The sequence below is a fragment of the Eucalyptus grandis genome, chromosome 2 (genome assembly GCF_016545825.1).
Source record: "Eucalyptus grandis isolate ANBG69807.140 chromosome 2, ASM1654582v1, whole genome shotgun sequence".
NCBI lineage: Eukaryota > Viridiplantae > Streptophyta > Magnoliopsida > Myrtales > Myrtaceae > Eucalyptus > Eucalyptus grandis.
In genome coordinates, this window is record NC_052613.1 from 30,985,371 (window position 1) to 31,128,534 (window position 143,164).

The 143,164-nt window shown below is 39.5% G+C and overlaps 10 protein-coding genes and 1 pseudogene across 14 annotated transcripts in view; 7 read left to right on the top strand and 4 right to left on the bottom strand.

Annotated features, from left to right (window-relative positions):
* The window catches only part of LOC104432322, a 3,573-nt gene extending 2,536 nt beyond the window's left edge, over nt 1-1,037 (bottom strand). Inside the window, exons 1-3 of the mRNA XM_018868536.2 lie at nt 803-1,037; nt 151-190; nt 4-74 (exon numbers count right to left, since the gene is read on the bottom strand). Coding sequence (XP_018724081.2) covers nt 4-74; nt 151-190; nt 803-1,037 — 346 coding nt within the window. The remainder of the gene's footprint in view (nt 1-3; nt 75-150; nt 191-802) is intronic.
* An 11,673-nt stretch (nt 1,038-12,710) lies between these two features.
* LOC104432323 (chaperone protein dnaJ A6, chloroplastic) lies at nt 12,711-20,737 on the top strand. Of its 3 annotated transcripts, XM_010044781.3 has the most exons (7): nt 12,713-13,021; nt 13,110-13,187; nt 13,924-13,961; nt 14,286-14,365; nt 14,773-14,856; nt 20,022-20,130; nt 20,376-20,737. In XM_010044781.3, exons 1-7 carry the CDS (start codon nt 12,773-12,775, stop codon nt 20,515-20,517), a joined length of 780 nt encoding a protein of 259 aa, XP_010043083.3. In that variant the 5' UTR covers nt 12,713-12,772; the 3' UTR covers nt 20,518-20,737. The 3 variants fall into 3 exon arrangements, with proteins under 3 accessions (XP_039163652.1, XP_039163651.1, XP_010043083.3); XM_039307718.1 differs by lacking the exon at nt 20,376-20,737 and having other exon boundaries at nt 12,711-13,021; nt 19,942-20,045; XM_039307717.1 differs by lacking the exons at nt 20,022-20,130; nt 20,376-20,737 and adding an exon at nt 19,805-19,935 and having other exon boundaries at nt 12,711-13,021; nt 14,773-14,861.
* Nucleotides 20,738-21,004: 267 nt separating this feature from the next.
* On the bottom strand, nt 21,005-25,607 carry LOC104432324. Its single transcript, XM_010044782.3, has 9 exons — nt 25,233-25,607; nt 24,529-24,616; nt 23,983-24,096; nt 23,492-23,574; nt 23,203-23,317; nt 22,682-22,773; nt 22,214-22,279; nt 21,563-21,656; nt 21,005-21,363 (listed from the first exon to the last, which is right to left on the bottom strand). Exons 1-9 carry the CDS (start codon nt 25,511-25,513, stop codon nt 21,253-21,255), a joined length of 1,044 nt encoding a protein of 347 aa, XP_010043084.2. The 5' UTR covers nt 25,514-25,607; the 3' UTR covers nt 21,005-21,252.
* A 601-nt stretch (nt 25,608-26,208) lies between these two features.
* On the top strand, nt 26,209-28,942 carry LOC104435071. Its single transcript, XM_039306978.1, has 7 exons — nt 26,209-26,229; nt 26,427-26,509; nt 26,689-26,803; nt 27,234-27,325; nt 27,741-27,806; nt 28,351-28,444; nt 28,647-28,942. The coding sequence occupies exons 1-7, from the start codon at nt 26,209-26,211 to the stop codon at nt 28,770-28,772; spliced, it is 597 nt and encodes a 198-aa protein (XP_039162912.1). The 3' UTR covers nt 28,773-28,942.
* A 2,468-nt stretch (nt 28,943-31,410) lies between these two features.
* Nucleotides 31,411-33,212, bottom strand: LOC104432326 (annotated as a pseudogene).
* Nucleotides 33,213-38,093: 4,881 nt separating this feature from the next.
* Nucleotides 38,094-42,701, top strand: LOC104435073 (kinesin-like protein KIN-14S). Its single transcript, XM_039305686.1, has 12 exons — nt 38,094-38,169; nt 38,300-38,386; nt 38,674-38,810; nt 38,997-39,096; nt 39,185-39,448; nt 39,539-39,818; nt 40,378-40,539; nt 40,719-40,934; nt 41,035-41,072; nt 41,159-41,322; nt 41,406-41,519; nt 41,743-42,701. The coding sequence occupies exons 1-12, from the start codon at nt 38,163-38,165 to the stop codon at nt 42,496-42,498; spliced, it is 2,325 nt and encodes a 774-aa protein (XP_039161620.1). The 5' UTR covers nt 38,094-38,162; the 3' UTR covers nt 42,499-42,701.
* A 945-nt stretch (nt 42,702-43,646) lies between these two features.
* Nucleotides 43,647-45,843, top strand: LOC104429698 (probable microtubule-binding protein TANGLED). The gene is made up of 4 exons (XM_010042535.3): nt 43,647-43,916; nt 44,145-44,287; nt 44,453-44,511; nt 44,816-45,843. The coding sequence occupies exons 1-4, from the start codon at nt 43,836-43,838 to the stop codon at nt 45,619-45,621; spliced, it is 1,089 nt and encodes a 362-aa protein (XP_010040837.2). The 5' UTR covers nt 43,647-43,835; the 3' UTR covers nt 45,622-45,843.
* A 1,449-nt stretch (nt 45,844-47,292) lies between these two features.
* LOC104429697 (putative UDP-glucuronate:xylan alpha-glucuronosyltransferase 4) lies at nt 47,293-49,680 on the bottom strand. Its single transcript, XM_010042533.3, is given in 3 exon segments — nt 47,293-48,349; nt 48,888-49,094; nt 49,097-49,680. Coding segments are annotated over 3 exon segments (1,755 nt in total). The 5' UTR covers nt 49,677-49,680; the 3' UTR covers nt 47,293-47,381.
* Nucleotides 49,681-56,602: 6,922 nt separating this feature from the next.
* Nucleotides 56,603-71,427, top strand: LOC104435136 (cytochrome P450 CYP749A22). 3 transcript variants are annotated; one of them, XM_039305983.1, is made up of 6 exons: nt 56,603-57,009; nt 64,123-64,353; nt 69,493-69,716; nt 69,987-70,219; nt 70,353-70,731; nt 70,825-71,427. In XM_039305983.1, exons 2-6 carry the CDS (start codon nt 64,179-64,181, stop codon nt 71,281-71,283), a joined length of 1,470 nt encoding a protein of 489 aa, XP_039161917.1. In that variant the 5' UTR covers nt 56,603-57,009; nt 64,123-64,178; the 3' UTR covers nt 71,284-71,427. The 3 variants fall into 3 exon arrangements, with proteins under 3 accessions (XP_039161917.1, XP_039161915.1, XP_039161916.1); XM_039305982.1 differs by lacking the exon at nt 56,603-57,009 and adding an exon at nt 58,258-63,421; XM_039305981.1 differs by lacking the exon at nt 56,603-57,009 and having other exon boundaries at nt 58,254-64,353.
* A 9,903-nt stretch (nt 71,428-81,330) lies between these two features.
* LOC108956873 (cytochrome P450 CYP749A22-like) lies at nt 81,331-83,613 on the top strand. Its single transcript, XM_039306979.1, has 5 exons — nt 81,331-81,505; nt 81,719-81,942; nt 82,215-82,447; nt 82,585-82,963; nt 83,037-83,613. The coding sequence occupies exons 1-5, from the start codon at nt 81,331-81,333 to the stop codon at nt 83,463-83,465; spliced, it is 1,440 nt and encodes a 479-aa protein (XP_039162913.1). The 3' UTR covers nt 83,466-83,613.
* Nucleotides 83,614-102,418: 18,805 nt separating this feature from the next.
* LOC104435139 (cytochrome P450 CYP749A22-like) lies at nt 102,419-104,019 on the top strand. Its single transcript, XM_039306980.1, has 2 exons — nt 102,419-102,573; nt 103,680-104,019. The coding sequence occupies exons 1-2, from the start codon at nt 102,419-102,421 to the stop codon at nt 104,017-104,019; spliced, it is 495 nt and encodes a 164-aa protein (XP_039162914.1).
* The last annotated feature ends 39,145 nt before the right edge of the window (nt 104,020-143,164 follow it).

The following is a 143,164-nucleotide window of genomic DNA, read 5'->3' on the forward strand; positions in this document are numbered from 1 at the left end:
TACCTAAATCCTTAATCTGCAGCTGACTTAATATCACAGCAGGCACATATGCCTCTAGCGGGTCAAGCCTTTTTCTAATCATTATACGTTAAGAAGGATCAGTATCAAACTCTAGCACCTGACGATAACTCGAAAAACATACCAACTTACTTCTTTACATATTTATCCATAAAGCTGCCTGCAATAGCATCTGCATTCAACAAAAGGAAAACGAAAATGGAATTAACTGTCAATAAAGCAACTTGTAACCACATCCATAGATCTTCAATTTTTTAAATTGAAGATGACTTCACCACATAATCACCATCGACGCAAATTCCCTTATAACTTGCAGCACATTATAACGAAAGGCAAAATGATAACATGAACAAGAAACCAATTGTTAAAACCAAGCCCTGAAGAAATGTCTCAACCCCAACTAGTACTACTTCATGGGTTTCTCGCCCGAAATAAACCACTCTTCAGTAATCTTCTCTGAGAACACTTGAAAAAGCTCTCATCACAAGGATAATGCAATTCATATATGTCATATCTAGAGTCAAACTCAGCGTAAAGACTATTAGAATCGGCCACGGAACACCTAAATCGCTTAAGCTATGCCGAAATGATACGCCAAGACGCCATAAAACCATGAAAATCCTGAGTTCGTTCGTCGAATCAGGCACCAGAATCGACGAAATGCCGGGTTCTGCTCAGCCGAACTTTCCTAAATTACGAACCATCCGAGACCGAGCTCAACAGACGACGATCGATGAACTTCCGAGCGAAATCGCATGGAGTCGGGAGACGAAGAGGGGCGTACGGTCGGGTGCAGCGACCAGGTGAGCGAGCAGGAGAGAGAAGGAGAGCGACCGCCTGCTCTCCCGCCACTCCGGCGGCGTGGGGGACGACAACGGCGAGCGGGAGGGCTCCTTCCGCGCCGGCCCCGGCGCCGCCTCCGCCGCCGCCAACGCCGCCGCGCGCCGCCGGAGGGAGCGGGGCGGCGGAGGCGCCGCGCTAACGTGCGCGAGGGGGTTGAGGTTGATCGGCGTCGCCATTGGCGCACTGCATTGGGGAGTGGAAGGCGCGCGAGCGACGATGTCTTATCCGTTGGGTTTCTATGCAAAATCGTATAATTTTCTTCGTAAATTTTTCATATAATTTCTTCATTTTTCGAAATTTTTTAATTAGCTAAGAAATTCTGAATAATTTATTTTTGTTAAAATTTTTGGTTAAGAAAAAGAGAGAGAGGTTATAATGTGCTTTTTCTAGGCATAATTCATTTTCTCATGAACAATTCAAAAGATCAAAATGACCAAATAAATTAAGGTGACCGAATTTTCCCCTTTCGATAAATTCAAAAGCCGAAGAATTCCTTTGACCCCCTATTTTATTTTCCCAATTTTAGTTTCATAAATTTACTTCTTTTTGGTGCCGCCACGAATCCCGGCTTTTCCAGCATTGCAGTGACTTCATCTGGAGCCAACTTCACCGCAAAACTAGTCATCACATTCCGGTATGAGTAAAGCACCCACTACTGGTTCTCAGGGGCAGTAGAGTTCGTGGGCAAAAACAGATGGTACCAGGAATCAAGATCTTCCAACTCAGGAAGGCCGTAAGGTATGCAAGTCACTACTCTCTGATTGAGTCGGAGATGACGGGCCATTGGCGAGAGAGAACTTGTGATGGACACTGGAAAACAAAACAATTAAGCAAAGGAGACGAACGAAAGCCATAGTTGGTACTGGTCTAGAATGCGGATCAAAGTGTTTGCATTCAGCGGCTTCCTCTATATATACAGATATAGGTGCTGGGATGGAGATATCGCCATCATGTGCATGTCAAGTCAACTATGAGTACTACAATGGGTGTGTTTGGTTCAGCATTTTCAAGGGGCCTTTAGCTCAACACTCTACCAACTAATTGGCTGCTTTCTCCTCCTTTTCCTCTCCGGAATATTTTATGTACCGATCTTTCTCCATCGGTATTATGTAAGACTCCGAGTTAATCTAGTAAATGTCAGTTTCTTTTCGACCAAAAAAAAAAAAAAGGGGGCTTTTAAAAGCCCATTGAAAATTTGAACAAGTTTAACTAATTTAAAATAGCATTCAAATAAAAGCTAACATTGAGATGGTTGAAAGTTTAATGTTAATATCTTGGTCGGGCCACATAAAAATTTGTTTCAAGTGACTTCTATATTTAAATCCTACGAGTTACTTCAAGAGCATTATCAAAACGTAGGTGTTGCAGCAACGCAAGAAAAATCTATGATTAGAATAATTTTGTTTCAACGGAGATGCGGTGCTAGCATGCGCAAGGGGGTTGATGTTGATCGGCGTCGCCATTGACGCACTGCATTTGAGAGTTCTCTTTTGAGCTTTCCGGTGTGGAAGTGGGAGGCGCACGAGTGACGTCTTATCCATTGGTCTTCATGCAGATCGTAGATCTACGTATAATATATTTGTAATTTTTCATATAATTTCTTCACTTTCGAAAATTTATATAGCTAGAAATTATAAAAAAAAATTACATTTGGTAAAAGCTTTGGTAACAGAAGAGTTATAATGTGCTTTTTCTAGGCAATTTATTTTCTCGTGAACAATCGAAAAGACGGAAATGGCCAAACAAATTGAAGCCACCAGGTTTCACCCCACCACACAATTCCAAAAGCCGAAAATTTCTTTGACCCCCATTTTTAGTTTTCCAATTTTATTTTCATAAATTCAATTTTTTTTTTTTGGTACCAAGTGCTTATTTTATTATTACACGAGTAATTCAGGTTATATCTCCATGTGGCCCTTTTTATTGGTTGATAAGTAATCTTTTCAATATTTTAGCTCAACTTCACGTTAATTAATCATAGTTTGTTACGTTGGATGCTGGAAAGTAACCCTCCTATTGTGATTATGTACTTTTCAAATATCCAAGGCTATAACTTTGGTTCTTTGGAATATTGGGTTGTCCCTCAATGAATGTTAAGGGATCTAATTATATGGTTCAGTCACTAATGTTCTCTGGAAGCAATCTCATTGAATTTAAGGATATTGGACACACATGGACTACCATGTACAGGAGATTAGCTGGGTGTTTGTAGAATCTTGATTAATGCCTAATCATAAATTATTTAACCTTATTTTGCTTTTTTGAAAAGAGAAACATCGCAATCCTCCCATCTTATGGAGAGCAATAACAGCTGGATTACTTGCACTACTTAGATGTATAAGGGATTTGATTTCCCTACGTAGATGGTTACGAGGGATTTCCTTTTATAGCTCATGATAGTAGCCAAAGCATTTATTGCATACAATATGTGATCCAATTTGAATAGGGTTTGGCTTGAAAGACCTAGGGTCTCGAGTTGAATTGGCTTGTATGCTTACCCCTAATTCTTGATCAACTTACAATAAAAATGAATATGCCCAAAAAAAAAACACATTGCACATTCTTTTCCATATAAAATTTCCAAAAAACAAAGAGATTACAAAAAAAATCATATAGAAATCTAGATTTCTATTTTGAAAGGTTTATAATGAAATAGAAACCAACGGACAAGGCATCCGTCGCAACTCTCACTCCCATAATGGATAAGCCCCGTGATCCCATTGATCGAGGCTTGTAAGGGTTGGGCCAGCATTTTTCGGTGGACTTCGCCACCTGTATGGGGTTATCATGGAAGGCACTTCCCAATATATTTTGAATTACACTTTACAAAACTATTTATATTTCTCTTTTACATTTTCTTAAGAACTTTTTCTCAAATCGAATCAAATGCACCCTTCACATAAAACATTTGGATTTGCGGTGAATCAATGTACAAACTGATCCGAGTTCAATAAACTATAGGTAGGTAAGGGGATCATTTTTATTTTATTTTTTCTTTGGGCTTTTGTGATGGTATTTTTTCCTTTTCTTTTCAATTTCAAAGTAAATCAATCGAGTTCCGACTTCCGAGTAATGCTGTGGTGATGAGAATCTTTACTAATTTCTATCTTGCGAGACAAGACGTGAGGTTTTCTCTTTGCAGCGCGGCTGGAGCAAGTTGACGGTGACAAGAAGAAGAACGCAAGAAAAGTCAACGATTTGTATGCCGAGGTGAGGCAATTAAGAGGTTACACCTTCAATTAAGTTGAGCTGAGTCGTGTCATTCGAGGAAAAGGAAGCTTCCCGCCTTTGGCGCCTGTCTGCCGGGAATCAATCAGAACGAAACCCAGGCCGTGTTGTTGCCGTGCTGTCCACGCTTGGGCGTCGTAGAGCGGCATTTCGTCATGCTGTCCTCTATATAATTTAGAAACATTTGGGCAAATGGTATGATTTTTGATCAATTTCTCTTATGATTGATGTTTTTTCACTCTTTTCTTTTCTTTTCTTTTTGTTGAGAAAGCAAACTAAATGATAAATGAGTACTTAAGTGAAGAGATGATTGGGAATTGAGTGGCCCTCTAAGAGTTCAATTCTTATTGGCTGAAAAGCTAAAAAAATGGGCGGGTCTTGATCAACCAACTCCTTATTGGGTTTGATCCGCGTAGCTCTATTTGCTCAAGATCATTATGCTTGATCAAATTTATTGAGACTTTGTAAGGAAAGAAAGAGAGACAATTTATGCGAAGAACATTGAAATTGGAAGAGATTTGAATTTTTGTAGATGGGTTTGGAGTAGAAATTTATAATTTGGGCCATTTTCCTTGTCCCCAATTTTCAAAACATAGCATTAGAGAATTTAATATATTTTATAAAGGGGCGGGGTCTAAACAAGAATTTCTAAGCTTGATAGTCGGCTCATTGATCGTGTCTATGCATACGGTGCATGTAGGGCACATCACAGTAGAACTTTTTCTCATTTCAACAGCCTAAATTCTCATTGTGTTGTGCTATTAAGGGCCAAGTTATTTCTCTAGAACATTATTGGAATGCTCCCCTTCAGTAAATGCACTTTCCCATTTAGCAAAGAGTTGCGTGTTCACATGCATTGTGTTAAAATACATCACCTAGATAAAATTGCAATTTTCGAGCGAGCAAATCATTATCCGGATCTTTCCACAGGCAATCAAATAAGTGAGTTTCAACCATTGATTATATGAGTCTCACATGAAGCCCATATCATTTGACTGATTGCGTGTAAATGCACTTTCCCCTTTAGCAAAAAGTTGCGTGTTGACATGCATTGCATTAAAACACATCACCTAGATACAATTGCAATTTTCGAGCGAGCAAATCATTATCCAGATCTTTCCATAATCAATAAAATAAGTGAGTTTCAACCATCGATTATATGAGTCTCACATAGAGCCCATATCATTTGACTCGTGTGTAAATGCACTTTCCCCTTTAGCAAAAAGTTGCGTGTTCACGTGCATCGCGTTAAAACACATCACCTAGATACAATTGCATGTAACTATTTTCCCACCATGCGTGCATGCTGTGCATCAAAACCTGTCCACCACTAATTCAGCCTGTCGGTCCTTCTCAATCAAATTCCTCAATGCTGACTGCCCACCAACTCTCTTCGTCTGCATCATATGTGCTTGCTTCCCCTTCTTTCCACGTTGATTATACTATTTAAAAATGAAATATTCCCACCTGATCTTGCTAAAGTGATAAGGAATTTGGAGAAAAATCCTCCATCGCACTCCACTTATGTCAAATGTTTGTACTAAGCCACGCAATGTTGGTGGTCATAGCCAACACACAGTCATCTTGCAATAAATGTGCAAGAAAATAGAACTTCTGACCTGACTCGTTATCAATATTCAACCACCACTCCCTAGACTCCAACTTTTTGATAATGCTTCGTAGGATTAGATACAGGTTGCATTCAATGACTATCTGTATAAATAGAGATAGTCACTGAACTTGAATCACAAGTTCTCTTTTGCCAAAGGCCAACTATGGCTTTCCGTCATCTTCTCTGCCTGCTTGTTTTGTTTTCCAACGTCCATCGCAAGGTCTCTCTTGCCAATGGCCTGTCATCCCCAACTCAATCCCCCAACTTGCAAACCTACATTGTCCAAGTCACCTCCCCCAACAGCCACGACCTTCTTGAGTTGGAAGATCTCACTTCCTAATACCACTCGTTTTTGCCCACGAACTATACTGCCTCAGAGAAATAGCAGCGCGTGCTTTATTCATACCGGAATATGATGACTGGTTTCGCAGTGAGGCTGGCTCCAGATGAAGTCATTGCGATGCAGAACAAACCAGGATTCGTGATGGCTCACCAGGAGCAAGTGTATCGCCTCCAAACAACACACAGCGCGTGCTTTATTCATAAGGGTAAAATAGTCTTTAGGAGATTTAGGGTTTATTTTACGTGTGTGTGGTGTGTATATAAATAGAATATTACTGAATAAAAAAATAACATTTTTCTCTCATATGATATTAGAGCCTAGGGCTTAACCCTAGACACCGGAATAGTTGCTGTCGCCATCGTCGGCCACTCATAGAAATAGTCGCCATCACGGCTAGTCTCCATTGTGTGTCCCTTTTCTCACACGCAACTCTTCCTTACGGGAGTTCTCTCTCGTGACCTCACGCCTCGTGCAATTCGTGGGGCTTGTCTAGCTCGCAAGACACCCATGCGTGGCTCGCACGCAGCTGGCACGTGGCTCACACGCAACTCACATGTGGCTCGCACGTGGTTTGCCCGACTCGCGAAGCACCCTCGTGCTGCTCGCTCAACCCCATGCTCGCATAGCTCCCTAGTCGTGGCTCACTGCTTGCTGATTTTGGTCATTGGGATTGTAACACCCTCAATTCCAAGCCTGTGAGGATTGGCCATAAGGTCTTAAAAGGATTGATCATGGGCCATTGTCCATGGGATCGATCGGTAAGGAACCAAGGATCGGTCATGGTCCGATCGATCGACCAACCGACTAGTCACGAACTTGTCGAGTTGTCGGCTGTGAATTATCCACCGACCATACCAATGGGATAGCATCACTAGCTCATAAGATGACATTTTGATCACGAGGATTGATCACAGGATGATTTTGGATTGGCGAATGATCATGGGTCGATCTGATCGGTTATAATGCCTGGCCGCGGGTGATTCTACCCGGCTATGTACTGTTGACACCTAAATTTTGGTAATTTGTTTAAGTGTTTATTAATTGTATTGGAAAATTAGGGATTGATTTCTAACCCCTTAACAAAAAAATTTCATTAAAATTGCATCACATATAGACATTAGGAGCATTTGCATCACTTGGTTTTAAAATTTATCAAAAAAATTAATTATTTAATTACAAAAAATTTAAAATAAAAAATTTGAAAAAAAAAAGGAAAGGAAAAGAAAAAAAAAGAAAGAGGGGGCAATTAGGCCAAGTTCGGACAAGCCTTGAGCAGGCTCATTCCTCTCTTTCCTTTCCTCTTTACTTCACGCTAGGCTTGGTCCGGCCTTTGTTTTCTTTTTCCCTTCACCCGGCCCGCACACACGCCGGGTTGTCTCCCTCCTGCACCGCAATCGGTCTTCTCTGCAAGACCAGTAAAAAGAATAGAAACAGAGCATCAATAGAGGGAACAAGGGGATCGGTGGCGGGTGAGTGGCGTGATCCCAGTCGGGGGCAGTCCGGTCGGCAAGGCGGCGGTGCAGAGGCCACACGCACCGGGCCGAGCATAAACCGGAGGAGAGGATAAAGAGCAAAGGGGGGAACGGAATCGACACACCACGAGAGAAGCACGAAGCATAGAGAGAAACAGAGAGAGACCAACGCAGGAAGAGGGATCCCTCTGAATGGTCGACCACGCCATTGATCGTTGCGGAGTCGCCCTTCGCCTCCAACCCCACCGAAGCCCGTGAGACCGCAACACACGGAGGCGAGTGGGAGTTCACGGGGAGAGACCGAACCAGAGCTCGAGGGAGTAGCTTGTTGTCGCCCAGGTCCGTCCGCCCGCCATTGTCCACCGTAGCCCACCACCAAACAAGGTAGGTCTCCTGAACCCCTCGATTATGGAAAACGCCGAACCGGAGCTCGCTGCCGACTGATTCGCGTGAGCTCCAGTCCATGTCACTTTTGCATTTTGCTCCCGTCTTCCTCGTACGTCATGTTCGAAGACCCCTAAAGCGCGTCGAGGCTCGGTTGAGCCGGAAACCTTTGAGTTTGGTAGTGCCCAGTAGCTGTTCGACGAAATGCCTCTTTGAAACGGCCAAACCCAACCCTTGATCGAAGCTCGGCTCTTGGTTTCTTTGCGTTACTTGGGATTATACTGTTGTCACGCACCATTCCCAATGTTTTCCTAGCTTTTCGGTGGGTTCCTTCGCGTTGTTCGGGTGAGATGTAGCGCGCGCCTTGTCGGGGTCTACCTGGCGCCTCTCGGAACGCCGGCTTACTAGCAGCTAGTGATGCTCGGCGTCGGTTGGACAGAACCACCAACGCCAAGCGGTGGCCTGGCGACTTTCTTTAGGGCTGTCAATACTCATGGCATAGGCGGCGTCGGTCCGGCAGAGGAGCTGTAGTAGCTTCAGCGAGCTGTGGCTATAGGAGGAGGGCTCGAAGAAGATGCCTAAAAGAAGGTCCTAAGCAAGATCTTAAAAGGCTTTGACATCCCAGGCGGGGGATAGAGGGAGGGGTTCCCCCTCGATAAAAATGGAACCCCCACGGGGGCTCGGCCACATGGGAAACCCAGGGTTTCCCAGGGTAACTCCACCTGAAGCCCCGCGACGCCTTCCCCCTTAAAACACAAGGGCGTGGTACAGGGAAATGAAGGGTCTTCTCCCAAGCGGGAGGAGGTGACCGGCTAGCAAAAGAAAATAAAAGAAAAAGAAAAGAAAATACAAAAAGGGCTGAAAATAGGAAATATAAAATGGGCTTCGCCGGGCTGTGCGAATGGGCTAATTCATCGCGGGTTCGGGCCCCTCTCTTTTTAGGGAATAAGGTCAAATTTCGATTTAGGTTGGGCTTTTTTTTTTAAAAAAAAAAAAAGAGAGGGGAAATAGGAAAAGAGGATCCGGGCCAAGTACGAATCTGGGCCTACGCGAGGCTTGGCCGGATCAAACCAGGTCCGGTCTACAACCGAACCCGACCCAGGTTCGCCCTTTTTAAAAAAAATTTAAAAAAATTATTGTTTAAAAAAATTAATTAAAAAGATTAATTAAATTAATTTAAAAAATTTAAAAAAAATTAAAAATTTCGAAAATTAAAAATGTAGGATTTGGTTAGGAATTGCTATGTATTGCCTTTTTAGTGTAATTAGGCCTTTATTTGTTTGTATGTTAATTATATATCATGTTTAATTTGCATATTTAATTATGTTTGTGGATGTTCAATTGTACGTATTCAATTTTATTGCAATTAGAATCTTGGTAGCTATGATTGCTACTTTAATAATTGCACACCCACATGATCACCTTGCATGTTAGTGGATAGGTATAAAATTAATTCAAACTGCCTGACAAAAATTTTTACTCTTAAAATGAACAAGATTAGGTACCGAAATGGCACTAATTAGTCAATTAGTGTAATCGAGTCCCCTACATTCTCTGGTTGCATAGGAAGTGAGGTGCACTCTCATGCCTCACTTGGTTTCTAGCTTACCCCAATAGGTTAGTTGCGACTCCTTTTGTGCAAATTTTTTAAGAATATCCCAACGTCACGCGGGGTATGGGCTTAGGATAGTCCATGCCTAATCATGGCGCCTTAGGTCCATCTTTTAGGCAATACCCTAAATATGTTCCCTCCCCGAGGGTAGGTCGCGACATGCACCAAGGTACAAACGATCCGACTTGATCAAATGTGATTGTCTTCTGACCAAAAATGAATCATTCCCTCTTTAATTCTTAGTGATCGGAAGGAATCTTGAATTGGTGATGTCGATCATGGATCGGTAATGCACCAACCATGAACCATATGGGTGGATTAGGTACAAATCGGAATGAGCTTCAGGATAGACTCGTCTATTCTATCATTAATTCTAAGGTCCATGAGTGCATTGGCTTAATGCTAGGCCATGGATAACCTTAGGATTGGCCTTGATTGACCGAAGGACTAAGGACCGCCATTTAGGTCAACTGAATTTCCAAAAAAAAAAAAACGGTTCGAGCTAGCATGGGGCGTGATGGTCGAACCTCGGGTGTACATGATTCGATTTTTCGAGATGTACTTAATGATCCCTTTCTCGGCCTCAGAACCAACATAGATAACAGAATTCTCTAAACTACCTTCTTGATGAAGAAATTGACAAAATAGAACCTTTTAGAATATCATAGGTTTTTATTGAAGAATGATGACTCATCACTTTGGATAGATATTTTTAGATTTGATAATGATTACCAAAAATTCGCTTTGGGAATTAAATAAGGTAATTTTGGACAAATGGACCAATCAAGCCTTGATTCCTTCAATTGGATTAGTGAAGGTATAATTTAGGACTGTGTTGGATATCGAGTTGTTGGGTCAATTCTAGAGGTCGGTGAACCTTAAATCATATTGTAAAGAAATTTTAGGGTGCCGTGAAACTATGGAACTATATAGAAGTCGATTTGATTATTTTGTTTGATCCAAGATAGCTTGTGATGGACACTGGAAAAGAAAACAATTAGGCAGAGGAGATGAATGAAAGCCATAGTTGGTCTTAGTTTAGAATGCAGATTCAAGGTGTTGGAAATGGCCTGGTTTGCATTCAGTGACTATCTCTATTTATACAGACGCCGGGATGGAGATATGGCCAGCTTGTGCGTATCAAGGTCAGCAGTGAGTACAGCAGCATCTTGGTCGGGCCCATAGAATAATTTGTTTCAAGTGGCTTCTATATCTAATCCTACGAGTTACTTCAAGAGTATTATCAAAAAGTGGGAGTTGCAGCAACCACAGAAGATCTACTTTTAATAGGATGATTAGAATAATTTGTTTCAATTGGCTTCTGTTTCTAATTATGTGAGTTACTTTAGGAGCATTATCAAAAAAAGTTGGAGTTGCGGCAAAGCATGAAAGATCTACTTTTAATAGGATGATTTAATTCCCGGTTTTTTCCGATTCTCGGTAGTTTGCATATGGTGGAGGTTGTCGTGTTGCTGAGTATATGGGTGAGTAGGAACATCATATGACCTGTAACTTTTAAACCTGTTCTTATAGGCATTTCACCATCAGGTATGACTTCTGAATCGGGATCTTTAAGCAGAATGTCCTGAAAGACCAGTGAAGATAAATTAAAATGAAGGTTATCACTACTTGCCCATTGTTGAACCTTAAATCATCGATCAACGGATCACGGGCCTTATCCATTGTGGGAGTGGGAGGTGCAGCGGATGCATTGTCCCTTGCTTTCTATTTCATCATAAACCTTTCAAAATGGAAATCTAGATTTCTATATGTTTTTTTCTGTAATCTCTTTGTTTTTTTTTTTTTTGAAATTTTATATGGAAAAGAATGTGCAATGTGTTTTTTCTTTGTGCATATCCATTTTTATCGTAAGTTGATCAAGAACTAGAGGTAAGCATATGGGCCAATTCAACTCAAGACCCTAGGTCTTTCAAGCCAAACCCGTTGTACCAAACCCTATTCAAATTGGAACTGTTCCCGTTTCCATTTTTGGAATAGGGAACTGAGTTTGGTCGGTTCGGTTCCAAATCCAACTAGTTTTGACTCCAATTCACCCCAACTCTAATTAAGTTCTTTCCTTCATTAGTTCGGTATTGCATGTATTTCACATATTACCGTTAAGTAGAAAAAAAATCCATTCATGATTAACACAATCCATATTTTGTATATATAATAAAATGAACCAAAAAAGAAGAAGACCCAACCGGTTCCTGGATTAACCTTAAAAGTGGGCTTGCAACCAACCAGCTTAGTTCCCAAATTTTTAGGTCCCTCAATTTATGTTCATAGTTTATTGAGCCTAGAACCGATCACCCTTATTTATTTATTTTTTTGGTCAATGAACCGATCACCCTTATTAAAAAAAAACCAAAAAAAAAAAAAAACCAAACTATATTGCAGAAATAATTTAAGATGAAAATGTCCAAGAAATTAAAGTTACCAAGAAGACGCGTTTGGTAACGTTTTAACGTTCAAAAAATTGTTCTAGAGAACGAAATAGAAAAACTATTTATGCTCCGGGAACAATTTTGAACAGAAAAAGACGTTTGGTAAACTTGTTCCAGGAATAAAAAATAAACGAAACACGTTTGGTAAATTTGTATTTTTTTAATTTTTTTATTTTTTAATATTTTTTTATTTTTATTTTCTTTTTTCTTTTTTTCTTCTTTTGGCCGGCGGCTCGCCCCAGCCACGACGAGGCTCGGCCTCGCCGAGCCACCGCCAGCGGTGAGCCTCACCGATGGGCGGGCAAGCTTGGGCTTCTTGGATGCAGGTGAGCCCGAGCTCGCCCAACCAAGGCGAGGCCGAGCCTTGCCCAACCATGGCGAGGCTTGGCCTCGCTGGGGCCCATGGCCGGCGGCGACCAGCCAAAGAATAAAGAAAAAAAAAAAAGAAGAAAAAGAGAGAGAGAAAAATTTGTTCTTAAAAATTATTTCAAAAATAAGAAATATGTTTTTCTTATTTCTCGTTTATGTTAAATGTGTTCCTGAAAATAAAAAAAATAAATTTGGAATACAAACGCAAATAAACGCATTTATATTATTTTTTTCCTGAAAAAAAAAATAGAAAATTTGTTCATAAAAAAAGAAAAAAAGAATGTTAACAAACAGCACCCAAGTGTCTCTCGTCCACACATGCGGGACGTTTCTGACGTCATGCTAACCGAAACAGGTATCTTGCGTCGTCCCCCCTCCTGATCATCCACGTCATCTTCTTCTTCACTTGAGCAGTGACGATGTTCGGAGAAAAAAAGGAAGAAGATGGAGCATCATCTTCTGTGTCTCTCCAGTTCATCGCTTGCTTCAGTTCTACGACTCCCCAGAACGGCTTCGCATTCAACCGGCTCGCTGATCCCTTCACCTTCCATGTCGAGGCCTAATCTCTCCGTGAGCTGCAGAGGGAGATTCGGAGGCGGCGACGGCCCTCTCGACAGCTCGTCCGCTCGCGATGTCCTCGGCGTCGAGCCGAGCTGCTCCCCCGCCGAGCTCAAAGCGTCTTTCCGAGCCAAGGTAGTGATTGCTTTGACTCTGTTCTTGGTCTTTCTTGGTTTTGTACCGAAGCGGTTGATGTGTCGTGTGTTGTCTTTCTGATGGAAAGGTGAAGCAGTACCATCCTGACGTGAACAGAGAGGGGGATTCTGATGCGATGATTCGGCTCGTGATTCAGGCTTATGAGGTTTGATCATTGAACCTAGTGCTTCACTCCTTTGAGCTATCTCCTGTCACTTGGTTGATGCGTTGTTGGAGGATACCTACTTTTCTTTTCGCGCGTAAGTTGGCAGAGAGAGTCCATTTCCGCGAGCAGGTTCTTTGGGCAAATGGGTTGATGCAGAGATTGCTAAACGCGAAGCTAAATGAATGTTGCTTGAGGATTATCACTTGTAAGAACGATTTTCTTCGAAAAGAACTTCCGTCACAGCAGAAGCATGGCGTCCTTCTGGGTTCTGATTTCCATAGCTCTTGAATCAGTTAAACCACTTTAGGGTGTCTGCTGTTACAGATAGTACTATAGCTGTTTTATCATGAAACGTGGATTGCTTGTTGAACTGTGAGAATTCCCCAAACCAAGGATAGCACCAAGGAATTTTCACCTTGAAAATATTCTACATCTGGAATTTGTGTTTAGAAAAATGGCAAGGAATGCTGTCCCAGAAGTTAATTCCAATTACTGCTCGAGGGACTTAGCATTTTTTTTTTTTCAATTTTTTTTTTTTTTTTTTTGGGAACTCTGCAAATACTCAGCCTCTTAGATAAGTATGTGTTGTGAGTGTGACCACATGAATTTCACTGTCGGAAGCTTTTCTATTGACAAAGCGTATCTAGTTTCTAGAGCTCTTGCCATGTCTATGAACTAATGACTCCAATTATGGTGAGCAAAAATTGGTGATTATGGTGAGGAATGATGTGTGCAGATGCTATCCAACTACAGCCGGTCTGATATCATTGAGAGGTGAGGCAGATCTTCATGCCTTCAGTTCACAGTATTGGCTGGCAGAGCATTTTTCAGTTGACCTTAAAATTCAGACCTTTATATGTTCTCAAGTCTGTAATTTGGGGGAAAATAAACAGTCTGTCATTTGGAAGTTCGTGATGTTACTGAGTCTTCTACTCTTCTAGGGTACTCATAAGCTGTTTATCTTTGTGAAGTAGATCCAACTGTTTTGGGGGAGTTGCTGTTCATATTCAATGCTTAGTCAAAAGTTTTGGAGTCGCCGAGTCGGTTATGGTATATTTTTTCTGTTAATCTGATAGTAATGTTCTGTTTTTTGTGCAGTGAATGCCTAGATCCTTTTGATGAGCCAGAATGTGAGGCACTTGATCTGTTTGTGAATGAGCTTCTCTGTGTCGGCAAAGGTACTCACGACTGGCGTTATCCTTTTATTCTTGAATCTTTGCAAATCCAGTCATTACTTCAGCGATGCCTAAACCTGTTAAAAGGGTGCTTTTTCATGGGATTCTGCTTTTGTAAAACTGGCTTTCCTCTAGAGCTTGTACTCTCTTGTTTAGTTCGTAATCAAGGAAACATCTGAAAATGTTAAACGGCTTGCAAAGCCTGAACCTTCTGTGACTACTCACCAGCGGCTGAGAGTGGTTTGCCTACTCATAAGTGCAACGCAGACCTTGTTTCTAGTTGGTTGTATGGGGAAAATCAGGAACACCCTCATCCTCTCTTGCAAAACCACAAAACCAAATCTGACTTGAGGCACGGAGTTTGTGGGACCTGTTTATCTTCATCGCAGAATGTTCCATGTCTTCTGCAGGGTGTCCATACTCATGCGTCAAAGCAGCCCCACATGCTTTCACGTTTGCTACATCTGGAGGAACTGCTCGTGCAACTTCCCGAGGTGAGTTTGTGTTGGAATGTATTAGGAAATCTTCTAGAATTTCTCCCTGATTATATTACGTGATTATATTACGTGATATTATGTGATTTGTTTTTTATTCTGATTGCTGTAAATTAGATATTGATAGATATTAGAGGCAACTTAGGATCTTTATCTATATAGGTTTCTTACCTAATTTAGATTCTCTGTTCATGTATTTATACTCATTGTAATCACTCTATGAGAGATAAGAAAACAGATTCTTTTCTTCATGGTATCGAGCCCAAAGGTCCTTCATCTATTCACCTCGAGTAATTTTTTTTCTTTCGTTCGATCACTATGTTGGACGAATCATCAACCACCCAATCTAACCCTCCATCACTTCTTACAAAATCCACCGAAGCTCATCCCATTCAGATCACTTCCATAAAGCTGAATGGTGATAATTTTTTTCGGTGGTCTCAATCCGTTCGAATGTATATACGGGGTAGAGGAAAAAGTGGCTATCGACTGGAGATAATGCAGAACCAGCGACAGATGACCCCACTTGGGCTGTGCAGGATGCAGAGAATTCAGCGATTATGACGTGGCTGACCAACTCCATGGAAGAAGATATTGGTGCAAATTATCTGGGCTATTATACCGCAAAGGAACTCTGGGATGCGGTGTGTGAGATGTATTCAGATTTGGGTAATCAATCTCAAATCTACGAGTTAACCTTGAAGCTAGGGAAGATGCGACAAGGAGAGAAACTGTCACAAAATACTTTCACTCCTTGAAACGTTTGTGGCAGGAATGGATGTATTCAATGATCATGAGTGGATGTGTATTGAAGATGGTAATCGATACAGGAAAATTGTAGAAGCGAACGTATTTATGCTTTCCTAGCGGGGCTTAGAGATGAGTTTGATGAAGTACGGGGCAGAATACTTGGGAAGCAGCCTCTTCCACCTATTGGAGAGTCTTCTCGGAGTTTGGAGAGAAGAAAGTAGACGGGGAATAATGCTGGGCAAGTCGGCTGCGGCGGAAAGGATGGATCATTGGAAGGTTCAGCATTAACTATATTTGAAGACAAGAAGGGCCATGTTCCTACAACAATAGTTTCCGAGGCAAATATAAGCAAGATCCCCATTAACTTGCGAAGATCGGATGGGAAACCTCGTATTTGGTGTGATTTTTGCAACAAACCCCGTCATACACGGGAGACCTGTTGGAGGATTCATGGCCGTCCAGGCTTCTACAACTAGTGAAGCAAGGAGACCAACTTCATTTAGCCGTGATAATAAGTCTTCTCGGCGTATGCCTCCTACAGCTAATGAGGCCACTTTGCATTCTCTTTCAGCAAAGAACAACTAAACCATCTTCTCGCAACTACTTCAGCCGGGTCCGTATCGGGTAATCCTACTGCTTCGATTGCCCACCAAGGTAGAAATCTAAATGCCCTCTCTTGTTGTTCACAATCGTACCTTGGATCATTGATTCGGGGGCATCCGATCATATGACTAATCTTCCATATTTGTTCAAATCCTATATTCCTTGTCACGCAACCAAAAAATTCGGATTGCCGATGGGAGTTTTCATCTATTGCGGGCAAAGGATTAGTTCCACTTTCTGAGTCTATTAAACTTCATAATGTACTGCATGTTCCTAAGTTAGCCTGCAGCCTCTTGTCTGTTAGTAAACTTTCTAAAGAGTCTAATTGCCGTGTTGTCTTTTTGCTTCCCATTGTGAGTTTCGGGATCGGATCTCGGGAAGACGATTGGCAATGCTAGGATGAGGGATGGTCTTTACTATTTTGAAGAGTTTGTCTCTAATAAAAAAGCTCGGGCGTATGGAACTTTCAGTTCTTCCCCTGTTCAAGAACAAATAATGGTTTGGCATCATAGATTAGGCCATCCTAGCTTTAGATATTTGAAACATTTGTTTTCTCATTTGTTCAAAGATGTGGATGTTTCTTCACTACATTGTGACAATTGTCTTTTTTTCTAAAAGTCATCGTACTCATTATAATCCAAAACAGTATCGTGCATCATCTCCTTTTTACTTAATCCATAGTGATGTTTGGGGTCCTTCACCCATGTCAACAAAAACCGGAAAACGATGGTTTGTTACTTTTATAGATGATCATACCCGTTTATGTTGGACATACTTGATGAGCGCCAAATCTGAAGTTGAGTCATTGTTCAAAAAATTTTATCAAATGGTTATGACTCAATTCCGTACTACTATTAGTATTCTTCGTACGATAATGGTACTGAATATTATAACCAATTTTTGGGGAGTTTTTGACAGAAAAAGCATCATTCACCAGTCAACTTGCCGAACTACACCCCAACGAGAATGGCATTGCTGAACGCAAAAAATCGCCATCTCCTTGAAGTATCGCGTGCCCTCTGTTTTCAATGCATGTACCTAAATACTTATGGGGAAGCTGTGCTAACAGCATCTTATCTAATTAATAGGTTGCCTACTCGGGTATTAAATTACACTACTCCCTTAAATTGTTTCAAAAAAGTGTACCCCACAGCTCGTATTTTTCGATATTCCTCTAAGGGTGTTTGGTTGCACTACATTTGTCCATCTCCCAATTCGGTGTCGATCTAAATTAGATCCTCGGGCTGAAAAGTGTGTGTTTATAGGGTATGCACCTAATCAAAGAGGTTACAAGTGTTACAATCCACATCTTGGTAAAACTCATATCACTATGGATGTAACATTTATCGAGTCACAACCGTTTTTCTAACAAATCTCTTCAGGGGGAGAATGGCGAAGTTAGTGAAGAGATTAACTCTCCTGTCCTTCCTAATCCTTTGTTTGAATCTTGAAAACACCTCTGCAAATCTTGATGTGTCAAAGATAGGGAGAAAAGTTCAAGATCACAATGTGATCAATAAGCCCGAGCTTCAGGTTTATACTAGAAGGAAAACTCTTCAAAATATTGCAGATCAGAACTTTGTCCTGGAGCCTCATCCGTCTACAACCCCGAGAGATGATCTCTTGCCTTCGTCATCGAGTGATCCTAGTAGTACTCTTTTTCCCTCCATTCCTATCTTAAATTCTGATACTAATGCTTCTAATCTTGATATGCCTATAGCTCTTAGAAAAGGAGTTAGATCATGTACTAAGCATCCTATATCAAAACATGTGTCATTCCAAAAGTTATCTCATCATCATAGAGCATTTGTGTCAAATCTGTCTCACATATCTATTCCTAGAAATATCCATGAAGCTTTGAAGGATCCAAAGTGGAAGATGGCTGTTGAGGATGAAATGCTTGCACTTAAGAAGAATGGCACATGGGAGTTGGTTGATACACCGAAGAAAAAAGATCGTTGGCTGTAAATGGGTATTTACTTGTAAAATGTAAACCCGATGGGAGTGTTGAGCGGTATAAAGCAAGGTTAGTGGCAAAGGGTTCACTCGGACTTATGGAGTAGACTATCGGGAGACTTTTGCCCCGATTGCCAAGATAAATTCTGTTCGAATTTTACTATCTTTGGCTGCTACATTTGATTGGCCCTTACATCGGTTAGACGTGAAGAATGCATTCTTGAATGGTGACTTGGAGGAAGAAGTGTTTATGAGTTTACCACCAGGTTTTGCAGAAACTGAAGGCAAAGTTTGCAGATTAAAAAGTCGTTGTATGGACTTAAACAATCTCCAAGAGCGTGGTTTGAACGATTCGGGAAGGTGGTTAAAAGATTTGGCTATCACCAAAGTCAAGGAGACCACACTCTATTCTATAAACACTCAAAGGAAGGTAAGCGTGCAATTCTAATCGTCTATGTTGATGATATAATATTAGTGATGACAAAGTTGAGTTGAAAAGCTTGCAAGGGAAGTTGGTTTGAGGAGTTTGAAGTTAAGGATTTGGGTGCCTTGAAATATTTTCTTGGAATAGAATTTGCGAGATCCAAAAAGGGCATTTTTATAAACCAACGCAAATATGTTCTTGATCTGCAAAGAGACGGGTCTATTAGGATGTAAAGCAGCGAGACCCCGTGGAACCAAATATGAAGCTTGAACTTGCCAAGGCTGAAGAAGTAATAGACCGAGAAAGGTATCAAAGGCTTGTTGGTCGACTTATTTACTTATCTCATACTCGACCTGATATCGTTTGCTGTAAGTATGGTGAGTCGGTTCATGCACTCACCAGGGGCCAAGGCATTTTGAAGCGGTATATAGAATTTTACGCTACTTGAAGGGAAGTCCTGGTAAGGGTCTAATGTTTGAAAAACATGGACATCTGGAAATTGAGGTGTTCACGATGCAGATTGGGCTGGAAGTACTATGGATAGGAGATCTACTTCAGGCTACTGCACGTTTGTTGGTGGTAATTTAGTCACTTGGAAGAGTAAAAGCGAGTGTGGTGGCAGAAGTAGTGCTGAAGTTGAATTTCGATCAGTAGCACATGGTGTATGCGAAGTTATGTGGATTAAAGGTATCTTAGATGAACTACAAATTCCAAGTTCCATACCAATGAAAGTATATTGCGACAATAAGGCAGCAATCGCAATTGCTCATAATCCCGTGTTACATGAACGGACAAAGCATGTGGAAGTTGATAAACACTTCATCAAAGAAAAACTTGATAGCGGACTAATTTGTATGCCGTATATTTCAAGTGATGATCAGACTGCTAACATTCTGACCAAGGGATTACATAGAAGGCAATTCATTCGTCTAGTGAACAAGCTGTCTATGGAAGACATCTTCAAGCTTGAGGGGAGTGTTGGAATGTATTAGGAAATCTTCTAGAATTTCTCCTGATTATATTACGTGATTATATTACGTGATATTATGTGATTTGTTTTTATTCTGATTGCTGTAAATTAGATATTGATAGATATTAGAGGCAACTTAGGATCTTTATCTATATAGGTTTCTTACCTAATTTAGATTCTCTGTTCATGTATTTATACTCATTGTAATCACTCTGAGAGATAAGAAAACAGATTCTTTTCTTCAGTTTGCCAGGCAAAGTCCTCACCATTTCTTATACGCACAAGCATCAGTGCATGCAATCAGTTCAGAGAAGGGGGGAAAAAGAAAAGGAGACTGATCTGATGACGTTACATTGTAATTAAGATCCCATCTATTCTGCAGTATCTGGCTGTAGTCCTGTCACTCCCTATCTTCCAAGTAAGGTGCCCTAACCAACGAACTGAAATTGCTGTTTTTCCCAGGAAATGGTGATGACTATCAGGTGCAAATTGCCGTTGGTCAGTGCCCGAGAAATTGCATTCACTATGTAACTCCTTCTCAGAGAATAATCCTAGAAGAATTACTTGACAGGTAGTCACTCTTTATAATCTCCTAGATACATGCTTGCTCCCTGGTCAATTAAATAAAGCTCTCTCTGGCCAAAAAAGAAAAAAAAAATACAGATAAATTCACTCATATTGTACTCTGGCTATGGTTGTGTTATTGCTTTTGCCTAGTTCTTGGTTGGCATCTAATCATATACCTTTCAATGCAGTGTTTGTTACTCATGCAAATTAACCCAACGTGGTTTTCTTTCTGTTAATTTTCCTTCTTAGTGTAATGGGCGTGCCGTATGATACTTCAGCTGAGGCAGATCTGCTATACTCTTTGATTGTGAAAGCCAAGTTTGAGAATAATCGGTTCCGGAAGCCAAAGAAGCAGCCCAAGAGTTCGACCAATCATGTAGATTGGTACTGAAATGTGAAGTGCAGCTGCTTGTTCTGCGGTAACAGCACTGATGCGTTACTCTGTTTCCAGTCAAGGACAGCAAGCTGATACTACCATGAATATGGTTGTCATTAATCGATACAGATGGTACTAGATGATACAACCTCATCACCTGAGCTGTTTTAACGCGAGGAGAGCCAGGGCAAATTAGTTCTGCAATCATTATTTCAAGGATAATCTGGTTTTTGCATGCATTTTGTAGGATTTCATTGCATAGCGTCTTGATCTTTGTACCAGTATACATCGACGGTTCAGAAAATTCTATATCCAGACACATAAAGATTGGAAATTGAGGCGATTGTGAATCAGTCACAGCTGTTCACCTTTTCAGTTGACTTACTCAGGCACTGTTGCGTCTCCATGATTTGAACGTAAGTTTTATCTTGTCATGAATGGATTACTAAAATGATGTCTCTGCATTATTTGCATCAGAAAGGTATTTCTTGCGGATCCAATGTTTGAACGATTTCCTTCGTCGACACTCAGTTCGTGAAATCATTTCAGTTACAGTCTCCAAATCAAAATGACCTTTTCGTTTTTCATTTTATGGCTATTAGAACCAGCTTAAAGGCAGTGCCTGTTAAAAGAGCATAGGCTCTGCTTCTAGAGGTGTAGAGTAATGCCTGGACATGATTCCTTTTCTAGAAAGTCAAGATACCCAGTAATTACAATATTGAGTATAGTATACACCTAGTTATAAGAGCATTACTTTGAAATGACTTTCACAAATCGACTTAATGACGAGAAAATTCCGGCTGCTGCATTGAAGAACGATGGACCCTTCTCAGACTTGTCTTCCACGTCTCCATAAATTATCTGCAAAAATAGAATGTTCCACTGTCAACTGATGCATGCGTCTTCACTTTTTGAATGCCAATGCCAGTAACTTAGGATAAAGCTTCTCTAAAAGCCAGTCATCCAATAAGATTTGCTAGGCACTTCAATACAAAAAATCTGCGCGTCGTGTCAATGTGATGTTCATGTCGCCGTCACTCGAGATAATAGGTTGACTAACCTCAAGGTCTTCTGCATCCGGACGATTAATCATTTCCTTGGCTAGCAAATATCGGCTTGGCCTATCCTTATCATCATAAAAAACCTTCCACGATCTGGTGCCAAGTGAAAAGGGAGAACAAAATATTAGGGTTGAAACACATGGGACACCAATTGCATTGGGCATTAAAGAAGAGCGCCATGATTATTGCTCAGAATGGCCAAATGGTTGCAGATAACGCAGCAACTTTGGTGTCAATATTATGATTCGCAAAATTGATATAAGATAACCTTATAAGATTCCATGGGTCACTCATAACAACTCAACTAGACAGAACCAATCGACAATTTTGGTAGGAAACAGGCTAGACACCCTTATTCAATAGTATCATAAAGTATAACTGGAATACAATAAGTTAACAACGATCAAATATCTCTCTCATCAAGTATGATATTGTTTTTACCAAATTTGGAATCAAACTCATAGATTTCAGTTTATCTTCTATTGCAGTTTGGAACATCAAAGAGGTCACACAGCTAAAAAATCACATAACTGAGGCATGAAACAAGCCAAGAATCATATAACTTTGGCCCTAAAAGGATAAAAACCAAAGAAGAATCGTAGAGGCACCTACAAATGTTAGGGAAAAGAGGCACACAATTTGAATCTTACCCAGGGTAACATCGGAATACAGCGCCAGATGGGAGGGGTCTCATTGAATATACTGTTGTAAAAGTCCTGCACAGCAGTGGGAGGGTTATCGACTTACTAAAACAATGTGCAAAATAGAGGAGTAAACGCCATCAATTTATGTTTATAAACAAGAAAAGAGGTCTCACAAATAACATTTATTAGCGTGAGCTTCGCATGTCATGGGATTGTGACTGAAGAGGAAGATCAAATTTTGGCCTTGCATTTTGAGGTCCTTGATGGCCAAAAAGGAATAAGTACAGGCCATGCCAAAATTAACATTTAATGCTGGATGTATAGGTTCTTTACGAAGCTAACAGCAAAAAGCAGTTCATCTTTGAAACTTAAATGAGTGCTTGCTTGATTTAGTTTCACATAAAACAAGTCCTCATGAAAGTTGTTACAGAAAAAAAGGGAGATTGGTGGGCATTATATGTGGGGAAGGTTTACCTCAAGAAGTATCGCCGCAACTTTCGGACATTGAACCCTACTCCAACATCTTCACTGATAAGGCGTGGATTCCACATGATGAGAGGCCTTGGCTGCAATTATGCAAGAGAATGTTAGAGAATATCGGCACTAAAAGGAAGAGAAAATATTCAGTCGGCATAATATAATAGACTATACTATTCTATAATAATGTGGTTGTGAAATGCCTTTCCTTCTTTCCTGGCAACCCCCCTCTTTAATTTAATGATTCATGATGCTTATGATCAGATTCATGACAATACTGTGACAGGTAATGCAGCTTTTAGAATTTATGCCTTCTTAAGGATGGCTGAGCAAATGTTTACGTAAACTCCAGTAATAGGTATAACAGGACAGTTCCATCCAATTCGCTTGCATCAACAAAGATGCATGCATCTGTAAATTTAGACACATTCATTAAGACTAGAGATTTGCTCTCCTTCCAGAAGTTACTTCGCCTTCCCTATAACTGATCATGAATGCAAATTGTTTAAGATAGGTACCGGATCATCTGAGAGATCAGAAGCAATCCGTTCCACATACTCCAACATTTGATAGTCAGGAACAACCATAACTATGATCTCATCTTCTTTTTCCACTGGTTTTCGATCACTTAAGCTGTACAAAGAAAATGCAGAAAAGAACTCCATGTGACACAAACGGCAAAGTCATGATAATTGAACTGAATGATAAGAATCCAGCCTTAATCAACTTAATTCAAAAGGAGTTCAAGATATAGCATAACGTCAAAGGAGGAAAGTACAATAACTTCACTAACAAGGTAAACATTACCTGGAGAATCCAAAAGCTGCATCTTGCCATTTATATTTCAGAAGAGCAGCAGCACCAGCATCTGGAAATACAGCTTTGATTCTCTAGCAATTAATTTGCAGAAGCAAAACATATATGAACTATTATTCTGAAGGAATCAATATACTTGTGACCATGGTTCAATGCATCAAATTTTTCATCTTGTAAGCTCTTTAAGCGGTAACTTTTCCTGATAAGCAGTCTTTAATAGGCCTTGCTGAGCTACAACGTTGAAGAGATAGAGTTCAATACATGATAAAGTTACATGCACAAGCATGCATTCCATAGGTCTTGACGAACTTGAATTTCAGGAAGCTAGAGTTTTAGACTGCTTGTGATGCAAGGGTCAGATAGGTTGCATATTTATAGAAGACCCTCATTTCTATATAACTTGGAGTCTTTCCACAACAAGATTTTAAATCCAAAAAACCACCACAAATTTTCAGTCACTAGAAAAAATTGTTGCAACTTACCTGACATCCTGTTTCTGCAATTAGTGTGTCCACGAAGATCCTGGACAGTCCCCAAAGTTCAGCTTGTGCACCTTCATCATCCAGGAATTGCAGTTGCGGGATTAAGAGTTCCACCTGTAAAACATCAAAGGCGGAGATGCTACTGATAAGTACTCAAGTTAAGATGCACTAATGTCACTTAATGAAAGATAACACTCCAGCAATCTTCCATTGACCCTCTCAAATAAGTTAGTGGTTTGTTCCTCCACCAATATGAGCACAAAATTTCTTGAAGTCGATACCTTAATATCTAGGAAAGGTTCGTTATGCTACATGCACATGATAAGATTTAGAGATGGGATCATTTGGTTGCCTAAACAAATTACACATTCCAAAAATTATCTTTTGTTACTGCAGATTGCTAAGAATAATGCACAACATCAGAGGTTACCCAGGTTACCCCACTCCCAGCCTTTTATACACCCATTTCAAATCAAAAGAGAAGAAACGCAAGACAATAAACAATTCCTACATATGCTAAAAGTTCTTTGAGCACGTTGTACATACTATGGCTCTCATCCCTCCAGAAGACAAGAATGAGGCACTTGCTTGACTTGATTGCCGAACAGCACCCTCCAAATCAGAAGGCAAGCAGCTGAAAAATCAAGCACGTTCTGTCAGTTCTTCTCACTCAATGAAATAATGCATTTCAAAGCATCAAGGTCATTAAACACTCCAAATGGGAAACTATAATTGGAAATGGACACTCATCACCATCTAAACACCAAATGCTAATTTTGAGGCCTGTGACCACTTAATGTCCAGCAGTCTGGATTCATCATTTACAAGACAACAATCACAATCAAAATCTACCTCATTCGAAGTGTAAATCTGCTTATGAACCCCCAACCATGTATCCAATTCCGGCAGGTATCTTGAAGAAGCTCATTCTACCATCAGCAAACTAAAACTACTAGCCTCTCAAACGTCCATTTTTCCACATATAAATAAAAAAAAATGAGCATGCAACTGAACCAAAACCTCCAAAAACTCAAGCTTGAATGGCACAAAAAGTAGATTCGAATAAACTTCCCAGTTTCACAAATTTTCAACCAAGGAGCATATCATCATTACACAAGAATTGACAACCAAATTCCATCCTCAAAGCAACATTATTTTCATATACCCTCAAAGCCCAACTCAAACATTCTCCCAAGTAATCCCAAGCACGGAAATTCGCAACGTTTCTTTTCACTACTACAGAACTGAACCTGTCGTCCTCATCATCTTCTTCCTGAACTATCCCTTCTTCTCGGGACTCCGAAGAATTCAACCCGCCCTCTTCGACGACGTCGCCGTCGACCTCTCCCTCGAACTTCTCGAACTTGGCGCGCGCTTCGCAGGCGCGCCGACCTCCGGGGACCGAAACCCGGCTGCCGACGCCGAGCGCGGAGGCCGGAGAAGGTAAGGAAGAGCGATTGAGGAAGCCGTGGGAGGTGGGTTTGGAAGCAGAGCGGCAGTAGAAGGAGCAACTGGGTAGCGAAGAGGCCATGGAGGACTGCTCTCGGCCTCAAGAAGCCATGAACGAGTTTCACCGGAAGCTGATATATCTCCCCTGTTTATTGTGTTCTCGTTTCTTTTTTCCTTCTAGTTCTGATGTTTATTTAACGAAACCCTCTTTTAAAATTGGGCCGATATAATGAAAAATTCTAAACATATATATCCGTGAGAAATTTATTCTAAATTAATTTTTTAACCAACAAAAATTATAAACTAGTACACTTGTGGCAAAATTCACCATTTGTTAGTTTCGTTAAATTGTATTAATATTACGAAAAATCATAAATTAACATATTTGTGACAAACAAATGATAAAATCTTAAACTGATACACCCATTAGAGAATCCAAATGGGCAATTATCATCTTGAAATTGAGAACCATCCACTTAAAACCAGTTCAGAGAAATTGGAATCGGAAGCCGTCCGTTGATTTCATAAAACTGCCCGTGGTTTCCAAATAAATTTCATGGAATCAGATTTTAAATCCGAAAAATCATCACAAATTTTCACTCACAAGTTTTAGACTGCTATAAATTTGTGATGGTTTTTTGGATTTAAAATCTTGTTGTAGAAAGGCTCCAAGTTATATGGAAATGAGGGTCTTCTATAAATATGCAACCTATCTGACCCTTGCACCGCAAGCAGTCTAAAACTCTAGCTTCCTGAAATTCAAGTCCGTCAAGACCTATGATATGCATGCTTGTGCATGTAACTTTATCATGTATTGAACTCTCTTCAACGTCGTAGCTCAGCAAGGCCTATTGAAGGCGTGCTTACCAGGAAAAGTTACTGCTTAAAGAGCTTACAAGATGAAAATTTTGATGCATTGAACCATGGTCACAAGTATATTGATTCTTTCAGAATGATAGTTCATATATGTTTTGCTTCTGCAAATTAATTGCTAGAGAGTCAAAGCTGTATTTCCAGATGCTGGTGCTGGTGCTCTTCTGAAATATCGATGGCAAGATGCAGCTCTTGGATTCTCCAGGTACTGTTTACCTTGTTAGTGAAGTTATTGTACTTTCCTCTTTTGACGTTATGCTATACCCTGAACTCCTTTTAAATTAAGTTGATTAAGGCTGGATTTTTATCATTCAGTTCAATTATCATGAGTTTGCTGTGATGGATGTGTCATATGGAGTTCTTTTTTGCATTTTCTTTGTACAGCTTGAGTGATCGAAAACCAGTGGAAAAAGAAGATGAGATCATTGTTATGGTTGTTCCTGACTATCAAATGTTGGAGTATGTGGCACGGATTGCTTCTGATCTCTCAGATGACCCGGTACCTATCTTAAACAATTTGCATTCATGATCGGTTATAGGGAAGGAGAAGTAACTTCTGGAAGGAGAGCAAATCTCTAGTCTTAATGAATGTGTCTAAATTCACAGATGCATGCATCTTTGTGGATGCAAGCGAATTGGATGGACTGTCCTGTTATACCTGTTAATGGAGTTTATGCAAATCATTTGCTCAGCCATCCTTAAGAAGGCGTAACTTCTAAAAGCTGCATTACATGTCGCAGCATTGTCACAAATCTGATCATAAGCATCATGAATCATTAAATTAAAGAGAGGGGATTGAAAGGAAAGAAGTAAAAACATTTCGCGACCATATTATTATAGAATAGTTTAGTCTATTATATTATGCCGATTGAATATTTTCTCTTCCTTTTAGTGCCGATAATCTCTAACATTCTCTTGCATAATTGCAGCCAAGGCCTCTCATCATGTGGAATCCACGCCTTATCAGTGAAGATGTTGGAGTAGGGTTCAATGTCCGAAAGTTGCGGCGATACTTCTTGAGGTAAACCTTCCCCACATTAATGCCCACTATTCTCCTTTTTTTTTTTTTTTTTTTTTTTCCTGTAACAACTTTCATGAGGACTTGTTTTGTGTGAAACTAAATCAAGCAAGCACTCATTTAAGTTTCAAAGACGAAGTGCTTTTTGCTGTTAGCCTCGGAAAGAACTTATACGTCAAGCATTAAATGTTAATTTTGGCATGGCCCGTACTTATTCTTTTTTGCCATCAAGGACCTCAAAATGCAAGCCAAAATTTGATCTTCCCCTTCAGTCACATTCCCATGACATGCGAAGCTGACACTAATTATTGTTATTTGTGAGACCTCTTTTCTTGTTTATAAACATGGAATGATGGCGTCTACTCCTCTATTTTGCACATTGTTTTAGTAAGTCAATAACCCTCCCACTGCTGTGCAGCACTTTTACAACAGTATATTCAATGAGACCCCTCCCATCTGGTGCTGTATTCCGATGTTACCCTGGGTAAGATTCAAATTGTGTGCCTCTACGATTCTTCTTTGGTTTTTATTCTTTTAGGGCCAAAGTTATATGATTCTTGGCTTATTTCATGCCTCAGTTATGTGATTTTTTAGCTGTGTGACCTCTTTGATGTTCCAAACTGTAATAGAAGATTGGCTACTTCCTTTTGATTTGATCTATGAGTTTGATTCCAAATTTGGTAAAAACAATATCATACTTGATGAGAGAGATATTTGATCATTGTTAACTTATTGTATTCCAGTTATACTTTATGATACTATTGAATAAGGGTATCTAGCCTGTTTCCTACCAAAATTGTCGATTGGTTCTGGCTAGTTGAGTTGTTATGAGTGACCCATGGAATCTTATAAGGTTATCTTATATCAATTTTGCGAATCCTAATATTGACACCAAAGTTGCTGCGTTATCTGCAACCATTTGGCCATTTTGAGCAATAATCATGGCGCTCTTCTTTAGCGCCCCATGCAATTGGTGTCCCATGTGTTTCAACCCTAATATTTCGTTCTCCCTTTTCACTTGGCACCAGATCGTGGAAGGTCTTTTATGATGATAAGGATAGGCCAAACCGATATTTGCTAGCCAAGGAAATGATTAATCGTCCGGATGCAGAAGACCTTGAGGTTAGTCAACCTATTATTATCTTGAGTGATGGCGACATGAATATCACATTGACACAACGCACAGGTTTTTTGTATTGAAGTGCCTAGCAAATCTTATTGGATGACTGGCTTTTAGAGAAGCTTTATCCTAAGTTACTGGCATTGGGATTCATGAAGTGAAGACGCGTGCATCAGTTAACAGTGGAACATTCTATTTTTGCAGATAATTTATGGAGACGTGGAAGAGAAGTCTGAGAAGGGTCCATCGTTCTTCAATGCAACAGCCGGAATTTTCTCGTCATTAAGTCGATTTGTGAAAGTCATTTCAAAGCAATGCTCTTATAACTAAGTGTATACTATACTCAATATTGTAATTACTAGGTATCTTGACTTTCTAGAAAAGGAATCATGTCCAGGCATTACTCTACACCTCTAGAAGCAGAGTCTATGCTCTTTTAACGGGCTCTGCCTTTAAGCTGGTTCTAATAGCCATAAAATGAAAACCAAAAAGGTCATTTTAATTTGGAGACTGCAACTCAAATGATTTCACGAACTGAGTGTTGACGAAGGAAATTATTCAAACATTGGATCCGCAAGAAATACCTTTCTGATGCAAATAATGCAGAGAAATCATTTTAGCAATCCATTCACGACAAGATGAGACTTACGTTCAAATCATGGAGACGCAACAGTGCCTGAGCAAGTCAATTGAAAAGGTGAACAGCTGTGAATGATTTACAGCCGCCTCAATTTCCAATCTTTATGTGTCTGGATATATATACTAACACTTGAGATAGATAAAATTTTCTGAACTCTTCTGTGTTGATGTAGATAGGTATATTGCTACCGGTACAAAAATCAAGACACTATGCAATGAAACCCTACAAAATGCATGCAAAAAACAGATTATCCTTGAAATAATGATTGCAGAACTAATTTGCCCTGACTCACCTCCCGTTAAAACAGCTCAGGTGATGAGGTTGTATTGATTAATGACAACCATATTCATAGTAGTATCAGCTTGCTGTCCTTGAATGGAATCGGAGTAACACATCAGTGCTGTTACTGCAGAACAAGCAGCTGCACTTCACATTTCAGTACCAATCTACATGATTGGTCGAACTCTTGGGCTGCTTCTTTGGCTTCCAGAATCGATTATTCTCAAACTTGGCTTTCACAATCAAAGAGTATAGCAGATCTGCCTAAGCTGACGTATCGTACAGCACGTCCATTATATTAACAAGGAAAATTAACAGAAAGAAAACCACGTTGGGTTAATTTGCATGAGAAACAAACACTGCATTGAAAGGTATATGATTAGATGCCACCCAAGAACTAGGCAAAAGCGAGAACACAACCACAGCCAGAGCACAATATGAGTGAATCTTTATTTAATTGACTAGGAAGGCAAGCATGTATTTAGGAGATTATACAGAGTGACTACCTGTCAGGTAATTCTTCTAGGATTATTCTCTGAGAAGGAGTTACATAGTGAATGCAATTTCTGGGGCACTGACAAACAGCAACTTGCACCACATAGTCATCACCATTTCCTGGAAAAAATGGCAACTTCAGTTCAATGGTTAGGGCACCTTACTTTTACTTGGAAGATAGGGAGTGACAGGACTACAGCCAGATACGGCAGAATAGATGGAATCTTAATTACAAGGTAACGTCATCAGATCAGTCTCCTTTTCTTTTTCCCCCCTTCTCTAACCTGATTGCATGCACTGATGCTTGTGCGTATAAGAAATGGTGAGGACTTTGCCTGGCAAACTCACCTCGGGAAGATGCACGAGCAGTTCCTCCAGATGTAGCAAACGTGAAAGCATGTGGGGCTGCTTTGACTCATGAGTATGGACACCCTGCAGAAGACATGGAACAGAAAAGGCTCCCTTTCACATAATTACTTCTTGTGTTTAAGTATTATATGGTTATGAATGACAGACAATTCAAAGGCCGAGAATCCAATTCAGTGAATTATAAGACACTCTGAGGACAAAACTTAGAGCACAATCATATGCAGAAACCCATTATTTCTGATGCAATTAATACAAAAATTCAAGTGGATCAGTCCAGAAATGGGATGTGAAACAACATTCTCAGCACTTTGGTAACACTACATCCACAGATAGTGGCACACAAGTTACCAGGTTTTAAGTAGTAGAATCTGCAAAGCAATAATGATGAACTTACAATGGAAAATAACAAAAGGGGCATTACGTTGTCATCTCCAGAAAACAGAAGACCGTTCCCCATTAGATGTTCAATCAGAGTAAGCACTGCCTGTTAGGCAATTGTACCGTGCTCTCATCACTCTAATTAGGCTGCACTTGTTGATCAGTTTGAAGTGTTCAAGGTCTGTAAATTACAAACGTCATGGATGATTGAATCAAAGCCAATTTTGCTGTAAATGCACTACACTCTACCTTTCTATTTTCTTTGTTCTTTTTTTGGCAACTGCTGCAGTACACTTCAATATAGAGGCACATGTTTTCTGATTACAGTTGCACTGAAATTTTCATGGGGTGACATAGAATCTTTACTACTCATTTATTACCTCCCCAGTTTTTCAATGGAATTGCTGCAAATTGCCTTCAATTCTGCTTGTAACGGGGGGGTCCTCTCCTGTCAAATCTAGTTTCACCTGAAAAGAAAAAGTGGCTATGGTTTTTTGTTAAAAATTTTCCATTATTTCCTAAAGTACGAAAATGACACATAGAAAGTTTCATGTGCATAAGCTTTCAACCTTTTGTTGAAGATGACATCGATTGTGCTTGCTACGTTGGTGCAGTGGAAAGATTCATTCATTGAACTGAAGTTGCTCATCCGAAGAATCTCTCTCTCTCTCTCTCATGTAGTATGTAGGTCATCAACTCCAAACTAGCCTAGTACGTTCATCCGTATTTGGTCCAGAATGAAAACAAGTTTATAGTTGTCATATCGTATGCTAATAAGCAGTTGTAATCTTGCCAAAAAGAGCTACATTAATTTTCTGGCAGAGGTAGGGAAATTAGAGCATATGGATTATGCTTTCATTAATCATAGCATCATGGTAATACGAAATTACAATCCAATGTAATTTCTTTATTCTGCTATCATATATTCTTGGTTGAACATCACCGAAATTGGACTCCTAACAGAGTACTTCTCGGAATCCCACCTCAAATATCCTTGGGAGTAATTACCCGTCTTGCCAATGGAATATGCGCGGCCGAACGTGACGGAATACGTCGCTTTCTGGTTCAACTTCAAGAAGCTGAGTATAGTGGGCTTCACGCTGATATACACCTTGTGGGGAACAACCATGACAGCATAAGACGAATTTCCCGTGCCAACATTAGTCACGGTCCTGGTAAATGTCTGTGGAGGTCCAAGGGTAACTGAAAAAGAAGGGTAGTTCAGCTCTCCCTCGGGAATGCTAGATGAGCATTTGACTGGTTGGTGAGTAATTGTAGCCACAAGCATGTGTCCCAGACCACAGAGATAAGGAATGTAATGGTCTGGTTGAATGTCGTAAATGAATCCAGGGTCAATGGCCTTCATAGGATCAATATGGCCTGCTCCGATGGCGAAGACATCCGCAGGTTGAAGTCTCTCATCCAGGATCGGGCTGTGCTTGATGTTCAGCTGCTTGGCCGAAGTCATGATAGTGGACTTAATCGCCGCTGGAGACCAGTCTGGATGAACGCCCTTTATCAAAGCTGCAATGTCACTTAGTGAGGGCAAGATATGGAAGTGCCAGAGAGGAAGTCGAAGTAATACTTCACTTTTGCATCATTTTGGACAGGAAATGGCCATGCTGCTAACGTGTTCAAACCAGGACCAATAATGTCTGGCTTTAGAATTCCAGGGCCTCTTGAAGAGAAGGCAACAACCACAGGAGCAGTCGGGTTTCCATACACGGTCCCTTGAACAAGATGGTGGCAGTAGGAGTTTTGGTCAAGTTAATGTAGGCTTTGATCTCCTTACCTGTGAAGTAGCTGACTTGAGACGTGGGGAGGTCATAAACTTTGGCCAAAGCAACGAATCAGCCACTTCTGGGTTCATCAAAATCATAGCGGCTCCGCCAGCTTTTTTACCTCGATCGCTTGGTTCCATCCCCCAGATTCACACAGGACAACCTTCCCTTTCACATCTTTGCTTCTCAGGGCGCCCTTTTCGCAATATTTCGATCCTTCTGTACCGTCAATCCCAGGATACACCAGTGGCAATGAAGTTGAAGGGAAGGAGGGTTGATATATTGCCTCACCTTCATATTCCGCTTCGTTCCCGAGTCTTTCCTGTCAATGCTGCTTGCCCCGACGGTGAGCATCCACGGAGCCACATTGGATACTGTGCCTGAGTGAGGACCGGAGTTCCCAGCGGAGGAGCTGATGAAGATGCCCCTCTGAATGGCTGCAAAAGTGGCTATAGCCATACTGTCCATATGGAATGGAAGGGAGAGACCACCGAGAGAGAGTGAGAGTACGTCCACACCATCTGCAAGGGCAGCATCAAATCCGGCGAGCAAGTCACCCTCAAAACAACCTAATGGAGGACACACATCGTAGATTGCCAGGTGAGCGTACGAAGCCATGCCAACAGCTGTGCCCTCAGCCATCCCAAGCAGATTGGCATGCGGTGCAGAAGCACCGGCCGCCGTACTGGCAGTGTGAGTGCCGTGTTCTGGGTGTGCTGCCACGAATGCCGGTTTGTCCGGCAATGACTTCATCTGGTCATCACATTCTGGCCATTTCCTGTCCAAAATGATGCAAAAGTACTTCGACTGCCTCTCTGGCACTTCCATGTCTTGCCCTCACCTAAGTGGCATTGCAGCTTTCATAAAGAGCGTTCATCCAGACTGGTCTCCAGCGGCGATTAAGTCCGCTATCATGACTTCAGCCAAGCAGCTGAACATCAAGCAAAGCCCGATCCTGGACGAGAGACTTCACCCTGCGGATGTCTTCGCCATCGGAGCAGGCCATATTGATCCTATAAAGGCCATTGACCCTGGATTCATTTTACGACATTCAACTAGACGATTACATTCCTTATCTCTGAGGTTTGGGAGACACGGAGAGACCTTGCGATGGACGCTGGAAAACAAAGCAAGAAGTTTTGTAGGGTCAGTGGGGGATCTGTAGTGGAGAGCCAATGAGGGACGATCCAGATTATATAGGAGGGGGAGGGGCCCTGAGATCGCGACACTTGTAAGTGGGGCCCGGGGGGTCGTGATAGATTGGAGATTAGTTGGAGGTCGGGTATGTATAATTGAATGCTGGTTTTGCCATCCTCGCGAAGCCCTTCCTTTCTTTCTTTTCCAAGAAGTTTTCGCTATTTCTTCGATGCAAATAGATGGAAAAAATTGCGTCCAATAGGATGATAATGGTAACCCCCATTAACTACTTCATTTATGAGAGGGCCTTCATAAATACTTTCGAACCTCTCCGATCTGGACGTGGTTGTTTCTTTCTGTGTATATGCAACTTTTCTTGGGTAGAACTTCTTGTAGATATGCTACTTGGAGCTAAGTTTGATTTTCATTTGCAGATCTATTGATAAGAAAAAGCATCGACATCGAAAAAGAAAAGAAAGGAAGGAAGAAGGGCCTTAACGTTCAGTTGACTCCCCCACCCAAAAAGCAACACAATTTACTCCCTCCTTCTCCGCCCTTCCCCCCACTTTAATACCACCCCCACACCACCAAACCCCACTCTCTCTCTCTACCCACCTAGCCCTAACCCCGGCGATCCCCCACACTTTCCCCCTCCGGCCACCCCCGCCGCGCTCCTCCGCCTCCGCCTCCGCCTCCGCCTCCGCTTCCCCTTCCCGCCCTTAGCTACTAGCATGCAGCGTGCAGCCGTATAGGATCTTTACGAGGCTAACAGCAAAAAGCACTTCGTCTTTGAAACTTAAATGAGTGCTTGCTTGATTTAGTTTCACACAAAACAAGTCCTCATGAAAGTTGTTACAGAAAAAAAAAAGGGAGAATAGTGGGCATTATATGTGGGGAAGGTTTACCTCAAGAAGTATCGCCGCAACTTTCGGACATTGAACCCTACTCCAACATCTTCACTGATAAGGCGTGGATTCCACATGATGAGAGGCCTTGGCTGCAATTATGCAAGAGAATGTTAAGAGAGTACCGGCAGTAAAAGGAAGAGAAAATATTCAATCGGCATAATATAATAGACTAAACTATTCTATAATAATATGGTCGCGAAATGTTTTTACTTCTTTCCTGCCAATCCCCCTCTTTAATTTAATGATTCATGATGCTTATGATCAGATTCGTGACAATGTTGTGACAGGTAATGCAGCTTTTAGAAGTTACGCCTTCTTAAGGATGGCTGAGCAAATGATTTGCATAAACTCCATTAACAGGTATAACAGGATAGTCCATCCAATTCCCTTGCATCCACAAAGATGCATGCATCTATGAATTTAGACACATTCATTAAGACTAGAGATTTGCTCTCCTTCCAGAAGTTACTTCTCCTTCCCTATAACCGATCATGAATGCAAATTGTTTAAGATAGGTACCGGGTCATCTGAGATTAAGGCTGGATTCTTATCATTCAGTTCAATTATCATGACTTTGCCGTTTGTGTCATATGGAGTTCTTTTTTGCATTTGCTTTGTACAACTTAAGTGATCGGAAACCAGTGGAAAAAGAAGATGAGATCATAGTTATGGTTGTTCCTGACTATCAAATGTTGGAGTATGTGTAACGGATTGCATCTGATCTCTCAGATGACCCAGTAACTATCTTAAACAATTTGCATTCTTGATCGGCCAATGGCCTGTCATCCCCAACTCAATCAGTGAGTAGGGATTTGCAAACCTACATTGTCCAGGTCACTCCCCCCAACGGCCACAACCTTCTTGAGTTGGAAGATCTCACTTCCTGGTACCACTCGTTTTTGCCCACGAACTATACTGTCTCAGAGATCCAGCAGCGCGTGCTTTATTCTTGCCGAAATGTGATGACTGGTTTCGCAATGAGGCTGACTCCAATTGAAGTCATTGCGATGCAAGACAAACTGGGATTCGTGGTGGCTCACCAGGAGCAAGTGTATTGCCTCCAAACAACACACAGCCCCCGGTTCTTGGGCTTACCACTTCATCAGCGATCTTTCAATTGCTCGACTATGGGAAAGGGAATTATCATTGGCATGATGGATACCGGAGGGAATATTTCATTCTTAAATAGTACAATCAACGTGGAAAGAAGGGGAAGCAAGCACATATGATGCGGACGAAGAGAGTTGGTGGGCAGTCAGCATGAGGAATTTGATCGAGAAGGACCAACGGCTGAATTACGCATCACCCTCTTGAATGGTTTTGATACACAGCATGCGCACATGGTGGGAAAATAGTCACATGCATCGGACACACAAGAATCAAGCGAATTATAACAAGTCAAATGATATGGGCTACATGTGAGACTCATATAATCGATGGTTGAAACTCACTTGTTTTATTGATTATGGAAAGATTCGGATAATGATTTGCTCGCTCGAAAGTTGCAATTGTATCTCGGTGATGTGTTTTAACGCAATGCACGTGAACACACAACTTTTTGCTAAAAGGGAAAGTGCATTAATGAAGGGGAGCATTCCAATAATGTTCACACGATCAATGAGCTGACTATCAAGCTTATAAATTCTTGTTTGGATCCCCCCCTTTATAAAAAATATTAAATTCTCTAATGCTATGTTTTGAAAATTGGGGACAAGGAAAATGGCCCAAATTATTAATTTCTACTCCAAACCCATCTACAAAAATTCAAATCTCTTCCAATTTTCAATGTTCTTTGCATAAATTTTCTCTCTTTCTTTCCTTACAAAGTCTCAATAAATTTGATCAAGCATAATGATCTTGAGCAAATAGAGGTACACGGATCAGACCCAATAAGGAGTTGGTCGATCAAGACCCGCCCATTTTTTTAGCTTTTGAGCCAATCAGAATTGAACTCTTAGAGGGCCACTCAATTCCCAATCACCTCTACACTTAAGTACTCATTTATTATTTAGTTCGCTTTCTCAACAAAAAAAGAAAAGAAAAGAAAAAAGTGAAAAAAACATCAATCATAAGAGAAAGTCTGGTTTTATATTCGGAAATAGAGAGATGACTCAAACAAGGTGAGAGTAAGATAAGATGAGCACTCGATTAATAGGTATTGAGCTTCCAATTAGAGATTTTAGGGTTTTCTTTTTTCCTTAATTTTTTTATATTCAAGAAAATTTTCTTAAAAATTAAATATATATTTATATATTACTAATCCAGTATGTGTGAGTAAGTTTGGTTTTCGGTTTTCAATTGTTCGGATATGATTCTTTTACACACCTCTAATACGTTGTTATGGTCAAAGTAGTTTGTGATTTTAGGTTGTCAAAAGATTAGTTTGAGATAAAATTATCATAAATGCACCGATTTTGAAATTTTTTATGATATTAATCATTTATATATAATATTCGGATAAGAGCACAACCTAAGTTCTATTTTGACTCATTCTACTTGATTTGAGTGCAAAAGTGTGTTGATTCGATTACTATTTAGAACAACTTCGATTACGCTAAAAATAATATTCTCATCTTACGTAATTTGTCCATCGGTATGAAATAAGGTCAAATTGTGATGTTATGTGAGATGATTCCACCGCTAGAGTGCGTTAATTTACAAAGTTCTTCTATTCCTAGAAAATGAGGACCTCCTTAATCTCAAATAATATTAACCATACATGATCGATTATTTAGTCGATAAGCACACCGTATAAGAGTATCTCCAGGGTGTCTAAAAATTCTCTGAATTTGCAAATTATTTATGAAGTAGGTGATTATAAGAGATCCATTATTTTATTTAAGTATGTAATGGAAGGGTGGTTTAGAAAACTACATAATAAGGGAAACAGACATATATGGGGCACTTTACCTAATTAAGAATAACTTTGTAATTTTCAAAGCACAGCATGTCTCGTGTTATTAATCAGTACATTGGAAAATAGGAACATTTCTTTTACATACACTAGCCTTAAGCAATTTGTTCGAAGAGTTACGCACTTCCTCCTTAGGTTTAACTATTAAATAGTAACATTTTGCAAGCAATGTACCCGCTTTCTCTCTGCTTCATTATTTACAATAGCATAATAAATTTAACACAAGCTCTATTGATAAATTGGAATTGTGAAAAATTCCAACTCCATGATTACTTCTACCTTTTAACTTTGCCCCATTTTTTCAACCAAAAAAAAAAAAAAAAACAATTGCCCTATTTTTAAATTTCACGGGATTTATATTTCGACAATTTATTTGACATGAAAAGCCCAAAATACTGTGAACATTTGAATATAATAACATGTAGAGTCACATATATATTTCAATATTTTCCCATAATTTTTAAATAACATTTCTCTATATTTTAAAAAACTTTAGGAAGAATAAATCATCAATACAACACCATCGAGTAAACAAAAAGGCCCACGTGAATTAGGCCCGCCGAATAAACCAAAAAGGCCCACGTCAACGAGGCCCGCATTGGAGCCCATCTTCCAAACCTTGTAGCCGTTAGGAGCTGCTCCGCGATCCAACGGCTCGGGATCCTCCAAATTCAAAAATTGAATCCGATCAAAAAACCCTGCAACGCGCATAACGCTCCAAAGCACCATCTCTCCCCTTCTCTCTCTCTCTCTCTCTCTCTCTCGATCTCTCTGCACCAGCAACTCCAATTCCATCTGGCGATTCTCGGATTCTCAGCCATGGACGGTAATCTCTCTCTCTCTCTCTGCGCACCGATTCGGTTCACTTGCTCGGCCGTGTCGTGCCATATGCGTTCGATCCGTGCCGCGTCTTCACTCGAAAATCTTTTCTCCTGATCCAGTTCTTCGTGCGTCAGATCACGCGGTGGACGCGCTTTCCGAAAAGTTCGATCGCATCGTCCTCAGTTCCGCCGCAAAGCCTCCCACCGCGGCGTGCAGATACGGTTCGATCTCTCTCTTTCGTTTCCCCTTGTCGATACGAATCTTGCGTTCTCAAGCTTTGCCACCCGAATCTTGCGTCCGTCTCGCGGAACTTGAGCCGAGGACGGACGCGTCTCCTACTGTTATCGCATGAAAAGGATGGACGCGAGGTCGATTTGTTCTGTAGATGAAGCGATAGATTTAGCAGCGGTGGAGTTGTATTCGTCTTTTGAGTTCGCAATCTGTTTATTGTGTTCTTTGTGTTTCGATTAGACTTGTATGAAACCCTAATTTAAGAATTTGACTCCAGGTTTGGAGCGAGTGGAAGGAAATGAAAATTCGATTGATGATTCCGCTGAGTACAGCGGCAATCGGGAATCTTCGCCTGACGAGGGACAGACCCTCCCCATACTACAGAAGATCATTAGCTTGAGTTCCAAGATACAAGTAAGTTCTTGGCAACAAGTCTATACGAAATGCAAGATTTCACAGCATCTCTCTATTCTAGCATTCCATACGGTGATTCTGGTGTCGAATTGAAAACCTGGTTCCATTCAATTTAACCCGGCTTAGTTTAAGAAGACCGTTTGGAATTTTCTTGTTCTTTCGGTTGTTAATTTGACAATGCTTTAGGATTTGAGGAAGGAGCACTCTGTTCTGTCTGATGAAGTGAAGGGTATAACTCCAAGTGCCTTTGCTGGGCCCGAACTGATCGATACGCTTGATCGACTCGGTAAGTGCTCTCCACATTTTAAGTCTTGTCCACATTTTTAAAACGCTGTTTACATTGTGTTCATTGGTTTCCTGCACATGATTGGTAGGCAAAGAGAATGAAAGATTAAAGAAGAAGTACCTTGACGAGTCATCTGAAAGAAAGAGACTGTACAATGAAGTGATTGAGCTTAAAGGCAACATAAGGGTCTTCTGTAGATGTAGACCGTTAAACTCAGAAGAAGTTGCGAGTGGCTCTCATTGTGTGGTGGAATTTGACCCTTCTCAGGACAGTGAGCTTCAGGTCCTTTCCTCTGATTCATTGAAGAAGCCGTTTAAATTTGATCATGTGTTTAAGCCCGAGGATGATCAAGGTAGCGTGACTCACTTTCTTGCAGACGTTAACTGCATTTTCACATGTTTTGGAAACTATTCTTCATCCTCTCATCTTCTGCATCATGCAGAGGCTGTTTTTGCTCAGACGAAGCCTATTATCGCTTCGGTAATGGATGGATATAATGTATGCATTTTCGCATATGGCCAAACTGGTACTGGAAAGACATTTACAATGGAAGGAACTCAAGAGAACCGGGGAGTCAACTACAGGACCTTGGAAGAGTTGTTTCAAATATCTGAAGAAAGGAATGGCATTATGAGATATGAATTGTTTGTCAGCATGCTGGAAGTGTACAATGAGAAGATAAGAGATCTCTTGGTAGAAAGCTCAGAACAACCAGCTAAGAAGTGAGTCTTGTTTTTTCCCCTGGATCTGGGATCAGTTCTCCTGTTCTATATGATCATTTCAACAGTACTGTTAAAACTACTGCTAATATATTGTTATTGCATATGGCATGTCAAAAATATGCTAACCGCCTGTTCTTTAGAATAGAATGGAGGTATGGAACAGACTGATACACCTACTTTTGCTACCAAGTACTCTTAGCTTCTCTAGTTTAGGTCAAACTGCTTTGACGACTGTCATGGGACAAGTAGCCTATAGTCAACTCGGACTCTCTTATCTAATAATACCCAACATATTCAGCATCAGGCATTAAGAAAACCATAAACTAATTCAAATGGCTTTGTTGTTATGTATAAGTCTAGTTTGGATCGTCAACTGTGACTATATGCAAAATTGGTAATACTCACATTTTTTGTACAATTCCCAAATATCAAGTTGTGGCACAAGTTGTTTATTTCTTATCAAGTGCTTCATTTTCATTGTGGTTCTTCTTACATCATAATTTGTATCTACTAGTCATATTTGGTTCCGAGCATTAAAACAGTCTACTTGTGATTGAAGGTTGGAGATAAAGCAAGCTGCAGAGGGGACTCAAGAGGTTCCAGGGCTGGTTGAATCTCGTGTTTTTCGTACAGAGGAAGTGTGGGAGCTACTGAAGTCTGGATCTCGAGCTAGATCAGTCGGATCCACAAGTGCGAATGAGCTCAGTAGCCGCTCTCACTGGTGATCTTTCTAGTTTCTGCCAATCCTAGATTTTATCTCACTTAATTCAATTGCTGGATGTGTGCTTTTTTGAGCCAATTTTGAAGAATCTGATCCCATATATAATAATATACACTGGCACTAGCTCATTCACTGAGTTCATTGATCATTGACCACAGTTGCCAAATATTCCTTTGCAGCCTGTTGCGAGTGACCGTGAAGGGTGAGAACCTGATAAATGGACAGAAGACAAAGAGTCATCTTTGGATGGTTGATTTGGCCGGCAGTGAGCGTGTTGGTAGGATTGAAGTTGAAGGTGATAGGTTGAAGGAATCTCAATTTATAAATAAGTCCCTTTCTGCACTGGGAGATGTGATATCTGCCCTTGCGTCTAAATCGGCTCATATTCCTTATAGGTTCTCTCTCTCTCTCTCTCTCTCTCTCTCTCTTTCCCTCCTTTTTTTTTATGGTTGTCTGTCACTGGTGTTGCATTCTAATTACTTAAATTTTGAACAGAAACTCGAAGCTTACACACATGCTGCAGAGTTCCCTAGGTGGGCCTTTCTCTAGTATTACTCAGGTTTTGATCTACCAAGCTCCCAAGATTTCTTTCATAACATGGTTAAAACATGTTTTGCAGGTGGAGATTGCAAAACCCTGATGTTTGTCCAGATCAGTCCAAGTTCTGCAGATCTTGGGGAGACTCTTTGTTCTCTTAATTTTGCCAGTCGGGTCCGGGGGGTTGAGAGTGGACCTGCTCGCAAGCAGGCGGATGCTTCGGAACTTTTCAAGTATAAGCAGATGGTATGCAACGGCATTCAGAACCTCCGGGAGTTTCACCTTTTGTCAACTTATATTGCTGCTTCTGAACTATGCTTTTTAAACAGGTGGAGAAACTAAAGCATGATGATAAGGAAACGAAAAAGTTGCATGAAAATTTGCAGTCGTTGCAGTTGAGGTTTGCTGCTAGAGAGCATACTTGCAGAAGCCTTCAAGAAAAGGTTAGAAATATATTTGGATTTTCTCCATTATTTTGTTTTTTTATCTTTAATAAGCAAGTCCATTTGAGTATATTGTTGACTGTTAAACCGAGAGTTACATTTGACACTACATATGGTATGGAAAACACAATTTTCCCTATTGGCATTTGCAACACTAGCCGCAGTCAAATCAATAAAAGTTTATCCACGTTCAAATTAATTGACAATTATTTGCTTCTGGCAGGTTCGAGACCTTGAGCATCAATTAGCAGAAGAAAGGAAAACTAGACTCAAACAGGAAACTAGAACCTTAACAGTTGCTTCTACTCAGTCTAAAGCAATGCCATCTTACAGGCAGCCACCTCTGAAGACAATAGCAGAGAAAAAGCCACCGCTAGTCCCCTCCAAGCTGAGGCCGCCGCTGCGGAGAATTACAAATTTCCTTCCACCCCCATCTCCTTCATACAGAACTGTCAGTAAAGGCCCGACTTTAGCAATAGACAAAGAAAACATTGCCAGACCAGGTGCTGCAGCGAACAGCAGAAGCTTGATGAAACCAAGACGAATTTCCATTGCAACTGGGCGAGCTCCTCCTTCAACAGGGCAGGTTTTCCAGCCCAGGAGGCGGGTTTCCATTGCTACCCTCCACCCGGAATCTAATGTGCAATTGTCTACCCCTCTTCGTACCAACTCTCATTTGCCAAATAACAGTTCAGTGAGCCGGCAATCATTTGTAAAGGACCCACGGAAGGCTCGGTACTCCAAACTTTTCTCCCCAATGCCTGGATTGAAGGGAGCATCGGAAACGACGCCGGTTGCTATGAAGACCAGCAGCAAGTTCATGGGAAGTCCTCCGACACAACAAGTGGGTTCATGGAAGCCGAAGCATCCTACTGTTGTCGCCTTGCAACGCAAGTCGATCGTCTGGAGTCCACTCAAGTGGAGAGGGAAGAAGCGGCCTTCCCTGTTGCCTTCTCGTCCTTTTTCTGAAATGCAATGACGTAACTTGCGCAAGTGCTCAATCTCTTCCCTGGATCCTTGCTCTTAACATCCTCAAAATTGTATGCGTCTTGCTTACGAGTCAATTATTCTTTGGACAAGACAGACATTTCTGGAGATTCATCATGCGTGTACACAGGCAATGACAGTTTGAAGAAATTTGAATGGTAATAGGATTAGAATGCAGGAATTTTTGTTGTTGACTCTATAGCCCTTCCGTGCTGCTTTTACGATGGATAGGCGAAACAATTTTCTTTTCCAGTTACGTCTGTTCCCTTATTGCTCGCTTTGTTTCGAAATAACTCATACCAAGGAAATTGCTATCGAGTAGAGGTTTTACAGCATTCAAGAACGCTTGAGCTTTTACAGCTGGTTAACAATTTGGGTTGTTTAAAGAAAAAAAAAAATTAGTCGGAGAACAAGAATTTCTGTGTACAAGTATAATCTTGAGTTTTTATCATCTGCTCGAGTTCATAAAGACTCGACTTGATTGAGGGAAAGAGCGACTAGAATTTATCTTTTACATATTTGGACCACTAATTAGAAAAAATCTCTCGGTACATTCGAAATTTAAACTCAAGTTTTTTGTAACTGATGTTATTATTATAATGAATATTCCAAGTTTTTGCTTGTGATTTGCCTAAATCAGGAGATTACCCATAAAAATTATCGATTTAATTCCATAGAGTCAAATGAAAAATTGATGAGCACAATAAATCGCAGCATATCGTACGCGAAACGTCCGAGGAAAATTTAAATTCCCCAGTTACATACATTGGCATTTACATGCTTTCAAGAAAATCAATAAATGAGGATTTAAGAAAGGAGAAATGGGCAGACAAAAAGGAGCTAAGAAATTTATAAAAAGCAGAAAGTCAACGAGGAGAAAGGAGCAGGGACAAGGAATTGAAATTTCCTTTTTCGGGGAGAGCAATATAATATGAGAGGAGAGAGAAAGTAGCCGTTTCTTTCTGCATGCCACTCTTTCTCTCTCTTCGATATCTCTCTCTGATTGGACCGTTGGGACCGAAAAAAGGATCCGTTGCCACAACCCCATTCGTTTTGCCTTCTTCTCTCCCACCACTTCGAAGAGACAAAGACAGAAAGACGTGGGTGGAACAAAAAGGAGTTGCAAACACTTCTAACTTTTAGAGTGAGGGAGAGAGAGAGAGGAGGGAGAGGCCCATTTGATTTCAAATGCTTTGGTGGGTTATAATGTGTTTTGATTGATTGGGAAGGGGAGAGAGAGAGAGGGAGGGAGAGAGAGAGATCAGAAAGACTTTGGGTCCTCTGTTTTACTTGTAAATATCTGCACTGAGAGGAGGAGAGGAAAAAGAGATGGTTGCAAGAACCCCACCCAAGCTGAGAAAGATGGTGGCACCTCTCAACCCTGTTCTAGTGAGAGAAACTCTCAAGAAGGTACCGAAAACCAATATCTGTCCCTCTCTTTCTCTCTCTCTCTCTGCGCACTTAGCTTTTGCCCATTTTCAACATAGCTCTCATTTTGAGTGCCACATCCATCTACAAGCTAACAAAAGGGTCACTTTTGCATTATCTGTGTTCAGAAGGTTCTTCAAAATCTGATCTTTCTTATCTCAAAATTTTTTTATTCTTTTTTTTTTTTTTTTATGTGGGTTTGTGGAAAAGGTGGATCGGTGCATGGCGAGATTGGAGGAGCTGCAGTACACGGTGGCCGGCGGGAGGAAAGTGGTGGCCGGTGTCAATTTGAGCCCCCGAAGCACTCGAGGTTATATCAAGACGAGCGTCAGGTGCAAGCAAGAATCGATCAGGTAAAAAATTTATCTTTGGGACTTGTTTTGTGTGTTTTGACGGTTCAGTTCCTTCCTTGTGGGGTTTTCGAGCGAAAGTTTTAACTGCTGTCCTGGGTATATTCTGCTTGAAGCGGTGATTATACTAAATTTGGTGTTGTCTTTTTGCTCGTTGTGATTTTTTAGGATCAAGAACTCTTCGCTGAAAATATCTCCAGTGGGCAAGTTTCCTCCAGCTGCAGCAGGTACTCTCTCTCTCTCTCTCTCTCTCTCTCTCTGGGTATTAATTTTGGCATTTTTCAGTAAATATTGCCATTTGATCTTTCAATGCCTAGTTGTCAGAGTGTTTTGTTGGAAAAGGTGTCTTCTTTTCTAAAAGTTTGTGGTTAGAGGGTGGCTCTGTTACTGATGATCTATAATGCATTTCCAAATCTTAAAAGAAAGAATTTTTGGCAAAACAAAATGAGCCCAGTACCAAGCTTCATTTTCGTGCCAAATATGTGTTGGTTTATCAATTGTTTGGTTAATCAAGTATTACTTTTGGTCCAGGAGAATGGCGTAGGATGTCCCTACCAGCAATGCTGGTGGGTGAAACGGTGGGAGAAATTCTCCAAGCTAGCAAATTCGCCAGAGAAATTCTAGCTGCTGTTGCTCCTAAACCCAATCTTGTTGACGACCCGAAAACTCCGATGACCCAATCCAAGAAGCAAAGACCGATGCACCACCCCGAAGACTCCGAGCTAAGGACTAGAAGAAAGAGGGAGAAACAGAACAAGTTGAGGTCAGAACCCAAATCGCCGACTCTCCAGAGAGCACGGTCACGAATCAACTTCAAAGTCTCTCCTCCGAAGCAAAGAGAGAGCGAGAGAGATAATAACAGATACATGGCCAACAGGGTTTCCCCTAGAAACAGGCCTTGGGCTAAAAAGACTGTCCTTTTCCCCAACCCTTTGTTCCTCCCCGCAACACCTGCCGCAACACAGAAGTTTTGCAAGACGAGGTCTCCGGTGATAGCCAGAAAGAACGTCGAAACTCCACACAAGTTCTTGATCAAGTCACCACACTCACCTTCCAAGTTCCAAGTCAAGATCAAGAGCCCCCCGAAAGTTTGTATCTCCCCAACAAGAGCTTTGAGCTTGAGCAAGAAGTCGCCTAAGCCATCAACCGCTGCGAAATTGCGGAGGTCTTTCTCGCCTTCAAGATTGGTAAATAGATTGATGTCCCCATTGAAAAGCAGGAAATGTGTGCTAAAAAGCGATAGTGGGTTGATGATGAGCGGACTGAAACAGCGCCCTGCTGTTTCGACAACACCAATCCGATTTGCTAGTCACAATAGAATTCCACTGAGGGGTTAAAGCTTATATTTATGCACTGGTTGATGTGAAGAAAGGTATCTTTCGTTGGAGAAATGTTTTCATAGTCCATTCTTTGTTATCTCACCTGCGAGGTACTTTCGTAAATAACTCATTTGTTCATTGTTTTCCTGGTGTGTTCTGCTACAGTGGTAAATGATATAGAACTTTGTGATGCATTGCAGTTCTCAATGGTATAGAGCTCTACTTTGACTTCTGAATCTAGAGGGGAGGGTGTAGAAATATGGAAAGTTGATCTTGACCTTGTTTGCTATATTTCCTCTCTTTGCATTGATTTCTGTAGTTTCAATGTCCTGGCATTGATTTATCAACACATGAATGATATCAGCTGAAAGAAGTATTCACACTTCAAACGACGGATTCCACAGAACCGTACCTTAAGTTCCCCGAATTGAGATTATTTCACGTAATGCTTATGTATCTGCATCAGTTGAAAGTGCAATCACGCATTCAGACCAAACACCCTTATATACAAGCACCATATTCCCTTTGGTTTCTGTTCCGGGTCAAAACATCTCATACGTTCTTCATGCATCACTCCCATATTACTTTTGTGCCATGATTGGCATTGTCATTGTGCAAGGCTACCAACCCAGCATCAACCGTTCAGAATTCTCCCTACAAGATGATCAGTGTTTGTGTAGATGGTAATGACAACCAAATTACCTACTTTTTAACGAGAGTAAACCGTTGGTTGAATGTCTAATTTCAGTGCCCGTTGGTTGCGACAGGATGTTGCGCAAAAGGAAAACATGAAAAGTTCTACAACCCAGAAGGAAAACCTTAGATAATTTATTACACTGCTCTTCACAGCATGATCCATACTCAAAGAATGAAGCATACAAAATGTCTAGAAATATGAGTATGCAAAATCGGTTATGGGGCCCAAGATACGTAGTCGTTACAGTTTGCAGAAGGCATAATCAGAAGAAGATGGATATGATACACTCCCTAATATTTTATATCAGAAGCATGATTTTCTTATCTTTCAACACACAACTGTCGTCTTTGGCACCTCTCACAAGTCCTTGTAAAGATGTCGTTCCATTTCTCGGAAGGATCAAACATGTGAAAGTTCTATTAGATTCAAGCTCTAAAGCTCCGGTGATCTTCAGCAATTTTAACTCAAGTTGAAACTCCAACCATTTTTCAGCTTCAACAGCATGACAGACGTGGTTCGAAACTCATCCACTTATCACGAATCAAGGCATCAAGGCCCTTGAATCGAGTTCTTGCACCGAAGAAGAGAATGACTTATTTTTCATATTAAATTATGCAGACCGGTTGGATTTACTTGTTATTCGAGTTGTGGTTTGGACTATGAAAATCCATTTCATTTTGACATCGATAAAATATTTCGTACATATTCTCATCTTAGCGTACTTAAATTGTAAACTTTGTGGGGATCATTATTCAAGAAATCCTAAACTTATTACTTAGAGGTCAATTTAGTTATAAACCTTTCACTTATGCAAATTTAGCCCTAAAATCTATTGACAATTTGTCAATATAGTTCTTCACTATCTAGTTCATGGCACATCAAAGGGAAAAAAAAATTCATATGTGATTTTCATTAACCGACTTTTTTCAATTTCCAACTTAAAAGAAAAAAAAAAAAAAAAAAGGAAATTAAATACGATGACTTCTTCCCGGTCATCATTGAACTTTGTCAAAAGCTTTTCCTTTGAAGATCTATAAAACCTTATAAGCTACATACAAATATAGCCACTGGTGTTGGCACTCTATATACCTAGTTTTCTTGCATTGCTGTGCTTCTTATTCAAAGAAATGAAGCGCCTAGTATCTGTGACATTGATCTTCCAGTGCCCATTAGCCAAATTGGCCTTCTTAGCTATGCCTCTCCACTTTCTTATTATAAAGTCCATCTTCTCAGTTAACCCACAAAACGACTGCAACTTTCTCGGCATCGAATCGTAGACCTCCCACCACAACCTATTCGCGGAGTCACTCGCGAAAGCATGGTAAGACTCCTTGTCCCAATTGCAATCGTAGTCCCGGTAACACATCCACGGCTTGAGCCCCAAGAAATGCATCGTGTAAAGATTGTCGGGGACTGTGTGTTCTTCGTCTTTGCGCCTCTCGAAGATCTTCAAGTAATTGAGCCTACTCGGCCACCGGTGCCACCATGTGAAGAACTCGTTCAGGAATCCTTGGTCACCGCCGTTGTAAGAATCCAACTTGAAGGATTTCGACATGAGGTCCTCAAAAACGCAATTTGATGGCTCGATCACCATGATACCTGAGTTGAACAGCACTCCATTGTTTGGCGCCGCCGATAACTGTGGATATACGAAGAACTCGTCGAGGTTCCGGAGGACAAGTAGATCTGCGTCGATAAAGATTACCTTGTCGTATTGCGTCAATTGCCACACTCTTAACTTGCTGAAGTTCCACTCGTTGTAAGCGCCCTTTTTTGCGTTTGGAGATCGGATCCGGTGGATGTGCCAAATCTTCCATCCAGCGGCTCGTAGGCCGGCTAGGGACTTGCTGGTGATCGAGTCATCAGCTAGAAGGACCAGGTCTTTAGTCGAGCCGGTCCTCCTGATGCTTTGAGCCAAGGATATTGCACCGCAGACATAAGCTTCTGAAGAGTGAAGAACAGTCGCATAGGCCTCCCGAGGGCGGTACATCGTGCCGTTTGCCTTTCTTAGGGACGACTGCAACACGTATCCTCTCCACCTCTCTTTTCCTGGAAACCAATCACCATATGTTTCTTCATTAAGGTCGACATTCAATGATTAGTGAGTATCCAATTTTTTAATTAATATATATGGATGAAAATTCAATATATCACGGTAAACATCCTGCAATTATGAACTGGATTGAATCATTCAATGCCGATTGACAATTTAGCTAATGATTGAATGCTCCCATATATGTTGCTAGTACATATCTCTTCTAGGAAGAATCAAGATTCAAGAATCGGTTTTCCTCTGAAAGTCATTTAGTGTGAAGACGCATGAAATGAAAGTAATCTGGCGTGCCGCATTGTAATCAGATTCTCTTATCAGCTTAGCAAGAGAGGTTTTTAATGTAGAATTCTTGAAAATTCTTGAATTATTACCCTCGGTATGCTAAGACTAGTTTATAAAGTTGGTATACTAAATGATATGGCGGGTCATTAGTTGATTTTGAATACGATCAGCTTATTTACGTGCACTATGCCGAGTCTATTTATCTATCCGCAAACTCAGAAGCATAAGAAATAAATTTGTCAAAGAACTCACCGTTCTCAGCATAGGCGGGAGCGATTTGGCAAGACCCAACAGGCATCAAGACCTTCTGCTTTAATCTCCCTTGCTCAGGCTTATACACCCAGTAATCGCCCACATGCCTCACCAGATCATCGCACCGGAAAATTTCAACCATTGGCCCACACGATCCAAGGAAAACAGCGTAGATTTTCCGATTCATGTCCAGGTTTATCCCCCGGTCCCGACAGCCAAATTAGCCACCACCAAGTTAACTTGCAGTCTAAACACATCCCTCAAACCTCTCCTCCTGTCTCCGCCATCCTCACATGGAACCTTGGCCACAATCACGTCGAGATCACGATAATCTTCAAACTTTGGCATCGGTATATCAGGGCATGAAGGCTTACGTCCCTTCGGATCTTCATTGATCCATGTGGGAAAGAAGTTTTTCCACGTGAGGTTTCCGGACACACGGTCAAATGTCACTTTGACGGCCTTCGCGAGGCCTTTCATCGCGAACTCAGGGTCAGATATGTCATCGATATTCACGAACCCGACGCGGACTTTCTTGCCCTTCATTTCTTCTTCGACAAGGCGGTACCAAATGGGGAGCTTGGTCTCTTTCCTGACAAGGTGGGCATGCTGGAGGTGAGGCTTCGTCCGAGCAGAAGACGACGGCGACGACGGCGACGACGGTGTGTTTAAGTGGTCTTTGGTGATATTGAAAGAGCCTGAGAGGATTAGGAGAGCGAAAGTGATGATGAAGAGAGAGAGGATCAAGGGCCTATGCTTTGAATTTGATCTTGAAGCCTTGTTGGCCATTTGCATTGAGCTCCTCACGTCCTCTGAGTCTTTTGCTGCTTATTTGAAGGTTTTGTCCTTGAATGGACAACTTAAATAGGAGAAAAGGAAAAAAAAAAAAAAAAGGAGAGAGAGAATGCGTGCATGGATGCACGTTGAGGCTGTGTAGTTGGTAACCTTGTGATAATGTTGCGTTTGAAAATACTAATGGATTTAATCTCTTTTTAATAAGCAACAAGGCTCCAACATCCATTGAATTATATACCTTTCTTAAAATAATTTCAGGGATTTTATGCCAGATCTAAATCATTTTTAAAATGGTAGGAAGGCGAAAAGGGATTCTACTTGCTTTATAATAAGATTTTGTTTAAATATTATTTGGATTATTGGTGATTATTGACTTTCCTAAATGCCGGCCAATGCCGCTACTTATAGAATCTTATATTATAGGGTCATCTCATAAATGGGAGATTTTGTTTATGTATTATTTTGATTATTGATGATTATTGACTTCCTAAATGCCGGCCAATGCCGCTACTTATAGAATCTAATATTATAGGATCATCTCATAAATGGGAGCCTCACAAATAACATATTTGTATGGAAAAGTAAGCCCATCGATTCAAAATTAACGAGAGGAAATGAAGAGTTGAATAAGGTTAGCCACCTGAATTCCGAACAAATATATTTGTACGGAATAGCAAGCTCATTGATTCAAAATTAATGAGAGAAAATGAAGAGTCTAATAAGGTTAGCCACCCTGATTGCTCAATTTCATATGATCATAGCAGCCATATTGAAAGTGTTATTTCAATAATTTATTATGGAGTTACTACGGATGATTAGATTGATCGTTCTACTAAAATTGTATATAATATCTCATGCCCCAAGTTCTTAGATTGCATAAAATATGTAAATTTCATTTCTTCGCTAATCATATGAAAGAGTGATCGTGGAAATCGGATAGATTATAGGGAAATTGATAGTTTAGACGATTTTTTCTTCTTACCGATAGCCAATAAGTTGACTTTTGATGTAGGAAAATGTCACGTTGGGAAGGAAATCCGGACAAATAAAATTGCTTTCCCATATATGTATAGTGCTAATCATATTAGTTTTAATTTAAAAGGAGATTATTAATAAGTGTATACCCAAGGTAGTGACCGACCAATAAGTTCACAAGTTGACCGCACCAGTCAATCGAGTAGGCATAAAGAAAGTAGTTGAATTGGACATTGATGATTTTCATTTTCAAAGTAAAAAAAAAAAAAAAAAAAAAACCCACATTTTCATTTGTAGGAAGAAATCACCTGTGTTTTATGAGTGCAAGTTAAAATCTAAAACTCATTTCACTAATTATTCACCCCTCAAAAACGGACGAGTCAGATAGTTATCAAATTAACTTGGTTATATTATTGGCTCTGGCATTACGCAATCAATCCATGGACATCGGATGTTATGTTAGGTTAAGATTACTAGGTTGTGAAGGAGAAGTCTCCAATAGATTTCATTCTTTTCAAAAAAATGAGTCCAAGTATTTTGTAATTGATGATGATGTATCTATCTTTTAACATAAATGGTGAGTAATTTATATTATCACACTTGAGAGAGAGATCACTTCATTTTTTATATATACGTGAATGGTAGCATACTTATAAAGACTTCTTAGGAAGATTAAATTACCACATGGATTAATTGAAAAGAAGCAATTAAATCCCCCAGAGCTCATAATCAGAGGAGATAAAAGTCATCACATGATTGTTGTCTAAAACAGAGATTGAAGTGAAAGTTTATAGCGTTGACTTTAGTGTACAAAGAGGCCGTCCGCCGAAACAGACAAAAGAATTGATTGAGGCCTAAGAGGACATGAAGTACATCGGGGCAATCGTATCCCGGCATGGTGTGCCGTCCTAATTAAGTACAAAAACAAGGTCATGAGTTATAAAATTGTAAAAACCGGGCGGGACTGAACAAAGAGACCGAGCTAGTAGCCAACCCCTTCATCGGTGGGCTCGTTATTACATATCCTTTGGCATTAAATGGTCGTTATCTTTATCGCTAATTTACGCAATTAGAATTTACTTAGAAATCCTTAATAAATGATGCCGCAATCTGTATGCATTATTTATGTCAAAAAGAACTACTTTGTTGACAAGATAAAATCGTTTCCAAGACTATACATAGTAACGTAACTTATGCTAACAATGTAATGGTCGATGACATGGCACATGCCACATCATTTAACAAGAATCTCTTAGATAGTGGCATTACTTTAAGTACATTCGATCGGTTTGCACAAAAGCCCACTCAAAAGATTCAATTTGCCTAGTGATTTTGAGTTAATTGAAGTGGGTATATTGTATTATTGTCTATGAGAAACCAAGTATGAGTATCAAAAGAATAATATATTACTCTTTTTCAAGGAATGTTTAGGCTAAAGAAATTTAGACCCGATTCGAACAAATCAAACACTTTCAGTAATGTTACTCAAGTCACTGTCACTGTAACTTAAGTCTTAGTTCGAATCATACCGTTTAGATTAACTGAGAAGTTTGAAAAATATTTCACAACACATACTACATGGTTGAAAGTTTGAAAAATACATAAGCAACTTTCGGAGAGAAAATTTAACTAAATTCCTTTTGGGGAGGATGAGGTTAACATAATATTTCAAAAGTAGGGATCCCATGAGCCATTTAATGAATTTTTTGGGGCTATATGATATAATTTAATTTGTTTGATTCTCCTTTCATGCAAAATTAGAGCCCAAATTCACTAAAAATCATTAATTTTGGGTCTAATCTCAATTCTGTCGCGAACTTTTTATCCTCTGAAAACATAACACTAACTTTCACTCCAACCCCAAAGCTGTCCATAAGTCCAAAAACTGGCCACTAATTTCTTCAAAATTATCAACATTGTGCTACTTAGAAGTCAATTTTCAGAATCACATCTTCATCAGTACTCTCACTTTCGTATAAAATTAACAATAGTCTCATGAAGTGGATAATTTTGAAGAAACCAAAGACGATTTTTTGACGAATGGTTAACAATGGCAAATTTGGACTAGAGTGAAAGTTACTAGAATTAAAAGTTGGTGATTATTTTTAGATAAAAAAAGTCTGAGACAAATTAAGATTGAACCTAAAGTTGGATCTTTTTTTTTTTTTTTTTTTTTTTTAAAGGAATTAGGCCTGCAATTTGATCATTAGTACTTACTTTGGATGCTTGTCTCATATCCAACTAGCTTGGCCCAAAATAAAAAAAAAAAAATTCCCAATTTCAACACTTTAACTTAAAATCCACTGCACTCCAGTTTAAAGGCGACTGAATAAACTAGTGGTGATTCTTGAACGAATGATTAATAATGATAAATTTGGACTGGTGTGAAATTTACTATAATGAAAGTTGGTGATTTTTTAAAATAAAAAAGTTCGGGATAAAATTAGGATTAAACCTAAAGTTGAGTTCTTTTTTTTTAGGAGTTAAGCCCACAATCCAATCCTCAACTACTTACTTTGGATGCTCGTCACATATCTAACTAGATAGGCGCAAAAAATTCCGATTTCAATACTTTGTTTTTAACTTAAAATCCATATAGTGTGGTTTAATATATCGTTTGCAATATTTTAATGGAGAGACTTGTTCCTTCCTCGCTATTGTCTTTTTCCCTTATATTTTTCTTTTATTAATTATACTTTACTCTTACTTTAACTCTCAAACTCAAATTTTTACCATATCTCTTTGTAGGGTATGAGAGTCAAAATCTATATCTAAACTAAATCGTTCTTATCTTAACCCCTAAGAAGGCGTAGATTCAAATCTCACACCTTCCCCTCACATGTGAGAAGGATGGTTTTTGCCTTAGATATTTTGGTTAATTTGTCGTGTGTTTTGTCGAACTTCAATTGGAAATATGCTCACACACGCCAACTGAAGAAGGCTTGTCACGTGTCCTTTACCTAAACTCCCTCTCCATCAGTTGGGATTGTTTGACGTTGTATCACTGAGTGACGTACGTAATGATAAATTAATTTCATCTCTTAGAATTTATTAATGTTCCCTAAATACATTGTACCATTCATTCAGAAAAATTATAAATAAAGTCATAAAACTATTGTTATTATGTCCATTTAATCTTAAATATTTTAAAAATTTGTTAATATAGTTATTTTGGTCAATGTTGATAAAAAAAAAACGCTAACATAGCAATCTAGTCAATGCTGGCTGTCTTATGTGACGCAACCGATGCTAACTTTGATCATTTTTATAAACTTTTTGATTTTTTTCCTTTTTTTTTTTTTTTCTTTGTACTTTGCTTGAGACCAACCATAGGTGAGGACCGCCCTTTGCGGGCCACAAGTGAGGCCGGCTTAGCTAGATTTGGGTGAGGGTTGCCTTGCCCACGGTCAGCGAGGGTTACGACCCTCACTAGTAGTCGGTGGGGGCTTGTAAACCCAACCCTCGTAAGCTATAATAAAGAAAAAAATAATGAAAATGATGAAGAAATTTAAAAAAAAAAATTGCAAAAGTTGTTCGTGTTAACATCGATGTTGTCACATAGAATGACATGCTTTACATCAATGATTTCAGGCCAAAATTGATAAAAATACAATAAATTGAAGATTTTTTTTTGTAATTTTCCCCTACTTATGCAATAGCACCATGCTAAGTGAAGAAGGGTATTCAAGCTTCTTGCTTCAAGACTTGAATTCGAATCATCACCTTCGCATGCCATTTTGAGGCTAAGTCAACACCACGCAGTTGCTTTTGTGCTTATTACGACTTACTGGAATAATTAAATATTAAATTACGTATTCATCTAACAGTTTAAGTTTTTAGAATAATTGACAATTGTTCTATAATATATTTTATGGTATTAGAGTTAGAGGTCTTGAGTTCAAATCTTTCTAAATTCTATTTGACTCCCCAATTAAATATGTCCACATTTAATATTAGACAAAAAGACTAGATTAAGTGTGAGGGGGAATGTTGAAATAATTAAATATTAAATCATACTTTCGTTTAATAGTTTAAACTTTTAAAGCAGTTGACAATGGTTTTATAAAATCTGACAGAGCTAATTGGCTAAGGAAAAGGAATACCGTGCAAATACTCAAGCACTTTAGTGGGAAAAAACGACGGCATTTGTCAATTAGGGAGATGACGAGGTTACTTGCAGTAAAATAAAGCATTGGTGTTTTTTTTCTTTTTTTCTTTTTTGTCCTTTTGCTTTCAAAGACACCAGCATATTCTACTATGAAGTTCATATACATTGAACTCCATGTTTAACTTGATTTTCATTTGCATGCCCCCTCAAAAAGAAAAGAAGAAGTCGTTTTCATTTCCTTCTATTCTATTGTATTTTGAGGATCGAGGCCACGAATCTTTTGGTAAATGGTGGGGTTTTCTTGTTGAGCATCATTCTGTTTTCAGCTCTCGAGAAGGTCCTGCAGAAGTTCTGGTGGAACCCGATTCAGGTACGACGTGCAATGGCTTCGCAAGGAGTGAGAGGCCCTCCCTTACGGATTCGTCCATGGCTGCACCAGAGAAATGTTTAAGTTGAGAGACGAAGAGGCGAGGAAAATGAACAAGCCCGCGGTGGACTTTTCTCAGGATATTTTGCCCATTGTGGAGCCTCACGTTCACAAGCGGACTCAAATTTACGTTAACAAGCAGACTCAAATATTTGGTAACTAAATCTCTCTTGTCGCCTCTTTTAGATGATTGATTTCAATGGAATGCCTACATCCCTAAGTTTCATAAGCAGCTTGATATGGTGATTTGGTTGTGAATATGCTCTTCACTTGCCACTCTCTAAATCCTGTTGATTATAAAACTTATCTGAAACTTAAAAGTGTATGGAGTAATTCCATGGTATTGACACCTAAATTACGGTAGTAATTCATTGAATAGGAAATTAGGAATCAACTCTAGTCTCTAGTAAAAATATGAAGTTAAAATTGCATATAGATATTAGAAGTATTTTCTTTAATAGTTAACCTTGCATTTTACTGAGAGTGGATGGACTCAATTGAAAGGTTCTGAGCTTAGTTGTGGACTGGGCCTGTGAACTAAAAGATTTCAACCAAACCCATTTGCTATTGGGGCTGAAATTGTTGCACGTTGGTGACTCACTTGGAAATATTGCATTACTTGGTTGAATTTCTTCTTCTAGTTTGTATAAAGGATGATGAGCTAGACCTACAATACACATGCAGGTTTGTGAATAATTGTGCGACCATTCGACGCATCTTGATTATTAGGTACACTTAGCATTAACTCCTTTTTTTTTATAAAAAATTTCATATAGTTATCTAGTTAATCTTTACTAGTTGAAAGGTTATATTTGTTTATTTAGTATTTTGGAAATTAAGAAATTTGGAATTTTATTAAAAATTTATTATCATTTTTTATTTCGAATTTTATTTGTCTTTTCGAGATAACATTTGAAATATATTTGTTCATTTTGCAACTTTTCCTAGAGGGATAACTTTGTTCACTTTGCAATCTTTCCCGAAGGATTGCCTATGTTCATTAAAATTGAGATACATATATAAGCTTTTGGCATGAATGCCAATTAAGTCTTTTTGAGTCTTCTTCTCAAAAATGCAACTATTATTTCAATTGTTTCCCTTAAAAGACTCTAGAGAATTAGCAGAATTGCTATATAATACTTTCAATTATAACTTTGTATCTAGTATTTTCAATTATAACTTTATTGTATTTTGGAGGGTATTTGGCGGTCCTCAGCGTTACTGCTTCCTCATCGACTGAGTAGCACCGTGAATCGCTGAGCCGAGCCTCGACGATCGGTACTCTCTATTTTTGCATTTTTTTCTAGACAAGTCCGTGGACCATCCAGCAACGACCCCCCAGCTGAGCACTGTCAGCCGCCACGCCCGTCAGCCACAGCCCACCGTGACTCGACGAATTTCTTGCAGGTCCTCGACGAGTTGTTGCCACCAATCCACGGACGTCTCCAACCGTGGTCAACCTCTTGTTCCTCCGAGGCCCAGTCCACCGGTGAACTGGAGATTCTCGGTGTAATTCCGTTGAAGGGAAGATTGAAAAAGTCAAAATGAAAGAGCTAGCGGAGACCAAATAGAAAGAATCGGTGGAGGACAAAGGAAGCAAATCCGGTGCTTTTGTTTTATCCAAACAAGGAGGTCGAGAGTTATCATTGCTCTAATGGAGAAGTCCAGTCCCGACGTTTAAGCCATCCTTTGCCCCAAACACGTTGCTGATCACCGACGGGCACCGCCATGAGCCTCCTCCGCTTGTGGGTTCGTGATTCCTGCGATTCGTCGTCAGTCACAATTTGGAAACACATTCGAGCGGCATCGAGAGCTAGGTAAGAATTTTGGTTAATTCAATTTTCATATGTTTTTTTTTTTTTTGGTAAAGGTAAGTATTCAATTTTCATATGTTTTGTTGCCTTATTTGAAATATTCTAATATTGGTTGAATTTCTGAACATATTATTGATATCCATAAAACCCTGAGTAGACTTTAAAATTAGGGATTATTCCCTAATTTTTTAACGTACTATAATTATCAATTTGATGTAATGCCCGATGTACAATTCGCAATTGCACAGAAAATCTCCAATCCAATCTCATGCCCGAGATACAATTCATGATTGCACAAAAAATTGGTCAATTTGATCTCATACTTGAGATACAATTCGTTAATTTATTTCCGAACTTAGATTAATATCAATAATATCTCGTGTGATTTGATGCCGTGTGGATTTGATTTCTTTCTATCTTTGTTTGATTTGAATTGCTGTTGTTTCTTAAAAAAATCCAAAAGAAAAAGGATCGGATACAATTGAAGTACATTATTTTTGGGATAGATTGAATGTTTAAATTAGGGGATTTAATTAATTTAGAATTGAATAAAGAAAAATACAAAATAAGTCATGTTTCATGCTTGTATCGTCACTGCCATGTCATTGCTTGCGTGTAATCTATTAATTATAATTTAGGTTCATGAAATTGTGTGCCCTGCTAGAATAGTTGTATATTAATTTTGCTCGTCATTAGAGATTACATGTTATGTCATTTAATTAAAAATTGAGTGTCACTTTAGAGTAGACATGTTTTGTACATCATCATATTAGAATAGTTCCATAATGATTTTTTTCCGTTATCAGAATTAGGTCATTTAGTTAAAAATTCACCTGTCCTACTAGAATACTATGTTTAATTGTTGTTAGGATTAGGACATTTAAATAAATTATGTCTCATGTCATGTTAGATCAGTAGTGTGCATTGCATAAAGCATAATTTTCATTAAATAAGTGAAAACCTTAAAAATATTGAGTGAATTGCTTGTTAATTAGAAATCGTTGTTGATGTGAATATCTTACTAATATTCCAGATGCTTTCCTTGTTTTGAGGTAAGCATTTCCTTCATGTGTTTGCAATTTATTAATTGCTTTGCTTTTTTGAGTGTTAAACAATGGTTGCGCACTTGCATGATCACCGCATGTGTTAGGAGTAAATTAAAATAAATGCAAATTGCCTACAATTTTTTTTTTTTAATGAAAGAGAAAAGATACCAAAAAGGTGTTAAAAAATATAGCGTAATCAAGTTCCCGTATCCATAATCTCTTATTTGTAGGAGTAAAGTAAGTTTTTTGTTACTTTGCTTGGGTTTCCAATCAACCCACTAAAAAATAAATTAATGGCGACTCTTAATTGAAAATCATTTACATGTTAATGTCTTAAATCCTAAATTGCCAATTGGTATATGCTTTGGAGAACCCAAGTTAAGTCTAAGTCTTGGAGATCTCAAGTTAAGTCTAAACTTAACAATCCATTAACCGAATCTATAGGTGATTCCACCTGCTTTGAGAAGGTCGTGACGCATGGTACTTGGAGGCTAAAAGGCACTCCGTCCACTGTAAGGCTGACATAGCTGTGTTTTTATAGGATAGCATATTTACCTCAAGTATTCATGAATTTTACTGGTATTGTGGAAACCCAAATTGAATCAAATCGTTGACACCCCTAATTTCTATATTATTTCAGAAAAAAAAAAGTAACCTAACTTCAAGAGTGTCCCTTAATAACAAAGTTAAAAACATATCATGCATGCAAAAACGGAGTTGATATAAGATCCACTAAACTGCCTATTAATTGCAGTGGGTCAGAACTCCCTGTACAGACCCAAGGCATGAATCCCGGTTCATAAAAACTCGTAGGGCACTTCCTGCATTTTCCAAATAATTAGGCCTCTATAATCATACTCTTGAGTTATTGAAAAGAGAATATCAATACGATCTCCATTAAGCATAGTTTACTAGCAACGTAGTTAATTCATTGTTTGATCTCTCTTTGAGGTATTAATGAGACTTAAGCTAAATTCGCCAGTTAAGTTAAATAAGGTTTTAGTATACCAGTTAGAGTTAGCAGAAGCCAGAAGCCAAACATCAAATTACCTAGATTTTTGCTTCTTTTAATTAATTCTTAAGAATACTTCTTCTCCTCCCCACGAAGCCAAAAAGTCTTTTCCTCCCCCTCTTTTTATTGTCTTCTTCGATTTTCAACCATGGAAGGGAGGGTGAGAGTATCTCAAACCCACCCCTCCATCTATTTTTATTTTTAGGAGTTTTTTTTTTTGCTACTCTCCCAATCTAAATTTGGGAGTTGTGCTTTTCCAATCTAGTTTTAAATCTGAGAATTTGAATTCCACGAATCTAGTTCTAGACCTAAGAGTTCTTCTCTCTCGATTTAAATTTGGGAGTTTAGTAATGTTTTCAGAGATATGATACCCTCGTGTTTTGTCCGTGTATAGGTCATCTGCCTCTAGTTTTAATTCACAAGAACTCCAACGTTTCACTAAACTATGAAAATTTGCTTTTCCAAAGGTTAGATCTGTGTTTATTCAACCTATTTTGGTTATTTGCATACAGTGATAGTACAGAGGAAGCTGAACCTAGGTGCATATCGTCAACTAACAACACTGTAGTTATTTAAAAAGGAATTTTCGGCAAATACTCATCACTGACGATGATACGAGATTTGGTAATTGGCCACCAATTATTTTGCTTGACAAAGGGTGCTAAACCCCGCCAATACTTTGTTGATCCTCATTGTTTTTTGAATTTGGCTTTGTTTTGTAGTGTTTTGGCCTTTGCTCTACTTCAATTTGTTTTACCACAAAAATCTACATACTTCTCACGTATCCTTTTGAGCCATGAATACAATTTTTTTTTGACAAAAAAAATTAATTCTTAAGAATTGAATGATAATACGTACTTGTTAAGGTGCCCTACTTCGATATAAGACTATCTATTATGAGTACAATAAATTCGGAAATAAAAACTCATATTCCAAAAGTTAAAATGTTTCAATTAAAGTGAAAGACTAAAGCTAATGCTACCCTAAATGCACTACTTATATAAAAGTTGCTGCATATGTTATATCATTTGCCGTTTCAGCATCCTTTTATTCCACGTGCTTACGGTCAAATTGGAAAAAATTACTCAATTAAATCTAAACATATTGCGTGGATGCCAATTTAATCTTAAATTTTTCAAATTTGCTAATTTAGTCGTAAACGTTTACTTGAAGTTCCAATGTAGTCCTTCCGGCCTATGTGTTCGAAAATCGCTAATATGGCAATTTAGTTATTGCTGGCTGTCCTACATAGCATACCATATGTTAGCGATTTCTAGCAAAATTGAATGGAATGACCATATAAGAATTACACATAAATGTTTATGATTGAATTGACAAAATTGAAAAGTTTAGGGCTAAATTGACATTTATACAATAAGTTTATGTGTGACATCCTGAATTTCCATTCGCTTAATTAGTGAGAATTCAAGGAAGGACTAAGGTTAGCAATAATCAAGGTGGAAACGTCAATATCTCGAGATGCCTTTGAAAGATTTATTCGATCTATTTGAGTCCAAGAATATAGGAAAATTCGTTGGACAATTGCAGAATATAGTTTAGACGATATTCTTGCGTTAAATTAGAATTTTATGGTCAATTTCATTAATGTGGCCATTATACTCTAAAGTATGCTTTATATTATATAATGGATTATAAAATTAGGATAAGATAAGTGGATACTAAGCCTAATCACCCTATGGCCGGCCACCTATTACCTAACCTTAGTCCTAAAATTTCATTTTTGCCCTTGGATGATTTAATGCATGTAATCATGGGTGAATAGTACCCAAACCAATGGATTTACATGCATGAAATGTGTTTAACAAGCCAAGTGAACACCCTTTCCCTCTTAAAACCCCTTTACCGGCGCCATTCTCTCTCTCTCTCTCTCTCTCTCCCCCTCCCCCTCATTTTCTTCATTTTGGCCCAAGAAGTTCTTTTCATTTCCCTTCTTTCCCCTTGGCTGCTCCATCACCGAACCCTCTCTTCTCCATTTCCTTCTCCTTTCTTGCCATTTCTTGCTCAAATTCTCACCACAAGTGAAGTTTAATATCAAGGCAAGCAAATGGGACTAACTCTTAAGCCTCTTGATCTCTCTTTCTCTTGGTTTTGCTTGCTTAGGTAATGGGGGGTTGTTATGGTGTTTGATATGTCGTTTGTTCGATTTTGGTGTCTTCTTTGAGATAGAGTAACCAAGCTAGTGATCTTTCGATGAACGACTTTGGTCGAGGCTTATAAGGGAGGCTTGAGTCATTTTTATGAGATGCATGTTGATTAGTAGTGAATTTTGAGCTTGTATGTTGATGATCTTTCCTTAGATGGTCTAGACGGTAAGTCTTATACTAAGTTTATGCCTTGCATGTGATTTCCATGGTTTGTGATTGTGAGATGAAGCTGAGATGAAGTGTTACATGGCTGTTTTAGCTTGTCGTGTGACGTTTTGGTGAGTGGATGTCGATGAGGCGACAAAAGGATGGAATTCATGTACTTGGTTCAAGCCCAAAAAATAGTGTGCATATTGTACCCTTCTGTTTTGCTAATTTTGCTGCAACTTTTTTAGACTAGATCTCAAGAAATTTCCTTTTCAAAATTGTTTAAAATATTCTAAAGTTTTAAATGGTTAAATTTTAGATTTTTTGGAGTTAATTTGGAGGGTCAAATGGTCATATTTCTTTTCAAATTCCTATTGTCCAGTACCGTCGAGATGGTGACCCTCACTGATTCTTGATTTTCTATGGATTTCTCTAGTTAGAATCTTGATGAGCTTTCTCAAAAAGTTGTTTGAAATTGTTTTTTCTACAACATATCCAAATTTGATAATTTTTTAAGGTGGTTTCTCTGAAACAAATTTCCGAAGGTTTAACTATTCTGTTTTGAGGCTCTATTTTGCTCCAAGTCCTAGCAAACGAAAGGCATAGTTGCATGTCGATTTTGACCTAGTGATCTTCATGAGAAATCTTTGTCAAGGTCTTTGTGTAACATTTCCAAAAATTAGAATTGTTGAAGGTCATTTACTATTTTAAATCAAAGTGATTTCCACAATCGGACAAAACTGCCCTTTTTGACCGATTTTCAAAATGAGGCTTTCATGAGAGGAAAACGAGGGAATCTTGAAATGATGACTTCTGTAGAGTCAACCAGCACACTTGAGCTTTCCAACAAGCTATGATTCACTGTGATATAATCCCATTTGATGATGTTTTCAATTTATTAAGTGTAGTGATAGAATCTGTAAATTCTGGCTATTGAGTGAGCATAAGGTATTAAGTGTTGCAATAGTTGCATGTTATAGCCTATGCACGAAATTGTTGGAATGCAATGCCACATCATATGTATGCCGTGTGTGATGATGGATGAGTATGAGGCTACGGATGGCAAACCATGGCGTTATGATTGGGTTAGTTGAGGGTTAATAGGGTTCCCTAGTACCTAAATGTCTAGGGGATAACAGGGTTTCCCACTAGTTCCCTAATGATGGCCTAGAATGGATGTTAGGAGGGTTTCCTAGGATACTATGTGTTCTCTAAATGCCCAGTAGTGGGAACCCTAGGGGTAACAGGGTTCCCTAGAAGTTTGGCTGTGTGCATGGTGTATTGGAAGTGACCCATGTGATGCCGACTTGCCACCAATTGAAATTGTGAGATGGGGGTGGACCAAATGGTGTGTTATGCATGAAATGAAACATGTGCCGAGTGCTATTGCATTTCATGTGCTACACGTACCTGTGAGTGCATTATAAGTATTGATTAATTGCTAATTCCATTATAGGAGCACTGTAGGCGCATCTTGGAAATCAAAAGTGCATTATATTGATTGATTTATGAATATGTCTTATCTTTTGCTAAGTTTTAGTTTACTCATGTTGTATTACAAATTTTTCAGATAATTAAAAACGACGAAGGTATCTCCTTTAACTTGATAGGGACAGCCATGTTATTTTGAAAGTATATCAAAGGACGTCACGTTTCAGTAGTCCGAACATGTGTATGTTCGCAGATGTCTACTTTCTGGGTAGATGTAGGCCGTAGTCAATTGATACCATAACGTTTTATTGCATGGTTTGTATGGGAGGGCAACAAACTGAAGGGACCTCTCTGGTTTTTGGAGTGACAGTGACAACAACGACTCTGAGGATGACAGTAGCAGTAGTGGGCCATCTGAGTATAGAGACCCGGATGAGGAGTGGGATAGCGATGGATGGGAATGACGCATGACAGTATTGGGTTAGGCGAGTTGGTTTCCAAGGCAATGATTTTCATAACAGCCACTTTTTGAGTTTTAGTTGCATGGTGGGCGATGAATGATGTCGCTGATGTGGGTGGGGGTGGAGATATCTTTTCGTTACGCCAAGATTAAGGTTAGAGGTTGTTTTGTTTGTGTGCCGCCCATGTAACTAAATAATTAAGCCAATGAATGGAAACTAACTTCAACCTGTTATGCCCCTGAGCGTACATGTCTGCATAATTCACCTTATACATGCTTCTGTGCTAAAGAAAAACTAACGGCTATTAAGATGGCATTAATTAAGGTGGCATGCTTGGGGCATCACATTATAAATCTGATTGAACAATTTCTTCAAGTAAATTGTTCAACATTTTGATCATGGCTAGCTAAATTTTGCAAAAATTGGACCTTTTTGGGCTTAAAATGCGAAAGGAAAAAAAAATTCACACTTTTAGCATTCAAAACGACACTCAAAATCAACAAATTCAAAAGCCAAAAGTCAAACTGGTACTCCTATAAGAAAATATTGGGTACATTAGTTGTATCCAGTGGGCAATCAAGTAAAGAAATGACAAGGTTGCTTGCAGTTAAATAAGACAACTAGGGTTTTTTTTTTTTTTTTTTTTCGTTTGCTTTCAAAAGATTCCAGTATATTCTACCATGAAGTGCCTATAAATTGAACTCCATGTTTAACTTGATCTCATTTTCATACCCACTCAAAAAGAGAAGAAGTCGTTTTCATTTCCTTTCTATTCCATTGTATTTTGAGGATCGAGGCCATGAATCTTTTGGTAAATGGTGGGGTTTTCTTGTTGAGCATCATTCTGTTTTCAGCTCTCGAAAAGGTCCTGCAGAAATTCTGGTGGAACCCGATTCGGGTGCAACGTGCGATGGCTTCACAAGGAGTGAGAGGCCCTCCCTACGGATTCGCCCATGGCTCTACCAGAGAAATATTCAAGTTGAGAGAGGAAGTGGCGAGGCAGATGAACAAGCACACGGTGGATGTTTCTCATGATATTTTGCCCATCGTGGAGCCTCACATTTACAAGTGGAGTCAAATGTTTGGTAACTAAATCTCTCTCGTTGCCTCTTTTAGGATGATTTATTTCAATGAACTTCCTCCGTCCCTAAGTTTCATAAGCATGTTTTGTTAGCTTGATATGATGATTTGGCTGTGAGTATGCTCTCTACTAGCCACTTTGTTCATCCCGTAAATCAGAAAACTTCTCTAAATGGTGTGTTAGTAAATAATAAATTACATCTTCATCTAACAGCTTGAGTTTTTAAAACAATTGGTCATGGTCTTACCAAATCTCACATGATATTAGAGCAGGAGGTCCTAAATTCGAATCTTTTTAGATCTCATTTGCCTCCTTAATTAAATTTCCACGCTAAATAATAGGCAAAAAAAAAAAAAAAAAAAAAGACCAGACTAACCATGAGGAGAGTGTTATAATATTTAAATAATAAATTATACATTCATCTAATAGTTTGAATTTTTAGAACAGTTGATAGTAGTCCCACAAAATTTCACTAGGTGAAGATTTATGGAGTAGTTCCATAGTGCTTGGAGGCTAAAAGTCAGTCCCTCCTAAGTAAGGCTAACACAGACGTGTTTTATGGATAGCATATTTACGTGAAGTATGACCTCCTCCATGCCCCTTCATATATATATATATATATATATATATATATATATATATATATATACATGCGCACACATACATAGATACATACATCTTTCACTATTTACTAGAAAAAGTTGGTGGGATTCTTGTATGTCAAATTTCATAAGTGCACTTTTTAAGTTTCCATGCTCATTGGATGGAATATAACCGAAAAAGCTTGAGAACAAAACTGCTCTTATTTTTCTTTCATACAATCATTTTGATTGACAAAACCCCATATAAAGTAACTAGGCCAATATAGAGAATAATACAGTTACTTAGGGGCGTCAAAAATACCCGAACTGAACCGATCCAATCTAACTCCAAAATTTTGATCCTTTCGATTTGAGAAAGTAAAGAAATTAGGATAGTTTGACAATTTGGTTTGGGTTCCGAATTTTTTTTCCCTCCTCTTCCTTCTTCGTCCCTTCTTGTCTACTATCCGGAGAATCCTAAAAAAGCACTATAATTCATCAATAGATGATATTTAAAGATTCAATCCAATATTTGTAGATGAAAAGATGGGAGATCTTGGTCATTCATCATTCCTTTATGTTATCGTGCTTGAGATTATGTTTGTATATCTTTACAAGCACATAATAGTTAATCTGACCAAATGTGTTCCACAATTAAAGTTTTGGTGTTTCAAGAAACTAAACTTCACGGTGTTTCAAAAATACGGTCTTTGCCGTGTTTTTGTGCCTTGTTGGCTTCCATTTTCTTCTTTCAGCACCCTTCCACTCATTATGCCTTTGTGCATATGAGTGTATGTTTTGGTGCCACTTTGTTGTAAATATTGGTTAAAGCTCAATATAATTACCTTTCACCAAAAAAAAAAAAAAAACTTCCTGGGCAGGTTTTGCTAGTTTAGCTTGTTGCTAAATTTCTTTGTCCGACTGATTTGGAAGTGAAATCAAATGTGGTAGACTAGGTTTAGAACAACTTGATGCTCAATCAAGGCATATGCTTGAAATAGCTGGTAAAAAAGAAGAGGAAAACCCGAAAACTCGACCCAAACTGCATTTTCAGTTCGGATCGGGCCAATCTACAGTTCGGATCAAAATAAGTATGACTCCAAATGGTTCCATTTGGTTTGGGTATCATGGAAACCAGAACCATTGACACCTCTAGTTACTATCTTAGTTAAAAGATAAAAAGGTAACCTAACTTCAAGAGTGTCCCATAATAAGAAAGTTAAAAACATATAGTGTGTAAAAAGGCAGTTGATATATGATCCGCTAAACATGCAAACCCACGGGGTAAGAATTACTGTATAGGCCAAAGGCATGGATCCCGATTCATGGAACCTATAGGATGCTTATGGATTTTCCAAATAATTAGGCCTCTACAATCGCACTGTTGGGTTATTGAAAAGAGAATATCCGTATGATCTTTAGATGTGCCTAGTTTACCAGAAACGGAGTCAATTCATTGTTTGATCCCTCTTCGAGGTATTAATGAAACTGAAGCTCCATTAGCAATCTAAGTTTATTAGGCTTTATTCTACCGGTTAGAGTTAGCAGAAGCTAGAAGCCAAACATCAGATTACCTAGATTTTTGCTTCTTTTAACTAATTCTTGTAAATAAGAAGAATCGAATGAAAATACTTACTTGTTGAGATACCCCACTTCGATATAAAACTATCTATAATAAGCACAATCAACTCAGAAATAAAAAATCATATTCCAAAAGTTAAAAAGTTTCAATTAAAGTAAAAAACTAAAGCTAATGCTACCCCAAATGCACTACATATATAAAAGCTGCTGTATATGTTATATCATTTGCCGTTTCAGCACCCTTTTATTTCACATGCGTAGGGCTAATTGAAGAAAATTGATCAATTAATTCTAAATCTATTACATAAATGTTAATTCATTTTTTAAACTTTTCACTTTTGTCAATTTAGTCCTAAATCTATGCATAAAATTTTTACATAATTCTTTTGGCCTACTTTCGCTAGAAATTGCTAATGTGGCAATTTAGTTATTGCTAACTGTCCTACCGCCACTTTGGTGATTTCTTACAAAAATTGGATGGTAGAACTATATTGAAATTTCGTGTAAATATTTATGACTGAATTAATAAAATTAGAAAATTTATGATGGAATTAACATATATGCAAAAGGTTTGGAATTGATTGGATGATTTCTCTCGGTAAAATTGTTTAACAATTTATTCATGAGTGTTTAAATTTCGCAAAAAGTTGGACCTTTTTGGGCTTAAAATCCCATTAAAAAAAAATCACACTTTGAGCCTTCAAAACAAAACTAGTAATCGACAAATTGAAAAGCTAAAAGTCAAAGTGACGCTTCCGTGACGCGTGTTCGGTGTGGCTTCAGTTTTCAAGTTTTCGCCTTCTTTTATAACTTGAGAGCGAACTTTTTCGATATCTTCAATCCTCAGGCGGACGTAACGATGTTGTTTTAGTGGACCCAAGACAAGTAATCATAAATCATGAAAATGACGATAACTTTATTATATTATCGAGTCTTAACATTAAATAATATATGCATATTCAAAGTTAGAAAATGAATTCCCTAATTTGAAAAATAAGAAAGTATTTTTCTTGAAAAAGATTTCTACAGAAAGTATTTTCTTTTATCAGAAAATTTTTGCCTAAAAAACATACTGTTAGAAATATTCATGAAAATAAATAATATTTTACTCCTGTCCAATCAATAAGCACCGACACTGCCTGCGTGAATTTGCGAAATCATCGTGCAAAAATGCAATTTCCGCGGAGAAAATGCTGGGGCTTTAGCAAGTCAACGATGTGTGCTGGATCTTTTACTAATAAATGGAGGGGACTATTCGAAATATATATAGCTGTAGGGTTGACAATGGAAATGATTATAATTAAATTGTGCAAAAGATCTATCTTGAACGTTGCATGTTTTATTTATTTTTTTCAATTAATACAATCCCATTCTTGGTACACTCGTACATATATACAGAACAAACACATCTATAAAAATCGACAAAAAAATTTATAAAAATTTATGAGACCAATAGATAATAAGGGAGGAAATTAAGGGGACTGGAAATATTTGACCTCAGGAATTCCTACTCTAGTATTATGAAAAAGTTTATGATATCATTGCCAACTAATTAGACTATTTAATATGTAAATAGTTTATATAGAAACTAAAACCTTATTGCAAGTGCTGGTTGTCTCCAAAAGTGGTAACACTTTGAATCAAGTGGAGGAACATTCTAAAGAAACGGTGGGAAATTACCAAGAAAGTCTTAAACATGTTATTAAGACATCAATTCAATTTTAAACATTTTAATTTAGCCAATTTAGTTCTAATATAATCTATGCGACCAATTTCATGTGGAAGTTGCCGACGTCGACGCTAGTCATCGTACACAATACTGTTATTACTAATGTTGACAATTTTTTAATAATTTTTCTAACTTTTTATCTTTCTTTGTTTTTCCCTTTTCTTTTCGCTAGTGGCTGGTCATCGACAACCAGCCATTGGCGATGGCTAGCCTTGCCTAAAGGAAGGCAAGGTCCAACAAGACCACCCTGGCCTAGGTGAAGGTCACCCTTGCCCACCAGAGGCAAGGGCAAGCTTCAATGGTGGGGTGCCCTCTCCAAATTTGGCGAGGCCGACCTCACCGCCTTGGCTTGGGTGAGGACTAGCCTCACCAGCATTGGCCTTCATTGAAGCAATGCCTAGCGAGGCCGACCCTTGCTCAAGCGAGGCAAACCCTTGCTTAAGTGAGGTCAACTATCGCCTGTGGTTGGCACATGTCACATAAGATATGTCCACATTAACAATTTTTGGCCAAAATTTGCTGGTTGGACTGCATTAACAAATCACCAAAAGCTTTAGGACTAAATTAGCTAGATTAAAAGGTTTGGAGTTGAAATGGCACAAATGCAATAGATTTAGGACCTTGAGAATTAGCCATGGATTTGACAAGCCACCAAAAGAAAGCATAGAATCTTGCATGTGAAGGACTTTGTGAATTAGCCATGGATTTTCTGGGTTTCTTGCTGAGCATATTGATCTTGCTCCTTTCCTCAATCCTTACTTCACAAGTTATGGTGGAAACCAATTAAGGAAGGACCTCCCTACAATTTTTTCCATAGTTGCACCAAGGAGATACCCAAGTTGAAGAAGGATGTCACGATGAAGATGATCAAGCCCATAATGAATGTTTCTCATGAAATTTTCCCCATCGTTGAGCCTCACATTCACAAGCGGAATGAAATATGTGTTAATTTAGGGTTTAGTGTTGAGAATAATTTTTTATTTTAACTTTTGGTTGAACCTTTTGATTATAGTATAGCAAATGGATATCTTCTCAATATCAAACGCAAATAGTTTTCTTTTTAAGTATATTTTTTTTCCACTTATAATTAGCTAGAATTAACATACACTTAATTGGTCATAGTCAGGTAGGTTCAAGGTTCATCTAGTATAATTTAATATTATATAAATTGTTCTATATTCAAGCTCTTGCTAACACCATGCCTTCATTTGTTAGTGGAATTTATTCTTTTCCTTTTCTTGATGATGTGTAGGAGGAATTTTTCTGTATTGGTATGGTCCTGCAGCTCTACTATTAATCTCAGACACTGAGCTAGTCAAAGAGGTACTTAACAACAGAGATAAAACATATGTAAAGCCAGACTTCCCAGGAGACATCAAGAAGCTTTTAGGCGACGGGCTTTTTAGTACTAAAGGCGAAAAATGGGCAAGGCAACGTAGATTGGCACATCTCGCCTTCCATGGAGAAAGCTTGAAGGTAGTTTACTACTTGCTACTTAGAAGTCAATTGTCCGACACAACTCGGGTTTCTATCAATTTTTGTTAAATATATCGTGATCTTGTAATATGCCAAATGATAGACATAACAGAAAAACTTGTTAACTCGTGTTATTACATGATTTTAACCATATACTGTCTTGTTATATATGCATAATGATAATTGAGCATGTATGTTTCAGGGCCATCCAAGGGCTTCGAACATGCATGAGAACTGTTGCTGATTATACCATAAATTGTGAATATGCAGTGCATGATTCCAGCAATGGTGGATAGTGTTCACATGCTGCTCAAGAGATGGCAGAATCTAGAAGCCAGAGAGGTTGAGTTGTTCGAAGAGTTTACGGCGATCACGTCGGATGTGATTTCCAGGACAGCATTTGGAAGCAGCTACATTGAAGGGAGAAATATGTTCCAAATGTTGGGCGAGTTGACTACTATAGCATCGCGAAATATTTTCAAATTAAGACTTCCCGGAGTCAGGTACTTAAAAAAAAAAAAAAAAAAATCTGGTGAACATTAGGGTCTTTTTATTTCAATAAATCTTTTTTTCTTGCGAACAGTAGTGCCAATTTTGGCTTGGTTTAAAGGTTGATTCATGTATTTCTTTGTGTAGAAACATATGGAAAACAAGCGATGAAATTGATTCCGAGAGACTAGAGAAGGCAATACGTGATGTGGTGTTAGAGATAATCAGAAAGAGAGAAGAGAAGGTGAATACGGGAGAAATGAACGACTATGGGAATGACCTTTTAGGGTCTCTTCTGAAGGCATATCATGATCCGGACGAGAGCAAGAGAATCACGATTGATGATGTCATGGACGAGTGCAAGACGTTCTATTTCGCAGGACAAGAAACAACGAATTCTGTCCTCACTTGGACACTCTTCCTCCTTGCAATTCACAAAGATTGGCAACAGGAAGCAAGAAAAGAGGTGACCGATGTATTTGGCAATGAAGATCCCAACCATGACGGAATAATGAAACTCAAAACGGTATGTAAATGTAGTTCTCTTTTTACCAACATAGTCTATATGCCTCATGTACTTGTAAATGTGGTTGGTTTTTTTTTTTTTTTTTGCTTCCAGGTAGGGATGATCATTAACGAATCGCTTCGACTGTACCCTCCCGTCATCAGCCTCCTTAGAAAAGTCAAAAAGCAAGTCACGTTGGGAAATCTCGTTCTTCCTGCGGACATCGTCCTCGACATACCGACCCTGGCCATTCACCATGACCGTCGAATTTGGGGCAACGATGTGCATCTTTTCAAGCCGGAGAGGTTCTCGGAAGGGATCGCCAAAGCTACAAACAACAATGCCGCTGCGTTCCTCCCTTTTGGCTTGGGACCGCGCACTTGCGTGGGCATTAATTTTGCGACGAACGAGGCGAAGATCGCCATCGCGATGATTCTACAGCGCTATAGCTTCACTCTCTCCCCCGGCTACATCCACTTGCCTGCCCATATCCTCACCATTCACCCTCAACATGGAGTCAAAGTGATTCTTCATCCCCTCCAGTGTGAACATGTGCGTGCTCAATTAGATTGAAAAAGGATAAACGTTCAATAATGCACGGTTAAAGTGCTTGTAAAATTGTTAAGTAGCTTCCTTCGTTTCCCTTGTTTCGCACTCCATCAGTGAGCACTTCTTTCAATGCAGTTTTATGCTTCATGTATCCTACCGTTGGTTTCATTTTCCTTCGTTTGTGAGCAGTAATAATGATCAGCATGAGAAGAGAGGTTTCTAGCCACTTTCTATCAAGATCATGTAAGTGACGCTATCCTCAACTTACCCGTCCCCTACAGTAAACGGTCAATGGCAGATCCAATTGACTTGTCCTTAGCAGCCCATCAATGATCTTGGTATAAGAAAAATGCGAGTGGCTTCATCCCATACTTCTTCGTTTCCTCATCGTGCAGCCTACTCGAGATCTCGAATTGCTTCTTGCTGGACGGCTTTCCCTAAAAGTCCATCGACTCGGACAACTCCTCAGTTGCCCTGAACTTATTGTTCCTGTTCAAGCAATAAGCGAGTAGGTTGTAAGCAGCATAATTACGCCTGTCGCCCTTTTGCTGACCTGCCCAACCAATGAACTTGGAGGCGACTGCGGGTTTGTTTTCCACCTCGAGCACCTTGGCGATGAGCCTAGGGCTCACGCGATGGAGCTTGCCGAGAACATTGACGACAAGGTGGCCCTCAACTGCTTCGGTTCAGGAGGAAAGTGTAGATGATGAACTGGGCGATCAGCGAGAGGCGGTGAGGGGAGAGGGAAGCTTGGAGATTGGAGGGGGCTGTAGGGGTGGTGGTCGGGGTCTTAGTTGTAGAGGTGGAAGGTGGTTCGGGTGTTTTAGGGGTTTAGGAGAAGAGGCCATCGTAGACAACGGGCTGGTTATAGGAGGGCCGCGGTGGTCGGAGAACAAGAAGGGTTGAGGCTTCGGTGCGGAGATCTTTTCGTGGTGTCGCCGCCGTCCCTACGGCGGAAAGAATGGGGGGCACCGCAAATGTAGATGGGGGAGAGTCGTCGACTGTTTCGATGGCAATGGCAAAATGGGGGGACAATTATTACATTATGACGCCTACTCCTAAGTTTTTGGCTCGTAGTGCTTCTTGCGTTTTCATCTTTGCGATGCTTATAATATATTCTTGAATTTATTTTGAGTAATAACCTTTGCTTTCAACGCTGATCAAATTCTCCTCGATATTTAAGTCACGTGCTCTCATAGGTACCCATTGTGAAGATAAACCAATCGGGATTGTGAAGATAAACCAATCGGGCAAATTTGGAAAGAAAAAGGTAAACATCTTAATCTTCCAAAGTTCATTGTAATTTGCCCAACATCGATTGTAAAATAAAAAAATAAAAAAATGTCAACTACAAAGAAAGAGAAAATAAAACTGACCATAAAAAGGAAACCGAGTAGATGAGAGAGGGATAGGGTGGTAACGAGAATGGTGAAAGATATTGGGCAAATGTCCAAAAAAACTTTAAATATATTGTATTTTTGTCAATTCAGTTCTAAACTTTTTAATTTTGTCAATAAGTCCTAAATCTTTTCTTATTTTACCAATTGGACAATTTTGATTGAAAATTATTGACGTGGACACTGGTCTTCTCATGTAGTAGACGGTCAAGACGACATTGACAATTTTTTAATAATATTCTAATATATTTTTCGAATTTATTTATTTTTTACTTTTAATTTTCTTTTTCCTTTTCCTTTTCTTTTTTTTTACTATTATGGCCGGCGACCCTCACCCATTGATTAGCAACCCGGCCCTCATCAATCACTGGGCAAGGGTCAATAGCTAGAGTTGTAAATAAACAAAGAAAAGATGAGAAAAAGGGGGAAAAAGGAAAAAGGAAAATATAAATAAATAAATTTGAAAAATATTAAAACTTATTAAAAATTTTCTATGTCAGCACCGAGCCTACCACGCAGGACGGCCAACATTAACATCAATAATTTTCGGCCAAAATTGTCTTGATAGAATTAATTGGCAAAATGTGAAAATATTTAGAGCTCAATTGGCAAAAGATTATTGTCAAATGCACTTAGTACGATGAGTTACATAGTGAGTAGAACTCCATTAATGGTGATTGAATGTCGAATTCCCAAGAAAGTGTGGCTTGATAATAATGCCAATCATTCTAGTCTTAGAAATTTGATTGCCCATGTTATGTTTGAATTAGTATGGATAAGCTTGATTGGAGGATAAGAAAGTGCATTTCTAGGTATGCACAAGGTGAGCGGAACTATCAATTGTGATATTGGAGTTAAATTCACATGTTGTCTACAAATAAGTTACATTTGATAAATTTTCAATACTTCTAGGTAGGAGTGAGTGTGGCAATGTTTTTATGAATCTATATGATATTTAGTTCAAGGCAGAATTTCAACTAGAAATTCTTGAGTAGTGGATACTAGAGCGCTAATCAACATAGATTGAGCTTTTAGCGAGGTAAATCTTGTAGAGCTAATAGGTGTTGTAGTTGTTGAGTTTAACAGGGTGCATGTTTAATTTCCCAGCAAATATGGACACAATGATGGCTTGGTTTATATGTTGTAAAGGAAATTGCGTCTAAAAATCCACAAGGAATAGTTGAAGGTGCAATTAGAGTTGGTGTTATGATGAAATCCACAATGTGGTGAAATTCAAGTGCGGCTTGGACTAAAAAGATGTTTTTGGCAATTGAGCCCATGAAGGGTTATGGGAGGGTAACAGTGAAATTTGGATTTTTAGCAAAGTGATTGAGAGTTGGCTCGAATGTCGAGCCAAGGTGAAGATTGTTGAAGATATTCTTGAGCTTCAAATGGTGAAGGAAACTTGACTTGAATAGGGAGTTTCCTAGTTTAAGTGAGTATCCTAATTAGAATAAGTTTCCTATTTTTTATCCAAATATTTTCTATATAAAAATTGAGTTTTCTTTGTGAAGAGTATCCAAATTTCTACTTCTTCATGAATTACTCCCTCTAACAATCCTCTAACAATCCGAGAGTGTTCAAGTCCATTAAAGCTTGTGGTAAGATTTGTGAATTTGTTTGTGAGATTAAGATATAGTTAGTGAGGTATTATGGGGCTAAACACAATGTGAGTCATTGAGTGTAATTAGAAACTGGGAAACATTCAGAGTGTTTAAGTAATTCGAGTGTTGTTGTAATCTCTATTGTTTTGCTGGATTTATAATGGTATATTGAGCTGCTCTTCCTATGGACGTACATTATACCGACCGAGCAACGTAACTCAAGTATCTGACTTATTATCTTGTTTTGTTTATTTAACTATTCGATCGCTACTGTCCCGTGAAATGGACTAAATGAAAGGATGCTCAAACTTGGACAAAATTTATGAAAATGATGAGAATACAACATGCAAAAATGAAATTTCTGAGGAGAAAAAGAATGGAGCTCTAGCAAGCCCTCCTTTTGTGCTGGATATTTGAATAATTATCGGAGTGGACAATATGCGAAAATCTATAGCTTGTCGCGTTGGCAATGGAAATGAAAATCATTAAAATGTGCAAAAGATCTAACTTCACTGTTGAATGTTTTATTTTTATTTGTAGGGTAATACGATTTCATCAATTTTTCTCACAAAATCTTCGGAGAAACTAATTCATTACGCAAGTGCCGTTGGACTTTCACACTCGATATCTACTAAAATATACTTAAGTCACTAAGATCTTAGAACCGTCACGATTAATTAACATTGTTACTATACTCGAAAATGATTACACGCTTAATTATTTGGAAAAAAAAAAAAAAGATCTTCAAAACAATACTTTACTTTTATATCCCAATATCAAGTTTTAAATCTCCCAAAGTGGTAGCAGGTTGAGTCAAGCAAAGGATGATCTTGGGTAACAACCTCCATTTACATCTCTGTCCAGTCAAGCCGCCAAAGTCGACGGATCGAAATGAAATGAAATAAAATAAATGTGGAGGTGCTGCAATTTCAAATTTTTAACCCGTACGAAATCCAACATTTCACACCATAAAGCGGCTATAAAATGGGCAATTCGATTTCGTATCTCCCAATAGGAATTCTTCCTTTCGGCCCCTCAACTTTGGAAATAAGCCCAATAGGCCATGGATTTTCTGGGTTTCTTGTTGAGCATTTAGGCTTTTTTTTCTCTCCTCAATTCTAACCAAATTGCTCCACAAGCTGTGGCGGAGACCGATTCGAGTACAAAGGGCAATGGCTTCACAAGGCATCAAAGGCCCTCCCTACAAGTTCATCCACGGCAGCACCAAGGAAATATTCAAGTTGAAGGAGGATGTCATGACAAAGACGAACGAGCCCATGACGAATGTTTCTCACGAGATTTTACCCATCGTTGAAACTCACATTCACGGTGGAATAAAATATATGGTAATTTAGGTCCTACTTTCATAACAGAACCCATAAGTGGACCACCACCCCATAGCATGTTGTCGCCAGCAGCAGAATCTCGTATTTTTTCTAGAGAATCTCCTAATTTTTTTAGAGCAACTATCTAACTTATCTATTGATGAATATATAATATAGCCCTGGGTAAAAGTAGAACTTGGCGCAGTTATTTAACATACACTTGGCTATAAATCATGTAAGTCCGTCTAGTGTAACTTTATTTATTTAAATTGTTTTATATTCAAGCCCTTGCTAACACCATGCCTTCATATGGTATGTAGAGGGGCATTTGTCTGTATTGGTATGGTCCTCAAGCTCAATTACTTATCTCAGACACTGAGCTAGTCAAAGAGGTACTTAACAACAGAGATAAAACATATGTAAAGCCAGAATTCCCAGGAGACATCAAGAAGCTTTTAGGTGATGGGCTTGTGAGTACTGAAGGCAAAAAATGGACAAGGCAACGTAGATTGGCACATCTTGCCTTCCATGGCGAAAGCTTGAAGGTAAATTTTAATCGTGCTCCTTAGAAATCAATTTTCCAACACGACTTCTGGATTCCCGTCAATTTGTGTTAGAGATATTGTGATTTTGTAATGTGCCAAATGATAGACATAACATGAAAACTTGTTAACTCGTGTTAACACATGGTTTTTTCCATATACCATCATGTTATATATGCATAACAAGAATTGAGTATGTATGTTCTAAGCCATGCAAGGGCTTGGGCTTAGAACATGCATGAGAACTGTTGCTGATTGTACCATAAATTGTGAATATGCACGGCATGATTCCAGCAATGGTGGATAGTGTTCACATGCTGCTCAAGAGATGGCAGAATTTAGAAGCCGAAGAGGTTGAGTCGTTCGAAGAGTTTACGGCGATCATGTCGAAAGTGATTTCCAGGACAGCATTTGGAAGCAGCTACATTGAAGGAAGAGATATTTTCCAAATATTGGGCGAGTTGACTATTATAGCATCGCGAAATCTTTTGAAATTAAGACTTCTTGGAATTAGGTACTTGTTTTTTTCCCCGTGAACATAGGGTCTTATTATTTCACTAAATCTATTTTTCCAGGTGAATAGAGTTTCGGTGGTAATAGTAATTTTGGCTTGGTTTAAAAGTCGATTCGTGTTTTTCTTTCTACCGTAAGATATGGGAAACGAGCGATGAAATCGAGTCCAAGCGACAGGAGAATGCGATATGCGATGTGGTGTTAGGGATAATCGAGAAGCAAGAAAAGAAGTTGAACATAGGAGAAATGGACGACCACGCGAATGACTTCTTAGGGTCCGTTCTGAAGGCCTATCACGATCTAGACGAGAGCAAGCGAATCACAATTGGTGATCTTGTGGATGAGTGCAAGATGTTCTATTTCGCGGGACAAGAAACGACGAATTCCATCCTCACTTGAACACTCTTCTTCCTTGCAATTCACAAAGATTGGCAAGAAGAAGCAAGAAAGAGGTGGCCGATGTATTTGACAATGAAGATCCCAATTATGAAGGAATCATGAAACTCAAAACTGTATGTAAATGGTTGTCTTTTTACCAACATAGTCCATATGCCTCATGTTTTTGTAAATGTGGTTGTCTTTTCAGGTAGGGATGATCATTAACGAAACGCTCCGACTGTATCATCCGGTCATCAACATCTTTAGAAAAGTGTAAAGGCAAGTCACGTTGGGAAATCTCCTTCCTCCGGACATCACCCTTCACATACTGACCCTGAAGATTAACCACGACCCTCGAATTTGGGCCGATGACGTGCATCTTTTCAAGCCGGAGAGATTCTCAGAAGGGATCCCCAAAGCTACAAACAACAACACCGCCGCGTTACTCTCATTCGGCTTGGGACCCGCGGAGTTGCGTGGGCTAGAATTTCGCGAGGATCGCCATCGCGATAAATCTACAGCGCTACAGCTTCACTCTCTCCCCTTACTACATGCACTTGCCGACCCAGATCCTCACCATGCGCCCTCAACATGGAGTCAAAGTGATTCTTCATCCCCTCTAGTGTGAACATGTGCGTGCTCAATTAGATTAAGAAAAGGATAAACGTTCAATAATACACGATTATCGTGCTTTTAAAGTTGTCAACTAGCTTGCCTCGTTCCCCTTGTTTCGCACTCCATCAGTAACCACTTCTTTCGATGTAGTTTTATGCTTCATGTATCCTATCGCTGGTTTCATTTTCCTTCGTTTGTGAGCAGTCATAATGATCAGCATGAGAAGAGAGGTCAATAGCCACTTTCTATCAAGATCATGTAAGTGACGCTATCCTCAACTAGCCCTGTCATCCCTGACGTAAACAGACGGTGACAGATCCAAGTAACCTGTTCTTAGCAGCCCATCAATGATCTTCCCATAAGAAAATTGCGCGTGGCTTCATCCCAGACTTCTTCATCCTACTTAAGATCTCGAACTCGGCCAACTCGTCAGTTGCCATGAACTTATTGTTCCTGTTCAAGCAATAAGCGAGTACGACGTACGCAGCATAATTATGCCCATCGCCCTTCTGCTGACCTGCCCAACCAATGAACTCGGAGGCGACTGCGGGGTCGTTTTCCACCTCGAGCACCTCGGCGATGAGCCTAGGGATCACGTGATGGAGTTTGCTGAGATCGATGACGATGAGGTGGGCATCAATTGCCGCAGTTCGGGATGGATGACGAACCGGGTGATTAGGAGGCTGGTGGGGCGGGCATATGGGATCCTTTTGTGGTGTCCTTGCCGTCTATGGTTGAGAGAGATAGGAGAACTGCAACCGTAGAAACGTAGGAGAAGAGGTGTGCTGTTGGCTATTTCGAAGACGTTTAAAATGGGGGGAGAATTGCACGATGGCCCCTAAGAGCTTGGTTTGTAGCGCTTCTTGCGTTTTCATCTTTGTGATGCTTATTATATATCCTCAAATTCATTTGAGTATAACCTTTGCTTTTAACTCCGATCAAATTATCGCTGATATTTTTGATAATGTACTCCTACAGGTAACCATTGTGAAGATAAATCAGTTGACCAAATTTGAAAAAAAGGAAAAAGACCTAATCTTCCCAAGTTCATTGTAATTTGCCCAACGAAATTGTAAAATAGAAAAAAATCAACTACAATCAAAGAGAAATAATACGGCTTTAAAAAGGAAACCAACTAGATGAGAGAGGGATGAGGTGCTAATGAGAACCCTGGCAAGAAATTGGGAAAATTGTCCAAAAAGTCTTATATTTATTCTACATTTTCTAATTGAGTCATAAACCTTTTAACCTTGTCAATTGAGTCCTAAATATTTTCACATTTTGCCAATTAAAATCACCTCCAGCCAACTTTTTATAGAAATTGCTGATGTAAATGTTAGCCTTCCTATGTGGCATAGCCAGCATCGACGTAGATAATTTTTAATAATATATATTTTAATTTCAAATTTTAATTTTAATTTTCTATTTCCTACAACTTTGGCCGAAGAGGGCCACCGAGCCCTTGTCGATGACTAGGCGAAGGTCACTCGGCCTCGTCAACCACAAATGAGGCCATTGTGGCTGCTAGCAAGGCAGCCTTATCTAGATCTACGCAAGTGTGGTCTAAAAAGATCCCCATTAATAGTTATTGAATGTAAAATTCCCAACAAAGTGTGGTCTAATAGCATCATCAATCATTCTAGTCTAAGAATAGTTGATTACCCATGTTATGTTTGAATTAGTATTGTTAAGCTTGATTGGAGGGCCAGAAATCACATTTTTAGACTATGCACGAGATGAGCGGAGCTATCCATTGTGATGTCTGGAGTTAAATTCACCTATTGTCAACAGATAGGTTACATTTGACGAATCTCCAATACTTTTGGGTAGAAGTGACTGTGGTAATGTTTAGACGAATTTATTTGTTATTTAGCTCAAGGTGGAATTTCTATCATAAACTCATAAGGTAGTGGGTACTAGCATAATAATCAACACAAAATATGTTTTGAATAAGGTGGAGCCTATAAAGTCAACGGTTGTTGTAGTTGCTAAGTTTAATGAAGATATGGATGCAACAAAATAGTTTTGTTTCATCTATGGTAAAGGAGATTGTGTCTAAAAATCTTGTGGAGTACCTAAAGGTGCAAGTGGAGTTGGAATTTTATTAAGATTCATAGTTGTGGCGAAATTCAAGTGTAGCTTAGACTAGGAAGATATTTGTGGCAATTGAGCCATGCAAGGAGAGTAGCAGAGAAGTTCAAATTTCTAGCAAAGGGATTGAGAGTTGGCTCAAATATCAAGTCAAGGTAGAGATTGTTGAAAATATATCTCGAGTTTGAAATGGCGAAGAAAAACTTGATTTAAATAGGGAGTTTTTTAAATTTGAGTGGGTATCCTAATTTGAATAGGTTTCACATTTTTTATCCAAATTTTTTCTATATAAGAAGTGAGTTTTCTTTGTAAAAAATATCCAAGAGGCAGCATTTTCATGAATTACACCCTAAACAATCCAAGAGTGTTGAAATCCATTAAATCTTGTGGTAAGATTTACGATTTCATTTGTGAAATTAAAAGATTAGTTCATGAAGAATTGTGAACTAAACACTCTGTCGTATCAATTGATCTATAGTAAAATTCTAAACTGCTCTTTCCGTTGATATACTTTATATTGACCGAATCACGTAAAGTAGATATCTAAGTTACTATCTTGTTCTATTTATTTTATAATTGGATCGCTTGTTCTTACAACTGATAATGTTCTAGCTTTAGAAAAAGGACCTGCATCTGCAATCTTTATCAACTTTCTCGTGAAATGGATTAAATGAAAGGGCGCTCACACTTAGACAAAATTTATGAAAATGAAAATATAAGGCTCCTGTCGGACCATTGCGCACCAGGACTACCTACGTGAATTATGAGAATACAACATGCAAAATGAAATTTCCGAGGAGAAAAAGAATAGAGCTTTAGCAAGTCCTCCTTTCGCGCTGGATCTTTAAATAATTATTGGAGTGGACAATATACGAAAATTTATAGGTTGTCGCGTTGGCAATGGAAATGAAAATAATTAAAATGTGCAAAAGATCTAACTTCAATGTTGAATGTTTTATTTTTACTTATAGGTTAATATGATCTCATCAATTTTGTCTCACAAAATCTTTGGAGAAACCGATTCATTACGCAAGTGCCATTGGATTTTTACACTCGATGTCCACTAAAATATACTTAAGATCTCAAAACCGCTTAATTAATATTGTTATTATGCTTGAAAACGATTAGACACCTAAATATTTGAAAAAAGAGAGTAAAAGATCTTCAAAACAATACTTTACTTTTATATCCCAATATCAAGTTTTAAATCTCCCAAGTGGTAGCAGGTTGAGTCAAGCAAAGGATGATCTTGGAGTAACAACCTCCATTTACATCTCTGTCCAGTCAAGCCGCCAAAGTCGACGGACTGAAATGAGATGAAATGAAATGAAATGAAATAAAATAAATGCGGAGGTGTTGCAATTTCAAATTTTTAACCTATACGCAATCCAACATCTCACACAATAAAGTGGCTATAAAATGGGCACTTCGATTTCATATCTCCCAATAAGAATTCTTCCTTTCCGCCCCTCAACTTTGGAAATAAGGCCAATTAGCCATGGATTTTCTGGGTTTCTTGTTGGGCATTTCGGCTTTGTTTCTCTCCTCAATTCTTACCAAATTGCTCCACAAGCTATGGTGGAGACCGATTCGAGTACAAAGGGCAATGGCTTCACAAGGCATCAATGGCCCTCCCTACAAGTTCATCCATGGCAGCACCAAGGAAATATTCAAATTGAAGGAGGATGTCATGATGAAGATGAACGGGCCCATGAAGAATGTTTCTCATGAGATTTTACCCATCGTTGAGCCTCACATTCACCGGTGGAATAAAATATATGGTAATTTAGGTCCTATTTTTATAATAAGAAATAATATCTAACTTTTCTATTGATGAATATATACTATAGCCTTGGGTGAAAATACTACTTGGCGTGGTTATTTAACATACACTTGGCTATAAGTCATGTAGGTCCGTCTAGTGTAACTTTATTGTATTTAAATTGTTTTATGTTCAAGTCCTTGCTAAGATCATGCCTTCATACGGTATGTAGGGGGAATTTATCTGTATTGGTATGGTCCTCAAGCTCAACTACTTATCTCAGACACTGAGGTAGTCAAAGAGGCACTTAACGACAGAGATAAAACATATGTGAAGCCAGAATTACCAGGAGACATCAAGAAGATTTTAGGTGATGGGCTTGTGAGTACTGAAGGCAAAAAATGGACAAGGCAACGTAGATTGGCACATCTCGCCTTCCATGGCGAAAGCTTGAAGGTAAACTTTTATCGTGCTCCTTAGAAATCAATTGTCTGACACGACGTTTGGATTCTCGTCAATTTGTGTTAGATATATTGTGATTTTGTAATGTGCCAAATGATAGACATAATAGGAAAACTTGTTAACTTGCATTAATACATGATTATAACCATATACTATTTTGTTATATATGCATAATAAGAATTGAGTATGTACGTTCTAAGCCACGCAAGGGCTTAGAACGTGCGTGAGAACTGTTGCTGATTGCACCATAAATTGTGAATATACAGGGCATGATTCCAGCAATGGTGGATAGTGTTCACATGCTGCTCAAGAGATGGCAGAATTTAGAAGCCAAAGAGGTTGAGTTGTTCGAAGAGTTTACAGCAATCTTGTCGGAAGTGATTTCCAGGACGGCATTTGGAAGCAGCTACATTGAAGGGAGAGATATTTTCCAAATGTTGGGAGAGTTGACTATTATAGCATCGCGAAATCTTTTCAAATTAAGACTTCCTGGAATTAGGTACTTGTTTTTTTTTTCTTTGTGAACATTAGGGTCTTTATATTTTGCTAAATCTATTTTTTCAGGTGAATAGAGCCTCAATGGTAATAGTAATTTTGGCTTGGTTTAAAAGTCAATTCATGTTTTTCTTTTTATAGTAAGATATGGAGAACGAGTGATGAAATCAAGTCCGACCGACTGGAGAAGGCAATACGCGATGCGGTGTTAGGGATAATCGATAAGCGAGAGAAGAAGTTGAATGCAGGAGAAATAGACGACTATGGGAACGACTTCTTAGGGTCTCTTCTGAAGGCCTATCATGATCCAGATGAGAGCAAGAGAATCACGATCAATGATCTCGTGGATGAGTGCAAGACATTCTATTTAGCAGGACAAGAAACGACGAATTCCATCCTCACTTGGACATTCTTCCTCCTTGCAATCTACAAAGATTGGCAAGAAGAAGCCAGAAAAGAGGTGGCCGATGTATTTGGCGATGAAGATCCCAATCATGAAGGAATCATGAAACTCAAAACTGTATGTAACTAGTTGTCTTTTCACGAACATAGTCCATATACTCATGTTTTTGTAAATGTGGTTGTCTTTTCAGGTAGAGATGATCATTAACGAAACGCTTCGATTGTATCCTCCTGTCATCAACGTCATTAGAAAAGTCGAAAGGCAAGTCACATTAGGAAATCTCCTTCTTCCTCCGGACATCATCCTCCACATACCGATCCTGAAGATTCACCACGACCCTCGAATTTGGGGCGACGACGTGCGTCTTTTCAAGCCAGAGAGATTCTCGGAAGGGATCGCCAAAGCTACAAACAACAACGCCGCCGCGTTCCTCCCATTCGGCTTGGGACCACGGAGCTGCGTGGGCCTGTATTTCGCGATGAACGAGGCGAAGATCACCATCGCGATGATTCTACAGCGCTACAGCTTCACTCTCTCCCCTGACTACATCCACTTGCCGACCCAGATCCTCGCCATGCGCCCTCAACATGGAGTCAAAGTGATTCTTCATCCCCTCTAGGTGTGAATACGTGCGTGTTACATTAGAGTAAGAAAAGGATAAACGTTCAATAATGCACGGTCATCGTGCTCCTAAAGTTGTCATGTAGCTTGCCTCGATCCCCTTGTTTCACACTCCGTCAGTGACCACTGCCTTCAATGCTGTTCTATGCTTCGTGTATCCTATCCTTGGTTTCATTTTCCTTCGTTTGTAAGCAGTAATAACGATCAGCATGAGAAGAGAGGTTGATAACCACTTTCTATCAAGATCATGTAAGTGACGCTAAATAGATAATGGCAAATACAAGTAATTGTTGACACATAAGTTTTGGCTAAATATTTATGATTAAATTGTTGCATAAAAAAAATTATTAGGATCAATTTGACCCAAACAAAAAATGATTTTCACATCACCTAAGTATTAATATTATTTGCATCTACTAAGGTTTAGTTTCTATTTTATTTTCCCTCATTTTACTGCATTTCGGATAAATAATTTTTTTTAAAAAAAAAGGGGGAGAGGGCTGGGGTGCTGGGCGAAAGCCCAGCCCCTTTTTTCTTACTCTCCCCCCACACCCGGCATGGGCTCAGGGCCCATCTCTTCCCCGGTCCGCTCCCCTTCCGCAGGCCCGGCTGCCTCTAGACCGGCTTGCCTTCTTCCTCCTGGGACACTGGTTCGGCTACCTTCCCCGGCAGCCAAGACCTTTCCCGAACCGACGAAAGTCTTGAGAGGTCAAAGGGAGAGGGGAGGGAAAATCGCCACAGAGAGAGAGAGCAAAGTGTCTTGAGAGAGAGAGAGAGAGGGAGGGAGGGGAAGCGGTGAGAGAGAGCAAAGTGAGAAACTAGGAGTGAGCGAGTACGGCCAGGAACTCGCAGGCGGTGCCCCCTCCTTTCCCGAACCGACGGACGGCGGGTCGCGTTCCGTATCTCTTCTTTCTCTCTCTCTCTTCTCTCAGATCGTCTCGTCTCGGGATCGGCATTCCAAGGATCCCGCCTCGGGGGCGCGGGAGGCGGACGGACGTAGCCCGATCGTTGGGCTTGTCCGCCGTCCGACGCCTTGAGCCGGGTAGGGACCGTGGGCCGACCGCCCTTTTTCTTCGTGCCTATGCTGTGTTTCGGGCTCGCCGGACCAAGCAGCCGTTGTCCGGTTCGTGCGAGTTTCCTGCTTTATTTGTGTACGTACTGTGGTCTCGAGGCTTAGCATGTTGATCGCTGTGAGTCCCCGCTCGAGCTCGGGCTCTCGGGCTCGGTCGTCCCCGTTTTTTACTCCTCGGTTTGCGAATATTAATTGTTTGCTGAAATGCTCGAGTTAGGCGCCCGTTTGTGTCCTCCGTTTATGGCTGAAGCTTGCTGACCCTCGTATTTATATTGGACGTAAACGAATCGTCCCACTGTTGACGTCAAGTTTTGCTGGTCCGTTGTTCTCTATTTTGGTCGAGTTTGCATGCCGAGCAAGTCTAAAGATTCCCTTTAGCCAACACCCTCCATGTGTTCGCTAAAATGCCTGAAACAAGCTTGTATAGATTTCCCGTGATTTTGGTTTGGTTCTGAGCGCTTGTTGATCATTTGACATGTTTGTGGACCTCCGTTCCCATCCGTGGAGTAGCGTGCGGTTTCTTTGTATGTCATGTGTGTCGCGACAGGCGGTGATGAAAGCGGTGGTCGAATGTGGCCAACGGTGCTGGCTTGGTACACAAGGTCCGCGGATGGTCCTACGGTCTCTTGCCTTGCTATTCTGAGTCCTGACAGCATGAGAGAGAGGGAGACGGAGAGAAGAAGCAAGATGAAAAAAAAAAAAAAAAAGACAAAGCAAGCAAATAACAAAAGAGGAGGAAAAAAAAATAGAGAAGAAGTGATCTCTTGCCGTGCTAGGTGTTCGGAGTACGGGTGTGCAATCGGATCATGTCTACCCAAGAATCGGACCGCCCCACCCAGAAAATAGATTAAACAAGATACTGTGAAATTGCTAAGAGCAAACGGCCTTTTTCACATTTTAATTCCATTTCTTTTTATGATGGAAAAGTCGATCCAAATTTGATTTTAACCCTGTTTTGCTTCAATGAATTGTTTTCTTGATCTTTTTTTCTATTTATTTATCCAAGTCATGATTTGCTCTGTTGTTTCGGTGGACACAGATGGAGGAATTGCCGACCGTGAAAAGGGGAGATCGGACTTTTTTACATGCGTGTTGATATCGCTCATCATTGTTGAAATATGCATCATTTCGTGGCAGTCCATGAACGAAAGGCTATGTTCTTTCCCCCCAATTGCTCCTGAGTTTGACTAGCTATTATACCATTTTCTTATTCAACTTCTTTTTCTTTTTCTTTTTTACATCTTTACTATTATATTCTTCTTTAGGAGTACCTTACTCTATGTATATATGATAACACATCATTGCATGCTTGATAGCATCTTGATTCTTTTCTTTCGGCTAGTTTGATGAGCATCTTAGTTTTTGTTTTTTACCCAATAGGTACAAATGGGTCTGGATGTTCTGCATTCGCTTGCATCAGTTTACTGAGGAGAACAGCGAATTTGTTTGCACTAGATATTCCCTGTTCATTTAGAAAGCGTTCTGTTCTCTCCCACTTCCGTCACTCTTGATCTCCAACGTCACACAAGTTCTGGTCAACTTAAGAGACCGTAAGATGATTTCTTCCAGTGTTTGTCAGCTTCTGCACTACTTTTGCTAGACTGGGGTTTCAGCTTCAACTTCGCATCTTGTTCAGCTTCAATTTTTTTTTTTGAATTTAATTTATGTTTATCTCAAAAATCAAATTTAGGGGTAAAACAAAGTGGTTTTGGACTTATCTAGCCGTGTCAGTGCCATGTGGATAATTTTTTTAAAAATAACAAATCTCGTCGGAAAAAGGTACGTTAGTAGTTTGATAGGAAATTATCGTTGTTAGCACTTAAATGTTTATTTCTTCTCTAATTTTGACAATTAAATGTATTTTTTGAAAGTTTTAACACTTAAATATCCACCCATGCCAAATTTTGATACTTGGGGTGTCCGGCACTCAAAAATTGAGTGTCACATTAGAGTACGCATGCTTTGTACGTCATCATATTAGAATGGTTCCATGAATCCGTCCGTCCAGCTAGAATAATGTGTTTAATTGTTGTTAGGATTAGGACATTTAAATAAATCATGACCACCGCCTTGATGGCTGCGATGGTTTGGGCTCTCTCCTCCTCACGAGGGAGAATAGTTCAAATCTCCTCACAGTCGCTTGGGGTCTTAAGTAGGACACCGGAGGTGATGGGTCATCCCGCTTACGTGTCCCCCCAGGTTTACTAGCCGGCTGCCGACTGTACGGGATTCATGGGTCACCAAAAATAAATAAATAAATAAATCATGTCTTATGTCATGTTAAGAATGATTTTCATTAGATAAACGAAAATCCTAAAAATATTAACTGAATTGTTTGTTAATTATAAATTATATTTACATTGTTAATGTGAAAATCTAACTAACATTGTAGATGCTTTCATTGCTCTAAGGTAAGCATTTCCTTGTGCAGAAGTTAAAGTTGCAGGTGGAGTTGGTGTTATGATAAGATCTACAAGTTGGCGAAATTCAAGTGCAGCTTAAACTGGAAGGATGTTTGTGGCAATTGAGCCCATGAAAGGTTATAGGAGAGTTATAGTGAAGTTTGGATTTCTAGTAAAGTGATTTAGAGTTGTCTCGAATATCGAGCCAAAGTGAAGATTGTTGAAGATATTCTCGAGTTTGAGATGGTGAAGGAAACTTGACTCAAATAGGGAGTCTCCTTGTTTAAGTGAGTATCATAATTTGAATAAGTTTCCTAATTTTTATCCAAATATTATTATATAAGAAGTAAGTTTTTCTTTTTTCTTTTTTTTTTTTTTTGTGAAGAGTATCCAAAATGTGACTTCTTCGTGGATTACTCCGGTAACAATCTGAGAGTGTTGAAGTCGATTAAATCTTCTTGTGAGATTTGTGAATTTGTTTGTGAGATTAATAGATCAATTCGTGAGAAATTGCGGAGCTAAACACGATGTGAGTTATTGAGAATAATTGGGAACGGAAAAGCACTCAAAATGTTTAAGCAATTCGAGTGTTGTTGTAATATATGTTTTATCGTTAGATTTATTATGGTCTCCTGAGCTATTCTTCCTATGGACGTACACCATATCGACCGAACAACATAACTCGGGTATCCTATTCATAGTCTTGCTCTGTTTATTTAATGTCAATCGCTAGTTTTCACAACTGATGACGTTATAGCTTTAAAAAATGGACTTGCAGTGCAAACTTTATAAATTCTCCCGTGAAATGGACTAAACGAAAGGACACTTAGACAAAATTTCAATGTTAGGCTCATGTCCGAACATCTCGCACCAGCACTGCCCATGTGAATTATTGGAATACAACATGCAAAAATGCAATTTTCGAGGAGAAAAAGAATGGAGCTTTGGCGAGTCCTCCTTTTGTGCTTGGATCTTTCAATAATGAATGAAGTTGACAATATATGAAAATTTATAGCTTGTAACGTTATAATGGAAACCAATTTCATTAAAATGTGCAAAAGATCTAACTTCACTATTGAAGCTTTTATGTTTATGGAATAAGTGTATTGGAAGTCTTAAAACTTGTTAACCAAGTGTAATTTAGTCATAAAACTTCTCAAAAATACAAGTCCGTTCTAAAACTTGCCACAAAAGTGCAAACGAATCCTAAAATTTTCAAAATGTAAAATCAAGTCATAAAACTTGTTAAATTAGTCAAGTCAAATTAAATCCTTTTATTAATAGCACTTTTTGAAAATTTTAGGACTTCATTACATCTTCGTGATAAATTATACAACTTCTAGTGAGCTTATTCCCATTTTTATTGGTAGAGTAATATGGTTTCATCAATTTTGTCGCAAAATCTTTGAAGAAACTAGTTCATTATGCAAATACTGGTGTACTTTCACACTTCGATATCTAATAAAAATATACTTATGTTGCTAAGATCTCAGAACTGTCACATTTAACTAACATTATCACTATGCTAAAAAAAGACTAAACACCTAGCACTTGGAAAAAAGAAAAAAATATTCAAAAGTATACTTTACTTTTCCATCCCAATATTAAGTTTGAAATCTCCCAATGAGGTGGCAGGTTGAGTCAACCAAAGGATGATCTTGGAGTAACCACCTCCGTTACGTCTCTGTCCGGCCAAGCCACCAAAGTCAACGGACTGAAATGAAATGAAATAAAATAAATGGGGAGGTGTTGCAATTTCAAATTTTAAACAAATACGAAAACCAAGGTTTCACGCAATAAAGTGGCTATAAAATGGGCACTTCGATTTCGTATCCACCAAAAAGAGCTTTTCCTTTTCGGCCTCTCAACTTCGGAAATAAGCCAAATTAGCCATGGATTTGTTGGGTTTCTTGTTGAGCATTTTGGTTTTGTTTCTCTCCTCAATTCTTACCAAATTGCTCCAAAAGCTATGGTGGAGACCGATTCGAGTACAGAGGGCAATGGCTTCACAAGGGATCAAAGGCCCTCCCTACAAGTTCATCCATGGCTGCACCAAGGAAATATCCAAGCTGAAGAAGGATGTCATGATGAAGATGAACGAGCCCATGACAAATGTTTCTCATGAGATTTTACCCATCGTTGAGCCTCACATTCACAAGTGGAATAAACTATATGGTAATTTAGGTCCTACTTTTATAATATCTAGCTCATCTATTGATGAATATATAATATAGAATTAACATACACTTGGTCATAAGTCATGTAGAGCCATCTAGAGTAACTTCATTGTATTTCAATTGTTTTATATTCAAGCTCTTGCTAACGCTATGCCTTCAAACGGTACGTAGGGGGGATTTACCTGCATTGGTATGGTCCTCAAGCTTTCCTATTTATCTCAGACACCGAGCTAGTCAAAGAGGTACTTAACAACGGAGATAAAACCTATGTAAAGCTAGAATTTCCAGGAGACATCAACAGAGATAAAACACCATATAAATTAATTAGGCCTATATAGAGAATAATACAGTTACTTAGGGGCATCAAAAATACCCGAACTGAACCAATCCAATCTGACTCCAAAATTTTGATCCTTTTGGTTTGAGAAAGTAAAGGAATTAGAATAGTTTGACAAATTGGTTTGGGTTCCGAATTTTTTTTCCCTCCTCTTCCTTCTTCGTCCCTTCTTGTCTACATTCCGGAGAATCCTAAAAAAGCACTATAATTCATCAATAGATAATATTTAAAGATTCAATCCAAAAAGTGGAAAAGAAAAAAAAGGTCTCACCGTAGAGAAGGTGTTGCTGGTGTAAGAGATCAGCAGGCAAGTTTTATCGTTCTCCCTAAAGCTTCATTGTTGAATAATTGCACCATTGGATGCTTTCATTCTTTAGACTGGAGCAAAAAAATTGAAAGCAGAGTTATATAATTACTGTTTGTAACATGAATACAGTACCTTGCAAACTGGAGCATCATTAGAAAAACATATGTGGGTATTTTCCTCATGATTGGAAAATTCACAATATCAGCAATTAATTGGGTCGTTTGAAAGATTCTCCTCGAGAGATTTATCTAATACTGTCTTTTTGGCCATTATGGAGATTGCTTGACTCTAATTGAATTTGTTGAAAAATATTCGCTTTATAGATGAAGAGATGGGAGATCTTGGTCATTCATCATTCCTTTTTATTATCATGCTTGATATTATGTTTGTATATCTTTGCAAGCACATAATAGTTAACCTGACCAAATGTGTTCCATGATTAAAGTTTTGGTGTTTCAAGAAACTAAACTTCTTGTGTAGGTTTTGCTAATTTAGCTTGTTGCTAGATTTCTTTGTCCGACTGATTTGGAAGTGAAATCAAATGTGGTAGACTAGGTTTGGAACAACTTGATGCTCAATCAAGGCATATGCTTGAAATAGTAAGGAAAAAATAAGAGGAAAACCCGAAAACTCGACCCGAACTGCATTTTTGGTTCAGGTCGAGTCTGTCCACAGTTTGGGTTGAAATAGGTGTGACTCCAAATGGTTCCGTTTGGTTTGGGTATCATGGAAATTGGAACCATTGACACCTCTAGTTACTATGTTATTGAAGAAATAAAAAGGTAACCTAACTTCAAGAGTGTCCCCTAATAAGAAAGTTAAAAGCATATCGTGAATAAAAAGGGAGTTGATATATGATCCGCTAAACTGCATGCAAACCGCACGGGGTAAGAATTACCTATACAAGCCAAAGGCATGGATCCCAATTCAAAGAACTTATAGGACCCTTATGGATTTTCCAAATAATTAGGCATTTACAATCGCACTGTTGGGTTATTGAAAAGAGAATATCAGTATGATCTCTAGATGTGCCTAGTTTACTAGCAGTGGAGTCAATTCATTGTTTGATCCCTCTTCGAGGTATTAATGAAACTTGAGCTCCATTAGCAATCTAAGTTAGATTAGGCATTAGTCTCCGGTTAGAGGTAGCAGAAGCTAGAAGCCAAACATCAGATTACCTAGATTTTTGTTTCTTTTAACTAATTCTTGTAGATAAGAAGAATCGAATGAAAATACTTACTTGTTGAGATGTCCCACTTCGATATAAAACTATCTATAATAAGCACAATCAACTCAGAAATAAAAAAATCATATTTCAAAAGTAAAAAATGTTTAAATTAAAGTAAAAAAAAACTTAAGCTAATGCTACCCCAAATGCACTACATATTTCAGCATCCTTTTTATTTCACATCCGTACGGCTAATTGAATAAAATCGATCAATTAATTCTAAATCTATTACATAAATATTAGTTCAGTTTTTAAATATTTCAATTTTGTCAATTTAGTCTTAAATCTATGCATGAAATTCTTACATAATTCTTTTGGCCTAATTTTGCTAGAAATCACTAATGTGGCAATCTAGTTATTGCTTGACCGTTCTACTGCCACTTCGATGATTTCTTGCAAAAATTGACTGGTAGAACTATATTGGAATTTTGCGTAAATATTTAAAACTAAATTGACAAAAAATTAAAAAATTTATGATGGAATTAACATATATGCAATAGGTTTGGAATTGATTGGATGATTTCTCCCGGTAAAATTGTTGAACAATTTGTTCATGAGTGTTTAAATTTCGCACAAAGTTGGACCTTTTTGGGCTTAAAATCCCATTATAAAAATAAAATCACACTTTTAGCCTTCAAAACAAAACGAGTAATCAACAAATTGAAAAGGTAAAAGTCAAAGTGATGCTCCCATGACGCGTGTTCGATGTGGCTTTAGTTTTCAACTTTTCGCCTTCTTTTATAACTTGAGAGCGAACTTTTTCGATATCGTCAATCCTCAGGCGGACGTAACGATGCTGTTTTAGTGGACCCAAGACAAGTAATCCTAAATCATGAAAATGACGATAACTTTATTATACTATCAAGTCTTAACATTAAATAAAATATGCATATTTAAAGTTATAAAATGAATTCCCTAATTTGAAAAATAAGAAAGTATTTTTCTTGAAAAAGATTTTTACAGAAAGTATATTCTTTTATCAGAAATTTTTTTCCTAAAAAACATACTGTTAGAAATATTCATGAAAATAAATAATATTGTACTCGTGCCCAATCATTAAGCATCGACACTGCCTGCGTGAATTTGCGAAATCATCGTGCAAAAATGCAATTTCCGCGGAGAAAATGATGGAGCTTTAGCAAGTCAACGATGTGTGCTGGATCTTTTAATGATAAATGGAGGGGACTATTTGAAATATATATAGCTGTGGGGATGACAATGGAAATGAATATAATTAAATTGTGCAAAAGATCTATCTTGAACGTTGCATGTTTTATTTTATTTTTTTCAATTAATACGATCCATTCTTGGTACACTCGTACATATATACAGAACAAACACATCTATAAAAATCCACAAAAAAAAAAACTATAAAATTGTATGAGACCAATAGATAATAAGGAAATATTTGACCTTAGGATTTCCTACTCTAGTATTTGAGCTCGGGATTTCCTACTCTAGTATTAGATATCTTTGCCAACTAAATAGACTATTTAATACGTAAAAAGTTTAAATAGAAACTAAAACATTATTGCAAGTGCTGGTTGTCTCCAAAAGTGGTAACACTTTGAATTAAGTAAAGGAATATTCTAAAGAAATGGTGGGAAATTACCAAGAAAGTTTTAAATATATTATAAAGACATCAATTGAATTCTAAACATGTTAATTTAGCCAATTTAGTTTCAATATAACCATGCGATCAATTTCGTGTGGAAATTGCTGATGTCAATGCTAGTCATCCTACACAGTTCTGTTATTACTAATGTTAACAATTTTTTAATAATTTTTTTAACTTTTTATCTTTCTTTATTTATTTTTTCTTTTCACTAGTGGTTGGTTATTAGCAACCAGCCATTGGTGATGGCTAGCATTGCCAAAAGGAAGGCGAGGTCTAACAAGGCCACCTTGGTCTAGGTGAAGGTCACCCTTGCCTACTAGAGGTGAGGGCAAGCACCAATCATGGGGCAGCCTCGCCACCTTGGCTTGGGCGAGGGCTAGCCTCACCGGCGCTGGCCTTTGCCGAAGCAATGCCTAGTGAGGTTGACCCTTGCTCAAGCGAGGCTAACCCCTACTTAAGTGAGGTCAACTATCGCTTGTGGTTGGCACATGTCACATAAGATACGTCTACATCAACAATTTTTTGCCAAAATTTATTGGATGGATTGTATTAACAATTTGTCAAAAGGTTTAGGACTAAATTAGCTAGATTAAAAGGTTTGGAGTTGAATTGGCACAAATGCAATAAATTTAGGACGTTGAGAATTAGCCATGGATTTCACAAGCCGCCAAAGTCGACCACCAAAAGAAAACATAGAATCTTGCATGTGAAGGACTTTGAGAATTAGCCATGGATTTTCTGGGTTTCTTGCTGAGCACATTGATGTTGCTCCTTTCCTCAATTCTTACTTCACAAGTTATGGTGGAAACCAATTAAGTACAAAGGGCAAAGGCTTCACGAGGCACGGAAGGACCTCCCTACTTTTGGTTGAACCTTTTGATTATAGTATAGCAAATGGATATCTTCTCAATATCAAACGCAAATAGTTTTCTTTTTAAGTATATGTGTATATATATATATATATATATATATATATATATGTATGTATGTATGTATGTATGTGTATATGTATATATGTTTTTCACTTGTAATTAGCTAGAATTAGCACACTTAATTGGTCACAGTCAGGTAGGTTCAAGGTTCATCTAGTATAATTTAATATTAAATTGTCCTATATTCAATCTCTTGTTAACAACATGCCTTCATTTGTTAGTGGAATTTATTCTTTTCCTTTTCTTGATGATATGTAGGAGGAATTTTTCTATTTTGGCATGGTCCTGAAGCTCTACTATCAATCTCAGACACTGAGCTAGTCAAAGAGGTACTTAACAACAGAGATAAAATATATGTAAAGCCAGACTTCCAAGAAAACATCAGGAAGCTTTTTGGCGACGGGCTCTTTAGTACTAAACGCGAAAAATGGGCAAGGCAACGTAGATTGGCACACCTTGCCTTCCATGGAGAAAGCTTGAAGGTCGTTTACTATCTTGCTACTTAGAAGTCAATTGTCTGACACGACGTGGGTTTCTATCAATTTTTGTTAGATATATCGTGATTTTGTAATATGCTGAATGATAGACATAACAGGAAAACTTGTTAATTCATGTTATTACATGATTTTAACCATATACTGTCTTGTTATATATGCATAATGATAATTGAGTATGTATGTTTCAGGGCCATCCAAGGGCTTCGAACATGCATGAGAACTGTTGCTAATTATACCATAAATTGTGAATATGCAGTGCATGATTCCAGCAATGGTGGATAGTGTTCACATGCTGCTCAAGAGATGGCAGAATCTAGAAGCCAGAGAGGTTGAGTTGTTCGAAGAGTTTACGGGGATCACGTCTGATGTCATTTCCAGGACAGCATTTGGAAGTAGCTACATTGAAGGGAGAAATATCTTCCGAATGTTGGGCGAGTTGACTACTATAGTGTCGCGAAATCTTTTCAAATTAAGACTTCCCGGAGTAAGGTACTTTTTTTTTAAAAAAAGAAAAAGAAATTCTGGTGAACATTATGGTCTTTTTATTTCAATAAATCTTTTTTTTTCTCTTGTGAACAATAGTGCCAATTTTGGCTTGGTTTAAAAGTTGATTCATGCGTTTCTTTGTGTAGAAAGATATGGAAAACAAGCGATGAAATTGATTCCGAGAGACTAGAGAAGGCAATACACGATGCGGTGTTAGAAATAATCAAAAATAGAGAAGAGAAGGTGAATACGGGAGAAATGAACAATTATGGGAATGACTTTTTAGGGTCTCTTTTGAAGGCGTATCATGATCCGGACGAGAGCAAGAGAATCACGATTGATGATGTCATAGACGAGTGCAAGACGTTCTATTTCGCAGGACAAGAAACAACAAATTCTGTCCTCACTTGGACACTCTTCCTCCTTGCAATTCACAAAGATTGGCAACAGGAAGCAAGAAAAGAGGTGACCAATGTATTTGGCAATGAAGATCCCAACCATGATGGAATGATGAAACTCAAAACGGTATGTAAATGTAGTTCTCTTTTTACCAACATAGTCTATATGCCTCATGTACTTGTAAATGTGGTTTTTTTTTCCACAGGTAGGGATGATCATTAACGAATCGCTTCGACTGTACCCTCCCGTCATCAGCGTCTTCAGAAAAGTCAAAAAGCAAGTCACGTTGGGAAGTCTCGTTCTCCCTGCGGACATCGTCCTCCACATACCGACCCTGGCCATTCACCATGACCGTCGAATTTGGGGCAACGATGTGCACCTTTTCAAGCCGGAGAGGTTCTCGGAAGGGATCGCTAAAGCTACAAACAACAACGCCGCTGCGTTCCTCCCTTTCGGCTTGGGACCGCGGAATTGCGTGGGCTTGAATTTTGCGATGAACGAGGTGAAGATCGCCGTCGCGATGATTCTACAGCGCTATAGCTTCACTCTCTCCCCCGGCTACATCCCCTGGCCTGCCCATTTCCTCACCATTCACCCTCAACCTGGAGTCAAAGTGATTCTTCATCCCCTCCAGTGTGAACATGTGTGTGCTCAGTTAGATTTAAAAAAAGAAGAAGGATAAACGTTCAATAATGCACGGTTATAGTGCTTGTAAAATTGCTAAGTAGCTTCCCTCGTTTCCCTTGTTTCGCACTCCATCAGTGACCACTTCTTTCAATGCAGTTTTATGCTTCATGTATCCTACCGTTGGTTTCATTTTCCTTCGTTTGTGAGCAGTAATAATGATCAGCATGAGAAGAGAGGTTGGTAGCCACTTTCTATCAAGATCATGTAAATGACGCTATCCTCAACTTGCCCGTCCCCTACAGTAAACGGTCAATGGCAGGTCCAATTGACTTGTCCTTAGCAGCCCATCAATGATCTTGTTATAAGAAAAATGCGAGTGGCTTCATCCCAAACTTCTTCATTTCCTCATCGTGCAGCCTACTTAAGATCTCGAATTGCTTCTTGCTGGACGGCTTTCCCTAAAAGTCCATCGACTCAGACAACTCGTCAGTTGCCCTGGACTTATTGTTCCTGTTCAAGCAATAAGCGAATAGGTTTTAAGCCGCATAATTACGCCTATCGCCCTTTTGCTGACCTGCCCAACCAATGAACTTGGAGGCGACTGCGGGGTTGTTTTCCACCTCGAGCACCTTGGCGATGAGCCTAGGGCTCACATGATGGAGCTTGCCAAGAACGATGACGACAAGGTGGCCCTCAACTGCTTCGGTTTAGGAGGAAAGTGTAGACGATGAACTGGGTGATCAGCGAGAGGCGGTGAGGGAAGAGGGAAGCTTGGGGGGCCGAGCTTGGAGATTGGAGGGGGTTGTAGGGGTGGTGGTCCGGGTCTTACTTGTGGAGGTGGAAGGTGGTTCGGGTGTTTTAGGGGTTTAGGAGAAGAGGCCGTAGTAGACAAAGGGCTCGTTTTAGGAGGGCCGCGGTGGTCGGAGAACAAGAAGGGTTGAGGCTTCGGTGCGGGGATTTTTTCGTGGTGTCGCCACCGTCCATACGGCGGAAAGAATGGGGGGCACCGCAAGTGTAGATGGGGGAGAGTCGTTGGCTGTTTCGATGGCGATGGCAAAATGGGGGGACAATTATTACATTATGACCCCTACTCCTAAGTTTTTGGCTTGTAGTGCTTCTTGCGTTTTCATCTTTGCGATGCTTATAATATATTCTTGAATTCATTTTGAGTAATAACCTTTTCTTTCAGCGCTGATCAAATTTTCCTCGATATTTAAGTCGCGTGCTCTCATAGGTACCCATTGTGAAGATAAACCAATCGGGCAAATTTGGAAAGAAAAAGGAAAACATCTTAATCTTCCGAAGTTCATTGTAATTTGCCCAACATCGATTGTAAAAAAAAAAAAAAATTCAACTATAAATAAAGAGAAAATAAAACTGACCATAAAAAGGAAACCGAGTAGATGAGAGAGGGATAGGGTGGTAACGAGAATGGTGAAAGAGAATGGGAAAATGTACAAAAAAAAAACTTTAAATATATTGCATTTTTGTCAATTTAGTTCTAAATTTTTTAATTTTGTCAATGAGTTCTAAATCTTTTCTAATTATCAATTGGACAATTTTGATCAAACATTATTGACGTGGACATCAGTCTTCTCATGTGGTACGATCAGCGTTGACATTGATAATTTTTAATAATATTCTAATATATTTTTGAATTTATTTATTTATCACTTTTAATTTTCTTTTTCCTTTTTGTTACACTATTATGGCCGGCGACCCTCACCCATTGATTAGCAACCCGGTCCTCATCAATCACTGGGCAAGGGTCAATAGCTCAAGTTGTAAATAAACAAAGAAAAGATAAGAAAAGGGAAAAAAAGAAAATATAAATAAATAAATTTGAAAAATATTAAAAATTGTTAAAAAATTTCTATGCTAGCACTGAGCCTACCACGCAGGACGACCAACATTTACATCAACAATTTTTTGCCAAAATTGTCTTGATGGAATTAATTTGTAAAATGTGAAAATATTTAGAACTCAATTGGCAAAAGATTCTTATCAGATGCACTTAGTATGACGAGTTACATAGTGAGTAGAACTCCATTAATGGTGATTGAATGTCGAATTCCCAAGAAAGTGTGGTTTGATAATAATGCCAATCATTCTAGTCTTAGAAATTTGATTGCCCATGTTATGTTTGAATTAGTATGGATAAGCTCGATTAGAGGATAAGAAAGTGCATTTCTAGGTATGCACAAGGTGAGTGGAACTATCGATTATGATACTGGAGTTAAATTCACATGTTGTCTACAAATAAGTTACATTTGATAAATTTACAATACTTCTAGGTAGGAGTGAGTGTAGTAATGTTTATACAAATCTATATGATATTTAGTTCAAGGCAGAATTTCAACTAGAAATTCTTGAGTAGTGGATACTAGAGCGCTAATCAACATAGATTGAGCTTTTAGTGAGGTAAATCTTGTAGAGCTAATAGGTGTTGTAACAGGGTGCATGTTTAATTTCCTAGCAAATATGGACACAATGATGGCTTGGTTTATATGTTGTAAAGGAAATTGTGTCTAAAAATTCACAAGGAATAGTTGAAGGTGCAAGTAGAGTTGGTGTTATGATGAAATCCACAGTGTGGTGAAATTCAAGTGCAACTTGGACTGAAAAGATGTTTGGCAATTGAGCCCATGAAGGGTTATGGGTGGGTAACAGTGAAGTTTGGATTTTTAGCAAAATGATTGAGAGTTGGCTCGAATGTCAAGCCAATGTGAAGATTGTTGAAGATATTCTCGAGCTTCAAATGGTGAAGGAAACTTAAGTTGAATAGGAAGTTTCCTAGTTTAAGTGAGTATCCTAATTAGAAAAAGTTTCCTATTTTTTTTATCCAAATCTTTTCTATAGAATAATTGAGTTTTCTTTGTGAAGAGTATCCAAATTTCTACTTCTTCATGAATTGTCCCTCTAACAATCCAAGAGTGTTCAAGCCCATTAAAGATTATGGTAAGATTTGTGAATTCGTTTGTGAGATTAAGATATAGTTAGTGAGGTATTATGGGGCTAAACACAATGTGAGTCATTGAGTGTAATTAAAAACTAAGAAACACTCAGAGTATTTGAGTATTTCAAGTGTTGTTGTAATCTCTATTGTTTTGCTGGATTTATAATGGTATATTGAGCTGCTCTTCCTATGGACATACATTATACTGACCGAGCAACGTAACTCAAGTATCTAACTTATTATCTTGTTTTGTTTATTTAACTATTCGATCGCTACTGTCCCATGAAATGGACTAAATGAAAGGATGCTCAAACTTGGACAAAACTTATGAAAATGAAAATATTAGACTTCTGTCCAACCATTGCGCGCCAGCACTGCCTACGTGAATTATAAGAATACAACATGCAAAAATGAAATTTCTGAGGAGAAAAAGAATGGAGCTCTAGCAAGCCCTCCTTTTGTGCTGGATATTTGAATAATTATTGGAGTGGACAATATACGAAAATCTATAGCTTGTCGCGTTGGCAATGGAATGAAAATCATTAAAATGTGAAAAGATCTAACTTCACTGTTGAATGTTTTATTTTTATTTGTAGGGTAATACGATTTCATCGATTTGTCTCGCAAAATCTTTGGAGAAACTGATTCATTACGCAAGTACCATTGGACTTTCACACTTGATAGCTACTAAAATATACTTAAGTCACAAAGATCTCAAAACTGTCACGATTAATTAACATTGTTACTATACTCGAAAATGATTAAATGCCTAATTATTTGGGGGAAAAAAAGATCTTCAAAACAATACTTTACTTTTATATCCCAATATCAATTTTTCAATCTCCCAAAGTGGTAGCAGGTTGAGTCAAGCAAAGGATGATCTTGGGGTAACAAACTCCTTTTACATCTCTGTCCAGTCAAGCCGCCAAAGTCGAAGGATCGAAATGAAATGAATATGGAGGCGCTGCAATTTCAAATTTTTAACCTGTACGAAATCCAACATTTCACACAATAAAGTGGCTAAAAAATGGGCAATTCGATTTCGTATGTCCCAATAGGAATTCTTCCTTTCGGTCCCTCAACTTTGGAAATAAGCCCAATTAGCCATGGATTTTCTGAGTTTCTTGTTGAGCATTTCGGCTTTTTTTCTCTCCTCAATTCTTACCAAATTGCTTCACAAGCTGTGGTGGAGACAAGGCCTCAAAGGCCCTCCCTACAAGTTCATCCACGGCAGCACCAAAGAAATATTCAAGTTGAAGGAGGATGTCATGATGAAGATGAACAAGCCCATGACGAATGTTTCTCATGAGATTTTACCCATCGTTGAGCCTCACATTCAGGGTGGAATAAAATAATGGTAATTTAGGTCCTACTTTTATAACAGGAAAAGTGCCAAAAAAATCTTAAACCTTTTGTTTTTGTACTGATTTAGTGATAAACATTTTTTTGGTGCTGATTTAGTTTTAAAGATTTTTACGTTGTGCCAATTCAGTCATTTCTGGCCAATTTTGGCCGGATTTTACTCACTGGACGTCAGGCGGCTGACATGGTCGATTGATGCTAACATGGACAACTTTTAATAATATTTTAATATTTTTGATTTTTTTTTTCTTTTTTTCTTCTCCTCTTCTTCCTCCAATCAGTTGCCAAGGTTTGGCGACCGGCTAGAGGCAATGGCTGGCGAGGGTCGAGCCTCGCCCATGGCCGGCAAGGGCGAGCCCCGCCAGCTTGGCGCAAGGAGGCGGCCTAGAGCTAGCCTCGCACTGAGCTGGCGAGGCTCAACCCTCGCTAGATTCGACGAGGGCGAGCCTCGCCGCCCACCACGAGGCCACCCTCGCGGCCACTGGCAAGGTGGCCAACGAGGTCAACCTCGACCTCACCAGCCGTCACCTCTGACCAATCGCCGAGGTCCCACAACTAGCTGGCGGAAGAAGACGAGAAGAAAAAAAGAAAAGAAAAAAAAATTAAAATATTATGAAAAGTTGTCCATGTCGCGCCGATCAAGCCACGTGAGTGGCCGACATCCAATTATCAAAATCTGGCCAAAATTGGCCAAAAATGATGAATTGGCACAACGTAAAAAAGTTTAGGACTAAATCAGCACAAAAATAAAAAAAGTTTAGGACTCGACAAAAACACAAAAGGTTTAGGACTTTTTTTGCACTTTTCCCCTTTTATAATAGAATCCATAAGCGGGACCACCACCTCATAGCATGTTGCCGCCAGAAGCAAAACGCCATATTTCTTCTAGAGAATCTCCTAATTTTTTTAGAGCAACTATCTAACTTATCTATTGATGAATATATAATATAGCCTTGGGTAAAAGTAGTACTTAGCGTAGTTATTTAACACACATACTTGGCTATAAGTCATGTCCCGTCTAGTGTAACTTTATTTTATTTTAATTGTTTTATGTTCAAGCCCTTGCTAACACCATGCCTTTATACAATATGCATGGGGTATTCGTCTGTATTGGTATGGTCCTCAAGCTCAACTACTTATCTCAGACACTGAGCTAGTCAAAGGGGTACTTAACAACAGTGATAAAACATACGTAAAGCCAGAATTCCCAGGAGACATCAAGAAGATTTTAGGTGATGGGCTTGTGAGTACTGAAGGCAAAAAATGGACAAGGCAACTGATGCGTGATGGGGTGAGTGATTCAAGAATGGAGATTTTTTTGAGGGGATTTTTGTGGTTAAGTGTATGGAGTAGTGTATACGGTAAAGAAACAAAGAGGAATAATAAAAGATAGAACGATCTCCTCACAAGATATAAAGGCCAGGCCACCAACCGAGGATGAGGATCGAGATCTACGAAGCTCACCAACAAGGCCTAAAGCTTCCACCAGCCATGGATAAAGGACTTCAGGATAGGAGAAGCTCACCACCAAGGCCTAAAGATTCCACCAGCCAAGGATAAAGGGCTTCTTGGCTCACCACCAAGGAGTGATCTACGCTCCAAGGATAAAGAAACCAAAAGGAGTTATCCACTCTCCAAAGGAGTTCACTCAAGTTGAGGAAATCTCACCATTCTCATTCATCAAATTCATATCTCCCCTACATTGGATAGTTTCCTCTATTTATAGGAGGATTTCAGCATTAGGAAATATTAAAAATAAAATTTAATGACCTAGGAACTTAAACGTTCGACTCTTCAGCTATATAAAATAAAAACACCTAGGAACTTAATAAAAAGCCTTTATTAACACGGAAACTAAATGCCTTTAATCTTCGGCCTTCCGCATTCTCGAACCGTTAGCTTTCCATGTTCTTAAACCTTTGGCTTTCCATATTCTTGAACCGCATTTGTGAACCTTTAGCCTTCCAAAATTCGAGCTCCTCCCTTGACCAGAAAATAATCCTCCTGAAACTTCATCAATAGGTCATACAAAACATCTAAAATGACCTCCAATTGATAGTTATCGATATACCACAAAGTACCGATAAGTAATTAACATTATTCATTCAAAATGATCCATCGAAACACATAATGCCCAACTTCTTTATTGGCTTGGATAAGCATCGATTGTTATGAGTTGGTCAATGGAGCTACGTTGGATGCTCCCGCATCAACAACATAAATTGGCACATCTCGCCTTCCATGGCGAAAGCTTGAAGGTAAACTTTTACCGTGCTCCTTAGAAATCAATTGTCTGATACGACTTCTAGATTCCCGTCAATTTGTGTTAGAAATATTGTGATTTTGTAATGTGTCAAATGATAGACATAACAGGAAAACTTGTTAACTTGTGTTAACACATGATTTTATCCATATACCGTCATGTTCTATATGCATAACAATAATTGAGTATGTACGTTCTAAGCCATGCAAGGGCTTGGGCTTAGAACATGCATGAGAACTGTTGCTGATTGTACCATAAATTGTAAATATGCACGTAATGATTCCAGCAATGGTGGATAGTGTTCACATGCTGCTCAAGAGATGGCAGAATTTAGAAGCCGAAGAGGTTGAGTCGTTCGAAGAGTTTACGGCGATCATGTCGAAAGTGATTTCCAGGACAGCATTTGGAAGCAGCTACATTGAAGGAAGAGATATTTTCCAAATGTTGGGCGAGTTGACTATTATAGCATCGCGAAATCTTTTGAGATTAAGACTTGAAAATGCTAGTACGAGTACCTAGAGGGGGGTGAATAGGTATTATGAATATTTTCTTGCAGTTTGCGCAATACTTAAACAGATGAAGGATTAAAAATCAATCGTAAGACTAAGTAAAGGAAAGAGAGAATTAAACACGAGGTTTATAGTGGTTCAGCTTGATTCAAGCCTACGTCCACTCTTCTGCACTGACAGCCGATTGGCTGGATTCCACTATGAACAAAGAGATGTTACAGTGTTGATCTTCCTTGATTTCTCGATGTAGATGATCTACTACACTCGCTCAAGGTATCACCAAGTACAAACACTCTCTGTGTATACAATTTTGCTCGAACTGTATCGACTAACAATCAAGGTTCTTCAGACTCTGGAATTTATCTATCGATCACACACATAGAACAACTAGAACGTCTTCCTTTTATACTCCTTTATGCCATCATAGCCGTTGGCACTTACCAAAGGAATTCCTCCAATCTACCCGTTGGACGGAATCAATTAAGAAGATCATCCAAGCTATTTAAGGAATCTTATGATAGCCCATCAATCATGTTCGCCCATACAATCAGGATTTTGGTTTCCAAGAATAGAACATTCCAAGAATGTTTCGTCGACCATCAGATCTTCAATTGATCTTAGATAAGAATCAAAAGAATCCGAAATGATTATCCAACCAAGGGATCTATTCTAGAGGATTGGATCAAATCCCCAACCATATACTTCGGCTTCGGATATCCTACGCCACTGGATTAGAAAGACTGTCAGTGAGATTAATCTTGAGTCTTGAGTCTTGAGTCTTGAGTCTTGAGATTACAAAATCTTGAGACTTTAAACCAATAATATCAAGACTAGACTGATAGAAATGTTTTGTCAGCTTCAAAATATTCTGGAAAGATTTCTCCAACAAGACTTCCTGAAATTAGGTACTTGTTTTTTTTCCTTGTGAACACTAGGGTCTTATTATTTCACTAAATCTATTTTTCCAAGTGAATAGAGTTTCAGTGGTAATAGTAATTTTGGCTTGGTTTAAAAGTCAATTCATGTTTTTCTTTCTATAGTAAGATATGGAAAACGACCGATGAAATCGAGTCCAAGGGACTGGAGAATGCGATATGCAATGCGGTGTTAGGGATAATCGAGAAGCGAGAAAAGAAGTTGAACACGGGAGAAATGGATGACCACGCGTATGACTTCTTAGGGTCCGTTCTAAAGGCCTATCGCGATCCAGACGAGAGCAAGCGAATCACAATTGGTGATCTTGTGGACAAGTGCAAGACGTTCTGTATCGCGGGACAAGAAACGACGAATTCCATCCTCCCTTGGACACTCTTCTTCCTTGCAATTCACAAAGATTGGCAAGAAGAGGCAAGAAAGAGGGGCCGATGTAGTTGGCAATGAAGATCCCAATTATGAATGAATCATGAAACTCAAAACTGTATGTAAATGGTCGTCTTTGTACCAACATAGTCCTTTTGAGACTGACTCAACACCAAGTGGTTGTTTTTGTGCTTATTGAGCCTTGTTGGAATAATTAAATATTAAACCATGCCTTTGTCTAATGACTTAAACTTTTAGAATAATTTATAGTGATCCCACAAAATCTCACATGGCTAATCAGCCAAGGACGGGAAATACCATGCAAATACTCAAGCACTTTAGTGGGAAGAAAAGACGGTATTTGTCAATTAGGGAGATGATGAGGTTACTTGCAGTAAAATAAGGCTTTAGGTTTTTTTTCTTTTTCTTTTTCTTTTTCTTTCCCTTTGGCTTTCGAAAGACACCATCATATTCTACTATGAAGTTCCTACAAATTGAACTCCATGTTTAACTTGATTTTCATTTTCATGTCCACTCAAAAAGAAGTCGTTTGAAAAAGAAGTCGTTTTCATTTCCTTTCTGTTTTATTGTATTTTGAGGATCGAGGCCATGAATCTTTTGGTAAATGGTGGGGTTTTCTTGTTGAGCATCATTCTGTTTTCAGTTCTCGAGAAGGTCCTGCAGAAGTTCTGGTGGAACCCGATTCAGGTACGACGTCCAATGGCTTCGCAAGGAGTGAGAGGCCCTCCCTTGCGGATTCTTCCTTGGCTGCACGAGAGAAATATTCGAGTTGAGAGACGAAGAGGCGAGGTAGACGAACAAGCCCACGGTGGATGTTTCTCATGATATTTTGCTCATTGTGGAGCCTCACGTTCACAAGCGGACTCAAATGTTTGGTAACTAAATCTCTCTTGTTGCCTCTTTTAGATGATTGATTTCAATGGAATGCCTACATCCCTAAGTTTTGTAAGCAGCTTGATATGATGATTTGGTTCTGAATATGCTCTTCACTTGCCAACCTCCGATCCGGTAGATCAGAAGACTTATCTATCGAGTAATTCCATAGTGTTGATATTTAAATTTTGACATCTCATTTAGTAATTCATTGTATAGAAAATTAGGGATGCATCCAATCCCAGTAAAAATATTAAGTTAAAATTTCATATAGATATTAGAAGTAATTGCATTAATAGTTGAAGTTGCATTTTACCGGCCTTGGATGGACTCAATTCACATGTTTAGTTGTGGATTGAGTCCGTGAACTAAAATAATTCAGCCAAGCCCATTTGTTATTGGGACTGAAATTTTTGCACGTTGGTGCCTCACTTGAAAAGATTACATTAATTGGTTGATTTTGGGAAGATTTTAGGAAAATATACGTGGGAGATTGACGGCCATAAAGGAAAAAGGGGGAGAGACAATAAGCTAAAAAAAGACGAGGGAAAACACTTGAGAATTGAAGAGAGGGAGGGAGGGGGAGAGAGAGAGAGAGAGAGCGCTTGGTTGAGAACCACTTCTTCTGGCTGTGCCTCTTCGTCCGCAGCGAAGTGTCCCACCACTGAGCTGATGTTGGTGTTGGCATTGTTAGTTATTTGTTTGGAAAACAAACAGAAGGTACTTTTTTCCTTGTTATACGTAGAAAATTGAGTTAATACCTTAAAAAATTGCAAACCAATATATATGTGATAAATTTACTTTAAATTAATTTTGTGATCATAAAAAATATCAAATTTGTATACTTTTGACAAATTTATCCCAAATTGATATACTTGTGATAAATTTACTCACTTAAATGATATATGATAGTACACTAGTATACTAGTTTGAGATTTTACTATTTATTTGTCACAGCTCTACTATTTTTATGGTTTTTTTTTTGTGTTATTAATTTAATTTAATAGAAGGTATATTTATTATAAATGTACAAGTTTGGGGTTTGTAATGGTTGAACAAATTAGTTTTGAGTAAATTTGTCACAAGTGTACCGTTTTGATATTTTTTTGTGGTAGAAAAATTAGTTTATGATAAATTTATCACATGTGTACCAGTCTAAGGTTTTCCAAGTATTAACCCTAGAAAATTTGGAAGGAAATATGTCATTCTATAAGTGTGAGCTTCTTCTAATTTGTACAAATGATTGTGAGATAGACCTATAATACTTGCATGCGGGCAAGCGAATAATTGCATTATTAGGCGCGTCACAATTATTATGTGCACTTAGCGTTAACCCCTGTATTTTTACTTTAATTTTATATTGTAAAGTTATCTTGTTAATCTTTATTAGTTGGAAGGTTGTGTTTGTTCCTTCACTATTTTTGAAAATTATGAAATTAGAAATTTTATTAAAAAAATATTATTATTATCTTTATTTCGAATTTTATATATCTTTGCAAGATAATCTTTGAAAATACACTTGTTCAGTTTTTGGCATGAATGCCGATTAAGTCTTTTTAGTCTTCTTCAACCATAATTTCAATTCTTTCCCTTGAAAGATCTGGAGAAATACTAGTCTCAATCGTGATCTTGTTGCATCTTGGGAGATATTTGACGGTCCACAATGTTACTGCTTCCTCATCGACTGAGCAGCACTGTGAATCACTGAGCCGAGCCACTACTCTCTTTCTAGGTGAGTCCGTGGACCATCCAGCCGCGACCCCAGCTGAGCACTATGAGCCGCCACGCCTGTCAGCCACAGCCCTCCGTGACTTGACGAATTTCCTGCAGGTCCTCGACGAGTTGTTGCCACCAATCCACGGACGTCTCCAACCGTGGTCAACCTCTTGTCCCTCCGATGCCCAGTCTTCCGGGGAACTGGAGATTCTCATTGTCATTCCGTTGAAGGGAAGATTGAAAAAGTCAATAAAAGAGCTATCTGAGACCAAATAGAAAGGATCGGTGGAGGCCGAAGGAAGTAATACAGGTGCTATTGTTTTATCCAAATAAGGAGGTCGAGAGTGATCATTGCTTTGATGGAGAAGTCCAGTCCTGATGTTTAAGCCATCCTTTGCCCCCAAGCACGTTACTGATCGCCGTCGAGCACTGCCATAAGCCTCCTCCGGTTGTGGGTTCGTGATTGCTGCGATTCGTTGTCAGTCAAAATTTGGAAACACCTCTGAGCAGCGTCGAGAGCTAGGTAAGAATTTTATTTAATTCAATTTTCATATGTTTTGTTGCCTTCTTCGAAATATTATAATGTTTGTTGAATTTCCGAATGTATTATTAATATCCACAAAATCTGAGTAGACTTTAAATTAGGGATTATTCCCTAATTATTATTTTTTTGGTAAAAGAGGATTATTCCCTAATTATTTAACTTGCTATAATTGTCAATTTGATCTTATGCTTGATGTACAATTCATGTTTGCACGGAAAATCACCAATCCAATATCACGCTCGAGATATGATTCCAAATCGCACAAAAAATTGGCCGATCCGATCTCACACCCCAGATACGATTTGTCAATTTACTTTTGAAATTATATTAATATTGATAATATCTTGTGTGTTTTGATGCCGTGTGGATTTGATTTCTTTCTATCTTTGTTTGATTTGAATTTTTTTGTTTCTAAAAAAATCTACAAAAAAAAAAAAAAAAAGATTCAATTGAAGCACATTACTTTTAGGATAGATTGCACGTTTAAATTAGGGATTTTAATTAACTTCGAATTGAATAAAGAAAAATCATAAAAAAAATTCACGTGCATGTCATGCTTGCATCTCACTACCGTGTCATTACTATATGCCACATCATTCATAACTTGTCATGTGATCATCACCACCATGTCATTGCTCGCGTGTAATCTATTAATTATATTTTAGGTTCATGAAATTGTGTGTCACGCTAGAATACTTGTATGTTAATTTTGCTTGTCATTAGAAATTACATGTTATGTCATTTAATTAATAATTGAGTGTCATGTTAAAGTAGACATGTTTTACACGTCATCATATTAGAATAGTTCCATAATGAGTTTTGTCCGTCATTAGAATTAGGTCATGTAGTTAAAAGTTCGCCCGTCCTGCTAGAATACTAAGTTTAATTGTTGTTAGGATTAGGACATTTAAATAAATTATGTCTCGTGTCATGTTAGATTAATAGTGTGCATTGCATAAAGCATGATTTTCATTAAATAGGTGAAAACCCTAAAAATATTGAATGAATTGCTTGTTAATTATAAATCGTTATTGATGTGAATATCTAACTAATATTATAGATGCTTTCGTTGTTCTGAGTTAAGCATTTCCTTCATGTGCTTGCAATTTGTTAACTACTTTGCTTTTTTGAGTGTTAAATAATGGTTGTACATTTGCATGATCACCTCAAATGTTAGGAATAAATCAAAATCAATGCAAATTGCCCACAAAACATTTTTTTTAAAATAAAAGAGAAAAGGTGTTAGAGAAATCATGCATAATCAAATTCCCATACCCATAATCTCTTATTTGTAGGAGTAAATTAAGTTTACCGTTACTTTACTTGAGTTTTCAATTGACCCACTAAAAAATATATTAGTAACGACTCTTAATTAAAAATCATTTGCATGTTGATGTCTTAAACGTTAAGTAGCAAATTGGTATAGGCTTTTGAGAGCTCAAGTTAAATCTAAGATTTTGAGAGCCCAAGTTAAGTCTAAACTTAACAATCCATTAGCCAAATCCATAGGTGAATCCACCCGCTTTGGGAAGGTCACGACACATGGTACTTGGAGGCTAAAAGGCACTCCCTCCACAGTAAGGCTAATGCAGTCATGTTTTATGGGATATCATAATTACCTCAGGTATTCATGAATTTTACTGGTATCATGGAAATCCAAATCGATTCAAACCGTTGACACCCCTAGTTTCTATATTATTTTGGAAAAAAGAAAGGGTAACCTAACATCAAGAGTGTCCCTTAATAAGAAAGTTAAAAAAATATCATGTATATAAAAAAAGAGTTGATATCCACTTAACTGCTTATTAACCGCAGTGGGTCATAACTACTTTTATAGACCAAAGGCATGACTCCTGGCTCATAAAAACTCGCAGGGCACTTCCTGCATTTTCCAAATAATTAGGCCTCTATAATCGTACTCCTAGGCTATTGAAAAGAGAATATCAAGATGATCTCTATTAAGCCTAGTCTACTAGCAACGTAGTTAATTCATTGTTTGATCCTTTGAGGTATTAATGAAACTTAAGCTACATGTTAGAGTTGGCAAGAGCCAGAAGCCAGGAGCCAGAAGCCAGACGTCATATTACCTAGATTTTTGCTTGTTTTAACTAATTTTTAAGAATACTTCTCTTTTCACTTTCTTCTTCAATTTGCAACCATGTGGAGGATTTGAGCTAGTCCCATCCTTCCCTCCCTCTATTATGATTTTTTTTTTCTTTTTTGAGTTGTTTTGTACTCTCCCGATCTAAATCTAGGAGTTGTGCTCTCTTAACCTAGTTCTAGATTTGAGAATGTGAACTTTACGAATCTAGTTCTAGACCTAGGAGTTTTTCTCCCCAATTTAGATTCAGGAGTTTAATAGTGTTTTAGGGGATTTGATACCCTCATGCTTTGTTCATGTACAAGTCCTTTACCTCTAGTTTTAATTATGATTGCAAGAACTCTAGCTTTTTGCTAAACTATAAAAATTTACTTTTCCAAAGGTTAGATCGGTGTTTATCAACCTATTTTTGGTTGTTTAGTGATTAGCCGTCAATTATTTTGCTTAATAGATTTGTTTTTTTGGAACGAGTGTGTGCTGAACCTTGTGGTACTTTTTTAATCCTCTTTGTTTTTTGGATTTGGCTTTTATTTGTAGTGCTATGGCCTTTGCTTTACTTCAATTTGTTTTACCATGAAAGTTATATACTTCTCATGTACTCTTTTGAGCCATGAATACAATTTTTTCGACCAAAAAAAAAAATTCTTAAGAATTGAATGATAACACGTACTCGTTAAGATGGCCTACTTCGATAAAAGACTATCTATAATAAGTACAATAAAATAAAAAATAAAAACACATATTCCAAAAGTTAAAAAGTTTCAATTAAAGTAAAAAAAACTAAAGTTAATGCTACACTAAATGCACTACATATATAAAAGTTGCTGCATATGTTATATCATTTGCCGTTTCAGCATCCTTTTATTCCGCGTGCTTACGGTTAAATTGGGAAAAATTACCCAATTAAATATAAATATTTTGCATGAATTATAATTTAATTTTCAAATTTTCAAATTTGCCAATTTAGCTATAAACCTATACTTGAAGTTTCAATGTAGTCCTTCTAACATATGTATTTGGGAATCGTTGATATGGCAATTTAGTCATTGCTAGCCGTTCTACATAGCATACCGTCATGTTAGCGATTTCTAGCAAAAATTGGATGGAATGACCATATAAGCATTACCCGCAAATGTTTAGGATCGAATTGACAAAATCAAAGAGTTTATGGCTAAATTGACATATGTACAATAAGTTTATGACTTTAATTGAATAATTTCTTTGAGTAAATTGTTCAACATTTTGGTCCTAACTAGCTAAATTTTGCATTAAGTTGGACTTTTTGGACTTAAAATGCAAAAGGAAAAAAAATCACACTTTTAGTATTCAAAACACTCAAAATTAACCTTTACCAAAAAAAAAAAAAAAAAAAAAAAAAAAAAAACCAACAACACTCAAATTTACCAAATTGAAAAGCCAAAAGTCAAACCGACACTCCCATAACAAAATATTGGGTACATTAGTTGTATCCAGTCGGCAGATTGTTACTTCATCCGTTGATCAACACATGTTAGCTGGCCCCACATTTTGGATATTTCAAAAATTCTTTTCCCAATCGGTTTCGTTCTTCATAAACACCCTTCTTCTCTCTCCTTTGTCTCGATCCCGGTCTCCGTCTCCAAGAAAAGAAAATATTGGGTACATTAGTTGTATCCAGTCGGCAATCAAGTCGGGAAATGAGGAGCTTACTTGCAGTTAAATAAGGCATTTAGGGTTTTCTTTTTCTTTTTTTTCCTTTTGCTTTCAAAAGATTCCAGCATATTCTACCATGAAGTGCCTATAAATTGAACTCCGTGTTTAACTTGATCTCATTTTCATACCCACTCAAAAAGAGAAGAAGTCGTTTTCATTTCCTTTCTATTCCATTGTTATTTTGAGGATCGAGGCCATGAATCTTTTGGTAAATGGTGGGGTTATCTTGTTGAGCATCATTCTATTTTCAGCTCTCGAAAAGGTCTTGCAGAAGTTCTGGTGGAACCCGATTCGGCTACAACGTGCAATGGCTTCACAAGGAGTGAGAGGCCCTCCCTACGGATTCGCCCATGGCTCTACCAGAGAAATATTCAAGTTGAGTGAGGAAGTGGCGAGGAAGATGAACAAGCCCACGGTGGATGTTTGTCATGATATTTTGCCCATCGTGGAGCCTCACATTCACAAGTGGAGTCAAATGTTTGGTAACTAAATCTCTCTCGTTGCCTCTTTTAGATGATTGATTTCAATGAACTTCCTCCCTCCCTAAGTTTCATAAGCATGTTTTGTTAGCTTGAACAGTTGCAAGCACCCAAACTCAAAGGACGACTTGAACAGGTCGAGTGTCAAGATGAGAGTACCTAGATAGTGGTAGGTACTTTAAGACAAATGGGGATAGGGATATGCTTACTTGACAATATCTCTGGCTTATGAGAGTATGTCTGTTATTTGCACAATATGCACACATGATTGTCTATGCTGTAAATTTATGAGTTTAAATGTGATTTATGCATGACAATTTTGTCAGTTTTGCATCATCTAAGTTCCATTGGGGAAGATTTTGAAAGACAACCTTTATTCAGAATGTAGATGTCTTGAGCATGCCAGATGAGGGACTTTCAGTCTGAAAGGACTTTTCGCTCACTCTCATGGAAAAGTCTATCATGACCATTGATGCAGGATTTATAAGGACCACACTATCTCACTATCATCATGTCAACAGGGGTTCGAGTATTCTCGCAAGTGATACGACTTTACCAATGTGAGAGGTCTTTGTTGAAATTGTGATGAAGACTTGGTCAACGGCTCATCAAATGGGACTGTCAAGGTCAAGGCTTATGAATGAAGTGCCACACGATCATTTCTAGGTTTGCAAGCCAAGAATCCTGCGAAAAGAGAGAGAGTAATCTTGCTCATACTTCTTCGAGCGATGCTTATATACGCATGAAATCCTATGTTAATTGAAGTACCCTAGTCTGAAGAGACTTTTACAATGGGAATGTAACATAGACTTGGCTCACATGTAAGAAGGTGAGAGTTTGTGACTGTCTCGGCATTTGTCACTGGTCTTTCTTCTCACTATTAGATAGAGGTTCTATGGACCACAGCAGCAACTTTTTCTTGACTATATTTTTGACTGGGGGCATTGGCCTTGCTTTTACCAGGCACACTGCTTTTTCATGCTCCTATTTTTTATTCCAGTTCTTCATTTATGGGCATTGACCTTACTTTTACTACGTACACTGCTTTTTTATGCCCTTGTTTTTTCATTCTTGTCGTTAGAGGAATTGGCCTAGGCAGGTTCAGGCACGACATTGTTGTTAGACTCTTGAGTCTTCATCTTTAGCTAGCGCTCTAGGCTATAGAAATAACTTCTGCTTTGTCTCAATGTGAGGGTAAAATTACAAACTCACTTGGGTTGTACAATGCATACAATTGCATAGAGAAGGAATTGCTCTTCGTCATTCTAAGGAACTTAAATTAACGCGAGCGTTCATATGCAATAAAGACAGCCGAAGATTGATGCAAGTGCGAGCAGTAAAATTTATGTCTCTCTTTTCACCTTGTGATGCTGCTTCGCCTCTAATCTGCCCTAGTGTAGGGGTGGTTCTTGATGAGGGTAGGATAAATATTTCACCAGTGTATGGGGCTCAATGGGGGTGAGCGATGGAATGCCTCTCACTATTTTGGTTATCGTACCATTCGCGAGAGAACTCTTTATCCTGTAGTCATGGAATCTTCTGCACTTATCTCACAAGTGTATAGATGGGGGACTATGTGTAGGATATGGCTTGCCTGTCATCATTCTGACGTGCCTCATCCAGCATGCTCAATTAATCTTGTATTCTTCACTTAGCTGTCTATTCTAATAATCCTTGATGGAATCACTGATCTAGATAGACAAAATCATCATGCAAAAATCCATTCGGAAAATGCATATGGTATTTTAAACATGAGAGATTTTGTACTCTCAAAACAAATGAATGGTTCAAACAAAGACCCTATTGATAGCTTTAAGGGTTAATAAAACATTGTTTCCAAATATGTTAAATCTTGAATATCAAAAGGAGTATTCACAAAGGGGTGTCGATGGTCATCCCGCACGAATGATCAGTCAATGTTGGGGATCTGATCATTGATTTGACGAGTCTTTCTGCTTTTGCCCCTGCAGAAGAGAAGATGTGGAAATAGATCAATCAATAGGGCAAAAATTGCACGTCATTTGAGGCCTAAAAGGTTTCTGTCATTAGCTTTAGCAATTAATCAAGACGCCATTTCGCTTGGGAGAGCTTATCAGAGTCTGACTTTCTTCTCATTGATTTGTTATCCTTGCTTTTGACAGTCAGGTGATCCTGCAACAAACAAGAGGGAATGTGTTAGTCATGAACTCTTTCAAGAGTTGAATAATTGGAAGCAATACAACTTTACCCTTCACTGGTTTGCATATGATTGGGTGAACCTGAAGTGAGAGGGGGACACGAAATCCTATGTCCCTTGCTTCGTTAGGTCAATTATTCTCTGAATTGGCTCTTGGATGACATGTCTTTTTACACGAAGCCAGGTGAATTTGATGTGGGTCATTTCCACGTACTAGCTTGGCCAATATTGATTAGCCAAACCTAACCATCAAGTTTAGTTCTTGAGTTGTGATGCTCCCTGTCAAATAGGGAAAATATGTCAAAAGCGGGTTCAGATAGTGGGAGTATTGGAAACGATACCAAATTACCCTTCCCCAGAGTTTGTATATGCTAGCTCTTAAAGATATTTGAATGTCGATGATGGCCTCTTTATCTTGGCATAGTTCAATGTTTCCTTCAATTGGCCTTCCTCATTTGTGACAATGTATGCATGATTGCTGGTCGTTGATTCATCTTCAACGCATTCCTTCTGTGGAATTTTTCCTTTTGTCTTTAACTATAGCATCATTGGGCAAAAGTCATGTAGCTCAAGCTTCTATGGAATCTGAGATAAAAAATCTCAAGTTTTTTTATGATAATTACTCCTTAAAAGAATATGCGTCTGGAGTGAAGCTTCTAGATTCCAAAGTCATTGTTCAGGGTGTGGGGCTATAGATCACCTTAACTGTCTAGATTTTCTCCCTGTTGACAGTAATCACTTTAAAGGAAGAGAAGGAACTTCTTCCTTATGTTTCTGGGCTCGTCGAAGTTGAAACTGTAACATCTAGCTGTTTGGGCGCGTCATGCGACAAGATAGTCCTTTGGCTTAGGATGGAGCTAGGTAGGAGTGAGGCATGTCATGGATGCTTCGATTTCAACTGTATGCATGTACCTATTACGTCTCACCTTTTGTATCCTGTAAATAGAAGAGAGGGGTTGTCATTCTCAATATTATGTTAAGGGAATAAGACTTACCCTTTTTTTGAAACAGGATGCTCCTTTCTGTTTGCCCCCGCTTTCTTGAAAATGTGTTCTTGAGTTTGGTCTGTTCACACAATGTGCTAGCTTCAAATGCCCCCTATCACACTAAGTCAAAGGAGATGGGAATGATCTTCTGAGACATGAAGTGAGTGAGTTAGAAAGATAAACATGATTTAATAATCTTGTTTTGACAAAAGCTTTTGGCAATAAAACATTTTTTTTGTTTTCAAAAGTATATATCTTTGGGGGGAAGAAAACATGAGGAAGCCTAGCCCTCGGTATTCTTCTTGGATGATAATTTTTTCATGGTTGGATAGCGTCACCGAGCTGGTTTGGGATACCGCCTCATGCTCTCAAAATATTTTCAACTTTATTTAATAGGTGGATTTACATTTTGGAAAAGTGTTTTCAAAAGTTAGTTCATCAAGCGGAACTGATGTTGAAAATAAAAACAAGCCAAACTTAATAAAGATGTACAAGTTCCCACGTAGGGGAATACGAAAGGAAATTAAAAAGGGTTCTACTCGAGCGGGTCTGCACCCATTTCCCTTTACGGTCCTTCATTGATGGTGTCCATGAAAAGGTCGCCAAACATGGTGGTCATGTCATCTGGCCCTTCTTTCTCTGTTGCTAAGGGTGGCATTTCATTGCCTGAATAATACCCAGCCTTCACTAGTCCTTGATGAATGTCAGTGGTATGTGCTTCGACATTTCTACTCTGACTGTCTTCAGAACTGAATACCGCATTTACTTTTTCGGTGTGATCAGGGAGCGAATTGCTCTGGAATGAGAAAACTTTAGTGTCTAATAGGTTCTGAATTCGACTCTTGAGGGTGAAGCACTCATCAGTCAAGTGCCCCACTTCTCCCATGTGATAGTCACATTTTTTGGACGGGTCATAGCTGGAGAAGCTTTCGGCGTTTGGTCGCTTTGGCTCAGTCGAGAGGAGGTTCTTATTCCGGAGGATTGCCAAAACCTGTGATAGAGATTCGGGAAGTGAAGTGAATTGTCTCCTGTTGTTGTAGTGCTGGGGCGGTTGACGGCTGGTGGTTTGTTGCTGTCTTGCACTTGTCTGAATTGTTGGAGAATGATTGTGTTAGGGAAATCCCTTATGATGTTTTGAAGATGACAAAATAAATCAAAGGCTACTAACATGTTTAATGGTTAAGTAATAGACCATGCAGATGATAGAACATGTAAAGGTTATTGTCAAAGTGTGAAGACGACCAGAAGACTGAACGTAACACATGTCCAAAGTATATTATGAAGATTTTCAGACTTCTATGTCAAAGTCTGAAGACTGCTAGATTTTAGTGTCAAAGTATGTTCTACATCGGAAGTCTGCTCACTCGACAAATTCCGGATCGAACGTGAATGATGAACCGAGGAAGACAGACTTTATCTTTGAAGCCGAACCAAGAAGACAAACTCTATGTTGGAGCTGAACTTATTCAGACGGTGTTCAGACCTTAAAGCTAAATATGTTCAGAAGCAGAATATGTTCAGACTCAGATTGCAAAGTCTATCGCACTCAGACTCAGATTGTAAAGTCTATGGCTCTCAGACTTTACATCCAGACTCAACAGAACGTAACTCAAGCCCAATCATATAACGGCTAGTGATCTGGTTTGGATTCCACATCAAGATTGATTTGATTGACTTAATCTATTTGATTGACGATTGGATCTTGAAGACAAGAACTTTCTATACGAAGAAGCTTTACTTATGGAAACCAAGATTCCGTTTGTATGGGCGATTGGAATCAATTTGGGATTCTGCCTTTGTCATTCAACGGCTACCAAATCTTCTAGATACAGAGCTGTCCAATGAGTATATTGGAAGACGATCCTCAAGATATTGTCCAACGGGTAGTTTGGAAGTGGAGGAGTATTTAAGGAGATGAAGGACCGATGAGCAAGTAAGAGATGGAGCGTAGAATTTATAATTCCAAAGTCTGAGCGACCTTTGATCATATACTTGTCTCTTGAGAGCTTGAACGTTTGTGATCGTGAGAGAAATACCAAAAGAGTGACTTAGTGAGATGGTGTGATCTACTACTAAGTGTTTGCACTCGAAGTTGTAATCTCTTGTTGATTGCATAATGGAATCCAGCCAAGAAGGTTGTTAGCATGGGAGAGTAGACGTAGGCTTGGATTAAGTCGAACCACTATAATTTCTATGTTCTTATTCTCTTCCCTAAGTCCTTTGTTTGAAGTTTATTTAATTCCGCATATATTTGCCAAGATTGATCATAAACACCTATTTACCCCCCTCTAGGTGTTCATACTAGCACTCTCAGATTGTAGGTCGCATTGACATCTACTAGGGGTTCTTCATCTTTCTTCATACTGAGCCTGCCCGTGGGTGCAGCTTCAGTGAACCAACCATCCTTCAACCCTATCTCGATTTGCTCCCCTACTGGAACGAGTTGATTAAACGATTCGGCGATCGTGGTTACCATTCGATTGCGGTACTCATAAGGGAGGGTTTTGATAAATATTTTTCTTAGTTCAAAATCGGTTGGTTCAGGACTGATTTGGACGACTAGATTCCTCCATCTAATAATATATTCTTTCAACGATTCATGCTTTTCTTTTTAGTACGCTCAAGATCCTCATGAGAAGGGGTAATGTCCATTATGAACTTATACTGCTTGAGGAATGCCTCACTCACTTCACTCCATGTTTCGAGGAGGTTCATGTTCTTCGTGATGGGCCGGGCTTACTAGACTTGATTGGAACAACTGGATCATTAATGGTGCATTATTAACGTATTGGGTCATTCGAATCAAGTACATTTGCAAATGAGCCCTCGGGCAAGTCATGCCATCGTACTTCTCAAACTTAGGCATTTTGAATTTTTCCGGCAATTTGACATTGGAATAAATAGAGAGGTCCGTCAAAGTAGGATCTTGGAGGCCTTGTAGTTGTTTTAGCCTCTCCTCAAGCTTTTCGAGGCGTTTGCCATGCTCAGTTTTAGACAAATTACTTGGTTTCGTTTTCTCAATCGCGGTTTGGTGTGGATCATCCTTTAATTCAGGCATACTATTGTTGGTATCTCCACCTTGATCACCCCTAGTAGATGATTGTGGCAAAAATACCTCAATTGGGGCTGGGGTAGGAGTGAGCTTTCCTTGGATGGAGTCTATCTGCTTTGAGAGTTGTTGAAGCACCTTAAAGACTTGCTTCATTTCACTTTCCACGATTGCAATACGGCTTGGTACATTCTCTTATGCCATTCTAGCTTTTGGATTTGGGGAATGTGACTATGTTGTGATTACCTGGCCATGAATAAACAAGCATGTGTAAATACATGGCATGAGTAGGGAGTCAGTCCATGATGACAACCTAATCCTACCCTTGTGCTTATTTATGAAAAGTTTATACATGAAGATGATTTCCTAAACAGGGATTGAAAGACATGCAACATATTAGCATGGACTAGAAAGATATTTAATTTAAAAGGCGGAGAAAGCATGGATTTCAACAAATTTTGAAAAAAACCTTATATTCCTTTTTGAAGCAAACAAAAATTTCCCAAAAAGGAACTTTGTAACATGCTTCAAGAAATAAAAACACCAATTGAAAGTAATTTTTTTTTTTTAACTTTATGACAATTACTTCCAAGTTTAAATGACCATGATATTAAGTCTTAGACTAATCATGGACCGCTCAAGTAAATTGCAAAGTACATGAAAAAAACTTATATCATGCAAGAAAATTGATGACAATCACATAGACATGCGCATGATATGTGTGGCTCGATTTCTAACTAAGAAGGTTTGTTGAAATGAAAAGGATATCCGCCCGTCGCAGTCTCGCGTTAGCATTATACCCTTCTAACCTCGGCTAAGAAATTCGGAGAAAAGAAAGGCAACCTCTACGTCGCAGTCTCACGTTCGAGGTCGTATCTTTCTTAACACCATCCTAGATATCCTATGGTGGCCTAGGTTCGGCGGCTGGGTTGTGTGTGCCACGTGTAGTGCTTCAACATTTAAAGCATGCATAGCAATTTATAATCACAAAACAATCCAAAATTAAAATAAACCTTTAAGGTACTAACCTACATAAAAAAAAAAAGAACAAAAACAAGTTAGTAAAGTTCTTAAACAAGATAAAACGGCCTAAGTCCTCAAATCTCCCCAACAGAGTCGTCAAGCTGTCGCGACCTCTTTTTTTTCGGCGCTTGCGATCGGATACAAGCGCCTAAGGAGGCTAATGGCTTGGCTGAATTTATTAAGCCCAGACTCTCCCAAGTCCACCAATTCATGACTTAATGGTCGATTTTTTTTAACTTGTAAATAAATTTTTAAAATGGAGTCGCCACTAATCGATTTGAGGTGGGTCGATTAGAAACCCAAGCGAACTATTGGGAGAAATACTCCCTCCTGCACAACCAGAGAAATTAGGATCGGGGACTTGATTACACTAGTTAATCATTAATGCCATTTCGGTACCTAATCTTGTTTAAACCCTAAGGCTTTTGGATTTTTAGGGTTTTCCATGCATTTGATGGGGAGGAAAAACATTTTTGGGTCTTTTCCTATTTTTGGACATAAAAGGGATTTTTTTTTTTGGATTTTTTGTATTTTTCAGAAAATACAAGTCTTTTTGGCATTTTATGAATTTTTTGGTTTTTCATGAATTTTTGGCTTTTTTTTTTGGATTTTTGGCATTTTTGGAAAATATGAAATTTTTTTATTTTTTGATATTTTGGAAAATTAAATATTTTTATCATTTTTGTATTATTTTTCAATATTCTGAAATTAAAATATTTTTAAAATATTTTTCGAAAATAAATTATATTTTTGGATTTTTTTGAAAATAAATTATTTATTTATTTAAAATATTATTTAAAATAAAATTTAAAAAGCCGAATCAGGTCGGATATGCGGGTTGGGTCCGACCCCAGTCGGATCTGTAGTTGCGGGCCCGACTCGGATTTTTTTTGTCGTTTTTTTTTTTTTATTGAAAGGCGTCGTGGCCGAGTGTTTGGAGACGCTCAGCCTGGCCCGATGACCTACTCCGATAACTCGCTCCACAACCTGGCTCCTTTGCGAAAAGCCTACCCAAATCCGACCCGAATCGCGACCCGGTTCCTGTTGTGCCCAAATTGCAAACCCTACCCAGTTTTCCGGGTCCGGATCCACTTTGCAACCCGGAAAATCGCAAACCACGGGGTTTGCGAATCCACGCGCCAAGGATAGGAACAAAGGCGTTTGGTGGCGACAGCGACTACGGTAGTGACGGCGACGACAAAGGCGACTACGGCGGTGACGGCGATGACGAAGGCAACAACGGCGATGGCGACGGCGGCTAAGTCAACGGGAAACGGCTATGATGAACGGCAACGGTAACGGCAACGTTTTTTTTTTTTTTACCTTCTCTCGAACGGGGACGGCGACGGCAACGATGCCAGATCGAAGGCAACAGCGGCGGAGGCGTTCGACGGCAACGAGGGTGAGGACAGACTGGTGACAACCATGGCGAACAACGACGGCGGGGCTCGAGATGGCGGTGCGAGGCTCCGCTACGGTGACAACGAGACGGTGGCATGGCAGGTTTTTGCACAGCAGCGGCGTCGGGGGGTGGTGTCGGCGCCGTGGAGGGGCTCGATCACCCTAGATCTAGCGACGCAGCTCTCGGCCAAACCTTCCTCAGCCTTGGTTCTCTCTCACTCCGGCCAAATCCGAGCCTCCACCGGCCAGATCTGACCTCCTCGAACTCGCTTGCCGCCGGCCTCCTCCGAAGTCTCTCAGTGGGAGGTTAGCTGAGCTCGCAACCCGACCTCTCTCACTTACTCTTCGATTCCTCCCCCGAAGTCTCTCAGTGGGAAGATCTCGGAGCTCGCTTTGTCCCCGATGGAGCTTGTTGCCTGCTATTTATAGGCGAGGGGGCGACTGGTCGACGAAGCTTTGACCGTCGATCTTTGCGCACCGAACGGTCCTCCTCGGCTAAACCGGCATCCCATCCGAGCTTATCCAGCGAAGCATGCTCGGCATTGATGGCGCCTGAGGTCTTATCCTCTCCGGCCGACGTCGGCCGTAGGCCGTCCTTCGCGCGTCGGCCTCCCTTGCGCGCGTGAGTTGCAGCTGCGAAGGAAAGGGAAGGAGGAAGAAGAAGAGAGGAAGGGGCTAGGCCGGGGGTGAAGAAGGAGGAGAATGGGCTGGGCTTTTGCTTTGCTTTTTTTTTTTTTTTTTTTTTTGCTTGTTTGCTTTGTTTTGCTTTGTTTTGCTTTGTCTTTTGTTTATTATTATCAAAAAGACAAAATAAATAAAAACTTAATTAATAAGATAAACCTAATTAAACATGAGGCGTCAACAACGTGCATATGACATTTTTTCTTTTTCCTAAAAGGATGCATTTTATCCTAAATAATAAAACTAATTTAACCTATGACATTTTTTGTATTTTTTTTTTCATGAAATTCGAAATTTGGTGAAATGTGAAAATTACCTAATTAGATTAAGATCCTATTTAATTTATATTAGGAATTAGGTTGAGACAAATCCTTATTTAAACTAAAACATTATCTTAACCTAAATAATCCTAAAATGCAATATATCTAAAAAAAAAAAAATACCTAAACTTATAACAAATTAAAAAAAAAATTATCTAAAATTAAACTAAGTGCAATTTAACCCTAATATGCAATGACGTACAAAATATGCCCTAATTCTACATGACATATGCATGATGATTTTTTTTGTTTTTGTTTAATTTCGAAATTAATAATTGCCAAATAATTAAACATGCAATCCAAATTAAAAATCTAGCAACATAAATTGATTGATTTGATTTTTTTGATTTTTGATTTTAAAATTCAAAATAAAATTCCTATTCTAAATATGTAAACCCTAAAACATGCAATATTATAAGTCAAACACATTTCAAGATAAATAAAGCAATCAAGACCATCCAAAATTACCAAAAAATATCACACATCGTATAGATCAAGAGATGGTATTTCGCTAGTAAAATCGATAAATTGATCTTAAGCCTTAAAGATCAAAATATCAATTTTATTCCCACTTGATTAATTATTTCATCTAAAGGCTTATAGATGAAATAAAAAAACCCAGATGCGGTTTCGAATCAAGTGATATGTTGAATTTCCAATCATATAATAAAGACTAATTATACTAAAAAACATGATAAAAGTAAAATAAAATAAACTAAGAAAACTACCTAATGTGTTTTTCTTTTTCTTTTTCAAAATTGGTTTTGGCAGCCGTGGTGGTGCTCGCAACACTGTCTCAATAGAGTTCGTCACGAATGCTTGCGGTGGATGGCAGCAAGCTATCGTTGGCGCCGAAAAGACACTCGGGTGCCCTGCAAAGAAAACAAAAAAAAGATCCGTCGTCGTGGATGGGCTCCTAATAGTCCTTGGCTTGGTGTTGTCTGTTCTCCCTGGTGATCGGCAAGGTGGCTGGCAATGGCAAGCAAGGGACCAAGGGTTGTGAGCGGCTCTCAGTTTTCGATGGTGGGTGGAGGAGATCACCGTTGACTTCTCAATTTGGTGATCAACGACCAATTCTCCAAGGCTTGTTGTCGTGGAATGGTCATGGTTGGGAGCTGTAACAAGAGCGTGGCAACAGATTCTCGGAGCATGCTCAATTAGGCATAGTGTGGAGCTGTTCTCGTCAAAGCACGCGTGGTAGCTGCTTGCTGGTCATCGTCTCGTGACTGGGTGTGGGGAGCAGCGATAGATTGGCAGCTCATCGTCTCAGCCCTGCAAGCTTCAGATCGTCATTGGGCTGAGCAGGGGACGGCGGGCTTGAGGTGGTGATGCGCGAGCAGGTGTGACCACAAAAGCTTGGCTGTGGCAGCACGGTGGTCATTAGGTTCTCGACCAATGGGCTTGGCTGAGGGACGCTACTAGAGATTCCTGCAAGTCACCTCGGTAGAGGTGTCGAGATCATCGTGGTGTGTATTCTCGGTAAGATGAAGTCTAGGAGATGAGAAGATGGAATCGTCATAGTGAACCAAGTGGGAACGTGATCATCATCTTCAAAGTGTGGATTCTCCTCCAGCAGTATATGAGCCCCTTTTGACGTAAGCGAGTTTTCTCCTTGCACCTTCGGAACCTCGAGAAGAAAGAATAGAAAACTCTCTCTTTTTGTGGCCGTATCAATATGTGTGGCCGTGTATTCAATGTGTGCCTCCTGAAACCTTACGCAAACAACTTATTTATAGGACGAGGATTAGGGTTTTAATTTTTTCCAAATTCATATCCATAAAGATTCTTTTTCAAAACCCAATATTTGCTTTCCACATCTGCCCTATCAAATCCTGAAAAATTTCAAATTCCTATTTTCACGAGATTTAAAAAAAAAACGGGTCTGAGCCAATTTGCTCACTTCGTGAGCTTAGTCTGACTTGTCAATTTAAAGCTCAGAACCACTAATTCAAACACATCCGCCACCGGTCCAATAAACGCAAAAAATGCAAATGCACCTAAATCTATATGCTAACTAATATTTTTTTAGGGGTTAAAATTAATCCCTAATTTTTTTAATGCGATAAATGAATAAACGGATTGCCAAAATTTAGGTGTCAGTAATAAGATTTGTGAAATCATTTGTGAGATTAAGATATAGTTTGTGAAGCATTATGGGGCTAAACACAATGTGAGTCATTGAGTGTAATTAGAAACTGGGAAATGTTCAAAGTGTTTAAGTAATTTGAGTGTTATTATAATATTTTATTTTTTGCTGGATTTATAATGGTATATTGAGCTGCTCTTCTGATGGACATCATTATACCGACCGAGCAACATACCTCAAGTATCTGACTTATTATCTTGTTTTGTTTATTTAATTATTCGAACGCTTATTATCTTGTTTTGTTTATTTAATTATTCGAACGCTACTGTCCTGTGAAATGGACTAAACGAAAGGATGCTCAAACTTGGACAAAATTTATGAAAATGAAAATATTAGACTTATATCCAACCATCGCGCGCTAGCACTGCCTACGTGAATTATGAGAATACAACATGCAAAAATGAAATTTCTGAGGAGAAAAAGAATGGAGCTCTAGCAAGCCCTCCTTTTGTGCTGGATATTTGAATAATTATTGGAGTGGACAATATACGAAAATCTATAGCTTGTCGCGTTGGCAATGGAAATGAAAATCATTAAAATGTGCAAAAGATCTAACTTCGCTGTTGAATATTTTATTTTTATTTGTAGGGTAATACGATTTCATCAATTTGTCTCGCAAAATTTTCAAAGAAATTGATTTATTACGCAAGTGCCGTTGGACTTTCACACTCGATAACTACTAAAATATATTTAAGTCACTAAGATCTCAGACACTTAATTAACATTGTTACTTTACTCGAAAATGATTAGAAAAGATCTTCAAAACGATACTTTTATATCCCAATATCAAGTTTTAAATCTCCCAAAGTGGTAGCAGATTGAGTCAAGCAAAGGATGATCTTGGGGTAACAACCTCCATTTACATCTCTGTCCAGCCAAGTCGCAAAAGTTACGGATCGAAACGAAATGAAATAAAATAAATGCGGAGGTGCTGCAATTTCAAAATTTTAACCTGTACGATATCCAACATTTCACACAATAAAGTAGCTATTTTGTATGTCCCAATAGGAATTCTTCCTTTCGGCCCCTCAACTTTGGAAATATGCCCAATTAGCCATGGATTTTCTGGGTTTCTTGTTGAGCATTTCGCCTTTATTTCTCTCCTCAATTCTTACCAAATTGCTCCACAGGCAGTGGTGGAGACAAGGCATCAAAGGCCCTCCCTACAAGTTCATCCACGGCAGCACCAAGGAGATATTCAAGTTGAAGGAGGATGTCATGATGAAGACGAACGAGCCCAAGACGAATGTTTCTCATGAGATTTTACCCATCGTTGAGCCTCACATTCAGGGTGGAATAAAATATATGGTCATATAAGTCCTACTTTTATAACATAACTCATAAGCGGGACCACCATCCCATAGCATGTTGCTGCCATAAGCAAAACTCCGTATTTCTTCTAAAATCTCCTAATTTTTTTAGAGCAACTATCTAACTTACCTATTGATGAATATATATAATATAGCCTCGGGTAAAAGTAGTACTTGGCGTAGTTGTCGCAACCTACCCTCGGGGGGAGGGAACAGGTTTAGGGGTATTGCCTAAAAGACAGGCCTAAGGCCCATGATTAGGTGTGGGCGCTCCCAACCCCATACCCGGCGCGACATTGGGATATTCTTTGAGAATTTTTGCACAAAAGGAGTCAGCACTAGCCTATTGGGGTCAACTAGAAACCAAGTGAGATATGGGAGTGTACCTCACTTCTTACGCAACCAGAGAATCTAGGGTCGGGGACTTGATTACACTAATTGACTAATTAGTGTCCTTTCGGTACCTAATTTTGTTCATTTTAACAAAATGATTTTTGTCAGGCAGTTCAGATTGATTTTATGCTTATCCACTAACATGTAAGGTGATCATGCGAGTACGTAATCATTAAAGTAACAATGAAGATCCTAATTGCAGTAAATTAACACACGTGCAATTAAACATAATTAAGTATGCAAATTAAACGCAAGATATAATCAAAACACAAGCAACTAAAGGCCTAATTACACTAAAAATGCAAAAACATAGCAATTCCTAACCAAACTCCGTCATTTTTTAATTTTCAAAATTTTTTAATTAATTTTTTAATTTTTTAACTATTTAAATTTTTTTAAAATAATTATATATATTTTTTAATTTTTCGAATTTTTTTTTTTTTTTTTTTTTCTTTTTTGATTTTTTTTTTGGACCGACTCGGTCGGGTTGAGTCTAACCAGGTTCAAATCAACTGGGCCTGGCCCGACCGAGTTAGGCTCGACCGTCCCTAGTCGGGCCTAACTTAACTTAACTTGGGCCCGAGAGTCAGGCCCAAGCGAAAACAGAGTCGAGTGGGCCAGATCTGGGATCCGGCCCACTCGACAGGCCTCCCTTTGGTCGCGACCAGGGGCGCCGAGAAGGCGCACGCCGGTGACGGCGCTGCCGTGGCCAGGCAGGGTGAACGACGTGGCTTCCCTGGCTACAATGGCGTCCCTCCGGTAGTCAAGGGTCCTAGGTCTCCATGTGGAGGAGCTTCGGAGGGAGAGAGCCCACTTGGGCATTATGGCGAACAAGTAGAGGGCATGGGCGAACCAGGAGGCTTCTGACCTAAACCGAACCCGAGGCGGCAACGGCGATGACCAACAAGCAACCAACAACAGATAGGAACCTAAGGGGGACCTACGGAGGCCGGAGCTTGCCTGAAACGGACGGAATGAATTCCAGCCAGCTCGAGCTCAAAAATGCACACCAGGTATTCGATGAAATGCCAACCTTAGTTCCGAAGAGAATGGCGGCTTGGAGATGCGTCTATGGCGGTAACAACGACGACGACGGCAGCCTGGAAATGCGTCGGCGGCGGTAGTAATGATCAGGAGACGCGTCGACGATGGTTGCAACGATCGAGATACGCATCGGTGGCGGTGGTCTCGATGAGTTTCCCCTCTTTTTCCTCTGTGTTTCTCTCGCTCTCCTTTTTTCTCTCTTTTTTTCATCTTTTCATGCCTTTTCCCCCTCCTCGCCTCTCTCCAGATCTCCCCCTCTCTCCATTCTTTGGTATTTCTCTCCCCTATCTCTCTAACTCTTGCTCGTTCCGCTCACTTGTGCGTGCGAATCGGCTCCCCCAACCAGCCCCCTCTGTCAGCTCGCTCTGACCTCTCTTCACGATTCTAACGCTCGCTTGCCCCGCGAGATGATGCTGTCTCCTCTGCCCTTTGCCCTTGCTTTTGGCTTCTCCATTTCCCACACGAACGGCTACTTTCTGCTTTCGTCTTCACCAATTCCCCGCGCAAAGACGGTTGAGGGAGAAGACAACGGGGCGAGTCGGGCCGGAGGGAAGAAAAGGTTGGGCCACGCGAGGGAAAAGAAAAAAAAAAGAAAAAGGAGAGGAGAGGGATTGGGCCCAGGTCCATGCAGGGGGAAATAAAGGGGAAAACGGGCCAGGTCGGGCCAAGGTCGGATCGACCCGACTTGGACCCCACAACTTTTTTTTTTTTCTTTCTTTTTTGAAAAAAAAAGGAAAATTAATAATTAAAATTTCTGATTTTGATTTTTGATTTGATTTTGATTTTTCTCTTTCCTTTTTTTATTTATTTATATATACTACTTGAAAGATAAAAATTAGGTGTCAACAGCTGCATATCTTTGAATGTAGCCTCGAAGAGGTTGCAATCAAAGACAGAAGATACCTAAATTATTTTGACGAGAGAAAGACCCTAGGTGCGTAAGCACGCATCAAGTTGACGGAAAATGACTTATAACTATGGAAACACATCTTGTCAATAAGATGAAGAAAGACTCCAAGCTAGAGAGGAAACGTCGTGTCATAGGAAGAAGGACTCCAGGCTACAAAGCTCTCCGGGATACAAAGCACACCGTGTCATAGGAAGGACTCCGGGCTACAAAGCTCTCGGGGCTACAAAAGCTCTCGAGGCTACAAAGCTCACCGTGTCATAAGAAGAAGGACTCCGGGCTACAAAGCTCTCCAGGCTACAAAAGCTTTACGGGCTACAAAGCTCACCGTGTCATAAGAAGAAGGACTCCGAGCTATAAAGCTCTCCGGGCTACAAAGCTCACCGTGTCATAAGAAGAAGGACTCCAAGTTACAAAGCTCTCTGGGCTACAAAAGCTCTCCAGGCTAGAAAGCTCACCATGTAATAGGAAGGACTTCGGACTACAAAGCTCTCCGGAATACAAAGCACACCGTGTTATAGGAAGGATTCTGGGCTACAAAGCTCTCTGGGCTACAAAAGCTCTTCGGGCTACAAAGCACATCGTGTCATAAAAAGAAAGAGAGGAATGAGGTCTCCCCGTGTAACAACGGGTTTCGACCGGGTTGAAAATGCATGATTTGAGGGAAACCAATGAATCTTCGTAGATAACATGATTTAAGGTTGACCATGAATCTTTTGAAAAAAATCGCAGTTTAAAAATGGACTTATGAACATTTTAAAAGTGTGGTTTAAGGATAGACCCATGAACCTTTTTAAAACTACATGGCTTCACCAAGGAATCCTATCAAACTCAACTTGAGCAAATGTCATTAGGGACGTCATCAAGAGATGTATTGACAATATTACAGCATTAATCGAACAAGTTAATCAAGCTAAGTTCGACTACTTTAAAGAAAACATTCGATGTCAATTAACATCATGTAGAGCAAAATTGTCATCTTTCTTGGGGATGTATCATTAATCATCAAATTCTCTAGGAGACAAGTTTTTATCAGAACGATTTTTATTCGTGAAAAAAAAAAGTTCATTGAGTATGCCAAACTAGAGCTCCTTAATCAGAAAGAGCTTTTCACACACTCTCAATAACATAGCTGCTTGATCCCATCTATTTGCGTGGGAAGTAACTGATTGTAGAGGGTATCTCACATAACCCATGTCAAAGGCTTTCAGAAACATTCGCGATGAGCAGAAGTTGATCGATAAAAAAGGTCTTTTGAAAGGGCTGCAAATATGGGCTCGATTATGGCTTACATAAAGGAATTGTTGCTTTGAGGCCAATAAAGGAACATTTGTCACTATCTTCATTGGCTTTACAAGTCGAGAGCTTGAAAGATGAGACAAGATAGAATTACTTCCACTCCTTCAAGCAGTAGCTTCTTTGTAGTATTCTCATTTTCACTCAAATCATCCCAATCAGAAGAGGCTTCGGAAAAGGGCTATGATGTTGGCTCGGGAGAGGCTCAACAGGCTTAAAATTTTCAATATAGTTTTTGAGAGTTAGTGATCATCATGGCATCGTGACCGGGTCACTCGACCTTTCGAGAGCATTTGGCTTTTGAAATACAACACATTCTCGAAAGTCCCTTGACTAATCATTTCTGCCTGGGACCTTTGCCCCTTTTTTTCTAATTTCCTTTGCACTTACAATAATTTTTTTTTCACAGGCACTTGGACTGTGATAATTTTTCACATAAGATGCAGCCTTTTGGCTCTTTTTCTTGACAGGCATTGGTCTTACTTTTTCCAGGCACACTGCTTTTTTCATGCCCCTTAATTTGTCGAACTTTTTGCTCTTTGAACTTTTAGAGCTCTTATGACTTTCGATATGCTTTTCACATTTTCTCATGATTGCCAATTGTATTTAGTCAATCATTATGCCTTGCCCCAATGAAGGGAGATGATCACCGCTCAGGGGTTCAGAAATGAACAATCATGCCCAAATTGTCTAAAGCAACTGGTATCAGTGTTTGGATAGAGAATGAAATGCTCTTCTTCACATTGGGATGAGTCAAGATCTAATGAGAATTCCTTTAAAGCTACCACCAGAAGATTGATGCAAGTGAAAGTAATAGGATCTTTCCCAATCATTCGCTCTACAAAACGACTGTAGCCTCCTATGATGCCCCAATGTTAGGTCGTTCTCGACAGGGGTACTTTGGAGGATCATCTCTATTTGGCCCGAAGGCTAGCAATATGTTTGCTTGGCGCTTGGGATTGATGAAGGAAATCCCTTTATCATTTCGATCTTCACACTCAATGCAAATGGATCCTTCGTCCTAAGAGAAAGTTGTTTTTCACTCAACTCTTCATCCTAAGCACTCCTTGTTTGGCATGATTAATGTTTCACCTTTTTATCTGAAAAAAATCATTTTTACGAGCTCCCCTCTTCAAGGATTACCAATATGAAGCACGTATAGTGACACCAGAAAATAGGTTGTATGAATGACGCCATGCCCCCTTCTTTTTTTTTACCTCTCATTTAAGAAAAAGAGATATTTAACCATTTGTGCGGAGACTTGATGGATCTTTTGAATCGACTTTTCCCTCCGCCATTTCCTCATCGAACGGTAAGGTGCTTGAAACACAAATAGATATGCGTGTATGTGATATATGTATGATATCTATGATGCTATGCATGATGCCATGTGACTCAGATTGCGCATGAAGAGTTTCATCAACCTTGATTTCAATCATGGAAAATATTTCTTGACTGCATCTGAGTTTACAGGTGTAGGCAATTCACTGCCATCCATTTCAACTAAAATCATAGCACCACCGAATAGAATTTTCTTACTGACATACAACCCTTCATAGTTCGGGGTGAATTTTCCACGGGAGTCTGGTATAATCGGAAGCACTTTCCTTTGCACTAGGTCGTTGACTTCAAAGTATCTAAGACACACCCTTTGATTGAAGGCTTTTGCAACTTGTCTCTGATAGCATTGGCCATGACACACGGCTTGCAATCTCTTCTCATCAATCAAGTTTAACTACTCATGCCTCTGTTGCATCCACTCATCGAGCATAGGTTGGGAAAGGACCCTTAGTGAAGGGACTTCAACTTCAACAGGTAAGACCGCCTCCATCCCATACACAAGTGAAAAAGGAGTTGCCCCTATGGAGGTGCGGATAGAAGTTTGGTATGCCATTAGCGTGTAAGGGAGCCTATCGTGCCAATCACGATAATTTTCGGCAGTCTTTGATAGGATTTTCTTTATGTTCTTGTTTGCCGCCTCCACTGCTCCATTCATCTAAGGATAGTACGGTGATGAGTTCAAATGCTTAATTCGAAACTCGTTAAGTAAACAATCCACAACTTTGTTGTTCAAATTAGTGCCATTGTCGGTAATGATCGCCTCTAGAATCCCGTAACGAGCGACAATGTTGCGACGAATGAACTTCACCACATTCTTGGTAGTAACATTAACATATGAATTGGCCTCGATCCATTTAGTAAAATAGTCTATCACCACCAGGATAAATGGATGTCCATTTGAAGATTTGGGGTTAATGGGCCCAATCACGTCAATTCCCCACATTGAAAAGGGCCAGGGTTGAGACATTTGGTGAAGTTCATTTTGAGGGGCATTTATCCTATCTCCATAAATTTGGCACTGGTGACACTGTCGTACGTGCTAAATTCAATCGGACTCCATGGTCAGCCAATAATAACCGAGTCGCATGATCTTTCTTATCAAGAAGTGTCCATTCATATGGGGGCCACACTCCCCTTCATGTATCTCTTTCATCAAATGGTCGGCTTCTTTAGTGTCAACACACCTTAGCAATGTCTAGTCGAAGGACCTTTTGTAGAGGACATCTCCATTGGCGAAGAATTTCAATGTTAACTTTATTGGATGCTTTTTGTTTGCTGCTTCACTTCCTTTGGGGAATTCACCCTTCTGCAAATACTTCAAGATGTTGTGATACCAAGGCTATCCGTCCAGTTCTTCTTCAATCGTCATACAATAAGCTGGGCGCCTAAAGATTTCAATTCTTAATGGTTCAATGTCCAAGCCTCCAGCTACTTGTAACATTGAAGATAAGGTAGCTAGGACATCAACGAACTGATTTTGAGACCTTAGCAAATATTCAAATGCTATTTCTTGGAATTCTTCCATCAACTCCCTCAGGAACTCATGATATGGAATCAATTTAGAATCATGTGTTCGCCATTCGCCTTTAGTCTGTAAGATGATAAGGGCTGAATCACCATAAACTTGCATCTTTTGGATTGTCATGTCAATAGCATCCTGGAGGCCGAGAATGCATGCTTCATATTCGGCAATATTATTCGTGTAAGGGAACATCAATTTAGCAGCAACAGGGTAGTGCTGACCATCTGGGGAGATAAGAACTGCCTCGATACCCGACCTAGCTAAATTAACTGCACCATTGAAGTACATCGTCCATTTGTCGCTTGATACGAGTAAAATTTGCTCCTTTGCATCACTATCCTCATCAAATGTCTTGGACCTCTTGGGACTTTCTGCCAACATGTCTGCTATGGCGCGACCTTTAACGGACTTCTGCCCCAAGCTCTAAATGTCAAACTCTGAAATTAATATTTGCCACTTGGCCAACTTGCCAACTAGTGCCGGCTTCTCCAAGAGGTACCTGATGGGATCATTTTCGGTCACCAACAGGATTCGGTGATGGAGTGTGTATTGATGCAGCCTGTGCAAGACCCAAATCAAGGCCATGCAAGTTCTCTCAACTTCTGTGTAGTTCATCTCGGAAATAGTAAACTTCTTGCTCTAGTAGTATATCACACATTCTCTCCCGTCATTTGGTCTTTTATATGCTAACATGGCTCCCAATGATTCGTCATGTATGGTCAAGTACAAAATTAGGGGAATTTTAGGGAGATGGGGTACTAAGACTGGTGCATGAGTGAGATATTGTTTTATCTTCTCGAAGGCACCCTGACACTTGATATCACACTCAATCTTTGCATTCTTTTTCAAGAGCTTGAAAAATGGCTTCACTGTTTCAGACAACTGACAGATGAACCTCGCCACATAATTGAGATACCCCATCAGGCTACGGACTTCCCTGGTGGTGGTTGGGGATCGTAAATCACAGATAGCCTTAACCTTTGACAGATCAATCTCTATGCACTTGTTACTAACCATGAACCCTAGCAGCTTCCCCGATCTCATCCCAAAAACACATTTTGTGGGATTAAGGTGTAGCTTGAATTTCCGAAGACGTTTGAACAGTTTTTGCAAGACTCTAACGTGGTCCTCACCTCGCCTTGACTTTGTGATCATATCATCCACGTATACCTCGATCTCCTTGTGCATCATGTCATGAAACAATGTGACCATGGCTCTTTGATACATTGCCCCAGCATTCTTTAAACCGAAAGGCATCACTTTGTAGCAGAAAGTTCCCCAAGGAGTTATGAATGATGTTTTGCTCCTATCCTCCTTCTTCATACGGATTTGATTATATCCAAAAAAAAAAAAAAAAAACCGTCCATGAAGGAGAATAACTCAAATCCCCCCGTGCTGTCAACCAAGACATCAATATGCGGGAGTGGAAAATCATCTTTGGGGCTTGCTCGATTTAGGTTAAGATAGTCAACATATACCTTATTCACCCATCTTTCTTATTTACAGGCACGATATTTGCTACCCAATCAGGATAACATGTCACTTTGATAAAATCTACTTTCAGCAGCTTCATTACTTCTTCTTCGATCTTCTTGGACAACTCTGGTTTAGTTCTCCTGAGTCTTTGCTTCTTAGGTGGCATATCAGGATTTGTTGGCAGAGCATGCTCGACAATTTTGAGGTCCAATCTTGACATGTCGGCATATGTCCAAGCGAACACATCTTGATATTCTTTCAAAAGATTAGTCATCATTTTCACCTCGACTCTAAGAGACATGCCCCGATCCTTACTTCCCTGAAATTCTTTGCATCACCTAAATTCATGGTGATTGTTTGCTCTTCTGTCAACGGCTTCGATCGTTCATGTCAATTCCATTCGCATTCAATCCCCTTCTAATCGTCATCGTCGGTGTCATCGGAACCTAAGAGACTTTCTTCATGCATGTCCAAGTCGTATGCATTCTTATTATGATTATGCATAATGTAATGCCTGAGATGCGATGAGATGAGTTAGAGCAATGTCAACAATAAAGATGATGCATGTCGTTTTTCGAAGAATTTTTGAAGTATTTTTGTAAAAGTTTCAAGAACTCTTCCTCATATCCTCGGATTTCCTTGTCCTTGCAAGGCAATCAAATAAAGGAGCATGTGGAGACCTAGGCCTCAACGACCATCATATGATTAGTTTGATGTGCCTCCACATGTCCTTAAAACATGTATCTATTTTATTGAATGAAAAAAGATAAGGCCGTATTTTAGCACACCACCCTCGACCAACGGCTCCAGATCGGGGTTGACCATAGTTCACATTATAAATGACATAAACGGGAAATAAAGAAAGAAAAACTACGAGATCCCACACAGGGGAGAATACATAAAACAAAAGACTAGGCTAGACGAGAACCGCCCTACTCTGAAGGGACATGCATGACTTCAGAGGACTCAGCTTCCTCACATACTAGGATAGTGCATATGACATCTTCCTCGAATAGCTCAATCATACCATAGATGTCCCCCTCTTCCTTGAATAACATCCTTAGAGGTCCTGGAAACGTTTCTTCCAACAATGGGTGAAACGGGCCATGATCGCCCTCACCCTCCTTGGTTTAGGCAATACGTTCACTCCAATCTCTATACCCACCTCAGCCTCCTCGGGCATTTCAGCCTCTCTACTTTCCACGGCCCCCTCAGTTGCCACGACCACCTTGCTCGCTACAACCTTCTCGCCCCTCAACATATCATAGGCCTCTCCCCTTCGAGTTTTTATGAGCTTTAATGGGCTTTCGCACACCCTGACCGTGTGATCTAAGGCCCTCTCCAAGATTATACTCGCTTGCCAACATAATCTTTCCCGCAGCTATGGCCGGCTTAGACAATTTAGGAGCTTTTGTGAAGGACCCTACAGGCACATGGACTATGGATACCAGCTCGAGGGTTTGAAAGTTGGATTCCTTGGTACACTCAGGCTCCGCATAAGGGATGACTGTCTCGTGGTAGATCTTGAAGTCGGATTCTCCATGGACCGTAATAAGCTTGTTGTCCATCACAAATCATACCTTTTGATGGAGGCTGGAGGCAACAGTACCCGATGTGTGGATCCATGGCCTCCCAAGTAGAAAATTAAAAGCACTTAGTATATCTAACACCTGGAACACGGCTTGGAAATGTATAGGGCCAATCAATAGCTCAAGCTCAATTTCCCTTATCACCTCCTTCTTCATCTTGTCAAAAGCCCGCACGGTCGATTTGCCAATACAGATTCTCCCAAGATCAATGCAAAGACGATGGAGAGTAGCTAACAGGCATATATTGAGCGCCGAACCGTTAGCAATCAATACTCTGCAAACAAAAGTGCTTTCATGCTTCACCGAGATGTGTATCACTTTGGTATGATTAGTACCATCGAGGGGGGGGGGGGAGATCTTAATAAGTAAAGGAAATTTGGTCTTTCAGTAGAACGGCTCCAACGAACTCCTCCAATTGGACTTCATCGATTGACTCTGACACATGCACCTCATTAAGGACTTTCAGCAAGATGTCCCTATGCTTCTTGGAAGATTTGAATAATTCAAAGAGGGAGATTTGAGCTGGCAACTTCTGAAGTTGATCCACCATGTTGAACTCATTGGACTTTACTACAGCCAAAAATTGCTTTGTCTCCTCCTCGGTCACGGCCTTCTTTTCTACTCCCTTATCAGGTGCGTAATAGCGGCCTGATTGCATGACAGCATCTACCTCATTTGTTCCATAACCCCAAGGTACAACTTTGGGATCAAATTTGGGAGGATACTCCAGCATTATCAGTTCATCCTTCTCCTGGGGAGGCAATTCAATTGTGACCAGCATTGTGTTCCCTCCCGTGACTTTGATTGCCGACATCTCCTCGATCGTAAAGTCGATCACCATGGGTTCAGCGATTCCCATCTTGATATCATCGGCGGGCTCTTCATCAGATAGTTCAATCACCATTAGGGTTATCATAGCTATCACCCATTCCTCGTACAAAGCTGGGGTCTTCAAAATTCCAGGCATAACCTTCCTCACTCGAGACATACTAGCAAAGTTGCAGAACGATGAGCAAAATGACGATAGCATTATCACGGTTACGACCCTATTTTCTTCTTCTCCACGTCGGATTACTCCCATGGCTACCATTTATGGACACGGTTCAATTTTTCTTCTAGGGTCACATCCTCCTGACCTCCATAGTATCCCGCTAGTATTAGGGACTCATACAACCGGGAAGCATCCACCACTAGAGGCTGTTGACTCGCCCACGTGTCCTCGGAAATTGAGTTAACTCCCCCTTCATGATTTGGTAGGGGGTTCTACTGCATGTTAGGCCGAGCCTCCCTGAAAGTCAAGATCTTCTTGTCTAGAAGCTATTGAATTTTGTATCTCAGCACTTGCAATTATCTACATCATGCCCCACTTCTCCCATGTGATATTCACAGGTCTTGGTCATATTGAAACCGGTAAACCTCGGGGGATTGTCTCTTGACACCTCCTTCGCAACCATCCTCTTTTCAAGGAGCATGGGCAACAGCTTTGACAACGGGCGTGGTAGTGAGGAAAATTCCTTTCGAAATGGCCTCTTGCTGTTATCATATGCTCGTGATGAGCTACCTTGAACCATCATAGGCTTGTCCGCAAGTGTTACGGACGGTTGAGGGAAAGGCGGCCTTTGCACAAATGCTACTTCAACTACGGCCTCCTTATCTTTTCTTGCCATGAATTTCTTCGTGCCTCCGATTGAAACCTTTCCCTCAACCATTGCCCATTTGACCCCTTCACCCACCTCAACTAGTTGTGAAAATGTCTAGCAACCCGAGAACACTAACCCTTAGAAATATTCAAAGGGCAATGTCTTGAGGAACAGTTGCTTCATCTCTCTCTCATTCAAGGTCGGCTTCACTTGTGAAGCCATAGTCCTTCATCTTTGCGTGAAAGTCTTGAACGACTCATCCATCTTCTTCTCGATACGAGTCAACTCTTCCCTCGTGGGGGCGAGCTCGGTGTTAAACCGGTATTGCTGCAATAACTCATTAGTTAAATTGTCCCAACTAGTGAATTCTTCAATGTCCAGTGCAATGAACCACGTCAGGGCAATGCCTTCCAAGCTATCTTGGAATGTGTGTATGAGGAATGGCACATTGTCAGCGTAGCGAGCCATTTTCCTCATGTAATACCTAAGGTGGGTCCTTGGGTATCCCATTCCGTCGTACTTTCTTGTGAACTCAAGCTTTTGGAAAGTCTCAGGAAAGTTCGTCTTGGTGTATGGAGACAGCTTATCAGCTCCTTTCAGCTTCTTTCAGCTCGTAACCTTACAAGACACATAGTCGCTCCTCCATCTTTGCCAAACGTTTTTCACTCTCTTCACTTAGGTGGGGTGTTGGGTTTTCCTTCGAAGGAGGATCCAAATTGATGATGATTAGCGTGATAGAATGAGGTTCTCCGACAATTTCTTTCTCGAGGAGATCAGCAACGTACGTGCCTCCCCTCGATGGGGAAGCGTGTCCTAATAACGTAGGAATGGATGTTCCAATGACAGCTACAGCAGGGGGCTCCTTAAGCTTATGGCTTATTTCAAGCATCATTGTGGTGAGTTAGGCCAGCTGGTCCTCCATCTTGGCTATGCGCACGTTGGTGTCCTCGTTCTCCATTCTGACTTTTGCGAGCGTGTGAATTGGGGATCTCCGCTTGGCCGTGTCGACGATCAGTAGAAGACAATCGATCGGTTAGTACCTTAAGCAAAGGTAGGTAGGCATATATAAGTACAAGTAATAATTAGGCGATCGGCCCACGACAAAGATATAATTGCCCCAATTTGTTCGTTTCATTCAAAGCTAGGTTGCCACATAATACAAGAAAAACGTGATAGAAAACCCCTAAACAAACGAAACTACTTCAAAGATGGAAAGATTCTTTTAACTCCCAACATTGAGACTTGAGACCAATTCTTTAACATTGTAATGCATGTGAGTATGGTCCCGCTACAAATCGCACTTGACTTAATCTAACTAATGAGGACGGCTTCCGCTCATGGCATCTCCACTAACTTGGGTTAACTTCAAAGCACTTTCCTCGACCTCCTCGAGCTCCCTTTTAAGGCGCTTGATGTCGGCTCAATGGGTGATCTTTAATGGCACTTCAGGAATCTTCGAGTGGAGGCTCTTTGGGATCTTGTGCTTAAGGATGTACTCCTTTAAAGCATAATAGGTCTTCTCTTGCCCCTTCAACTCTTCTTCAGGCCATATCAGCTTCCGGGGGTGGCACATATCCCACATCGACTTGACCAATGCGACGAAGTCCTCAATATCTTGGCATCCGTCAGGGAAGTCTATCCTAAGTGGGTCTTCTTGAATCAACGGTGGAAGCTGTTGAACCTCTTGAAACTGTCGAGTGACTCGGGTCGGGTAATATTCGATGACTCAAGTGATTTCCAACAAAGGAATAGGTCCAATAAGCCCACACACGAACCGCGCTTTTGAACTCAAAGCCATTTGATCCACAAGTCCGGGGTTGGTCATAAAAACTAACCACTCAGAATAATGATGATCAAGGGCAAACATCTTCCTATCTCTAAACTTTTAGGATAGGGTGGCTAGAGTTAGAAATGTCGCTCACGGTCATCAAGCTATCGAACCCCTTAATGTGAGAAAAGAACCAAAATTTGCAAGAGTTCAAGGGGAGCATAGAAAGTTTTGTTTATGTTTTCTTTAAAACGAGTAAGGGAAAGAAAGGTTTCAGTTATGACCGCATTAACAAAGCCCTTTTCCCATACATACCTCACGAACTACCCATGCCACGGAAGGGTTACTAGCTTTCCTACAATGTAGAAATAATACAAACCCGAAGAAAACTAAGAGGAAAATCCTATTCTTTTGAAAAGATTGGGCATTTTGAAAGAGCTCATTTAAGAATGAAAATGGGCAGGTCTTGCGATTAGCTTTTAAAACTTTCCTCACGTTCTCTTCTTTAATTTTAAGGAAATCAGATAAGGTCGATGTATGCTCAGTCCCTACAGGTGGGCTAACTAACTCCGACACCAAGGGCTTTCCAATGGCAACGCCGTATTCTTCCAAGGTTGGAGTGAGTTCGTGATCACCAAGTACGAACGTGCAAGTTGCGGGGCACCAAAAATGTGCCAACGCTTGCACAACACCATAATGAGTTTCTATCTCCAATAGGGGAAGTAAACGTCCAACATATGATCACACCTAATCATGGCCAGTTGGATATAATCTCTCCAACCACGCGCGAAGCTCGGCTTTTGGGACGGAGATGATGCGAAGGTCAGATGCCCCAATCGTATGATCAACCTAATTTGTCGTGGATCGGCCAAAATGAAAGCAAATAAATAAATTGCGATGAAAAGAATTCAAGAAAAACTTACCCTACTCACTGAGCAGCAATGTAAAGGTCATAGACATGCGCATAGACAGTGGTTCAATTTCTACTCTAGATGGCCCAAAATGAAGCCATGGGATCACAAGATTGAACCAACAAGTTCGTGGCTAGGTCGTGTTACCCATGACTCCGGCTTCATCAAAGGACCGACCCGTGTCGCATGCTCACGGACCAGGGTGGGGACCTCTGACATCAAGAAAGAAATTTCGGGGTTGAGATGGATGACTCATACTACATGCTTGTAGTCGAAATGATATCCACCTTAACAACATCCTAAGTGATCCTATGCGACCCAGGTCCGGCGACGAGTTGGTAGTGCAATGCAGGGGATGCAAGCATGACAATTCATAAGCAATCAACACTTCATACATGAAAATAAACCATACATTCCTTCACCTCCCTACAAGACAAAGGTGAGCAAACACTTCCCCTTATACCTCCCATTCTAAAAAAACATTTAACACTTTTAATGTTAGGGACATACCTAAAATCCTCACTGCCAAACACAAATATTTATGAGCAAGATTAATATTGGCCTAAGTCCTCTAAGGTTTAAAACCAAGTCCACAGCGGAGTCGCCAAGCTGTCGCGACCTACCCTGGGGAGAGGGAACAAGTTTAGGGATATTGCCTAAAAGACAGGCCTAAGGCCCATGATTAGATGTGGGCTCTCCCAAGCTCATACCCGGCATGACATTGGGATATTCTTTAAGAATTTTTGCACAAAAGGAGTCGCCACTAGCCTATTGGGGTTAGCTAGAAACCAAGTGAGATGTAGGAATGTACCTCACTTTCTATGCAACTAGAGAATCTAAGGTCGGGGACTTGATTACACTAATTGACCAATTAGTACCCTTTCGGTACCTAATCTTGTTCATTTTAACAAAATGATTTTTGTCAAGTAGTTCGGATTGATTTTATGCTTATCCACTAATATGTGAGGTGATCATGCGGGTACACAATCAATAAAGTAACAATCAAGATCCTAATTGCAGTAAATTAACACACGTGCAATTTAACATAATTAAATATGCAAATTAAATGCAAGATATAATCAAAACACAAGCAACTAAAGGCCTAATTACACTAAAAATGCAAAACATAGCAATTCCTAACCAAACCCCATCATTTTTTAATTTTCAAAATTTTTTAATTAATTTTTTTATAAAAAATAATTTTTTAATATTTAATTTTTTTAATTTTTTGAAGTTGTTTCCTTTTTTTAATGATTTTTTTATCGGATCGGGTCGAGTCGAGTCTAACCAGGTCCGACTCAACCGGGCCCGGCCCGACCGAGTTAGGCCCGACCGTCCCTGGTTGGGCCTAACTTAACTCAACTTGAGCCCGAGAGTCGGGCCCAAGCGAAAACAGGAGTCGAGTGGGCTAGATCTGGGATCTGGCCCACTTGACAGGCCTCCCTTTGGTTGCGACGGGTAGTCGCGACCGGGGTGCCGAGAAGGTGCACGCGGTGACGGCGCATGCCATGGCCAGCAGGGTGAACGACGCGGCTTCCTTGGCTACAACGGCGTCCCTCTGGCAGTCAGGGGTCCTAGGGCTCCATGTGGAGGAGCTCCGGAGGGAGAGAGCGCACTTGGGCATTATGGCGAACAGGTAGAGGGCATGGGCGAACCAGGAGGCTTCCAACCTAAACCGGGCCCGAGGCGACAACGGCGGTGACTAGCAAGCAACCAACAATAGACAGGAACCTAAGGGGGACCTACGGAGGCTGGAGCTCGCCCAAAACGGATGGAATGAACTTTGGCCAGCTCGAGCTCAAAAATGCACACTAGATTCGATGAAATGCCAACTTTGGTTCCGAAGAGAATGGCAGCTTGGAGACGCGTCTGCGGCGGCGGCGGCGGCGACGGCGGCCTGGAGATGCGTCGGCGGTGGTAGTAACGATCAGGAGACGCGTCAGCGATGGTTGCAACGATCGGGATACGCGTCGGCGGCGGTGGTCTCAGTGAGTTTCCCCTCTTTTTCCTATGTGTTTCTCTCGCTCTCCTTTTTTCTCTCTTTTTTTTTTCGTCTTTTCGTGCCTTTTCCCCCTCCTCGCTTCTCTCCAGATCTCCCTCTCTCTCCATTCTCTGGTTTTTCTCTCCCCTATCTCTCTAACTCTCGCTCATTCCACTCGCGCGTGCATGCGAATTGGCTCCCCCAACAAGGCCCCTCTACTAGCCGACTCTGACCTCTCTTCACGATTCCAACGCTCACCTACCCTGCGAGATGATACCGTCTCATTTGCCCTCTACCCCTGCTTTCAGCTTCGCCATTTCCCCATGCGAATGGCTACTTTCTGCTTTCGTCTTCGCTGATTCCCCGCGCAGAAGACGATTGAGGGAGAAGACAACGGGGTAGGCTGGGCCAGAAGGAAGAAAAGGCTGGGCCGCGCGAGGGAAAAGAAAAAAAAGAAAAATGAGAGGAGAGGGATTGGGCCCAGGTCCATGCATGGGGAAATAAAGGGGAAAAAGGGCCGGGTCGGGCCAACGCTGGAACCGACCCGACCCGAACCCGCACAACTTTTTTTTTTTAAAAAGGAAAATTAATAATTAAAATTTATATTTTTGATTTGATTTTGATTTTTCTCTTCTTCTTTTTTACTATTTGAAAGATAAAAATTAGGTGTCAACAGCAATTATTTAACATACACTTGGCTATAAGTCATGTAAGTCTGTCTATACACTTGGCTATAAGTCATGTATGTCTGTCTAGTGTAACTTTTTCTTATTTAAATTGTTTAATATTCAAGCCCTTGCTAACACCATGCCTTCATACGGTATGTAGGGGGCATTTGTCTGTATTGGTATGGTCCTCAAGCTCAACTGCTTATCTCAAACACTGGGCTAGTCAAAGAGGTACTTAACAACAGAGATAAAACATATGTAAGGCCAGAATTCCCAGGAGACATCAAGAAGATATTAGGTGATGGGCTTGTGAGTACTGAAGGCAAAAAATGGACAAGGCAACGTAGATTGGCACATCTCGCCTTCCATGGCGAAAGCTTGAAGGTAAACTTTTATCGTGCTCCTTAGATATCAATTGTTCAACACGATTTCCGGATTCCCGTCAATTTGTGTTAGAAATATTGTGATTTTGTACCATGCCAAATGATAGACATAACAGGAAAACTTGTAACTCGTGTTAACACGTGATTTTAACAATATACTATCATGTTATATATGCATAACAAGAATTTAGTATGTACGTTCTAAGCCATGCAAGGGCTTGGGCTTAGAACATGCATGAGAACTGTTGCTAATTGTACCATAAATTGTGAATATGCACGGCATGATTTCAGCAATGGTGGATAGTGTTCACATGCTGCTCAAGAGATGGCAGAATTTAGAAGCCGAAGAGGTTGAGTCTTTCGAGTAGTTTACGGCGATCATGTCAGAAGTGATTTTCAGGACAGCATTTGGAAGCAGCTACACTGAAGGAAGAGATATTTTCTAAATGTTGGGCGAGTTAACTATAATAGCATCACGAAATCTTTTCAAATTAAGACTTACCTGGAATTAGGTACTTGTTTTTTCTTCTTATGAACATTAGGGTCTTATTATTTCACTAAATCTATTTTTCCAGGTGAATACAGTTTCAGTGGTAATAGTAATTTTGGCTTGGTTTAAAAGTCGATACATGTTTACCTTTCTATAGTAAGATATGAAAAACGAGTGATGAAATTGAGTCCAAGTAACTGGAGAATGCCATATGCGATGCGGTGTTGGGGATAATCGAGAAGCGAGAAAGAAGTTGAACATAGGAGAAATGGACGACTACGTGAACGACTTCTTAGGGTCTCTTCTGAAGGCCTATCACAATCCGGACGAGAGCAAGCAAATCACAATTGATGATCTTGTGGACGAGTGCAAGACGTTCTATTTTGTAGGACAAGAAACGACGAATTCCATCCTCACTTGGACACTCTTCTTCCTTGCAATTCACAAAGATTGGCAAGAAGAAGCAAGAAAAGAGGTGGCCGATGTAGTTGGCAATGAAGATCCCAATTTTGAAGGAATCATGAAACTCAAAACTGTACGTAAATGGTTGTCTTTTTACCAACATAGTCCATATGCCCCATGTTCTTGTAAATGTGGTTGTCTTTTCAGGTAGGGATGGTCATTAACGAAACGCTCCGACTCTATCATCCGGTCATCAACATCATTAGAAAAGTGTAAAGGCAAGTCACGTTGGGAAATCTCCTTCCTCCGGACATCACCCTCCACATACTGACCCTGAAGATTCACCGATGACGTGCATCCTTTCAAGCCGGAGAGATTCTCAGAAGGGATCCCCAAAGCTACAAACAACAACGCCGCCGCGTTCCTCCCATTCGGCTTGGGACCCGCGGAGATGCGTGGGCTAGAATTTCGTGACGAACGATGCGAGGATCGCCATCGCGATGATTCTACAGCGCTACAGCTTCACTCTCTCCCCTTACTACATCCACTTGCCGACCCAGATCCTCACCATGCGCCCTCAACATGGAGTCAAAGTGATTCTTCATCCCCTCTAGTGTGAACATGTGCGTGCTCAATTAGATTAAGAAAAGGATAAACGTTCAATAATACACGATTATCGTGCTTTTAAAGTTGTCAACTAGCTTGCCTCGTTCCCCTTGTTTCGCACTCCATCAGTGACCACTTCTTTCAATGTAGTTTTATGCTTCATGTATCCTATCGTTGGTTTCATTTTCCTTCGTTTGTGAGCAGTCATAATGATCAGCATGAGAAGAGAGGTCAATAGCCACTTTCTATCAAGATCTTATAAGTGACGCTATCCTCAACTAGCCCCGTCAT

Bases quoted from the DNA above. Each gene is read 5' to 3' on its own strand.
- LOC104432323 (XM_010044781.3), top strand. From the start codon at position 12,773: ATGGAGCATCATCTTCTGTGTCTCTCCAGTTCATCGCTTGCTTCAGTT. The intron at 13,022-13,109 runs GTAGTGATTGCT...TCTGATGGAAAG, and splicing joins AAGCGTCTTTCCGAGCCAAG to GTGAAGCAGTACCATCCTGA. The intron at 13,962-14,285 runs GTGAGGCAGATC...TTTTTTGTGCAG, and splicing joins CGGTCTGATATCATTGAGAG to TGAATGCCTAGATCCTTTTG.
- LOC104435139 (XM_039306980.1), top strand. From the start codon at position 102,419: ATGGTGGATAGTGTTCACATGCTGCTCAAGAGATGGCAGAATTTAGAA. The intron at 102,574-103,679 runs GTTGGGCGAGTT...TTCTTTCTATAG, and splicing joins GGAAGAGATATTTTCCAAAT to TAAGATATGGAAAACGACCG.
- LOC104432324 (XM_010044782.3), bottom strand. From the start codon at position 25,513: ATGGCCTCTTCGCTACCCAGTTGCTCCTTCTACTGCCGCTCTGCTTCC. The intron at 24,097-24,528 runs GTATGTACAACG...GATGTTTTACAG, and splicing joins CTGGAGGGATGAGAGCCATA to GTGGAACTCTTAATCCCGCA. The intron at 23,318-23,491 runs GTAATGTTTACC...TTCTTTGTACAG, and splicing joins GCAGCTTTTGGATTCTCCAG to CTTAAGTGATCGAAAACCAG.
- LOC108956873 (XM_039306979.1), top strand. From the start codon at position 81,331: ATGGCTTCACAAGGCATCAATGGCCCTCCCTACAAGTTCATCCATGGC. The intron at 81,943-82,214 runs GTAAACTTTTAT...GTGAATATACAG, and splicing joins TCCATGGCGAAAGCTTGAAG to GGCATGATTCCAGCAATGGT. The intron at 82,964-83,036 runs GTATGTAACTAG...TTGTCTTTTCAG, and splicing joins GAATCATGAAACTCAAAACT to GTAGAGATGATCATTAACGA.
- LOC104435136 (XM_039305981.1), top strand. From the start codon at position 64,068: ATGAATCTTTTGGTAAATGGTGGGGTTTTCTTGTTGAGCATCATTCTG. The intron at 64,354-69,492 runs GTAACTAAATCT...GATGATGTGTAG, and splicing joins CAAGTGGAGTCAAATGTTTG to GAGGAATTTTTCTGTATTGG. The intron at 69,717-69,986 runs GTAGTTTACTAC...GTGAATATGCAG, and splicing joins TCCATGGAGAAAGCTTGAAG to TGCATGATTCCAGCAATGGT.
- LOC104435071 (XM_039306978.1), top strand. From the start codon at position 26,209: ATGATATGCATGCTTGTGCAT. The intron at 26,510-26,688 runs GTACTGTTTACC...TTCTTTGTACAG, and splicing joins GCAGCTCTTGGATTCTCCAG to CTTGAGTGATCGAAAACCAG. The intron at 27,326-27,740 runs GTAAACCTTCCC...ACTGCTGTGCAG, and splicing joins TTGCGGCGATACTTCTTGAG to CACTTTTACAACAGTATATT.
- LOC104429698 (XM_010042535.3), top strand. From the start codon at position 43,836: ATGGTTGCAAGAACCCCACCCAAGCTGAGAAAGATGGTGGCACCTCTC. The intron at 44,288-44,452 runs GTAAAAAATTTA...GTGATTTTTTAG, and splicing joins TGCAAGCAAGAATCGATCAG to GATCAAGAACTCTTCGCTGA. The intron at 44,512-44,815 runs GTACTCTCTCTC...CTTTTGGTCCAG, and splicing joins GTTTCCTCCAGCTGCAGCAG to GAGAATGGCGTAGGATGTCC.
- LOC104435073 (XM_039305686.1), top strand. The intron at 38,811-38,996 runs GTAAGTTCTTGG...ACAATGCTTTAG, and splicing joins GCTTGAGTTCCAAGATACAA to GATTTGAGGAAGGAGCACTC. The intron at 41,323-41,405 runs GTATGCAACGGC...CTTTTTAAACAG, and splicing joins TTTTCAAGTATAAGCAGATG to GTGGAGAAACTAAAGCATGA.